General features: G+C 49.3%; 4 protein-coding genes and 1 long non-coding RNA gene across 8 annotated transcripts; 4 read left to right on the top strand and 1 right to left on the bottom strand.

Moving 5' to 3' along the window:
- The first annotated feature begins 15,691 nt into the window (after positions 1-15,691).
- On the top strand, positions 15,692-31,856 carry LOC125750923 (ubiquitin domain-containing protein 2-like). The gene is made up of 4 exons (XM_049029294.1): positions 15,692-15,849; positions 16,344-16,611; positions 23,586-23,822; positions 31,025-31,856. The coding sequence occupies exons 2-4, from the start codon at positions 16,542-16,544 to the stop codon at positions 31,423-31,425; spliced, it is 708 nt and encodes a 235-aa protein (XP_048885251.1). The 5' UTR covers positions 15,692-15,849; positions 16,344-16,541; the 3' UTR covers positions 31,426-31,856.
- Positions 31,857-32,560: 704 nt separating this feature from the next.
- On the bottom strand, positions 32,561-33,254 carry LOC125750924 (uncharacterized). The gene is made up of 3 exons (XR_007400450.1): positions 33,135-33,254; positions 32,913-33,060; positions 32,561-32,764 (listed from the first exon to the last, which is right to left on the bottom strand). It is a non-coding gene; the product is annotated as an uncharacterized LOC125750924 (long non-coding RNA).
- A 5,970-nt stretch (positions 33,255-39,224) lies between these two features.
- il12ba (interleukin 12Ba) lies at positions 39,225-44,741 on the top strand. Of its 3 annotated transcripts, XM_049029292.1 has the most exons (9): positions 39,225-39,678; positions 40,224-40,320; positions 40,702-40,968; positions 41,155-41,257; positions 41,433-41,611; positions 42,122-42,288; positions 42,375-42,484; positions 42,693-42,741; positions 42,855-43,461. In XM_049029292.1, exons 1-8 carry the CDS (start codon positions 39,646-39,648, stop codon positions 42,703-42,705), a joined length of 969 nt encoding a protein of 322 aa, XP_048885249.1. In that variant the 5' UTR covers positions 39,225-39,645; the 3' UTR covers positions 42,706-42,741; positions 42,855-43,461. The 3 variants fall into 3 exon arrangements, with proteins under 3 accessions (XP_048885249.1, XP_048885247.1, XP_048885248.1); XM_049029290.1 differs by lacking the exons at positions 42,693-42,741; positions 42,855-43,461 and adding an exon at positions 44,275-44,741; XM_049029291.1 differs by lacking the exon at positions 42,693-42,741.
- A 12,510-nt stretch (positions 44,742-57,251) lies between these two features.
- On the top strand, positions 57,252-72,440 carry rnf145a (ring finger protein 145a). 2 transcript variants are annotated; one of them, XM_049029287.1, is made up of 12 exons: positions 57,252-57,433; positions 58,017-58,174; positions 59,182-60,758; positions 64,307-64,427; positions 65,160-65,250; positions 65,927-66,128; positions 66,319-66,992; positions 67,303-67,443; positions 67,518-67,700; positions 68,042-68,189; positions 69,890-70,246; positions 70,777-72,440. In XM_049029287.1, the coding sequence occupies exons 7-12, from the start codon at positions 66,661-66,663 to the stop codon at positions 71,311-71,313; spliced, it is 1,698 nt and encodes a 565-aa protein (XP_048885244.1). In that variant the 5' UTR covers positions 57,252-57,433; positions 58,017-58,174; positions 59,182-60,758; positions 64,307-64,427; positions 65,160-65,250; positions 65,927-66,128; positions 66,319-66,660; the 3' UTR covers positions 71,314-72,440. The 2 variants fall into 2 exon arrangements, with proteins under 2 accessions (XP_048885244.1, XP_048885245.1); XM_049029288.1 differs by lacking the exons at positions 57,252-57,433; positions 58,017-58,174; positions 59,182-60,758; ... (1 more) ...; positions 65,160-65,250; positions 65,927-66,128 and having other exon boundaries at positions 66,862-67,053.
- A 5,511-nt stretch (positions 72,441-77,951) lies between these two features.
- Positions 77,952-140,573, top strand: LOC125750921 (transcription factor COE1-A-like). Its single transcript, XM_049029289.1, has 7 exons — positions 77,952-78,688; positions 79,858-80,014; positions 81,134-81,197; positions 82,788-82,843; positions 87,697-87,770; positions 91,134-91,202; positions 140,306-140,573. Exons 1-7 carry the CDS (start codon positions 78,555-78,557, stop codon positions 140,514-140,516), a joined length of 765 nt encoding a protein of 254 aa, XP_048885246.1. The 5' UTR covers positions 77,952-78,554; the 3' UTR covers positions 140,517-140,573.
- Positions 140,574-141,959: the final 1,386 nt, after the last annotated feature.

The raw sequence follows: 141,959 nt of genomic DNA, 5'->3' as shown, positions 1-141,959 counted from the left end.
ACACACATGTGACCCAGGCTGAGACTCGAACCCAGGTCCCAGAGGTGTGAGGCAACAGTGCTAACCACTGCACCACCATGCCGCCCCCATGTATATATATAATATACATACAAACATACTGTATAAACTTATGAAATGCGTATAAAACCTTGTATACCAAATAAAGCTGGCCAGTGTCTGGCCTACGAATAAGGAGACGTTACCTGCAAAATCCACCTCTGATGTTAAACTTGGCCTTCTTTACATTCATCAGAGGACGTCACAGGCATGTCATACATAATCAGTGACCATTTCGAAGATGAATTCTACTGTATAAAACCTGTTATTACTGTAATATAGATGGCCAGACGGGCAAGAACGCATCCTCCCTTAAAACCTTCAAGTCTAAGGCGGAGCCATGATCTACAGCGGCATACAGGCTCAGTAAATCCAAAACCATAAATGAAGATCTCAGAAGACTCTTTCTCAGATGAACCGGTATCATTTAAGCACCGGGGTGTCATCCGTCTTTGGATGTATTGCTCAAGCTGTAGGACTGTAGGAGATGTGAGAGATAGCTAAGCCACAATGTTAATCTGGACCCAGGCTTCTTAATGATTATTACCCTGTGAGACGTTTCTTAAAGGTTTGCAGTGAATTTATAACATTTGATGGACTTAAGTTTGAAACTAATTGCATAAATTCACTGGGTCTAACAGTATCGGCAGAACAAGGCAGGTTACACGCTGGACCAATCAGTAATGACACCCTGCTAATTCTTGTCAGATAAGCAGCCAGTTGTACATTATATACTAGGTGCCATAAAACGTACCTGCAATATCATATCATCTGAAGACATCTGAAGCGAAACCCAGCCGACACAGAAAAAGGTCACTTTTCCTAAGAGTCTAAGCTACGTCCGTGCAGTTACATTTCTGTTACCATTTGAAAGATGCCATAAGAGATGAGATTCCACTATGCAGGTGGAAAAGGACACGACGCAACGAGTAAATGGAAACTCCAATGTATGAGCATGAATGTGAAATGGCACGGAAAGGCCCAGCGGGCCTGCAGGAGCGAGAGACAAGCGGGTAAAAAAAAGCACAAATTAAAAACAAACTAAATGAAGAAAAAAATGCTTTTGGGATCCAAAGCTGTTCTGGCTGCCTGCCCTCCAGGCATGCTAACGAAATTCACAGAAATGCTCGAAAATATTCAGAGATATGATGTGATTCAGAGGTCAGAGTAACAACGGAAGTTTGCTTTCACAGAGAAGCGGCGCCTTAGCAGGCCGGCTGAGTCACGCTCTGCCGTTCGCTTCTCGCCTGACTGAATGAACGTAGCCCCACACTGAATATGCAGAGAGAGACGTGACAGACTGTAGCCTTAAGGAGACCTTTCCTCTCATGTGATACTGGGGGAAAGTGAGACCCGCAACAATAAAATCTTCTTATTGTCTCTTTTCACTTGAAAGCCTACTTCTGGGCCAGAAGAACTCTCTGGCTGATGGGAAACCCAAAAAAGCCCTTTTCTGGGTGATGACATTACACAGTACGCAAGATGAAAAAATATGATATGAACACATGACTCTGGATCCCAAGAGCCTTATTCTTCAATTTTGATTCTTTTTTTATTCATGGTTTTTGAGACCAAGAATTTCATTACTGGTAATTATGTTGTATTGTTATTAATATATAACAATAAAGTTTGAAACTTCAAGCTTAAACAATATGTCAAAAGTCCACCTATATATTGTAATGTTGGGTGCAGGCAAGCAGGCGAAGGAAGTCGTGGATGTGAACAACGGACTTTATTCATGGGCTAAAGCTTCAGGACACGCAACATTAATGACAGACCTTGGGAAACGCACTCGAATGTGGACAGAAATACACAGGACAAGCCGGAAATATCATGGAACAGCTGGGAACAATCGGGGTTTCACACAAGGTAATGAGGGGGTGTGGCACACGGAAGGATCGTACGAGCGAGTCATTAAGGAGGTGACACGAGGATTGGTGGGAGGAGCCTCGGGGGCGACCCGCACAGGCACAGGTGCCATAGACCCTCACACCAGCATGGGTCTCATCGAGTCGGTCAGGTTTGTGGTATAATGGTGGCAGACTTGACGCATTGAAGGAAATGAGCATCGGGGTGGGAATTATTATACTAAAAGCAGAAAAACAAGTTTAGGCTACACTGTCTTTGACAAATGTACAGTAATGACTAAAATGAGACCTTCAGGTGGACCCATTCAACAAATCAAAAAATGTCTTCAAAGGAATGGCAGATTGCTCAGCAAGCTTTAACATGCACCTAAGATAGTGAAGGACATCCGTGTTGGATGGATGGATGGATAGATAGATAGATGGCTGGATGGAAAGTATTTGCTTGATGTTTCATTGATGACTGTATATATATATATTCCCTCCTTTTTGTGACAGAGATGCAGCAGATCACAAAGGAGTCACAGATGTTCCGTCTCTCTCATTTTGGCAAATTGCTCTCAGACAATGCGACAGAGCAACAGTGTGAGCAGCCCCCCCCCCCCCCCCCCCGGCTCTATCTGTCAAGGATCATTTTCCCCCTCATAATGCAGTTAAATCAATTGAATTGAAAAATGTAGAATGAAGAGAGTGTTCAGGGCTCTGAGTGAACAGAGTGTTCAGGGCTCTGAGTGAACAGAGTGTTCAGGGATCTGGGTGAACAGTGTTCAAGGATCTGAGTGAAGAGAGTGTTCAGGGATCTGGATGAACAGAGTGTTCAGGGATCTGGGTGAACAGTGTTCAGGGATCTGGGTGAACAGTGTTCAAGGATCTGAGTGAAAAGAGTGTTCAGGGATCTGGATGAACAGAGTGTTCTGGAATCTGGGTGAAGAGCGTGTTCAGGGATCTGAGTGAACAGTGTTCAGGGATCTGGGTGAACAGTGTTCAAGGATCTGAGTGAACAGCGTGTTCAGGGATCTGAGTGAACAGAGTGTTCGGGGATCTGGGTGAACAGAGTGTTCGGGGATCTGAATGGACAGGGTGTTCAGGGATCTGGGTGAACAGAGTGTTCGGGGATCTGGGTAAACAGAGTGTTCAGGGATCTGAATGGACAGGGTGTTCAGGGATCTGGGTGAACAGAGTGTTCAGGGATTTGTATAGCTTCCTTCCTTTTGATCTACGTTTTGAGTTAAATTGTGCACAGTCCTGGAATAAAGCAAAAATGCATTTTCTCTACAGCCATTACAGCTGAAGGGCATTTAATATAGAGGCAATTCATTTAAGATTATTTCAAGTCTATAAATTACTAATATTACATGTCATAAAGTGCATGTGCATTCTTATTTTTCATTATATACTTCTATATATATGCTAACAAATTACTCATATATTCTGTATGTGTGTATGAAAAATGAAATGCAATTATTTGTATTTTCAAAATACAAATTGAAAGTTATTGATAAATCAAGAAAGGACTTAAAATATAAGCAATGTGATTACTCAGTGTAGGCCTATGTAAGATTAAAAACTGTAAGGGGTTATTTAAAAATCTGTTCTCCATATAGGGTATTTTTATATTTACCGATTCGTTTACTTAAGCAAATCACAAAATGCGGAAATTGTAAGTTATGCGCCTGATATTTTGAAATGACTACCTCGATCATTACTGATGCATTATGTAGACACCTACTTTGGGCTGAACCACAGTAATAGCTGCTCATTGCAAACTTTGTCAGGAGTTACTAATATAGTATTAATTCATATTTATCGCTGTGCACATACACTAATATCACAGTTTACTTTTGCTGATTAAAATGATAAAATGCCATCTGTCTGGCATAACACTTCTCAATGTAGAAATCTCTATTAGAAAAGTAAAATAAACATTTTCAGCTTTTCATGCACCCTCGCATTTCACTGAGCAAACTGTGCAGTGTGATTATCACTCCAGGAGAAACCACAGCGTGCGATTTGGAGAACAGACCGTCTAGTTGTATTGAGGATGGAAAGGGTGGAAAACCAATCTTCCAAAGCTATTAAAATAGTTTTTTTCTTTTTCCTAGTTTATGATTAATTTTATCAGGTCCATGAACTGTACAGCAAGAGCTCTGTCTATGTATGGTGTGTGTATAAAATATGTGTGTATTATGTGCTCATTTTAATGGAGAACTCTATAAATAATATGGTACAAAAAATGAGGGCTGTTAAGCGGGATGAGATGCCGTGTGGCGTTGCCTAGGTGACCTATTAGCATAGGCTCCTTCCCCCGGTGTTATTTGAACTCCGTGGACAGGCTGGTGAACAGCATACTGGAAAACAAATCAGAAAACCACCAGGAAACTAACACCGGTGCTTTGATCTATGTAGCAATATCTCTAATACATGTCTCAATTACTTCGTATCGCAGTCTGAGAGCTTCTGTTGTAAGATCATCGTGAGATTTTGGATTTCTAAGTTAAGATTAAATGATGGCAGACGGCAAAGATTTATTGCAGGATTTTGGGGAATTTTCATTTCTTAGTCTGCCAAATATCCTGGAACATCCTGACATGAGTTAACTAATATTGAAATAATTATTTGGCTGAACAGCATCCCGACCTGTTAGAATCTTATACACCTGGATCATGTCCCCCCTTAATCTTATTTACTCGAGGTTGAACAGATTGAGTTCAGCAAACCTCTCCTCATAAGACATTCCTCTAAGACCAGGAATCATTCTTGTAGCCCTACATTGCACCTCTTCCAAGGCAGTAATGTCCTTTATAAGGTATGGTGACCAAACCTGCACACTGTCATACCCGGCTTGTACGATCCTCGTGTGTGCCACGCTCCCCTAATTATCCACGTGTGCTTCCTTGATCGTACCCAGTTGTGTCCAATTATTTTCAATCAGTCCTGTCTATTTGAGTCCATGTCTTGCCTGAGTCCTTCGTCTGTCATTGATGTTAGCTGTTGTCAGTTGGCGTATGATGTTTCCTGCTCCCCGTCTACCCAATAAACCCCCGTTTGCCCGACTTTGCCTGCCTCCAGCCTGCTTCCCTGCTTGTTCGCCTTCCCCGTCTTCAACGAAGTGTGACACACACAATATTCTAGGTGGGGTCTTACCAAGGAATTGTATAATCGTAACATCACCTCCCTTGACTTAAACTCCACACACCTAGAGATGTAACCCAACATCCTATTGGCCTTTTTTGTTGCTTTCCCACACTGACAAGAGTGGGACATGGAAGCATCAACATACACACCGAGGTCTTTCTCATAATCAGCTACCTTTACCTCAGTGGAACTCATTAAATATTTGTACTTTATATGTCTGCTCCCTGCATGGATTACCTTACATCTATCTGTGTTAACTTTCACGTTGATGTCGTCTGCAAATGTAACCAGTGTACTCTATGCACTTGTGTCAATATCATCAATGTAAATTAGGAACAAATAATGGTCCTAAAATTGAACCCTGCAGTACCCCACTATGAACACAGGCTCACTGTGACATTGTACCCCTAATAGCTATTTGCTGCTTCCTGTCTTTTAACCAGTTTTCAATCCAAGCTGCTATAGTTCCTAAAATCCCTGATGCTTTGAGCTTAAGTAAGAGCTGTTTATGGGGGACCATATCAAAGACCTCCTAGAAATCTAAGTAGATCACATCGTAGGCCTTTTTATGATCAATCTCTCTTGTAACTCAAGTAGATTAGTTAAACAGGACCATGTTGGCTATCCCTCAGAGTGTTATTTGAATCCAGGTAATCCAGCATTTTACCTTGGATTATAGCTACCATTACTTTCCAGTTATGCAAGCTAGGCTTTGTAGCACATCAGCTTCAGTTATTCATCTATTTGTCAAAGATGAAGCTGGATTAGGAATAAGAGTCAGTATGTTACTCATGTCCTCTACAGTGATTAACCCGTGTAAAACAATCATTAAACTCATTTACTATATCAATTTCATTTTCAATTATAAGGCCTTTACTATCCTGCAAATTAGTGATTTCAGCTTTTAAAGCTCTTTTAAAGTTAAAGCCTTAGCCTCCAATGCAATCTTCCTTTCTACATTCCTTTTAGCGAGTCTATTATTATTTTTTAACTCAACCTGTAGACTTAGATACTCCTGCTTTATTCTGACATCATTCGTTATTTCCCGTTTGTGGAGCAGAGCCCTTTTCCTCCTGACTTTATTCTTAATTTCCTTAGTAAACCAACTTGGTTGCAGTTTCCTAGATTTAGTTTTGCTGGAAACAGGTATGAAGTCCTCTTGCACTTGCAGCAATGTGCTTTTAAAAAATTCCCATTTCTCTTCAACAGTTTTGTTATTTAACTCCATCTTGTTTACGGTTTCTAGTTTCCGCATAGCTTCTCGCCTCGTAGAGGTTTTATCAAACTGAGTAAAAAAAAAATCAATCCTGTACTAATTCCACCATCTCAAGTTCATTTAGAGTAGGCCAGAGACCATGTCCCACAGACTATGATAGGAAAGATTTGAGCATATTCTGAACGCTTCCCACTCTTAAAAAAGACAGTATCTAAATGTTCTTACCCCGCCATGCTGTCTCACTGAGCTGCACGCCTTTTATTGGCTAATTGCATTGACTGTGATGTCATGCAAGATCAAAGTCTGAGCGATGCATGAAAGTGAAACAAATTACGCCTCAGATTGCTGGCATTACCACCGAGCAGCATTGACCTCGCCGATCCCAGTTAATAAGCCTCTGTTCTGCCAGAATAGCCCCTGCTTCGTCTCCCCCGGGGTTGGAGGGCCTCCATCTGCTGGTCTGTGAGTGGCAGTGTATCACCCCAGTTTGGCCACTTTATTGGGGTATACAATTTGTGCAGATTTTCATAATCACACATAAACAGATCAGTGGAGCTTTAAAACCAGCCAAATCAGGCTCACATCTGTTCTTCCTGATGTGTGTGTTATTATTTTTTCAATTGATGTTCAATAAAAAGTTAGGAAAGTCTTCTGTGATGATGTGTATAAAAAGTAGGTGATTTTAACGCCTGGCTTGGAGAACTGTGCAACACAGATCATTCCGTTATCTTCACTCTTCCATCAGGATAGCTTGGTTTTATATTTCAGGGATTTTCATTTTAATATGTGCTGGTGGGACTATGAGTGTTTTGTTTCAGGGTCAGCACATGTCCATCCCTGCCTTTCATGCCTCTTCGCCGCTTGGCCAGCAGGTGTCGCTGGCCATCCTGTTCCCTCCTCTGTCTTTCTATTAGACCCTTGTGTGTTTTCCTTATTCCCCAGACTGTTGTGTGGCTGAATGGGTTGAGTGGACAGCACAGAGGCTGCAACCCTCTTGTCATGGATTTGTGACCAGCTTCCCCAGTTTGTATTTATTGTTTTTATGTTCCCTAGTATTTGTTATTAGTCATCTTTGCTTCCGTGTTTTAATTTGCCCTGCTTGTGTCCTGTTTGATTTTGGTTTTACTTGCACTTGTTCCTAGTCTTTTCCTAGTGTTGTTAATCGTCTGTGTTTGCGATTGTTCCTTAGCCTCTGCTCTTGTTAATCCTATGTTATTCTACCTGTGTCTTGTTGCTCTGCTCCTTTTTTGATTGGCTGGTTTTTCTGTTGGTCTGCACCTGTTCTTTGTTAGCCTTCATTATCTGAGTGTATATTGGTGCCTGCCTTTGTCCTGTTCAGATTTGTTATTATGTTACTGTGTGTCAGTTGCTCTCTTCCCTTGCCTGTTCTTGGCACCGGTGTTGCCTTGTTCCCTAACCTTATTTCTTTTTGGTTCCTAGTAGTTAGTCCTTGTTAGTTCTGTTACCTGGTTGTGTCAGTATTAGTTTAATTGTTTTCCCCATTCGTCCATGGCTGATCAAGGCTTTTGGTTTTTACTGTGATTTATTTTGTTAATAAACCTCTTGTGATGTCAGGGTCGGCAGTGGATCGTCACTCTCTTCCTGCCCGCAGCTTGCTGTGCCGTGACAGTTTTGAATGAATGGAAAATGAAAAGGACTTTCAATAAGACTTCCTATTATTCTGCAGTTTCCTAAAGTAAGTCCCATTTGGCTATGATGGACGTAACAAAAACGTTGTGTGGACTCTCCAGTTTCTTTGTTTCCTTAAACTGCATACTGGATCGATGGATGGATGGATAGATCAATCAATGAACATGTAATCAGTACAGGTTGCAGTTCAGATCTTATTTCAAATACAAGAACTTGTGGCTATAGCTGAAAATTAGCAGGAGAACATTTTAAAATCTCCTTAATTTTGAGGAAGCAGTTCTTTACACAGCGTGTAGTTAGAGTATGGAATAGTCTTCCTGTTAGTGTAGCGCAAGCTAAAACCCTGGGTTCCTTTAAATCAGAGCTAGATAAGATTTTAACAACTCTGAGGTATAAGTTGAGTTCTCCCCAAATGAGCTCGATGGGCTGAATGGCCTCCTCTCATTTGTAAACTTCTTATGTTCCATCTGTAGGCCATCCAGTATTTAGCGGGACCATTGGAAGCGCATTTTGAGACCAGGACCACATGACATAATAATGTCTGAGCCAAGCCTAGCCCCCTTTTTTTGGGGGGGGTGAAGTGCACCACATGAAATGAAGGAAAATAAAAAGACTTGTTATAGATGCCCAGAAATATACGCTTTTGGTGAAACAGGGTAAACCCAGTAAATCAGAGCTCAGTGTACAGAACGGATGGATCTCCTGCTGGTGCGTTTGGAGGGGTGTACACTGGAGAAAAAATATATATATATATTTATGGGAAGCAAGGAAAATGTGAGAAAAATATCTGTGAACCTAGAAGGTCACATGCTCCAGAAATGGACTTGGTGACTAGATTATGTGGCTTATAATCAGCATCCTGGTTGGTGAATTGGTGCCATTTCCAACGTAAGACAATCATCATAGTGTGCCGAATTCCATAAAACCAAAAAATATACTTGTGCTTCCAGACTGGCCAGTCTAGGGTGTAAAAACACAGTCAGCGTAAGATTCTCTGCAGGCTGCAGTAGCCATTAATGGTCTGCATTTGTACATGAGGCTCCAGCTGCTTAAGGGATCAGACACTTAGGTAGATATTTTGATGACACTGTTTAACGCCAGTGTCAGTTGCGGGATCCCAGTTCGGACAGAATCATTCGCCCTGGTCGGTATCAGCACATCGGACCGGTTACTCATGTACCTGCTGGCGACCTGCATGAAGGCAGCAAAGAAAACAAACCTTCTCTTTCATTGTCAGAAGTTGCCGCTTAATTTCCCAGGTGCCAGGCGTTCTTTGTTATAAATCCTAAATGTCAATGGCATCGAATGCTGTTGTTTTTTCCCCCCCAAACAGGATTAGCCGCGCTGTGCATCAGGGACAAGTCTGAGATCTGTCATCCTTCATCTGCATGCTTTCCACGTCTGAAAGGTCAACCACTCCCACTTGCAAAAGGAACCAAGAACTCATTGATTTAAACAGAATTCACTTCCCAGGTTCTCTGTTACCTGTTACTCTGAAGGAGATGGGGGGTCTTATGGGTGAGCTGTGGGAGGGTATTAATGCCCCCCTCCATCCCCCATCCCCACGTCACGCCAATCGGTTTACCATCCAGGGATAATAATTAATCAGTTAATCATTACTATCCATCCATCCATACATTTATCCTTCTTTTAGCCTCTTTTCTTGGTTAGTGTTGTCCTGACTCTGGAGTCTGTGGCAGGCAGGAGTGCACAGTCCATCACAGAAGATTTCTCTGGAAAAAAAACAAGGATAAGAAAAACTTGCCACTGACCTAAAATAAATGTCGTAATAATAGTCCTGGTTTGGCTTCATCTCATAGGCAGATGTCCTTATAAAGACATTATTTCTGTCAAAGTGAATTGCTTTGCTGTTAAATTACACAGAGAGAAGCTGGCAAACATATCCGAGTTCGGAGTTAAGCTGTTGCGGGGTGCAGATAAGCTGGCTTTCCTTTCAACTGTGTCCATAAACAGGCAGCACCAGGCCTGATAAAACAAGAGTCTCAGGGACACTGGCGTCCGACTCTCAGCATTCCAGGAAGCCTGTGTCTCTCATGCCCCCACTGAGATTTCTTGGAGGATCATGCCGAGGCTTCCCATCCCAGGATAGTGTGTTTCTACGAGTCACACGCCTCATCGTTATGCTAAGTAGCACTCCGCGTGTCCTAGCCCACCTACCCGCGTGCAAGCTTTCCACTCGGAAGGAAGCTCATATATTGCTCAGGTCTAAGCATAGCCATGATAGCGAGACGAGCAGCAGATGAGAGGGTCAGGATGACACAGTCTTTGGCGAAACACACCGCAGGCCGTAATCGTGGCTTTGCATGCTGACGGCTGAGGATATGATTCTGAGACGCTTTGAAGAAGCAAAGGGACTGGCAGGAAACAGGAAGTCCCTCACTTTCTGGTTTACAGCTTACTTCCTGTGACTCATTTCCTGAACGTACCAGATCATGGTCCTGGGCGGCCCCTGGGTACCTGCCTTTTCAAGGCCCCCCTTTCACGAGGGAGGGGGGGGGGACATACAGCTAAAGTACATATACCATGTAAAGGGTCTAGATTGCTCTGACAAGTTAGCAAGCTAGCATTATTTATTATTATTTCTAAGTGACACAGGGAGGTAATTTTTGTCATGCCTGGCTCGTCCACTCCTCGTGTGTGCCACGCCCCCTGCCTTCCCACGTGTATTTCCCTGATTGTACCCCGCTGTATCTGATTACTTTGATTAGTCTTGTCTGGTTTTAAGTCCTGGTCTTACCTGTTAGCATTGTCCGTCATTGATGTCCGTCAGCGTGTGATGTCTCCCGAGTCCTTGTGGTCCTAATAAATCCCCGTTTGCCTGAAAGTCTGCCTGCTTGCTTGCCTCTCCGCTCATCACCTTACCCGTGCGCCTCTACCGCCAACGTATCGCGTCACAATTTTACTAAAGCTGACATATTTTAACCAATTAACAGTGTCCCCGGGGTCCTGCCCCCACTGGTCCAGTCCATAACCCAGTCATGCATGAGGGTGCAGAGTTAAAAAAAAAAAAAAAGGGTTAATCGGTACAAAATATTGCTGCCATATTACTTGAAATATTTGTTTGCATAATTTAAATCCAGCAGTGGGAACAATGTCAGTTTTAACTGCTCTGGTAGAAACAACTTCCTGTGGACAAACAAAAGGGTCACAGGGTGAGATAATGTCATCGGAGGGGTGGGGGGGGGCAAGACATGGCCTGAGTATCACATTCGCTTTTTGTGACCCTTTGCCCTGACCTTTGACACGGTCTGTCTCAGCTCTCAGTGCCACGTTGCCAAGAAGTACACATCTATTCCATGTGATTATTTAATCCTGCCAACAGCCATTATCCCTGAATGAATTAACAACGGGATCAATTAACAGACAATGGATGTCAGTTTGAAGAGGCTATAGATCCCTGTTGCTGTGTAATCTCCTGTAGCTGAAATGGATCCAGAAGAGCGATGTGCTCCTGGCTTTCAGCGTGAGACAGATGGGCTGCCCGTCGGAACGGCCCTTTATCAAGACCGCGTTCTTCCAGCGTGAAACAGACAGGCTGCTCATTGGTCACTTCCAGCGTGAGACGGACGAGCGGCCCGTTGGTACTGCCCTTTGTGAATGGCCGCGTACTGGCAGTGTACTTCCTTACTTCAGCCCAACGCATAACATATCTGTGAAAATGCACCGAAACAGTAACATAAACTGGCCTGACATTTCACTGTGCCGTGTTGGTACAGCCAGCTGAGGGTACCATTAACATGTCAGTGTCTGTGGCCCATTTCATCAGGGGAGCTTTGAAGAGAGGCGCTGGAAGAATGGTCATGACATCGGCACTAATCCAAAGTCACGGATTCAGCGCACACGTTACAACGGATTTCACTGGCAGCGAGGGATACTCTTTCACAACAAGTGGCTAGATCTGTAATCCCTTAACTCTTTCCCAAGGGAGAGTGGATGAACGGCAAACTATAATCGAGGGCCCGGGGCCCAAACTGCAGCAACACACCACAGATTCCTCTATTCCTGTCTGTAGCTTTGAAACGAGAGAGAGATAAGGGTGCACCCACCGGAGATGCAATTAAACACTGCACAAGGGAAATACTGTCGTCGTACTGCAGAGAGAAAGAGACCCACATGTCACATCTTTTAAAAACCTCTGACAGCCTGGAAGAGCGAGATAAAAACCGCAGGGACAGCATTAGCATGCGTCATTGCATACTTGTTGAAAGTGCATCCTTTAAACTTTCAGCTCTAAAATTTTATATTTACTGCCTGATTTTCAGCATCACCCACCTCCCTCAAATGGAAAAAGGAAACAACACTTTCATATTCTATATACACCTCGCACAACTTCTGTTAATGTTGCGCTTTCTTACGAAACTATTACAAAATCGTATGGTTCTAGCAGCCTCTAGTGGTCATGTTGAGTTTTGCAATGCACCAGTAATAAAACCGTTAGGTAAACATTTGAACTCTTTTCATGCCTTTGGGATGTTAGTAACTGCCAAAGGACCGAAGAAAATGTGAGGGTTACTGGGATTGACCTGGAACTGCAATTGAACAGAAGGAAACATCCTTCTGTATCCCATTTATCGTGCAATTTATTAAAAGATGATGCATAGGGAAGAGGGATATATGCTATGTGGCTATTTTTTGGGAATGTACATTAATATCCAGGTATTTCTCTCCTTTCTGCCTCACAGTGTCATTCGGGCATCAGAATCAGCTTAGTTTCAGGTTTCATTGCATGTCGTCCTCCCATTTTCATTTGCGATGCTCCTTCATATCTTGATTCATGTCTTGTTTTACAATGAAAATGAGGCCGGAACAGTAACTTAAATATTTAATTCTGAAATTGTAGGCCATCTACCATGTGTTGCTCCTGCTTTTTATATCATTGGCCAAACCCCCTTTAATCCAGCAAAACCAAAGTGCTTTGACTGACATATTTGTACAGTAATCACTAAGATATATCTTAATATTTATGGATGACAGATACAAAAAGTTATCATTGTCCACAAGAGGGCAGCAAAATACCCATGTTTATACTCATTGTATCCTGTTGTCGCTTTGCATTTGTTTATCACTATATAAGGGCAACGCCAGTGTGCCCATAAGGTGACAAGGACGGTTGCCATGGACACCACCTTCTGAGAGGGTGCTGACTTCGAAAGCCACTTTTTATCTCTGATGTGTGGTGCCTGGAGTGACGCCACATGTGCATCAGCCTATGCAGAGTAAGGGGAACTTGAAGAAGAACAAGAAAATTTAATACCGTAGAACAGGATTCCTCAATTCCGGTCCTGCTGGGCCAGAACCCAAAACAGTTTGCAGTTTTTCCTGTTTAAACACGCCAACTAAACCTGGTAAGTGGTTGATTGAGGTGCATGCGAACAAGAAAATCTGCAAAAATACTGACCTACACACATTATTCCCTGAGCCTATGACATATACAGGCCTACATGCATTATTCCCTGAGCCTGTGACATATACAGGCCTACATGCATTATTCCCTGAGCCTGTGACATATACAGGCCTACATGCATTATTCCCTGAGCCTATGACATATACAGGCCTACATACATTTTTCCCTGAGCCTATGACATATACAGGCCTACATACATTATTCCCTGAGCCTATGACATATACAGGCCTACATGCATTATTCCCTGAGCCTATGACATATACAGGCCTACATGCATTATTCCCTGAGCCTATGACATATACAGGCCTACATGCATTATTCCCTGATCCTGTGACATATACAGGCCTACATGCATTATTCCCTGAGCCTGTGACATATACAGGCCTACATGCATTATTCCCTGAGCCTATGACATATACAGGCCTACATACATTTTTCCCTGAGCCTATGACATATACAGGCCTACATACATTATTCCCTGAGCCTATGACATATACAGGCCTACATGCATTATTCCCTGAGCCTATGACATATACAGGCCTACATGCATTATTCCCTGAGCCTATGACATATACAGGCCTACATGCATTATTCCCTGATCCTGTGACATATACAGGCCTACATGCATTATTCCCTGAGCCTATGACATATACAGGCCTACATGCATTATTCCCTGAGCCTATGACATATACAGGCCTACATGCATTATTCCCTGAGCCTGTGACATATACAGGCCTACATGCATTATTCCCTGAGCCTATGACATATGCATTATTCCCTGAACCTGTTTTCCATGCAGGCCTACATACACTATTCCCTGAGCCTGTGACATATAAAGGCCTACATACATTATTCTATGAGCCAGTGACGAGTGGCAATCAAAATAAATCCCTGAGATAGTTACATACAAGAAATCTGCACTTATCCTGGAGACAATTCTATAGAAGTCTGATCCTAAGTGTATTAATTATTTAAAAAAATCTGTTCAGAAGTTGAGAGAAACAGAGCGCTACAATATCAACATATATTATTAAGGAGAATAAAATTAGAAATGTCCTCTGGCAGAAAAGTCTAACTGGTTATTATTGAGGCTGGAATGGCAGTAAAAACTGTCCATCCATCTTATATAACAGCTTGTCCTATTCAGGGTCACAGGTGTCTGGAGCCTGTCATAGAAGCTAGAGGCACAAGGCAGGGAAAAACTCAGGACAGGGCACCAAACTATAGAAGAGTGCAGCGCGCACGCACACACATACACACACATACACACACACACACACACACACTTTGGTAAGTACAATTCACCTTAGCATGTTTTTGAACTGTGGGGGTTCCCAAAGGGAGAAAATGCCAGTTCCACACACAGAGCCAGGCCATGAGACTCAAACCCAGATCCCAGTGGTGTGAGGTATTAGTGCTAACCACTGCACCATCATGCTGCCCTAAATCTGCAATCATTCTGACAGTTTTCAGGACAGACAATGCTCTTCTCTGCTGTAATGGAGTAGCGTACTTTGAGACCAGGCTCTACCCAGCGTTCTTTTATCACTGGAGTCTGCCAGTTGTTCACTGCAGACCGAACTGACACAAAGACTCAAGAGTAACATTACATCTCCCTTGTCTGATACCGTCTCATTAGAGTGGGAGGTGAAGAGATGTGGAGAGAACACAAAAAAATGAACATATGTAAAAAGACTAACCTTAGCAAAAGAGGGAACTTAAACTTCTATAACTTGACCTAGCGTAATCCCCCCTCCCCCCCATCAGTAAATTTTACCGACAGCATTCCTGCCCCAACCCTGATCAGTAAGTTTTGCCCCTGCGCCTTGATTAGAATACTTTTATGTTTTATTGGTTATCAGTTCCTCTAGTTTCTCTCTCTGCTCCAAAAATATCTTCATTATCCCACTTAGGGGTCCCCTACCCATGTCGGCTTAGGAACCCTAGAGCAGTAAGTCTGCCCCTGGCTGAACATATAGTAACTGCATTAAATCTGCCTTTCAGTTACAAAAATTGTATAATCTAGAGATTTTAAAAATTGTGAAACAACACCAACGAATATTCCAGCGTTTTGAACACAATGTTGTGTCATGAAGTTATTTGCAGTTATTTTGGGGAGAATAAAACGGATCAAGGAAATGGAGTCCGTAAGCTGCCTCTCTAGCAGCGCACTTTCCTGCTTTGTCTACTTTGATTTATACTTAACTTAATTATCCGTTAGATTCATGGGAATGTTAGTTATACAATGGGGTTATAAAAGCCGGTACATTGAAAACCTAAAATACTACCAGCGTAGATCTGACATGAGTAGATTGCCAGCCTTCACCTCCCCCAAAAGCTCCAGTCAGCAACTTCCAGAACAATTTCACCTTACGCGCATATGTGAATGGATTTGTAATGACGGAATAATGCCTCCCCCCGCATGGGCGCTTCTTGGGGACCAGAAACAATAACCGACCAACAGACGGACCCCCAGGCCTCAAACCCCGGTTGTCAAAGCGGTAAGATATACTACTAAAAGCGCAGGCAAAGGCATCTTAAAGGCAGACCTCTAGGCAGGGTAAACTGACTCGGCGATGCGATTTGACTAATAGAGAAACTCGTTACCGAAAAGTAAGATAATCGTTTATTATTTAATTCAGCCGATACATTTCACTTATAGTATGTATTGCAATGAGTGTGCACATACGAGTAATTGTGTTATTCAGGATGATGTTAATGATTCCGCCGTCGTTGTTATGACTGGCAACTAACTCAACTGTGCAATCAAGTGCGATGTTGCAAATGAAAGTGGAAAATGAGACATCGACTACCAGCTACACGACCACCGGTAACCGGTAACCCAGCGGTCTGTTCCCTTCATAAAGTATCCGAAAGGTCTCTAAAGCTTCCCCCGGACGCTTTGACATGCGCCGGCAGATCCTGCAGCTGCACGCCTCTTCTCTCTCTCTCTTTCTTCTCTCCTTCACTCGCATCTTTCTTCCTTTCCTTCCAGCTCTCTTCCTTTCCTTCCAGCTCTCCCCCACCACCCCGTGATCATGAAAGCCGGTCACCTTGTGATGATGTGTGCACAGCCCGCCCCTTCCCAGGCGATGCTCGCCTCTGCTCCGAGAGGAAGGGAGCCGATCCGAGCGGAGCGGAGCGGAGGGGGGGAGCGCAACGAGCCGGGCCGAGGGTCCGCGGCGGGGCACCCATGGGCGGCTGTGTGGGCAGTCACCGCGACTCCTCGGGCAGCCTGAACGAGAACTCGGACGGAACCGGAGGTAAGCAGCCAGTCATGCCTAGTTTGAGATGTTTTTTCGGCTCTTTCTTCTTCCGCCTCGCGGTCCCTCGTCTCTGTCCTGTGCCGCTGCCCTTCTCGTCATGACTTGTAGACGGAGCTCCGGTTATTGTCTGTATAACCCTCAGCCTGCTTGCATTGGGCTTTCAAATTTTCGCTTTGTTTTGTTTAAGTAATTAAGTCAATTTAACCCAACAAACTACGTGCTGCGCGTTAAATCGACGCGCTGGTGATTGCACGCCTTTTGTCTGTATTATAATTCCTTGTGTGTGTGTGTGTGTGTGTGTGTGTGTGTGTGTGTGTGTGTGTGTGTGTGTGTGTGTGTGTGTGTCCTTACTGTTGCTGGCTTTCTTATTTTTTTCTAAACAAGTTAGCTGTTTAAATATTTCATAAATATTTAATGTGGGTCACAGTTCTGGTCCCGATGCGACTAACTGCACCCGGCGTGTGTCAGTATAGAGTAATCTGTGAAGTATTGCACAACGTGTCTTTGTAGGTTTTCATTTTTCTGTGACTTTGTTTCATCGCTCCTGGGGGGATGGCGAGACGTATTTAAGTAGAAATAAACAATGAAACATACAAAGAGGCAGAGAGAGCCGCTGTCAAAGCAGAAGGAGATAAAGACAACGCTTATTAACTTCCATGACAAGAGACGCTTCACTTAGTGCCCCGGGTTTGCCTTCCTGTCTTTACTTTGTGTGGCTGTATGTATATATATGTTTGTGTTTTTTTCAGATAGGCGTTAATACGGACGTACTTGTCTTGCGAAGCTTGAGGTATCTGTGCTGTCAGCCGTGATAACTTTGCTGTTTTGCTGTGAGGGCTTCTTTGGTTCCGTGGTAGTTTTAGGTTTGGGGGAGCAGTTGGGGGGACGACGACGGAGTCCCCAGCTGCACCACCTGCAAGACTGTTGACAGGCCCTGCATAGGCACACACTTTCTGTATGCGTGTTGGGGGGTTGCCGTCGTGTTTTACGGATACCAGTCAAGGAGTGAACACAACGGTGCAGCCAGCTAGGCTGAGGGGCGCGTCGTGCCCCTGTCTGTTTGCCCTTAACCGAAAAGGCGGGGTATTGAGGGCGAGGCTAGGGCGGGGCGGGGCCGGCCAAGCACGTGTCCCTCACGGCTGACATCCAGGAGGTCCACCTTTCTGCCTTCATGTTCCCAGACTTGTGAAGCTCATATCTATCAAGTTACCTGCCGAGTAGTAACTCTGCAGGCTGAAGCTTAGTCGTGTTGCTGACCCTGCGTTGCTGGGTACAGCAGGAATGTTGTGTTAAGGTAGCCTATGCACAGGACGTTTGCGGAATCAGCCATGCCAGAGTGGATATTCCTGTTGAGTAGTTTATCGGGTCTTTTTGTACCAGTCATTACACGTTACTCTTTATCTTTCACAATATGGATGCTTTTACCGGTGCTGTTTCAGGAAACGGGAAATGAGGCTGTCGAACGGTTCACTTGAGAGACAAAACAGTTGTGTTGTTTGGGTTCTCGCCTTAAGGTATTGACTGTCTCCTTGTTTACCTCGTTTGCTGATTAATTAATGTTATTCTTTTTCCTGACATGGTGATTTGAAATGATGGTTACATCACTGCCTAGTGCATATTTTATATGCCCTGGAGTCCTGGGACCATCCACATGCTGGCATGTCAGACACGTGTCAGTTAACCGGCATTGATACCTCCTGCGGTCGGCCTGATCTTCCTGGTCCATCTCCATCTCGTCACCCCGAATCCCAGTGCAGCTGCAGAGGTCTGGCTCCAAAGATCCAGGAGCAAGAGGATCAGCTCCAGGCCGAATCTGCTTCCTGGCCTCAGCGGGTTTGACGTCACTCGGAGCGGATACCAGATTCATTGAGTAACTTGGCAGGGGTCGAATTTGAGCACCTTGCACACCGTCAACTTAACCTTTTCTGGTTTTGTTCTCTTCAGTGTAGTTGTTGTAATTTTAAGAATGAATTTGCCGGCCCTCGCTGTGTGTGTGCGTGTTTGTGCGTGTGTCTGTGTGCACATGTGTGTGTGCCATTCTCTGGGTCTCTCACTGGTGAGTCTCCAGGACTCGGGCACCTTTTTCGGCGGTGAGCGTGGCTGGGGCTGTATGTACCGCGCTGACGTCATGGCAACGCCAGCTGTTCACTGGCAGTTTACCTGTAATATAATACTGGTCCTCATTCTGCCAGTTATTTGTTCCTCTTGTGTACGGGGAGGCCCAGAAGCTTTCCGACTTCGCCTTAAGTTTGCGTGAGTTTTGGACGCAGATGTAAGCAGCTGGTATTCTGAGATTCGACGTCGGAGGGATGTCCAGGCAGCGTGACAGTGTTTTCATTTCACGGTCACAGCATCCGCGGTGTGTAACGTTAGCTGCTCCCCTGCCCCGGTCCCCTCGGCGAGGCTGAACCCAGGGCTGTGCCAGGAGATCATTGGTCGTGTGTGTGTGTTAGCTTCAGGCTGCACTCAGAGGTCAGAGGTCACGACCTTTCACGCATGCCATCTTCTCTGGGAGAGGCACATCAGTTAATCATGCCGGCAACCACAAATGGGCCACAAACCCAAAAAGAAAACACCAACCCGCCACTTCAGCAGAGCAGAGTGTGAGTTACGGTCGTGCTAAATGTTTTATGTGAGTACGTATGTGTGGTGAGGCCAGGAGGGGACCGGACCGGACCGCCCTGTCCTGCCGGGCCTGAATCAGCCAGGCTTGGGTGTCAGGCTAACCCAGCGTAACGTGCAGCTGGCTGGCCCAAACCCCCTCCCCCATAAGCTTGTCACCTGCAGGGCGGGGGTTGAGAGAGCGAGCTCGTAAGGATACGGCCCGTATGGACCTGTTACCCCAGGATCCACAGCAGCATAGTAACTTATCACTGTCCATGACCCGCATGGCATAGTGTTGTGCTGCTATTGTGGGCAGGACCCTCTGCAGTGGAAGGGTGGATCTTAGTACACCAGGCTCTGAGTTCGGAGCCCATGTCTGCCTCTGGTCACCCCCTCTGCACTGCCACGCATTCATATTAGGTGACAGTCGAGGCTTGTTGACAGGCAGATCACATGTGATTCCTTGTGGCTTTCTCTGTCCCTTTTGTGTTCTCTGGTACGGCTCATTGGTATGGCTGTGTGTGGTACCTTTGTTCACAAGGGAAGTCCAAGTATCCTTCAAGGAGCTGCTCCTTTAAGATCGCCACCCAGATGGTCCTCATTTGGGATTCCTGTGAAAATTAAATCCACGCATTTGGATCTTGCAAAGGGGAAAAAAAAAAAAAACGTGGTGAGCTTTGTTCTTCCGTCACATGGTAATTAACCCTTGGCGGCACATGGAGAAGCTCCACGCGTGACGCAGGGATGTGAGGGCTTGGGCGGGTCTTCTCTCCTCTTACATCAGCGTTACATCAGAGCGCCTCCCTTTCATGCGTGTGCTGAGGACAGACACGCTAGCGGAGTTTCTGTGTGTCGTGTGACTGCGTTCCCCGGGGATTTTGGACTTTTTTTTGTTAAAATACAAATTTCAAGCCTGTATATGCCTTAAAAAAAGTCTATTCCAAAATTCAGGCTTGTGTAGCAATTTCATCAAATCCGTAGCTAATATTTTGTCCTTGTGTGGTGCTGCATGTTCTATCATGTCCAGTGGTAGCAACACACAGGAAACCTGTGATATATGTTTATTAATGTAAGGCTTACCTCACTGTCTTTCTGTTACCAGCTTAGTCTACCTACTTCTGTTTACTCTGAAGTTAAACTTTTAACCTTCAATTCGGCTCACTATCAAAAAAACGTTTGCGAGAGTAAAGCTGGAAGTTGGTGGACACTAATTCTTCATAGTGGAATAAGTGAAAATTTGCCTACAAAACATTTGTAAGTAATGGGTAGTTAAATCTAATTATGCATGTTTATACCAAGCAGCTTGGCTCCATCCCTTGGCTATTTTAGTGCTTGTGTCACAAACGAATGAATGGACGCTGATTAATTCTGAAACGTTGGCTGTATATTTCATGTATCTGTCCTTCTTCGCGATGTACAGATAAACATCCCAGAGAGAACAGAGTTTCACTTGGACATGGCCTTCCATGTTGGGGGGATGTTGTCTTAGGGAGAGGGCTGAATGCCATCGGCATCGGACGTTGGAGGCTCCGCTTTTTCCCAGGGGCAGCAACCAGAAGGACAGAGAAAACTCACTCAGAAAGAAATGCGTCTCTAGGCATCGAAGGTGTGAGCCCAGCGCCCAGCGCCCTGCATGACAGTTTAATTACAGCCTGACTGGTACAACGTTTTTCAGCGTCTCCTACCATCTGTACATTCAGGGCCCCCCATTAATCAGCTGACTTTACAGATCATCTTCACCTGTATGTGTGTGTGTGTGTGTCTGTGTCCCTGTGGATGTACAGTACCATGTGAAAGTTCTTTGTTCTGAAAATACAGTTCTAGGAGATCTTTAATATTTATTCCTAATTTGAAAGGGTTTAAATGAAGATAACTCATCCATAAATGCTCAGACATGTGGTGAAGAGGATCAGAGTGATCGGGCAGTATTTAGAGATCCTTCAGAGCACTGTGAGGTGGATCTCGTTAAAGGATCGATCGCATGGGTTTTCTGCTGCATGTCAACGCTGCACGATATGAAGTATGCTTCATAGCAGAAGTGTTCAGGGTGTTAGATGGCAAGAAACACTTTTCTCTTGGAAGATAATTTTGCAGACCACCTGGGTGATCCTATAGATATTTGAAAGAACTCTTGGCTAATAGGACTAAAGTTGAACAAACTGATGTTTTTGACCAAAACCATTATAGCACGACATGAGGTACCGTACGGCCGAGCTTCTGCCTGCATTCCAAGACAATATGCCTTCATCAATGGAGCCTCTGATTCAGAAACCTACCAATACTGTCTGGTTCTTTATCCATGAGATGAAGTTAGAGCAGTGCCTATTCTCCAAGTGAGACAATGTCCCACACATCCTATGCATTCCAGCATGTCTACCAAGGAACAGATTAAGAGCACAACGTTCTGATCTGAAGTGAAATTCCAGAAATCTGCCCAGCTGAGATGCTTTGGGATAACTTGACTTGGGCTGTTTAGCAAGGCAGTCTTGGAATCTGCAGTATTTGAAGCAGTTCTGTAGGCAAGAATGCACAATACTCATCAAGGAAGACAGGCGCGACGCTCTCTGAAATGTGGATTGGCTATACGATGTGGCTCGGCTTATTGGGGATAAGGGACTGGCTTCAATACGCAGCGACAAGCATTTTATGGGTAGTAAGTTTAAAAATTAGGTTCTCTAAGGGATCCCTTCATGTCTGTGGGTTCCAGTGCAGCATGTCTGCGTTAAGCTTCTGATAAACACATGCTGTCAATAGCTATTCGCATGCATTAGCTTGTCTCTGGGTGATGCTGCATTTGCTGGTCAATCCCATTGTTTCCTTGGAGCACTTAGTGCAGGAAGGATGCTGACATGGTGAAGGCTGCATGTGTGCGTGTTTGAATTTGTGCGTGTGAGAGTGTGTTTGTGCGTTTCTGTGCATGTCGTTATTTGTGTCTGTGCATCTGTATCTCTGTGTCCATTTGTGTCTGTGTGTGTGTCTGTGAGCTCATGTGACGTCTTTGATGCTTTGCACGATCTTCCTCACTGGGTGTACAACCATAGAATGCCCAACGTAGCTTTGAGGAAGGACGGTGTCAGCCACAGGTGTCAGCTAGCATAGGTAGCCTGCACATCCGCCCATGACCTTTGACCCATAACAGCTCGAGTCAAATCTGAAATTGTACATGAGGTGTAAAATGAGCAGAAAATGCAAATGTAGTAAATCACTGTAAGAATTTAGCATTTAGTAAAATTCTAATGTGGCATTCTCTATAAATGCCCCTGTTTCTGCAGGAAATATGCTGCATGCTGTGTGGCGCTTGAGGAAAGCAGCCATCTTGGTGGGTAGGCAGGCTGGAAGCCAGGGTGACTGGCTGCGGAATGATAACTTTGTGCTGAAGAAAGAGGTTATGATCCAGAGCAGCTCCTGACGTCGTCAACGGCTTAAGTGCGTGTATGTGGGGGGGCGCATAAGGCTGGGGGGGGGGGCTGCTGATATACCTGTGGACGCTTGGCTGTCATGGAGGCCTTCTAGAGTTACAGAACCCATCTCAGACAAAAGGTCCTGCGTAATGCTGGACAGATGTTTCCCATATGAACTTGTGTCCTCCTGTGTGTCAGGGCTGTGCGTGGGGAGCGGTCACTGCTGGTCCCCCTAGTGCTGGGCGGGGCTCTATTCCAGTGGGGGGATCGATCATCTCACACAGCCTCAAATAGGGGTAACATCACAACGGGTGCTGAGGTCCTCACAAGGTGCGAGCAGATGGTGCTACTGTGCTTGTGCCCCTCTGTTCTGACACTCTGTGTGTGTGTGTGTGTGTGTGTGTGTGTGTGTGTGTGTGTGTGTGTGTCTGTGTCTCTGCCCGTGTCAGTGTGTACATGTCTGTCTGTGTCTTTCAGTGTGTGTGCACTTCCTGTCTACCCAGAGAGCACATGAGGCAACAAACTCTAGACAGATGTGACTCGGTCAGGTGGGAAAATGAGTCAATGAAAGTTCTCCTAGACTTTTCTGTCACCCAGGAAGAACGAGCACCGTTATTGTTAACGTAGGATTGACGTAGACTATAACAGGCCTTTAAATGAACCACAAAGGACTCTTGGTAATGTAAAGGGCCCTCTGCTCACATCCTGACGATCGGGATAACAGCTGAAACTTTCTATACTGGGCTTCCTGGAAGCCTCTTCCCTCCACAGGGAAGCTGTGTTTTGGGGCTATACTGTGGCTCGCTGCCTAAAGTTACCCCTTTAATGGACTCGCTGGACACCGGCCACATCTGACTCTTTGCTCTCTGGGTCGAGAGCCGATAACACCTGCTTCCGCACACCTCAGTGGCTTATCAGCATGGCTTGTGCGATGCTCACATGTCTCTCTCTCTCTCTGTCCCACAGTCGCTCTGGGACGTAACCAGCCCCTGAGGAGGGAGAAGCCCCGATGGAAGAGTGACTACCCCATGACAGACGGGCAGCTGCGCAGCAAGCGTGATGAGTTTTGGGATACAGCACCAGCATTTGAGGGCCGCAAGGAGATCTGGGACGCTCTGCGGGCTGCTGCCCATGCCTTTGAGGGCAATGACCACGAGTTGGCCCAGGCCATTATCGACGGAGCCAGCATAACGTTGCCTCACGGTACAGTGGAGCTCCCTACCACCAGAGCTGATGGTTTAACCCACCACCAGTTGCCTCTGGCTTCTGTTCTGTTCCCCTCCACCCGGAGCTGATGGTTTAATCTGCCACCAGCTTCCTCTGGCCTGCCTTTCTGTCCCCCCAGAGTTGATTGGTTAACCTGCCGTCAGCCTCCACTGGCCCTCCCATGTACCTCACTCTAACCAGCCAACGAGTCACACTGAATGCCTTACACATCCAGTTTAGGCGATGTGCCTGGGGGTGGGGGTGGGGTTTGGGGGGTGGAGGGCAGTCCACGCAAGTGACACAAGTCTGGCAGGACAAAGCTAGGAATGAGGGCACTAGTGATGTTCGGTTAAACTCCTGGCAACCTGGGGGGGGCAAATTGCTGAAGAAAATTTACCAAAGTGAGACTGGAAGATTAACGCAAATTCCATGACACAACAGGCTTGTCTAGACACATCACGGGCGAGGGGGGGGGAACGGATTCAGGCTGTTGAACAACAACTTGGCAAGTTATGAGAAATCAGAGATGTGTGGATGATGAGATGTGGGGGCTGCTTTGGGTGAGTGAGCAGGGCGGTAGCCTGTGACAGCGCAAATTTAATGGGGTGCTCGCCAGCCTATGGGTCAGTCAGACCTAGAGAAAAAACCCACCAGAACCACCTACCCCCCACCCCTTCGTCCGCTGTGCCAAGATATGGTTCATGTTGTGAATCAAGTAGCACCCTCCGCTGGGAGAGAAAGGTGCACTGCAGAAGTCGTGTTTGTTTCCTTTTTGTGTTCCCTTCGAGAATACCGCCACTGTGAAGGAGAATCGAGAATACCGCCACTGTGAAGGAGAATCGAGAATACCGCCACTGTGAAGGAGAATCGAGAATACCGCCACTGTGAAGGAGATTCGAGAATACCGCCACTGTGAAGGAGAATCGAGAATACCGCCACTGTGAAGGAGATTCGAGAATACCGCCACTGTGAAGGAGCTTTGAGAATACCGCCACCATGATGGAGATTCGAGAATACTGCCACTGTGAAGGAGCTTTGAGAATACCGCCACCATGATGGAGATTCGAGAATACTGCCACTGTGAAGGAGCTTTGAGAATACCGCCACCGTGATGAAGCTTTGAGAATACTGCCACTGTGCTGGAGCTTTGAGAATACCGCCACCATGATGGAGATTCGAGAATACTGCCACTGTGAAGGAGTTTGAGAATACTGCCACTGTGCTGGAGGTTCTGCTCTTCGTCCTGATCGACAAGCTGGGCTCTGGAGCAGGACCACACTCCTTTTTTGGGCAATGCACACATCAACTGTGTTTGAATCCAGGGGCTCCATCCTTCTAAGGCTGCATTTGAAGACCAAATGTGTCACAGCAATGCGACAAGGGTGTCTCATTTCGAAGGCTCCTTCAAATACGGTCTAAAAATATGTCCTTCTTTGGCAGAGTTGTGAATGATCCACCCACTGTATCCTTTGCAGCCCAGCAAATTCATTGCGTGGACCTTCAAAGTACACAGTTAACAAAGGTTATGCAGGCCACGTCCTTCAAAGGATGCAGCCCCTGAATTCAGACCCAGCCGTCAGCAGCAGAAAGACATTTCCTGGTCAACCATAACCCTAACCCAGAGTTCACTGCTCCCCCGCCATGCCCACAGTGGCCTCAAGGTCCCAGAAGAATCTCTTATACCTCGCACCTGTCAGATGCCTAACCCTGGTGTGAGGGAATCTGCCCCAGGCCCAACCTCCTTTACATATGAGATGAGAGATGTGCCAACCTTGGGAATGCAAGACGAGGTCATCTTGCACCATCTGTCTGCGCCAGCCTGAGGCGGTGTGGCGTTTGATGGCTGTCAGTGTCAGTGCTGAGGAGCCGCAGCTTCCCATGCTGGGAGGAGTGCATCCACCTCTCCTCTCTTAAAGGTCCTATGAAATTTGAGCTCTGGGTTCGAGAGCTCAGCACCAGCTATTGCAGACTTACAGGACAGACCCCAACTCTGTAACAAGGTCTCATGAAGCTGGATGTAATTCTCATCTGCCTGGGAATGTGTGATGTTTGATGTCGCACGCAGCTTAATATCCTGCCGATGCCATCTGCCCAAATTCTGTTTCCGGGCCTGTCTCCCCCGTTCTGCTCTGCCCGGCCCCGCCCCACTCTAGCTGCTGTGCTTAAGTCATTCCCACTGGGCAGCGGACCAAGTCACCCATACTTCTGTGACAGTGATGACGATACCTGGGGGAGAAGCTTTCTTAGACGCCCTTTAAAGAGGAGTGGAGATGGGATGCTGGCCAAACAGCTTCACCTCTCTGTTGCCTGGATATTGCAGGAAGAGGCCAAACCTTTTACCTGATTGGCTCTCAGGATTCTCTGAGATGTGATTGGGCGTCTGCCATAGGCGGGTGAAAGCGAGAATTTCTCCTTGTTGCTGTGGTGCTTCTGTTTCTCAACCCTTTGCACAGCCTGGGTTGATGGAATGGGGGCGACTTAAGTTTCAATTTAAGGGTGTTAACCACTCATAAAACTTAACAAGGGGGGGTGGGGGTTGCTCGGGGCACTGGGAGCTGTGCTGCTTGTTTGAAACAAAACTTGTTTTACTCACCATAATAAAGGGATTTTAAAGACGGCGACCAGGTACTGTTCCAGGAAAGCTGGCCCAATCAGCACCTTCAGCATCTAGCTGTGGGACGGCTAGCGTGTCAGTCGCAGGGCACTGTGTCAGCTGTGGGACGGCTAGCGTGTCAGTCGCAGGGCACTGTGTCAGCTGTGGGACGGCTAGCGTGTCAGTCGCAGGGCACTGTGTCAGCTGTGGGACGGCTAGCGTGTCAGTCGCAGGGCACTGTGTCAGCTGTGGGACGGCTAGCGTGTCAGTCGCAGGGCACTGTGTCAGCCAGGTGAACCTGCAAGTGGCCTGGGACCTCCAGGCACTCCCCGCTCGTATCGCTGTAATCCGGGAATATCCCTGGGAGCGATGGGAAAATTCCACCAGAAGTGGTTTCACTAACAATCCCCCGGAAGCCGAGTAGAAGTTGGAGAGATTCCCCTTCTCGAGAACACGGGGGGCAGACAGAGTTGGGATGGGCCCTCTGCTCAGGATCGCCTCCCCCCCAACATGCCTCTGTCTGAGGGCATTAGGTCCAAAGGCAGCCCACTCTCCAGCCCCTCCTCTACTCTGTCAGCTACCGCCATCGCCGAAACACTGTCTCACGTCTGACATCAAGGAGGCCAGTTCATGTCCCTGATCGATGGTGAGGGTTTTAACGGGGGTCATCTGCTTCTCTGACTGCCTGGCAGGTATTGATTACTGGGGGGGGCAGGGAAAGCCCTCTGCATCGCTGTCTAACGACAGTGCTGTTCACGTGGCGGACTTAACGGAGCCGGCTGTTCATACACTCGCCTCCAAACCCACCCATCTCTAAAAACCTCGCTGCTGATTTATTTAGCCACCTAAATGGCAGCCTGCCTGGTAACAGTGATGCTGCTGCACATGCCACGGAGGGAGAGGGGCTCGTTACTCGTGTGGGCGGCACCCTGGGGTTCTGAATCGTCTGTCAGCGGCAGCATTCTGCCCATCAGCCCGCAGAGTGGAATTTGGCTACGGAGAAGGCCGTCCTGCAGAGAGCCTCATTAGCGCCATGGCTCCCACCGTGCACAGGGCGAGCGTGTGGGTGGCAGCTAGGGGATTCCCCAGGCTGGTGGAACCCGAGGGGTGGGGCATGAAGCCGCAGGTATTCCCAGCGCCTGCATCCCATCGGTGAGCTCACCTGCCAGTCAGCCAACTGAGCCGCAGTCAGGACTCTGGTCGCCACTTGCCAGTGTTAGATGCTCTGCAGAGCCACAGGGACTCCCGGGCTGCTGAGAGGCCGCTGGGGTTTAGCGTGAGCTGACCTGGGGCCACAGGGACTCCCGGCCCGCTGAGAGGCCGCTGGGGTTTAGCGCGAGCTGACCTGGGGCCACAGGGACTCCCGGCCCGCTGAGAGGCCGCTGATGTTTAGCGTGAGCTGATCCGGGGCCACAGGGACTCCCGGCCCGCTGAGAGGCCGCTGCGGTTTAGCGCGAGCCCACCCGGGGCCACAGGGACTTCTGGGCCGCTGAGAGGCCGCTGGGGTTTAGCGCGAGCCGACCTGGGGCCACAGGGACTTCCGGGCCGCTGAGAGGCCGCTGGGGTTTAGCGCGAGCCAACCCGGGGCCACAGGGACTCCCGGGCCGCTGGGGTTTAGCGCGAGCCGACCCGGGGCCACAGGGACTTCCGGGCCACTGAGAGGCAGCTGGGAGGCCGCTGGGGTTTAACGCGAGCCGACCCGGGGCCTCCTGTTCCTTCTGGATTCTGTTCTTTCTGGGTACTGCTTTGCTGCTGAATCTCAGATCAGTTCTTTGGCTCATTTCTGAAGCTTACAGAGTCTGACCTCTTTGCTGGCAGCATCTACTGCCTTCTCTCCACATTTGTTCCTGGTGTTTGTTATAAACCCAGAGCTTGTGGGGGTCCCAGCTTTCTCGATGTGGCTTCAGTTTCAGAGCTGTGACCCCTGGTGGCGGCTTTTATACACGCACTGCTGGATTTAAACGGACAGGGATTTTCTGCGCCTGGCAAGTTGCGTGGGTATTACTAGCTTATTTAATTTCATTTTATTGGATGGATTAATCCAGGCATATTTATCTGGTAATTTATGATATAACATAAATAAATTACCTTTAGAAGGAGTTTTAACTGTTGTGGAACTGTTTTCCCTGCTACTGAAAAATAACACTGCTTCTGGTTTTGGGTTTAAGTGGAAACGTAGCAATTGGGCCTGTGAGCAGGCCAAAAGATGGTAGTATGATAAGCAGAGGGAAATGGAACAGCTGGATGCTGGGGTTTTCTGGCTTGGCACACCCCCTATGGGCCTGGGGGGGGGGTTGTAACCAGGGGAAACAGGAGGCAGGTGAATGATGAAGTATGTGCATCACCCAGCAAGTCATATTTAGTATGTGCCAAGTCATTCATTTTTAAAACTCAATTATTTTCTTATTTCCAGTTTGTGTGATGGCCAAAAGGCAGAGTGGCCTCTAAATGCCAATGGACTTTTTGGCTCTGACTTTGTACTTAAGCATTCCATCTCAGCAGTGTCAGCTGATGCATACTACCTCGCCCACCCCTGAAAGGCTTTGTTCAGGACACAGACTGCCCCACCCCTTCCTCTAGGATGCTTTTAGGACACAGACTGCCTCACCCCCCTCCTAGGCTGTGGTCAGGATGCAGACTGCCTCCCCCAGGCTGCATTTAGGACGCGGATAGCCTTACCACCACCAGCCCCCCCCCCCCCCATTCTATGCTGCGGTCAGAATGCAGACTGCCTCGCTCCCCCACTTCTATGATGCAGTCAGGACAGAGACTGCCTCATCCCCTCCCCTACACCGAGGTCGAGACAGACACTTCCTTAACCCCTCCCCTTTGCCTCAGAAAATTTGTTTTGGAAGCATGTTTAATTAACATCACATGACTGATTTCGCCTTCACTTTCACTTTGTAGTGTAGTTTCGGGAAGGAGGGCAGATGACAGTTGCCTCTCATGGGTGTCAGCCCTTCTGATGCGATACTCCTCTCTTGTGCTGCGGTTTTCGCTTCCCTCTTCTGTGGCCTTTCTGTCCACCCCCGCCCTGCAGCCACCGAGCTGAGCTTTCCCTGGCGTCTGTGTCTCGGAGCCTTGGCGGCCCGGGGCGACCTGCTACCATGACGTCAGCGAATACGAAGAGGGAACCTCCAATGGTACTGCGTGAGCATGGTCTTACCGAGACTGGCTGTTTGGAATCTCTACGTTGATATTTGGCCTGAGAGGCGCCGCGGGAGGTGCTCTCGTGATGCAGGGTGGCACATGTTAGAAGTCACTGTTTTTCTCCCAGGGTAGCCATCGCTTCAGTGTGACATTTGGTAGGATGTGAAATGCAGGGTCTGCCCCACAGGCGCTTCAGAAATTCAGAAGAAAAAGTGAAATGAGTCGAATGTCTGTGATTGTGTTGTGTGTCCAGCCTGCTGAATTGCGCTTTGTCTGCATACAGGCCACACATTGCTGCTGATGTCCAAAAGCTCCATAGGGTCCCAAAATCAGGCAGAAATCAAATAATTATAGGGGCCTTTAATATCTGAGTATAAATAGACATCCTGGGCTTTTTGCAGGATCCACAGGTAGCTGTTGGTTCGAAGCGTCATCCTCCACCTGTGCTGCCAAAATTACGGCAGATAGCTTTGCTCTCCCCCCTTGCTCTGCGAGTCCTCAACATTCGGGTTTTTCATCCACCCATCCTTCCATCTTACAAACATACTTCTTGTCACATACATGGTTAGTGTAAACCTTGAGCACAGGACACGAGGCAGGGGACACCCTGGAGAGGATGCCAGTCCATCACAGGACACGAGGCAGGGGACACCATGGACGGGATGCCAGTCCGTCACAGGACACGAGGCAGGGGACACCCTGGAGAGGATGCCAGTCCATCACAGGACACAAGGCAGGGGACACTTAGACAGTTGCTCCCTGGTGCACCTGAATAGCGTGTGCATGGACTGCATTAGGAATGCTACGCAAACACAAGAAGAACATGCACATCGCGCAGCCGCTGGTGAAGGGACCATGTAGACACAAGGTATTGCAGTCCCTATAATGCTGACTGCTAGGTTTCTAGTCTGCCTGTTTCGTCAAAGGTAGAAAGTTTAGGCCTTGGGTCTAAAGGTCAGGGTGTGTCATTAAGTGAAACCGCAACCTCATTAGTAAAAGGGAAAATTTACTTTTAATGTATGTTTTCTAGTTTGACAGAGAGTGTAAAATTACCCCGAGAGAAAGCAGTGTCCTCTCACTTCTGCATCTCACGTCCAAGCTCTCTCGCCTTCCTTCTTCAGCTCCGATTCTTGGTCCTCACACCTCCTATTCCTCTCTCTGCCTCTCTCTGTCTCTCTCTCCTCCCCAAGCTCCCTCGCCTTCCTTCTTCAGTTCCCTCAGGTTTGACTCTTGGTCCTCACACCTCCTAGTCCTCTCTCCTTCATTGCTGATTGGGCGTCTCTGACTTTCTCTGATGCTTTTCAGATGCGCCTGCTTCTTCTGACTTTTTTTTCTCGTTACCTTTTATAATTCAGCACAAACTTGTTGCCAAATCAGCGATTTCCTCGCTCTAGTTTTTTTACCATGATGCCATGCTGGGCTCTAACCTCTGACCCCCCTCCCCCCGCCTCCCCAGGTGCTCTGAGCGAGAGCTACGACGAGCTGGGAAACCGCTACCAGCTTCCCGTGTACTGCCTGGTACCTCCCATCAACATGATCGAGGAGAAGAGCGAGCTCGAGATGGCGGACGTGCAGGATCCGCCTCCTAGCACAGGCCAGGAGTGCTGGCTGCGCCTGCGCCTCTCCACAGGCAAAGATCTGTGGCTGCTGGTTCGCAGCACCGACACGGTGCAGCACATGAAGAACCGCCTGCAGGTGGAGGAGGGCATCGCGCCCGGCAGCCAGCGCTGGTTCTTTTCGGGGCGCCCGCTGACAGACAAAATGAAACTGGAGGAGCTGAAGATCCCCAGAGACTATGTGGTGCAGGTGATCGTCAGCCAGCCCCCCCCACAGACACCCCCACCTGGGGAGAGCTAGATATGTGCTGGACACAGGGAGGCACCTATGGCAGGACGGGCGACACTCCCAGCTAATGCTGTCCTTTATTACTATTGTAATTATTATTATTGTTATTATTATTACTACTATTTGTATAACCGTTTTGGAATTTGCTTTGGTTTTGTACACCTTTCTCTAATGTCTTATACTTCCTATGGCTGTCTGAGGGAAACTGCACAGCAGCGTTCGAAAGGTCCCGCCCAGATGAGAGGGGAGACCTTCAGCAGGGTGGGGGCAGTGGGGGCAGGGATGGCATAGCAACTGTAGAAAGATCCGGAAGGAATTTGCTCCCTTGGACTGTCTGCCTTTTTATTTTTGTTTGTTTGTTTGCTTTGTTTTCTTTTTATACACAAAAATAAACAAATATGAAGTTCTGAAGAATAAAACAAATGCTTCTTAGGGAAGGAGAATGTTTTGTGGTGATATTCTTAAGATCGTGGACCAAAACATATCAAGTGAGACCACTTTTATTTGCAGCTTAAATCCAGTCACAAAAATACTCATTTGTCAGTTTTGCCTGATAGCAGTTCTTGTTTTCTCGCATATTTTAAATTGCAGACTCTGGCTGAAGCATGTACAGACAGTTGCAGAGAATGTAGGATTTCCGATCAGTCTCCCTGTGTCTGGCTGTAGTCTGTCAGCCCACATTCCAGGTGAATATTCCAGAGGAACTTTCTGCTGAACCATGGCGACAGGACTGAGCCCAGCTACAACTGAATCCAAGAGGAATAAAAAAATCAGGAAATTCTGTCGGCTTCACGGGAAGAAGGTCTGGGAGGATGAAGCAGCAGGCAAGGGAGAGCGATTGTGCTGCACAAGACTGTATAGTGAGGAGAGATGGCAGAGAGCAGCTGCCGTGTACCGGGCAGCACAAGCGCAGATACAGGCCACGGCCACTAGTGGGAGAATGGGGTGTAAAATCCTCTGTGCTACGACTGAAACCAGCCAGAGGGAAATGGAGCTGGATACGTCTCACATGTATATTCACAGTCACTGTTAATGACTTGCTCAGAAAATTAGCTACAATTAAAGTTTGTGTTTCTTGCTCCTTATCTCAGATGGATAATTGAGCTCTCTATTATGAAGCTCCCCGCAACTCCTGCTGACGGTTCTGGTCAGTTCCACGTGTGGCGGTGAAGGCTCTGCTCTCTGTTATGAAGCTCCCCGCACCTCCTGCTGACGGTTCTGGTCAGTTCCACGTGTGGCGGTGAAGGCTCTGCTCTCTGTTATGAAGCTCCCCGCACCTCCTGCTGACGGTTCTGGTCAGTTCCACGTGTGGCGGTGAAGGCTCTGCTCTCTGTTATGAAGCTCCCCGCACCTCCTGCTGACGGTTCTGGTCAGTTCCACGTGTGGCGGTGAAGGCTCTGCTCTCTATTATGAAGCTCCCCGCACCTCCTGCTGACGGTTCTGGTCAGTTCCACGTGTGGCGGTGAAGGCTCTGCTCTCTATTATGAAGCTCCCCGCACCTCCTGCTGACGGTTCTGGTCAGTTCCACGTGTGGCAGTGAAGGTTCTGCTCTCTGTTATGAAGCTCCCCGCACCTCCTGCTGACGGTTCTGGTCAGTTCCACGTGTGGCGGTGAAGGCTCTGCTCTCTGTTATGAAGCTCCCCGCACCTCCTGCTGACGGTTCTGGTCAGTTCCACGTGTGGCAGTGAAGGTTCTGCTCTCTATTATGAAGCTCCCCGCACCTCCTGCTGACAGTTCTGGTCAGTTCCACGTGTGGCAGTGAAAGCTCCAGAGCTGAGCATCAGTGTGTGAGCCACATGGTGGCCTGTCTGGTGCCATGTTGCTTCATGTCTGCACAAGCACGTAACTTTTGTTTGAACGTTGGTTTGAACCTCAACCTCGTCTCCTCCCTTTAAAAGGGACAGAAGATTATTGGGGGAGTTGTATTACCTGGTTTTGATTTTTTGGGGGTTACAACTCCCCCATAGCCCCCGTAATTTGTGTCTGGAAGCAACTGGAAGATGAACACTGGTGCCTGAATGTGACGTGGTGCCATCTGTCTCGTCATCAGTGACAAACGCAAACCCTGACTTTCTGGTCTCAAAGTCCTTTCCCAGTGAGGAAATGCTGTGCCCTCTCCCTGTCCCTCCTCAGAGGTGAATCATTTGTTTTTCACTGTATGCAATGGAAAATGACAGTGGCTAATTATATATTTTCATATATCAGATTTCTGTATAGAAATGCAGCTCTGTGCAGTTCTTCTTAACACCAACCTTGTAATAAACAACAACAGGATTGTCATGATTGGTATGTGCAGTAAATTAGATCCACAGTTTTGTCATACTAGCTAATTTTAGTGAATGGCTTGTATTTGCCCCGTTCTTTGGTGTTTTCAGCGGCGACCCAGCCTGTGCTCCTGAGTGGCCCTGCCCCGCTAGCAGTCTGCGGCGTATCAGCGCCAAAGCACCCCAGCCGGGACCAGGGATGTGTCATGTGTCCCCTGCCCCTCTTTCAGGACAAAAGGGGAAACGGACTTGTGCTCCGACCCCGTGACTCCAGAGTCTGCTGGTGTTTGTGTGTCATGCCCTGGACCTGACCTTTCCCACTGAAGCGGCCTCTGTCCGCTCCGACTGGTTGGTATGCAGCAACAGGCCTCTGATACGTTCTGGATGTCTGGGGCTTTCCTGTTGCTGTCCAGTTCATCTCTTTCTCCATTTCTGGTAAGTCTACCCATGGATGAGAAATCTGGAAATTAAAACTAACTGCAAATTTCATGTTGAAGCATTTCAGTACTCCCTAAAGAGCAAAAGAAGGACATTATTGCGTTTATTAATGAGGTCATTTGACTGATATCAGTGATGGAAATTTAGTTTTTGTTTGTTTAGAAACAGCCGGTGGCTACTGAAGAGTGAATAATTTGCATCTAATGAACCAGTGAATTAACTTTATATTTGTATAGCATGCTAACCTCCTAGACCACCATTTACTTCTATTTAAGCACAGATATAAATATTGACTCACTGGATAAAACACTAGTCTGGTTTTTGAGATCCAGTCTTTTTACTAATTGGATGGACCCACATTGTTCCCACCGATTACTGAATCCTCAGCTCATGCCATGGAAGGTTTTTGATGAGTATCACTGTTTGCAAGATCAACACCAGCAACCACCAGCTATCTTCCCATCATCCTTGCTCCTGTAACCCATGGGGAGGCTATCCAGAATCATGGTCCTCCTGGTCGATGGCGCTGCTGGGAAATGGTCCTCCTGGTCGATGCCGCTGCTGGGTAATGGTCCTCCTGGTCGATGGCGCTGCTGGGAAATGGTCCTCCTGGTCGATGGCGCTGCTGGGAAATGGTCCTCCTGGTCGATGCCGCTGCTGGGTAATGGTCCTCCTGGTCGATGGCGCTGCTGGGAAATGGTCCTCCTGGTCGATGGTGCTGCTGGGAAATGGTCCTCCTGGTCGATGCCGCTGCTGGGTAATGGTCCTCCTGGTCGATGGCGCTGCTGGGAAATGGTCCTCCTGGTCGATGGCGCTGCTGGGTAATGGTCCTCCTGGTCGATGGTGCTGTTGGGAAATGGTCCTTCTGGACGATGGCGCTGCTGGGAAATGGTCCTTCTGGACGATGGCGCTGCTGGGTAATGGTCCTCCTGGATGATGGCGCTGCTGGGAAATGGTCCTCCTGGACGATGCCGCTGCTGGGTAATGGTCCTCCTGGATGATGGCGCTGCTGGGACATGGTCCTCCTGGATGATGGCGCTGCTGGGAAATGGTCCTCCTGGATGATGCCGCTGCTGGGACATGGTCCTCCTGGATGATGCCGCTGCTGGGACATGGTCCTCCTGGATGATGCCGCTGCTGGGACATGGTCCTCCTGGATGATGGCGCTGCTGGGTAAAGGTCCTCCTGGATGATGGCGCTGCTGGGTAAAGGTCCTCCTGGATGATGGCGCTGCTGGGTAAAGGTCCTCCTGGATGATGGCGCTGCTGGGAAATGGTCCTCCTGGTCGATGGCGCTGCTGGGAAATGGTCCTCCTGGTCGATGGCGCTTCTGGGTAATGGTGCTCCTGGTCGATGGCGCTGCTGGGAAATGGTCCTCCTGGTCGATGGCGCTGCTGGGAAATGGTCCTCCTGGTCGATGGCGCTTCTGGGTAATGGTCCTCCTGGTCGATGGCGCTGCTGGGAAATGGTCCTCCTGGTCGATGGCGCTGCTGGGTAATGGTCCTCCTGGTCGATGGCGCTGCTGGGAAATGGTCCTCCTGGACGATGGCGCTGCTGGGTAATGGTCCTCCTGGTCGATGCCGCTGCTGGGTAATGGTCCTCCTGGTCGATGGCGCTGCTGGGAAATGGTCCTCCTGGTCGATGGCGCTGCTGGGTAATGGTCCTCCTGGTCGATGGCGCTGCTGGGTAATGGTCCTCCTGGTCGATGGCGCTGCTGGGAAATGGTCCTCCTGGTCGATGGCGCTGCTGGGTAATGGTCCTCCTGGTCGATGGCGCTGCTGGGAAATGGTCCTCCTGGTCGATGGCGCTGCTGGGTAATGGTCCTCCTGGTCGATGGCGCTGCTGGGAAATGGTCCTCCTGGTCGATGGCGCTTCTGGGTAATGGTCCTCCTGGTCGATGGCACTGCTGGGAAATGGTCCTCCTGGACGATGGCGCTGCTGGGAAATGGTCCTCCTGGTCGATGGCGCTGCTGGGTAATGGTCCTCCTGGACGATGGCGCTGCTGGGAAATGGTCCTCCTGGTCGATGGCGCTGCTGGGAAATGGTCCTCCTGGTCGATGGCGCTGCTGGGTAATGGTCCTCCTGGTCGATGGCGCTGCTGGGAAATGGTCCTCCTGGTCGATGGCGCTGCTGGGAAATGGTCCTCCTGGACGATGGCGCTGCTGGGTAATGGTCCTCCTGGATGATGGCGCTGCTGGGAAATGGTCCTCCTGGATGATTGCGCTGCTGGGAAATGGTCCTCCTGGTCGATGCCGCTGCTGGGACATGGTCCTCCTGGATGATGGCGCTGCTGGGTAATGGTCCTCCTGGATGATGGCGCTGCTGGGAAATGGTCCTCCTGGATGATGGCGCTGCTGGGTAAAGGTCCTCCTGGATGATGGCGCTGCTGGGTAATGGTCCTCCTGGTCGATGCCGCTGCTGGGTAATGGTCCTCCTGGTCGATGGCGCTGCTGGGTAATGGTCCTCCTGGACGATGGTGCTGCTGGACGTCAGTAACAATCACGCAGGAAATCTGGGGCCATGGTGCGAGCAGGCGGGCGGCGCGAGCCCAGGAACGCTGGTTTATTTTCCTTTCCAGGTAGCCAGAGGGTTGGTATTTTCTGCTAAACATGATTGACTCAGAAACATGGTGACCTCATCTGAAGCTTTGGTGACAGGTGAGAGATCAGTTTGACTTCCGATGTAGAAAAACAGTTTGGGATGTTTGTTTGGTTGGGCACTGCTGTCACAATGGGATGCACGCTTTCACACACCAAGGGGAACTTCATTGATTAACAAAATACACGCTAATCCTGAAACAGGGACAGCCAGGGGTCCTCACAAAACACTGGGAGGGCAGACGAAGGAATATGAGGTGTCCAGCAACATCAGCCAGCCAAACAGGGACACAGTTGGAGATACCCTTACGACTACAGCATTATAGAGAGTACTCTTTTTTTTTGGGGGGGGGGGGGGGGACACTCAACTTTCCCTATGAGAAGATCCACCATAGTACACAAAATGACAGTTAAATTAGTTTTTATATAGATGAAACTGCAAATATTGCATCCTTTCATTTGGAATTACATGACATTCTAATAACAATGATAAATTATACGCAGTCTATGTTAACATGTTGATGTGTAATTCGTAATAAAATATTTAACTGTGTAGCTGCACCTCCAATTGTATAAAAATGTAACTGCAATCAAAAATGTCAAAAGTCATGTATTAGTTCTTGTTACTTATGGTAAATGTTAGGTCTGAGTAGAGATAAGGTTCGTCATTGTTGGGATTTGGGTTTTTCCCATATAAATGAGAGAACGGTCCCCAGAAACATATGATACAAACATGTGTGCGATCGCGTTCACTCGAGCGTGTGTAATTAAGGTATTTCCTTGTTATGTGTGCGCATAATTCAGGTCTTTCCGCATTCTTCCTGTTATGCATTATAAGGAAGCAATTTAAATAAAGCAGAAAATAACAATAACCTTTGGGTTACCATTTCTCTCCGGCGTTGTTCCGTTTGACATTTCGGGTACAATGAGCGGACTTTCTGTAGCCTCCAACCCTGGGAATTGCCTTTTTGTCATATAACACAATGCAGTTACAGGTCCGCGTGTTAAATGGTTAATACGTCTATGGTCTCAAATTAAACAAATAACCTTCTCGTTTTAATATTTAATATTGGAATAATGTTGACTGAAATAACTTTAAAAATAGTTTTCCTATTATTGTCTTGTAGATAAATACTGAGTACTCCGCCATTTAACGATAGAAAATTGCTCCTCTATAGTACACAAGTTCAATAGGAGCTACGAGCATGTTCCTAAGATTATTTATAGACGAATACCAAATCAAGATATCACTGGGGCTTATAATTTCAATTTATATCTATTAATTCAAGGATGTTACACTAGACGTCACAAGTACTAAATTGTATAAAGTACAAATATAGGGCTATAAAATGGCCTAATATTTATTTGCTAAGTGAAAGTCAGAATGATCTGCTTTAAAGGACGTTATGGGTTTTTTCATCTGAAATAGTTCATTTTCAACTTCAAGACTTCAAAACAATCTTTACAGAGTTCCACTGGCAACACTAAAATACAACTGCAGTGAAATGGAAACTGGACCGCAACGTAAACCGCCAAAAATAACATAAATTCCCACGGTGTGAAAAGAAACGAGTTTGCCAGAAAATAAATTAAAATATGCTTAAATAAAAAGTGCGATGAATGCTTGCAAGAATTTTTAACCACTATATAAGCCTACATATTCATGTACGAAAAAAACCCACGAACATCGAAACATCGGGAAAATGGCTCTGCGCTTCTCCTGTTTATAATTCCCCTACTGCATAACATCGCTCTCCGTAAATTGATCATATTCTCACCTGACTGCATTGCCACACAAATGATCGTTGTTATTCATATCCCCTTTCAAAGTCCCTTCTCTCCAAACTTCTCTTTTTGTAGTGGATATTTTAAGTGACGCCTTAAAGGTTAAATGTGATCATTCTTTGTGTTTTTCTGGAAGTCATTTCCTCCTCGTTTTCTCTTCACCGCTGTCACGAGGTATGTCAAATAGATTTAGATGAGCATGTTTGCAGTAATTTGCCCCACATTTACAAATACAAATATTCTAAATCATGGGTTAAAACACGATTCAATCCGGCGCTTGAGATCGCCGGGACCCCCACGCTCGCAGTGTTACCGGGGCCTTATGTTTTGCAGGTCGCCTCCGGGACCCCTGCTCTGCACGGTATAGCTTACGCGCTTCGTTTTCCTTGTACGTAACACGTCTTCGGCATATTTGGATGGTTTGTGGCTTTTAATAACTTCCTACTGTAAAATCAGGAAAAGAGGAAACTCCTGTTTTACATCATTAGTGAAAGTGATAAAAGGCCAGTGATACAGAAATTGGAGCTTGGATAATTCCCTAAATCTAAATAAAATTCCCTAAATGTAGCCTACTAACGTAAGGTAAACCTGCCGGAGAGGGGCTGCTGCCCCATCGGCTCGGCCAGGTAGTCAAATAACGAGCGTGAACCGCCTGGCAAATTGCATTAGCGGCCAAATTGGCGACACTCCGCCTCCCCCAATCAATCGGAGAAATATATCGTGGTTTGGACTGTGGGAGTAAAGTGGAGCTCAAGGGAAACTGTAGGCAATGACTTGAGGAATTATGACCGTTAACTTTTCATATTTTATAATTCTTTAATTTGCATTGATATTTAGAAAGCAGGACTGCAGCTGGTCTATCAGCTCCGCGGGTGTGGAGTAGGTGTTAGATTTTGGTTTGGGCGGTGAGGACATGTCCTTAGCAAGACGAGCAATGAACGGAGTAGTGAACTTTAAAATTCGGAAAAGCCAACTGTTCATTACTGATGAACGCATCCTCCTACAAGCCGCTTTTTTTTTGGTGGAGAACCAGTCGCTTCCCTAAGCCGCTGTACTTTTTGCAAGGGATTTTCTTAGAACGCTTTATGCAGTGTATATAAACAGTATATAAAACACTGTGGAGTCACAAAAAAAAGCGGAGAGAGAAAGATGCTTGCAATCGACTCTACATTCATTATGAAGGTATGTTTACAATTGAAAGGTAAAATCAGACTTTTGGCATTCTGTACTAAGGAGTGGTAAGGATTTAACAACGCACGATTTAATAACCTATATAGTAATATCAAATTGCATAAACCTAAAAAGAAAAATAGCGGTGCAACCTCTGAGATTTAAGCTATTGTTTGCAATGAAAGCTTGGATGATTATGAAGTTTGTTCATCCAACCATTATTTTCGTCTACACCTGTATTTTGGCATAAAAATAACTGTGTTAGAATCTACGAGGGAGGGAACAGCTGATCTGATCCTTTCGGAAATGTTTCCAACATCCTAATATTTGGTTTCACAATTTATTCAAGCTAATTATAATCTCTAAAACTAATAAATATAGATCTCAGTGTTAGAGATATTTAATTATTATCAGTGTAGGCTATTGAGGAGTGTATACGACACATCCGAATATTACGTGTGCTGAGATCATCCGATAAGACACTTTCACGATTCCCAGTCACGGTAAGTACAGTATTGTAGCCTAACAAAAATTGTCTCACTGTTTCTTTTCATTAGATGCAGTTTCTGCTACTGGGTGCCTTACTTATAATCATCCGATCTACAAGTTGCCTGGAGGCTCCTGGTAATAATTACGAAGTCCTTCAGCCCAATGGTACGCTCCTCTCTTTCTATTTTCGCCGGTTACCCGGTTTGCGCGTGCTCTTCACTGCGTTGCCGCGCGCTCCGAAGCCGAATAAGCCTCACTGCTGTAGCTCTTTGTCCAATGCTTTTTCTTATGTTAACGCTTCATCCTCTCTCATTCCTGCCTGGATGGACTGTATCCTAATTCCCTCCAGGCACTGATTGCTCATATTCTTGATAATGGTATTTTTAAAGGTAATTACAATAAAACAACAATCTTTACACATTTACTGTATCATGTGTGAGATTTCTGGGAATTAGAACCCTGGACTTTCAGGGGAGGGAACATATTACTGTCTTGGGCTCCTTACTGTTTGTGTCCGACTGACGGTTCTCTTGCTGGGGCTCCCAGTTGTCGTCGTGGAGGTCGATCTGGCCGACCCCAACCCCATGGTGCAGGTGCCCCTGCAGTGCCAAGAATCCCTTGAGCATGAGGAGATTATGTGGAAGAATGATGGTGTGCAGCTGCTACAGCGGGGCAATGAGATCAACATCACTGTGGAGGAGATGTTAGGAGGGAATTATACGTGCCATGATAGCATGGGATCCTTCCTCAACTACACCCTGGTGCTGATTAGGAAAAACAGCCGGAAAATCCTGATGGGCTCCCAGGATACAGGTACTGTGGATCAAAGCCAAGAGTCACGTTGGCATTTTACTCCCGGCAGTACGGCTGAGTGTTTAACTGCGGTCTGGGAACCGAATGTCTTCATCGCACGCGGCCATAATGGCGGGCACCACACACAGACATGCTGCTGTGAAGCACTGACTTGGGCAGCTTGGGTCACTGTTTCTTTTTCTGTAGGTTACATCAAATGTTCAACGCAGAACTACAACGGATCATTCAAGTGTGCTTGGAACTGGAGACCACGGAGAACAGGAGAAGTTGTGTTTGTCAAAGCAGAGCGGTAGGTTTCGAAAACCTCATTCTTTTCACAGCAAGAATCAAGATTTAAAGATAGATAGATAGATAGATAGATAGATTAGATATGTCTGTGTATATATGTGTGTGTGTTTTTGTACATATATATATATGTCTGTGTGTGTGTCTCTGTCTGTCTAACACGCTTGTCCCTTCCACAGTCACTCACAGGCGAGCGCTGTCACATGCTCCCTGAGCACCAATCAGTTGTCCATCTCTTGCCTGGATCAGACCTACTGTCCTTACTCAGAGGAACTGGACCAAATTTTCCTGAATGTGGGCGTCAGATATTTGTATCGTCTCGAAGAATACTCTCTGACTTTCTTCATCAATGAAATAGGTAAGTGGTCCGCTAAAACGTAAATTGCTTGCCAAATCTTACACTGCGTCGCACATTCGTTCAACTAAAAGCAGGATTTCACTGCATTTCTGTTTAACCACCATCAGACTGAATATATTATGGTATTATTCATTGGTGCTTTAAATTCGGTCATTTAAACCAGAAATACCCGGGTGGTGTGAGTTAGTGAGATCTGGGTCCCAGACTCTGTGCTGGGGGTGCAGGTCACTGTACCCTGTCCTCATGAGGTGCAAGTCTGGGTGCAACATGCAGTGACTTCAGTTCAAGAAAAGAATGATTGAATTAAGGAGGTTTCTCCATTATGATATATTTGAAAGCAATGTGTAAGTTAGATAATGTTTAAAAGTAAGCTTGATTGTAATATCTTAATGACGGCATAAAAAAAATAGATGTATTTGTAAAGAAAGACGGTAGACACTGCTTCCAGGTAGGGCCTGTGCACTCGTACCTAGGCACATCACTGTTCACACACTGTCTCACCCGTAACAGTGAAGCCAGGCAGGGTCCAGTTCACCAGGATCGACCCAAAACGGATCCAGCTGGAATATCCCGACAGTTGGAGCCTCCCGCACTCCTACTTCCCGCTCGCGTTTCAGGTGAAGGAGGTGCCGCGCGGAGGCGACTGCAGCTGTGAGTCGCGGCAGGCAGAGGAGAAGGTAACCGCGACCGCCCGTGCCTGGGGAAGCTCGTGGGGAGCTCCTGCCTGGCAAGATCCCCCTCACCATGTCACTCTTCTTTTTAGATAAACACCATAGAGGATCGCCAGTGGAATGTCAGAAAAGGCTATGTTGTCTGTGCCAGGGCCCAGGATGCTCTATGCAACTCCATGTGGAGCGACTGGAGCCTGTACAAGTGAGTGTGCACCGGCCCATGTCCTCTGTGTGACTGTACAGAGCATCTTCTCATTCGGAGACGTCGTCACACTGCCATTCTTCCTCTGTAATTCCATGTCCTGGGTGTTTGTTTGAGCAGCCTGTTTTATTGATGTTCTCACTGATGTGCTACACTGTTGCTGGCACAGCAGATAGGACTTGATGCTAAATGTATGACTTGCTTTTAGTGATTTTCACTGATAGTTCATCAAGAGCATTCAAAAGCATGACAGAGAGGTGAGTTAACAGGGAGCCTGTCACCGTTAAACCGCGCCGTGGTCATTGTCCCTTCAGAAAGCTCTCCCAAAGTGAGGATAATTCTCCTTTATATTCTGTGTTTTTTCAATCAGAAAAAAATTCAACGGAGCCAAAAATCATCAGATCAAGCAGTAGAGCCTCATGCAAGCGTCATGTCCTGCTTCTTTGTTCTTACAGTCTTACAACTTTTAAAATAAGTTTTTACTTTATTTATTATCTATGTATTTATTTATTTACAACACAATCCATAAATATCTATTTTTTATGCTAAACGAAATCCATAATATACTGATCCACAGACTTACATATGGTTAATAAAATGATAAGATATATATTTATACCACATATGGTCACTACAATGGTAAGATGTATATTTATAAAACATATGGTCACTAAAATGGTAAGATGTATATTTATACAGCTTCCTGGGTGATTCTGCCTGGGGTCAGTTGCACAACTTTAAACTATTGTGTAATTTTTTTGTATGCTAAAGGAAGCTAAAATGGATGCAAACAAAATAAGCTATTCAAAAGATTATTTATTATTTATTGTTACTATTTATATAGCTATGCAAAGATTGGAGTTGGGTGCTCATTATGAATTTGTTTAAATTATGTTAAACATTAGGTATGGATTTCTGTGACAAAGTGATCACCTGACTTATGAGATATTGTCCTGCTATACAGTGTTGTAAAATCATTGAATAAACTCGGTAATGGCAAAGCAAACTCCTTGGGTGTCTGTACTGTCTGCTCGTTTGTATGACGTCATTTGAGACTTGGCCTTGATTAGTGATGTCACTTTGTGTGCCAGCTCTCTGCGTTATCATTGAACGTGATACGTCATGGGGCATGGGTCCTCTCGTTTCACTCGCTTCCATAGGGCCGTGAGACTGAGTGATTCGTAAACCTAGACTGACACAAATATTAAGAGGAACACAAAGACCACCGCAACCTCAAAGGACCTTTTAGGTGACCCTGGATTGAACGGCAACCCCAATCAGCAAATTTCATTTCACAAAAATCCCTTTAACGTCATTAGAATTGAACCTAGTGACAAGTCAAACCGAGTGAAACACTGACATCATAGAGAACGGACCAATAGCACGGGGAGTTTTGTGGAGAGGCCGTTTTTGTTGCATTTGAGTGTCGTCCATTTTCCTTCTAAGCATGCTGGTTTCTCGACTTGCAAATGGATGGAAAAATCACACCCAGTTTAAGTTAAATGTCTTGCTTTGCAACTGGGATTTTAATATTTGGTATTCTGAAGTAAATGGAATAAGATTCAATTTCTTGCAAGCCAATTCTGAATACTGAATACCATAACTTTATCCAGGAATGTTCATTTTCAAATAATTTTAATATAGTTGGTGAAATCTCATTCTTGCAAAAGAATTCTCTATTTGGGTGAAATCTCTCTTATAAATGATTATATTTCCCTTCAAAGTGATCTTGTGTTTTTCACCATAAAGGGGCTGAATAACTCTTTTCTCGCTTTCATTATTGTTGGCAGATTTCGCAAGCAGAGGCATCGGTGTCGAAAGAGAGGTTACTGCCTGTCAGCTCCGGTGTGCAGCCCGCAGACATGCTTCTCTATGGCTGTTGGATGGTGGCTCGCCCCAGGACCTCAACCTCACTTGCTTTCCAAGGTCCCGAGGTGTCAGTCTTTCAAATACCAAGAACACAACTGATCTCACCTGGTATAGATGTGTGGCTGTGAATTTGCTGTATGTTTCTTTCTGTGGTGTCGCTGCTCGGTCACACTTTGTGATACAGACTGTAACACCCATGAAAAATTTAAGCAAGACAACTGAATGATTGGGGCCAATCATAGAGTGGGATTCATTTTCTGCCTGGGAGTTATGTACCCTGTTCTAGGGGGGATGAGTCATATTATCCTGATGAATTTATTGCTAACATTCCAAAAAGACAATAAGCAATCGACAGCATATTGAACTGTTTAAGCAAAGGAATTTTAGTCAAATATATGAACAGGCCATTAACATGGCCGAAAAGTACTGTTAATACAAACACAAAAGTCAAATCTAAATATAAAAATGAAACATCAGTATAGATTATGAACAAACATGCGATTAGTATTTCACTTGTCTTATTCAATGCTTAGCATTGCATAACTAGTTCACAAAGATTTATAGAATTAATAGATATACTAACAAATATACTATCTGCTTGGGATAAAAGATGTGTGTTGTTTTAATGTGTAACTAAGACTTAGTTTGTGGTTAATTAATACAGAAGTAATAGCATAATGCTGTAATAGATAATATCTGTGCCCCCTCGTGTAAAGTGTTCAAAGAAGTCAGTGTGAATCCCAGCTAAAATCTGGTTCTCAGAAAGACAAGTTTAGGCTAGAGAAAGGCAGAAAGATAAAAGGGGGAGACAACTGCTCACTCAGCCAAAGGTCCGTTTATTTACTTTAGTGTTTGTCTGTGATCCATGCAAAAAGACATTAATGCTAATTGTATCCCTAATGTTAATATTAAATGTCCCTCTCCCCCAGTGTCCCTCTCCCAGTCCCTCTCCCCCAGTGTCCCTCTCCCAGTCCCTCTCCCCCAGTGTCCCTCTCCCCCAGTGTCCCTCTCCCAGTCCCTCTCCCCCAGTGTCCCTCTCCCCCAGTGTCCCTCTCCCAGTCCCTCTCCCCTAGTGTCCCTCTCCCCCAGTGTCCCTCTCCCAGTCCCTCCCCCCAGTGTCCCTCTCTCCTAGTCCCTCTCTTCCAGTGTCCTTGTCTCACAAGTCCGTCTCTCCCAGTCCATCTCCCAGTTCCCCTCTCTCCTAGTCCCTCTCTCCCAGTGTCCCTCTCTTCCAGTGTCCCTGTCTCCCAGTCCCTCTCTCTCCCAGTGTTCCTCTCTCCCAGTCCATCTTCCAGTGTCCCTCTCTCCCAGTGTTCCCCTCTCCCAGTCCCCCTCTCTTGGTCCCTCTCTCCCAGCTCCCAGTCCCCCTCTCCCAGTCCCTCTGTCCCAGTCCCCCCCTCCGAGTATCATTCCCTCCCAGTCCCTCTCTCCCAGTCCCTCTCTCCCAGTCCCTCTCTCCCAGTCCCCTTCCCTCCCTTGGCATTTTCTGGTCACGTTCCCCCTCAGTCCTAGCTTAGTCAAGCCTTCCGCTCAGTCTCCATTTCAGTGCCCTCTGAAAGGGAAATTTTATATTCACATTTAATCAGACTCATATTTATTTTTTATATTCAGGTTCTGCTTTCTGTCTCATCCCTTCTCAGCATTGCTTTCCAAACAGGGACGTTTCACTATGAAGGACCAAATATTCACATATTTTCCTACTGAGGTTGTGTTGGCCCACTTGGGGCTACAGTGAAACTCTGACACACAGAAACATTTGCTTTATGATGGAAACATCTAAAGCTACAGTGATCTAACAGACTGTCTCTCTGACATTTCCAAAGCAAACAGGCACCGTCTGTGCTGCCCTCCTCCCCTCACCGACTCTCCAGAACAGCATCCACAGGGCATACGACCTTAACTATGCCTGTAGAAGGTGACCACAGCCACAGATAAAAACAGCACCACAGTACATCCCTTTAGAATGTATTTGTTTCATTTAAAATGAATCATATTGTTTTTTTCACTCTCTCATGATAGTGTGGTGAGGGCAGTGTTACTCCCCGTTTCTGGGAGGGGGGTTGTCATCAGTCATTAGGTAGCCCACCAGGTGTAGGCTATTTTAGTTCTGGGTCTCTACTCCCCAGGTGTTTACTCCTGGACATATCTCTGCCCAGACTGCCCAGTTTGGGGTTAGCTTTGGTCCCTCAGCCCTTACTGGTGAATATATTTACTGGTCCTTATGTTTTCGAAGCTTCCCAGCTCTGGCTCTGGGATTCTCACGTAATAAACCCTCATCTTTCTGGCTTTTCCCTCCTTGCCAGTCGAGACGCAGTGTTGGGATAAAGTTATTTATTTTAATTTTTCCTTCCGAAACATAAAAACCCTTCACATGAAGTGTCAGTATTACCTGATGCCTTTTGGTCCCTTGGAAGATAAGCTGGGTCTCCCAGCTACAACTATGTTCCATTCTGAGATCAGCTTTGTGTGACTGAACAGGGGCCTGAATCACAAAAATGGATTTCTTGCTTAGCCAGATAACTCGTCAGATTTAAGGTGCCCCACTTTAAATGGACTTCATCTTTTTTTACTTACGTTTAGCCTAGACTATGTTAAATACAATAAGTTATACGAATAAACAAGAAATGCCTCTATGTGAAACAGGCCCCTGTTCTACAATACAGATGCAGCCACCTCAACCCTCCCAGCCAGCTGCCTGCCGGTTGCCTGCCAAAAGCCTGCCAAAGGGAGTAACCCCCCCCCCCCCCCTCCTTTTGGGGGTGTGCCTAAATTCTCATCTAAACCCTCCCATTTATTCACTTGCAGGGTGTTACCATGAGATGACGCTTTCTTTACAGAAACCCATTTTAGTTGTGGTCACAAGTTTACATACAACAGGTATTGACCAGAATCTTTTGGTAGCCATTAGCGAGCCTCTGGCATAATTCTGGCTGAATATTTCACCACTCTTCTTTGCAGAATTTCTAGTTCATTTAAACTAGTTGGGTTCCTGGCACAGACCTGGCTTTTAAATATAACCCACAAATTTTCAGTAGGGTTGAGATCGGGGGTACTTTACAAAGCAGGATTTCTTGCTTAGCTGAATAACGTGTTGGAGTTAAGGTGAACTGAAGACACAGCCGAAGTTTTTACAACACCAGAGACAAACAGGGGTAGGTACTTCGCAAGCGAATATGCCGGTACATAATAATCCAACACTATGATATTATACAGTACATACAAAAACTCCTCGGAAGTGCAAAGCATGTGCTTTCTATCTCTGCCTTCAAGGAGACAGGAACTGTTTTGAAGCTTGGCATCCTGATCAGGAGTGACAATTTACATAAAAACATAAGAAAATAAGAAATTGACAAACGAGAGGAGGCCATTCGGCCCATCAAGCTCGTTTGGGGAGAACTTAACTAATAGCTCAGCAACTAATAGCTAACTAATTTGTTGTTCTAATATTCATTTATCGTTTTGTATTATTCCTGTAATATAACGTGATTGCACATTTTATACATCAACGTTTAATCTGTTGAATGTTATAAACTGTAAAAAGGCTAGTATTGTGTGTTTTCTTACAGTTGTTTTCAATTACTAAGACAGAGGGTACTATCTAGGGTAGTTTCTCTTCACATACATGATCCATCCTTGGCATTACTCTGGAGAAATATCTTGGCATACAGCATTCATTGCTTGATCTTGTGTCAATTGATATAATTTGTTTATATTATGTGGTTTTTACAATCTATTTTAGAAAGGGTCTTGATACTAGTTTGGCAAAATGACATATTTCAGTTTTGACTGTTTTATTAGCAGTTTTAGGGTCAGTATGTACTTTTGTGCAAAATGGCCTCTGAAAATGTAATGTGAGTGAGACAGGAATCCATGACCCAAGCGTTTAGTCATTGATTGCATTTTGTATGAAAGCAAAGTGAAATGCTTAACAGTTTAGCCCACATAAGCTAATGTTGTGGTGACTGTATGAAGAGTTTTGAGAAAGCAACTTCAGTCTTAGCAATGGAAAAAACTAAAATTCCCACTGCCTTTCCAAACTGATTGGTGTGAGGAGCAGTGACAGACATTCCAGACTGATGGGCCATTGACAGTATGCAAAGGTGTGGTGACTCCAAAGTCACTTCAAAGTTGTAACACTTTAGTAATCAAACCTCACACAATTCTTTGAATGTCTCATTCACCTTTGTGTAGCCAGCCCCTATGTCTATAAGCTTCAGAGCTCAAACGTCTTGGCTAGAAATGTTTATAATGTGATGTTTTACAATTTGTCAGCACCACTGAAAATAGGTTTTTGAAAAGTGTATGTTTAAAGTAGATTTTAACAAAATAGAATAATCACATTCAAAATTATCTCAGATTATTGGTGCTGAGTTTGTGCTGAATAAAATCATTTGTAGCACTTTGGGATAAATATTGTTTAGATAAGTGAAATATTTAACAGTTTTTCTGAATTGCTGACATATTAAAAATCATTTTGGGAACAAAACTGAATGCCAATTGCCAAAGTCATTTATTGAATCAGTCACTCGGCAAAACTTTAAACCATGCTCACCTAGTTAGACACAATTTGCAGATCTGAGTCACCCTTTTTGCAAAACTCGAAACACATTCTCATTCATCAAAACACATTCTGAGCTATGGTGAACTTTGAGGTAAAATAAAAAACAGGCCACAGAGGTTACTGGATGTGTCAGTGATGGCGTCTGGCAGCAGAGAGAGACGGGGGGCTTGGAGGGCTCCTTGCTTCTGAAAGCTGCTAACAGGCCTTACCGAAAGTCTCCTTTTGGCACCCTGATGGTCAAGCTGGGCTTTGTCATGACCCAGTGAATGGAGATGTAGGGGAACACTGCTGCACCGTGGGGCCAGCGGGCCGGAGACTGTCATCAGGATCTCCTCCAATATATCATGCAAAAGCAGCTAAACCTTTTGTTGCAAATTAGGTTTGTTTCAAATGTCAAAACTAGGACTAAATCGCATTTAGCAATTGGCATCATCTTCTGTTCCCCATTCCGTGGCTCTCACTAAACTGGGAAGCCGCAGGATCGATTCTGAAGAAACGGCTTTCACAACAGCGGTGTTATCACACGCGGCGCGTGTCAAAACGATGGAGATCTCAAGCCTCCCCCTGGTGCGTTTGAAGAAGAACAAGTGCAACCGAGCACAGACAAGCGGCTCTCAGCAGCCAGGATGACCAAACAAAGAGGAATCCAACACAGAGATCATCTTCTTCATCGCCACTTTACCACAGCGTGCCACCAGCAGTAGCACAATGGATATAACTAGGAGATGTTTTACGCGATGCACATGAATTACACATGTTAAAGGCTTATATTAAAGGTTATATAAGTAATACTACTGAAGGCTAATGACTGGACCCTGAAGTGAGACGTCCCAATTTGATTTGAAAGGTTCTGCATGGGTGGGTTTTAAATATTATTAAACACCGTTATTTAAGGCCCCTTGTTAGCGGAGGCCCCTGCGCTTCTGCCTGGTTGGCCCTGTGCGCTAAAATGCCCATGACAGTGGAGGAACATGATGATGATGCTTCAAGGTAGGATCCTATAGTGCCAGTGCGCAGCAGGATCTCCATCCGACCTGAAGAGTAACTATCTGCCTGAGATCAGGTGGTGCCTCATCAGGGAGCCGGCACTCCACGATCGGGGCTGCCTGCCCCTGCTTCAGGGTGTCCTTATGATGTCGAGGTCATCGCCAAGAGCTGGTCCATTCCCCAAACTTCCCCTGATTCCATGTCTCATCAAATAGAGATGCTTTCAACAAGAGGACACATTATAATCACATTCTTTTTTTTAAGGGGATTGTAAAGTGTGTCATTCTGATCTGGTCATTTCAGTACTTGGAGACCACAGCAGAGTACTTTGTGTCAGGGGTTAGTCAGCCTGCTGAACTGTACCAAGCGCACCTTAAATTTTTAAAGCATGTTTCTGTGCCTTGCTGAGAGAGCAACCTGTCTCCAAACGTATTGTCCAAAGGGTGTCCTTCAACAGTGCAGAATCACCAGCAGAACCTTGTCGCTTGATTGTTTTGGGAGTTAAAATGAAAGGCAAGCGAAAGAAAACGGTGACGGTTAATGACTTAAAAAGGCACCGGAGGTGCTCAGTGATGCAGGAGAATCGTTCAGTTTAGGCCGACATCATCTTGGCATTAGATCCATGTTGGCACAGTGTATCCACTGTTATGCTAGGATTTCGAGGTCCTTACATCATCTGGCAGGACTCGGTGTGGCCTTTTATGTTTACTGCCACCCCAGTTGTGGGAAAAAGAGAAACCTCTCAATGACACGTCTGAGCAGTCCTCCATGGCCAGGGGTCTCTCTCATCTTGCTCACTGTCATGACAGACCTGATGTGTCCGATTGCGCGGCGTGTCACAGCCGTCCTGCTGAGTGTAGCATAAAGCTGGTTACCATAGCCAGGAATAAAACAGCACGGTGGCGCTGTGTTAACTAGAACCTGGGTTTGGAGTCTCCGCCATGACTCCATGTATGTGGAATTTGCATGTTCTCTCCGTGTCGTCATGGGTTTTCCTCTGGGTACTCCGGTTTCCCCCTGCAGTCCAAAAACATGCTACGGTGAACTGGAGTTGCCAGATTGTGTGAATGTGTCTGCAATCAAAAAACGATTGTTTGGTTACTTACAGCATGGTTATGGTTAGGGTTAGGTAGGGTTTAAGGTTGTCATAGATAGAAATGAATGAGCGGTCCCCACAAAGATATGATAACAGTTCTGTATGCAAGTGTGTGTGCATGTGTGCGGGCCCTGCGGTCAGGGACGGATTACGGACCGGCCAGCAGGGCCGCTGCCCAGGGGCCCTTGGGATGCAGGGGGCCCGTGGGGCCCCTAGCCCAAAACAATTTGCAACGCTTATCAATAATGTATTTTCGTTTGTCTATTTTAGAGGGCCTACATTCTTTGACCCTCTGCCTACAAGGGCCCCTGACCCTATAGGGAGGGTGTTTGGCTGCCAAGGGCCCTTGAATTGTGGTGGTTGTGGTGGTGGTGGTGGGGGGCCCTCGCGAACGTTTTGCCCAGGGTCCCACACAGCCCATAATCCGTCCCTGCCTGCGGTGGGTTGGCACCTTGCCCTGAAATTTTCACTTGCGCCTGTGTGTTATAGTCTGCTGTCCGACGAGCAGGCAGCGAGCAAGGACGAGGCTGACAGGCGAAAGTCCCGATACGGAGGAAGGCACGGAACAACGTAGCACAAACATCAATGACCAATCTGGGGGACTGACACAGACACAGACTGAAATACACAAGACAAGTCGAAAAGAACAGGAAACAGCTGGGCACAATGGGGGAAGCGCACGTGGATGATGAGGGGGGCGTGGACTGGACGTGCAGGTCATGACACTGTAAGTTCTGCGATATGCTCCGGGCCTCCAGGACAAGTGGGTGTCGGAAAATGGATGGATGGGTGTTCGGAGATAATCACTGATGTGTTTCTCCCCACATACATAAAAAGGCCTCCCTGCAGGTTTGAGTATTTTCTGTGTGGTTTTCCATATGCTACAGATTCCTCAAACTTTATAAATAAACATCACAGGATTCTGAGTCCAGCCACAAATAAGAGAAACATCTGATAACTGCTTTAACGTCTGCAAGACTCACCCATCAATTTACACACATATGAATGAATCCTTATGGTACCTTACAAACCAGACACAACAAAAAATTCCATTTATTCAAAAAGCTGTGAAAAATACCAGGGATTTCACTGATTGCTTTGAAAAAAAAATTATTGATGTTCTCTCCTGTGACAAATGTGAAAGCCAGGGATGATAGTGCTATGGTCTGTGGTGTGGAAGGCACATTTGTTCACCAATAGCCATGACCTGCTGGGGATCCAATACTGAGATTAACTTCTGATGTACAGGAGCTGCTTGGCTGATTATTGATATTTACTTAGTGCTGGATAATTGTTTATTTTCCTGTTTGGACAGGAACTGGCTTTTAACTACGTGTGTGTAATTCTCAGAGTGACATAATGGATTCCAAATTAACCAGAATGAAGGTTAAGGAGACAAGGTAGAATGTCCCACCGCCTTTCCTTTCCTTCCGTTTATCTGACAAATCCGAGCTGGGCGCCGTTACTGAAACCTAGTGTGGCATGAAATTCCCTTTTCTGGTTACGTCACTCACCTATGGCGTGTGAAGCGCATGGTGAAGCTGAGAAACCACAACCTGGGTTACGGAATTTAAAGGCACAAATGACCTCATCTGACTGTATTTACTTAAATATGTCACTAAAAGGCTTCATGTACACATTATAATGACACGTTATCTGATTGTACTTCTTAGTATCAGTCGCCTGGATATAATGTCGCCTGGATATAATCGCTATGCTATCGCGACAGCAGCATGCGCTCAGTATGTTGGATTATTGTAACCGTGACATTCATCCATTCATCCACCACGCTCTGCCACTGTCAAGGCTCATAAGGGTTCTGCCCCCAGCCCCCCCCCCCCACAGAAATGATATAGTGATGACCCAGGGGGGGCTTTGGCTTTGCAGTTTTGAACTCTGCGCCTATAATGAGATCCTGTGGCTGGCAGAGTCACTGCACTTCTGGGCTCATGAACAAGGCCCAGTAGCTTAGGGTTTAGCTTACATAGTACACACTTACATAGTACACACTTACATAGTACACACTTACATAGTACACACTTACATAGTAAAAACTTACGTTGTACACACATAGTACACACTTACATTGTACACACTTACATAGTAAACACATTGTACTCACTTACATTGTATACACTTACATAGTACAGAAGTGTTTCTTATATAAATCTATTTGAGTAGCATCCAACTAGCCTCAGGTGGGACCGGGCTGGCCCACTCAAAACACTGAGTATCACACGTGTGGAAACTCCGCTGGACAGACCTTGCTTACTTCTCACAGTACCCGTGATTGCACAGTCACCCGCGGCTCGACCGCGACGCCACGCTTCCTCATCAGAGGCTGGGCAGTTACACAGCACGTTTGGACAGAGTAAGGCTCTCATAACAAAAGCACCAAAAAAGTCCAGGGATGTTTCAGCAAAATCATGTGTATGAAGCTAGCAGGCCTGGGGGAAGGTACGCTAAAATACGCTCAAACACACTCAAACATGCTCAAACATGCTCAAACACACTCAAACACAGGCTGATAGCAGTATCAAAAGAACACCATCTGAGTGAATGATTTACTATTAGTACAGTGATTTACTGTTGGTGCAATGATTTACTATTAGTAACATGATTTACTATTAGTACAATGATTTACTATTAGTAACATGATTTACTATTAGTACAATGATTTACTATTAGTAATATGATTTACTGTCAGTACAATGATTTACTATTAGTAACATGATTTACTGTCAGTACAATGATTTACTATTAGTACAATGATTTACTATTAGTACAATGATTTACTATTAGTAACATGATTTACTGTTAGTACAATGATTTACTATTAGTAACATGATTTACTGTTAGTACAATGATTTACTGTTAGTACAATGATATGCTATTAGTACAATTACTATGGTAATAAATGATTTTAAGCAAAGATACTAGCTGTGCAATTTCTCCAAATAAAAATTAATATATATTACTTCATTTTTACTAAATATTTATATTTAATTCGAATAGGGCTTGTATATTGTATATTGTCGGTAAATTGTATGTTCATTGTCGTTACTTTGTCTGTCTAATTTGAGAGACACTTCCGGCCAGAACCAAATTCCTTGGTTAACGCTACATACTTGGCCAATAAATCAGATTCTGATTCTGATGACGGTCATCCTGAAACCCATACTGGGGGTGAAATGAAGGGTGATATATGGGTATGTGTGGAACAGATGTAGTCAGGGACGGAAAATGGCTACGGAGCAGTAATGTGCTTAAGAAGAACGAACAAGTCGGCTCCCGTGGAGAGTTTTCAGATTTGTAGGTATTTCAGACGCTACTTAAACCCTCCTAGATATCCGATCCCTTTAGTTACAGGTCATGAAACTAAACTACCATCGTTGCATCCTGCTCAGCAACACTATTGGCGCCTGACAGAAAATGTAGCTTTTGACAGGAAAAAGGATGGAAAAACTGACATTTTCATCGTTGAGTATCAAAATGATTCAAAAATCGTGCAGTCATTTCGTTTTAGTTTCAGAATAACCAGTCCTGTGTCCAGGGTATGATTCTGTGCGATCATCTGAGTGCATGTGTGCAACATTACAAGATGAAATTATATTCAATTTTTTGAAACCCATTTCCATAAAATTATGCAGTTCGTTAAAAAATCTATAACATTTATTGTAACTACAAATGTAATGCTCGGGATGCATACTGTCGAAGCCTTGATTTAATATGTCCTTTTGTGGTGATGCGCAGACGATGAGTGCTGAACGCAGAGCTGTTTGTGAGCGGGGCAGCCGACGCTAACACGCCATCACTGGCGAGTCCGGCTTGCTTCGGCGCCGTTTGCCTTCGGCTCTCGCCTTCTGACGCGCCTTTTCATTGTGCTGTAGTAGCTTTGACCACTGGGGCGCACTATCGTTCGCCCTTCCCCTCCCTCTCAGGCACATCGAATTGATAAACCCCCAGCAAAAATAGATGGATTAATGACCTTGTTAGTGGCAATTCCAAACTAGTTTGGAATTATAATAATAGATTTGGTGTCACCAATAAAGTCAGCGAGGTGTCTTATTTTTCTTCTCTTTTTGTCTTTTATTAATATTGTTTTATTTTTTATTTCTATTGCAAAGGGGAAAAAGGAAAACACAAAACAAGCAAAGAAAAACAAAACGAGAAGCACAATAATTATAAAAATAAAATAATGAGCAGCAGCAACAACAACAGTAACAGCAATAACAATATTGATAACAACTGCAGCTGCAACCGTGATAATATTGTGTGTGTGCCTCTACCTTTGTTTGTGTGCACTATTGGTTATGTGTGGTGTACAGGTAGGTGTGGATATGTACCTATATATATATATGTAGTGCTATGGGGCAGCGGGGAGTGGAAGAAGGCTGTGGAGAGGGCCCCCCCCCCCACCTGCCAGGAAGCCGACCCCCACACCCAACCGAAGACCAAACCCCCAAAGCCACCATTGTCGCATGGACCATCCCAGAGACCCTGGAACACCCACCGGGACCCCAACCCAAGGCAACACGGCCCAGGCCCCCACCTGGCCCACTACCACCGGAGGGGGCCGCCTCCCCCCGCTGGGACCACCCACAACACCCCCAAGACCACCCCACTCCCCACACTGCATGGGCCCAGAGAAGGTATCAAAGGGGTCCCGTGACCCCTTTGGTCTTAAAATCCTAAATTTAATTTATCCATCAAACCAGGTATTACAAAGACTATACGTTGGAGTTGATGAACATTGTATTTTCTGTAAGTGAGTCTTTTTGTCACCTATTTTACCATTGCATGTTTGTCTATTTATTTCTCTTGGAAGTTGAACATTTATTTAATGTGTTTTATAGTAAAAAAAATTGGAAAAGAAGGATATTATTTTCTTTTATGGAAATTGAAAGTAATAGGTACGGAAGTCTGTAGAGGACATGCATAAACTTTTTTTTTCTTTTCGTGATCTCAACATAACCAAAGTCATTACCTTATTTCTTATTTTTTATTTATATACAGTCTTCCATAAATAGGAAATTTATATTGAACCTTTTTATTTTACAAGGGAAATATTTTATTCAAAATTGTAAATGGGCAAAGAAGGATCCAGGGATCCTGGACTTTAACATAGAAATGGGTCTTTAATTCCAAACCTCGCAAGATTAACAATAAGAAAGCTGCCAAGACACTGGATACATATACAGCCGTGAACTTACCTGCTTTTGTTAAGTTTGTTCAAATGAGAACATTTGCCAGTATGTTGGCTGAATTTTTAATAAAGAAGGAAATGATAGATAGATAGATAGATAGATAGATAGATAGATAGATAGATAGATAGATAGATAGATAGATAGATAAATAGATAGAGCGAAACAAACAATAAAACGTCTAATCCAAAGTTTACACACGCGCGTGTTTCAAAAAGGCTGATGTCAAAAAACTTAGATGAATTACTGTACTATATTTGAGACATTATTGCCCTCTGCTGGAGGAATATTGAATCAAACGTGAACCAAGAACTAAATCTGAATTTACCAGATTTTACCAGGCACCTAGCACTAAATACTGTTTAATAATGTGTATCATCAATTACTTTAAATTATCAGCTCTTCTGTGACTGTAATTATTTATTTATTTATTTTGTTTGGTGACCTGGAAAAGGTTAGGTCTGGTAGGTGTTAGACTCTAATAAAAGGTTTAAGTTTTGTAACTTTGCTTCTCACCGTAACCTTAGCCATAGGCAAGTGTACCCTTTAAAGTACAGAAATAGACTCTGAGGAACATGTCAGTATCATTGATTACATTAATGCTGCTTATAAAAAAAAACTAAAAATGCCAAAAGGCTTGTGTTTTGTTTGGTTACTTATGGTTAAGGTTATTGCTGGGTAGAGGTTAAGGTCGTTATGTTGGGATTAGCTTTATATAAAAATGGAGACTCCCATAAAGATATGAATATGTGGACCGTCTGTCTGTGTGTGTGTGTGTGTGTGTGTGTGTGTGTGTGTGTGTGTGTGTGTGTGTGTGAGAGAGAGAGAGAGAGAGAGAGAGAGAGAGAGAGAGAGAGAGAGTTTAAATTTTCCATGATTCGTTAATAATTTCCATATACATCTGTCGTGGCGATTTCATCTTTTAATGCCACTTTACAGACTGTTGTCTTTTTCAGGATTTTTCAGGCTATAGACTTGCGTGTGGTTACACTTGAGGACAAGTGAGAAGGGGAGGGGTGGCACCGGCGCACATGCTCAGTGCGGGGCGGCCTGGTCATGGCCGCTGGCCGGCCCGGGGGGAGGTAGCGCAAGTACTCCGTCTCCGCGGCGCAAGTCGCGATAAAAACCGATACCGTTAATCTGCTGTCGCTTCGGCTAAAATGACTGTTTTCCGACCGGACAAGCTCCTTGAAAGCAAAACAGGCGGAGTAAAGTGAATCCTAACCACGCAGGTAGGCTTGCGCATCATTTTATTTGAAATATTCACTTATTTGTCATTTATATTTCAATTGTAAAGGGAGAGGCGACCCTAGCAGATCTGGCTGTGGATGCCGGCAGGTGCAGGAGCGGCTGGTGTATGTGGGCGGGGGGGGGGGGACCGATACGCCATATTACAGTTATAGGTATATTTCCTTCGGTCAGTATTTTTTTAAGCATCAGTCTGATCGTTGTCCAGTACTAAAGTACAAATGGTCAAGCCGCTTATACACCTGGTTAATTAAAAGTGATGTGGATGCGAGTCCTGTTCGTGTACTCCCGGATAACTAGCGTCACTTTGTCCTGTGAGTTTTTTTATTATTTCGGTACATGTGTTAGTTGTGCTCCTGTCTGGTAGATGTGTTTCCTGCATGATGACGGTCGCCGTAAGTCATGCTTCGCGCCGGACCGGCTTTTTGCCACGTTTATTTTCGCAGTAATGTCACCGCTTGGGTTTGCCGCCAGCCGCCGCCTGTTTGTGCGGTTTATGCTGCAGATCTGTAACCGAGGACCGGGACGGGTTATGCGCTGGTTACATGTTATCGCCATTCCTCACAGGACAGAGCCGACCAGACGAAGCCCGGACCCGATCTGCCCGCTCCTGTCACTGTGACAGCGAGTGTCGGACCCACGCTGCGGCTGTCTGCGCGCGCTGGGCTGCGGGATTCTGCGGTTACCTTCATGCCAGTCGTTTAAAAATTCATTCGGACTGAAAGGTAGCCGACAGGCGAGTTGCCGATAATAGCATTTTCTCTCTGATTGTTCACATCGACAAATAAGTAACTAAGAAAAAGAGAATAATTCGAGTTTTTACGTTTTTATACGCGTGCAGGAAGGCTTACACGTGAACTCCAGAAAATTACCTGTAACCAGCAACGGGAGTTACAGAAAAAGACTGCAAAACCGTAATTAACGCTAAAGGCTCTCAATTATGCTGTTAAGATTAGCCTTTGATGCAAGTTTTACCGGATATTTCAGAGGTTACGGATTGACTAATTACTTCTTGTACATTGATGTTGCGTGCGTATTTATACTTAAATTCACAGGTTACATAACTTTCTGTAGGTCCGTTGCGATTGTGGGAATTGTTTTGTTTCCAAACAGCTGCATTTGAAAAGCAAATGTGACTTTAAATACATTTTCCAAACATTTTCCCTCTTCTTGAAGCCCCTGCAAAGTGTAAGATTTAGAAGGACATCTGTTGTACTGTATTTTGAAGGCACAGAGAATGTAAGTTGTTTGGACTGTGTTAAGACGTGTTTGTAAACAGCTGGTTGTATCCCAGAGTAAGGTAGCACACGTGGAGTGCATTGTGGGTAAAATTCTGAAAGCGAGAAGTCAAGTCTGTCCAAAGTCAGGTTCTCCCCACCACCACCCCTTTGCGGTGTCATAGTCAGGGTCCCCTTAAACACTGGCCTGTATGTTCCTGCAGGTTGGGCTGCTCTGGTGTCTGTGTCTCTCCTCTTTTGGCTGTTGCCCCTGCATGCCCCCCTTTCATTTCCTTCCTTTGTTTCCAGCTGACTTTTCTAAACAGCCTCATTCTCTCTCTCTCTCTCTCTCTCTCTCTCTCTCTCTCTCTCTCTAACACACACACACCAGCAGGGGTGTCCACGCCACCTCTGCACCTGTTTTCTGAAAACGCTTTGCCCCGCCTATCCCATCTCCACCCCCCCCCCCCCGTCTCCCTCCTGGGGTGCTCCCCTCCCCCTGCCCGACCCGAAAGTGCTGAGACAGTCTGGTGAGTCCTCGTTCCCCACCTCCCGCCATCTCAGTGCCATTGGTGTGGCCATGGTGCAGAAGGAGAAGCTGGAGGCAGTGCTGAACGTCGGCTTGCGTCTGCCCAGCATGGTGCTTCTCGAGGTGCTGTACCGCTGCGACGTCAGCTCCCTCTTCCAGTACAGGTAACTGCTTCTGTACCTGCACTACATGGGTGAGGGTCTGCCACACTCTGGCCTGTGCACTCACCCCTCGCTCTCGGGGAATCGGCGGATACGTGTTTTCCTCAAAAGGTAATACTAATGGCACCCGCTTCAGGGGCAAGACGTTGCCTTTACCGGACTCTCGTTTTTGGAAAGACATTGGCTGATTAGTATCTAACGAGGACGTGCACAAATGAGAGTTGAATAGCCCTGCTTGAGTGATTGTGTCAGACCAGTACACACTGTTATTAGCTGTAATTTCTTTAAATCTGATTTCTACATTCCTTTTTAGGCTCATTAAAGGTATGTTCTATGGCTGTTGCCCCTCAGGAGTATTTGTTTAATATCTGAAAGAATCTGTTTTCTGGGCCAGTCTGTTTGACCTTAGTGGGGTATAGTGCTGATGTGGTCCTGGAGCTCTGCATACTCTTGTACTGTAAGCTAGGTATCGCTGGGGAGCAATGGCACCCTTCTCTCCCCTTAATCATCCTGCATGTTCCTGATTCTGATCTGGCTTTGATGAGACCTCACATCTGTTCTCAGACAGATGTTGCTTGGCGGAGCGGACAGGCTACGTAGCATTTGGTTGGTGTCCACTGGCTGTGACTGACTCAAACTTCCATTTCACACATGTACTTTTCATACTGCTTAAAGCCAGGCTCCTTGCGCAGTGGCCCAGAGGGTGGTCTCTGAGCAGTCCCACAGAGCTGCTGTGGGAGGCGGCGCAGCTGGGGTCCGCGAGCATGTTCTAGTCTGCTCGATCACTGCCCTTGTCTGTCTTCCAGGGGACCTTGTACTTTCATGGCAGTGGCATCTTGCATCCCGCTCTTCAAAGCAGCCTCCCAGTGCTGGATGGTATTTCTGTAGCTCCATACTGTAGTGCCTGTATGGGTGCAGCAGGGGGCAGTAGGGAGGGCATTTTTGCAGCACCTGGCTGAATGGGCTGCTTTTGAGGGTGTGACTGCATGGGTCAATGAAATTAGGGGTTTATCCGTGATGCATACTAGGCTTGCAACAGTTCTACAAAAAAGCAGAACCCTGATGCATACTAGGCATGCAACAGTTCTCCAAAAATAGCAGAACCCTGTGCACAGGTGGCGCACGGTCTCTCGTGTTGGTGTCTCACGGTTACCCTCTCATGTTGGCATCCCACGGTCGCCCTGTTGCTCAGGTGTCCCGCAGTCACCCTGTACGTAGACTTCCATAGTGCCTGGTATGCTTTGAACATAGAGTTTTGGTGCATTTCTCTGCCTAGTGAGCTGCTCTCCCTACCTGTGCAACATCCCTCCAACTTCGCGGTGATGGAAATGGTCCCCCTGTGGTCAGAATCGGGTTATGGCTCAGGCACATGTTCCTGACGTGCTGTGGTCCTGTCTAAAAGGTGACCTCGTTATTTTAGGTCGAATGTTTCCTATTCAGGCTGCTCTAAGTAAATATTTGCCTTCCATTGTGCCTTTCATCTGTTATTTTTGTGTGAGGGTTAATTATAATTATGGCCCAGAGGGTTGCATTGTGTCCTCACTTCTGCAGGGTTATGGGCTCAAATCCCTCCCAGGTCTGTGTGGATAGAGTTTACTTGTAGTTTGGTGGATAGCCATCTCTCTGTTGCCTCTGTGTGTGTGTGTGTGTGTGTGTGTGTGTGTGTGTGTGTGTGTGTACCCTCCCGTTAACTTGCATCTCACCCAGAGTGTTGGTTATTTTATCCCCCGTGCTACAGACTGGGGACCCACCCCCCACTAAATAAGTGTTTAGGAAGATGAATAGCCGGACATGTTATCGGCCACACAGGGCATTCAGAGAAGCACAGTTTAATGTGATAGGCGAGAATAGAACCAGCAGTAGGGATGTGACTGTCTGCTGAAATAAATATTCAAGAGATTTTTTTTCAGCCCAGGGGTTAAGTATTCTGTCCCAGCCGGGGAGTGGGTCGATGTACGCTGAAGATAAGCACTCATCACGGTGCAAAACCAGGTCGATGGAATTGAAGTTAGGGCACGCTGTTGTGCCAGATTGATGGGCCCTTTAATCCCACGGCTTCCTGCCCTCAAACAGGTCGATTGGTAAATTTATCTGTTCTGATGTCGAAGGTTGTCGAAGGGCGGGGTCAGCGGGATGGGAATGTCTGGTCCGCGTGTAATGCCTCACCCTCCAGAAGGATCTCTGCCCGCTTGTGGTGTGATGGTTTCCCCGTTTGACCTGCTGCTTGCTGACCGGAGGTCATGGTTTGTGGGCGAGTAACGGCATGAGTTTCTCTGCCATCGGGGGGCCCTTCTGTCCTTGGCGGGCTTGTCTGCCCTTGGGGCAGCTGATGAGAGCCCTCTTTGCTTTACAAGAGGGCATTTGACTGTGACAGCAACTACAAGCTGAAAGGGGAACCGGATTCATTCAAAAACGCTTTCTGCTCTGGTCACTGAACACGGTCGCCGATTGGCGGCATCGACCCAAACAGTCAGTTCAGAGCCGTGGATCAAGGTTTTCCGGTTTCTATATGGTACTTTATGACCCCTTCACCTGCACAGACCATCTTTTGTTTTATAACAAGTGAGGTTGTCTTGCCCTGTGAGGGTGACCCTCTCCCCCAGTCACAGTGCCCCCCTCATCTCTCCCCTCTTGTCTGATAGTGGCTTAAATCATGCCATCAAAATCCTGAAAGATCGTCGATCCGTAAGACTGATCGAGCACTCACTGACATAACAAATGCCCTCTCCACCCTTCTGAGGGCATTGGAGTAACTGGGGGTGGGGGGGGGGTTGCTGTGATGAGCAGTTCATGCTGTTTATTGCCCCCCTGTGGCTCTGTGGTTAAATATTGCAGGGGAACTATGGTACAGTGTGGAGCTGCACTTTGGTTTAGCATGAGCTAGAGGCGGAGTGGGTGAAGGGCATGGAGGGCAAACGTACCAACTCCCCGTGGCACTGCTCTGTGACTGTCCTATGCTCTCACAGACATACAAATCCCCCCGTGGCAACGCTCTGTGACTGTCCTATGCTCTCACAGACATACAAACCCCCCCATGGCACTGCTCTGTGAGTGTCCTATGCTTTCACAGACATACAAACCCCCCGTGGCACTGCTCTGTGACTGTCCTATGCTCTCACAGACATACAAACCCCCGTGGCACTGCTCTGTGACTGTCCTGTGCTCTCACAGACATACAAACCCCCGTGGCACTGCTCTGTGACTGTCCTATGCCCTCACAGACATACAAACCCCCGTGGCACTGCTCTGTGACTGTCCTATGCCCTCACAGACATACAACCCCCCCCCCCCCGTGGCACTGCTCTGTGACTGTCCTATGCTCTCACAGACAACCAACCCCCCCATGGCACTGCTCTGTGACTGTCCTATGCTCTCACAGACATACAAACCCCCCCCGTGGCACTGCTCTGTGACTGTCCTATGCTCTCACAGACATACAAACCCCCCCGTGGCACTGTTCTGTGACTGTCCTATGCTCTCACAGACATACATACCCCCCCGTGGCACTGCTCTGTGACTGTCCTGTGCTCTCAGACATATCAGCTGCCTGTGACACTGCTCTGTGACTGTCCTGTGCCCTCACAGACATAGAGAAAGTCTATTCTGGGGTACTGGAGAGGAGGGTGAGATCGATAGTAGAATCTCGAATTCAGGAGGAACAATGCAGTTTTCGTCCTGGCCGTGGAACAATGGATCAGCTTTATACCCTAGCGAGGGTACTGGAGGGAGCCTGGGAGTTGACCTGTCCAATCTGCATGGTTTTGTTGACTTGGAAAAGGCTCACGACCGGGTTCCCCGAGGTGCTCTGTGGGGGGTGCTTCAGGAGTATGGGGTTCGGGGTCCACGATTCGGTCCCTGTATGAACAGAGCAGAAGCTTTGTCCGCATTGCCGGCAATAAGTCGGATGTGTTTCCAGGGCGGGTCGGTTTTCGCCAGGGCTGCCCTCTGTCATCGGTCCTGTTTATAATGTTTATGGACAGGATTTCTAGGCGCAGTCAGGCTGTTGAGGGTGTGCAGTTTGGTGGCCTCAGGATTGTGTCGCTGCTTTTTACGGATGACGTGGTCTTGCTGGCTTCATCTGCTGGGGACTTCCGGCGTGCTCTGGTGTGGTTCACAGCCGAGTGTGAAGCGGCAGGGATGAGGATTAGCACCTCCATATCCGAGACCATGGTTCTCAGCCAGAAACGGGTGGGTTGCCCTCTTTAGATCAGGGAGGAGGCACTGCCTCAAGTGGAGGAGTTCAAGTTTCATTCACGAGCGATGGTCGAAGAGATCGAGAGCTGGACAGACGGATCGGAGCGGCGTCTGCAGATTTGCAGCCACTTAATCGGTTCGTCGTGGCCAAAAACGAACTGAGCCAAGCTCTGGATCTATTGGTCCATCTTCATCCCTACCCTCATCTATGGTCATGAGCTGTGAGTAGTGACTGAAAGAATGAGATCATGGATACAGGCGGCCTAAATGAGGTTTCTCCGCAGGGTGTCTGGGCTCTCCCTTAGAGAGTGAGAAGTTCGGATATCCGGGAAAGTCTCCGAGTAGAACTGCTGCTTCTCCACGTGGAGAGGAGCCAGTTGAGGTGGTTTGGACACCTGGTGAGGATGCCTCCTGGGCGGCTACCCGGAGAGGTTTTCCGTACACGTCCTACAGGGAGGAGGCCCCGGGGCAGACCCAGGACGCACTGGAGGGTTTATATCTCTCAGCTAGCCTGGGAACACCTCGGCACCCCCCCGCAGGGCTGGTAGAGGTGGCTGGGGAAAGGAAGGTCTGGCTATCCCTCCTGCGGGGGTAGCTACCCCCACGACCCGAACCCCAGACAAACGGATGGATGGATGGATGGATGGATGGATGGATGGATGGATGGACAATGTTCAGTGTGAATGAAATGGGCAGCTTTGTGAAACTTCTTCCCATTGTTTTTTTTTTGCATTTACAGTAGTGCATTATTTACAGTGTGTCATGCAGGATACATCCTTAGCGTGGTTCTGCTCACGCTGCCACGGCAGTGCCTGGTGCGGCTCTACCTGTACATCCTCACTGCTCTGCTACTGTTCGCCGCCCACCAGATCTCCAGGTGAGGACAGGGATAGGGGTGGGACTGGGGGGATGGATGGATGGATGGGTACTTTATTGATTCCGACAGAAATGTCAGATAGCCAGACCTCAGCTCTGCCCAGAAGCATGCCACTTGGTGCAGACATACCTGTGAGATGACTGACCCCCTGCTGCCTCCCCGGCAGGTGGCCGTTTAGCTGCCGATTTAAGAGGTGCCTCTGTTTCCAGCCCCCCCTCTCCCCAGTGTCGCTGAGCACACAGCCAAAAGATACTCAAATTAAAACCTCTCAAGTGTGTAAAAGCCATTACGGGGGACTCCTGACTTATCTGCCGGGACGTGCCAGTGTGGGCGGAGCAGCGGGTGGAGTACGACAGATGGTCTGGGGGGAAACAGCCCTCCTGCTTCATCTTTATTTAGCCCCTTCACCGGAGGGCAGAGCTGAAACACGGGTCTCAGTTCTGCGCTAAATTTGGAGCTAATCAGCCTGACAATGGGGTGAGGGATGCAGTCTATCCCACGGACACTTTGCTTTACTTTACTTTATAAATCACGCAGACTAGGCTGTAAGTGTCCAGCAGTGTTTAGTCTCTCGTGAAAAACTAACGAGCTGACATTTTATTGGGTTCTGTCCCTCACGGCGAATTCCCTCAGTAACGTGGAATCGTGGCGAGCTTTCTGCCGTCACGGGGAATGTCGTGTGTCTCGCTTTGGAGAGGGGCTCCCAGCAGACCCGTCTTTTTGTCCTTGCAGGGATTATGTCCGCAGCGAGCTGGATTCTGGCTGCTGGGCCCGCTGTACCTGGAGCCTCTGTCTATGCATCACTTCACCACGGCCCCCGTGTGTAAGCTGAGCCGGGCTGGAGGGTGGGGTCTTCCCACGTCACTGCGAGCGGCACGCGCTCTGCTCATCGCCCTTCCCCAACACGGCTGCAGGATTTATGCGTCCGTGGCCATTGGGCCTCTCTGCCAAACCGCTGGCCTGTCACCCAGCCAGTGACGGTTAAGGTCACGCGGCCGGCAATAAAGGTGCCGCTCAGGCGAATTTTCTGAGTGGGAGCACTTTGGGGGTCATGCTGACACTGCCTGTGAAATCAGAGTGACTATGGCCCTCGGCAGTCCCATAATGCATCCTGCTTCCGTGGTCCAGTCAGCGCTGGCTTCAGAATCAGACAGACACAAGAACATCATTCTGGGCAGCATTCAGGATAACAAAACACAGTCTCATCCATCCATCCATCCATCCATCCATCCATGGGGGGAGACTTCATTTTTATTACATTTATTTTTATAATGGCAGTGTGTTGGTGAGGCGCCTGCAGCTCTGGAGGTTTCAGTGGCCATACCATGTTTTTCAGTCTGCCTTCCCCAGGCCAGGGTACCTAGGGGTGACCTGCGTCATGGCGCGTCACATCCGCTGACTTAACTGGCCGCTCCCAGACTTTGCGTGCCCCCCCCCCCCCCCCCCCCCCCGCCCAGCACACCGCCTGCCCCCATCACCCGGTGTTCATGTTCCACCAGCAGGACCACCGGTGCAGTCAGGCTCCTCCCATGGACCGGTGGACCCCTGGCTTCCTGCTTCCCCGCCCTGCTGGGCCCCAGCCGGCTTACTGAGGGAGGCGACACTTGAAACTGATGGGTTTGTTAAGGGATCAAGACCCCATTGAATAAAATTGCATGCTGGGTCGGGCGAGGGCTCTACTCCCGTCTTTGTGTGTGACGGGTACAGTGATCCTTAAGTGTGTCAAGTTTAGAATGATCCATGCTTCTGTGTATCCTCCCTCCCTGAGTTATTGTCTCTGACATCCATTGAGAATGTCTTTGTCAGCTTTGATGTGTCTGGTAGGCAGGAGAGTGGACTTGACTGACATCGATTAAGAATGCCTGTGCCGTCTTTGCTGTGCATGTGACAGGCCAGCTGGTGGTCTGCGCACTGTGTTCCTGTGTCATGCAGACCAAGCGTATTTGGCTCTTCTCCGCTCACCTGCTCCCCCTGGTGGCTCGCCTGTGCCTGTTCCCGCTGGAGGCCATTGTCTTCGTCAATCAATTTGCCATGATCTTCACAGGCCTGGAGGTGCTCTACTTCTTAGCTTCCAACTTATTGGTTCCCTACTACCTGGCCAAGACAGCATATAGTGAGCTGATACAGGTACAAATCCGAGTAGCCTGGTTTTGCTGCTGCTAGCTGGTGGCGCTCAGCGACCTCCGCTCCTCTCTCTGACAGCTGAAGGTGGCCGGCTTCTTCATACAAGTGTATGTTGTTTTTCGATGAGACGTTCTCCAGTTACCATTCGGGCGTGACTGGGTGCGTGTCACCAGCAGGGTCTGCCGTTTCATGTCAGTCACATTCACTCTGCTCTTACTCTCATTGTTGCACATTCTCCACCCTCTTCCTGCATCGCTTCATCAAGGTGGTGGAGGTGTACGGCCTTGTAGCACTGGGGATGTCCCTCTGGAACCAGCTGGTCCTGCCGGTGCTTTTCATGTGCTTCTGGCTGGTGCTGTTCACCTTGCAGATCTGCACAAACTTCAGCTCCCGCAACCAGCCCACCTCACGCGAGAGGCTGCTATTCCTCTCCCTCACCAGGTGGGGCTGCCGCATGGAGGAATTTCCGAACCATCTAAATTATAACCATAGGTGTCCCTGTGTATGTATAATCTTGGTAGTTTGGTAGCAGATTAACTCTAAATGGGGGATTTGTGGGGGACTGATGCCTGTTGGTAAACTTTCATTTCTGGATTGTTGTTTATTGGAAAGTATATGACATTTTCATATGCAAGTTTTTTTGTGCTACTCATCATAATGGCTGTGTCTTTTCCTGATGTCAGTGTCCATTGCGGTGGTCCTCTCGTCTGTGTCTCCATCTTCTCTGACTCTGAATGTGTCTCTCTGGCAGCATTGCGGAATGCTGCAGTACTCCCTACTCCCTCCTGGGCCTGGTCTTCACCATGTCCTTTGCGGCCCTGGGTGTCCTCACCCTCTGCAAGTTCTACCTGCAGGGTTGCTGTGCCTTCATAAATGACAACACCACGCACCGGTGAGCAGCATGTGGGTGAATCGCCGTCCCATTGAGGTGTCTGTGCGTGTGTGTGACTCCATTCTGCATGCCAGGGGTATGACCGAGGGCGTCACCCTGCTGATACTGGCCATGCAGACAGGCCTGATCGAGTTGCAGGTCATCCACCGGGCCTTCCTTCTCAGCATCATCCTCTTCATCATGGTGGCATCCATCCTGCAATCCATGCTGGAGATCGCCGACCCAATCGTGCTGGCGCTGGGGGCCTCCCGGAACAAGTAAGGGGCATGTGCCCACTTCCAGGGTCACACTAGTGCTGGCCAGAACGACATTTCATGAACCATGTGCTGTATTTTCTGTCCCCACTAGATGGTGCTCTTGGTTTAGTTTTGGCCATGCTCTGAGCCCTTTTTCGAACTAAGAGCGTCATCTAGTGCAGTCAGAAAATGGCTCATGAAGTGTCGCTTGGGGCATCACTAGGTCTGACCCCTGGAAACTTACTGGAATGTGTCAGACTGATTTTATGGCTTGGTCAAGTGAACTTGGGTACTTATGATTCCTTCACCTGGGCCAGAGCTTCCCTGTGTGGTGTCAGAGCCTCTGCCTGCTGAGCTTGCAGGAGTCTCTGGAAGCACTTCCGGGCGGTCAGCCTCTGCCTCTTCCTGCTGGTCCTCCCGGCCTACATGGCCTACATGATCTGCCAGTTCTTCCACATGGACTTCTGGCTTCTCATCATCATCTCGTCCAGCATCCTCACCTCGCTGCAGGTGACCGACTCACTCACTCATGTTCACTGGCTAAGCTGACGATGGACCGCAGAGGCTCATTTCGCCCAGCTGGGTAACTTGCTGATTTTCTTACTTGGCAGTTCACCGCCTCATTTTTGTGTTTCCTTGACCACTGCATCCGTGATGCCTACAGTTAATGAAACGTAGGTTTGTCATGGACAACCAACTGACAGATGTTGTCATTCACATCATATTTTGTTTAGTTATTCACAAGAAACTTACGATTAACGGGCACGTTAACGGGGGGGGGGGGGGGGGGGCGGGTCGTAGCGAAGGAGAAGTAACTTCTACTGCGCTGTCATGATTGCTCGATTAAACTCAAACTTTTCCTGTTCGATTGCTCTGCAATATGGTGGAAGGAAAAGCATGCAGGATAGGTGGATTGGTGACTCTAAATTGGCCCTGTAGTTGTATGAGAGTGTGCGCCCCATGGTGTGTTGGTGCCCACCCAGGGTTGGTTCCCGCCCGTGCCCATTGTTCCCAGGATAGGCTCCTGTGCCCTCTGCCTCCCCAGTTGGCATTAAGCAGTTTCAGAAAATAGATATAACAGCAATAATATTAAAAATATTAATAATGTCATAATAATGATTTGATACTTGTATGGTGCTTCTTGCAGAGGAAAAATCTAGTTGTTTGGCTACAGTGCATTTTGTCTCTCTGTATGTGTAATTACTTTTTTTATTATTATTTTAATCACATATTAAATATTTATACATCCCTGATCCTGGATTATTGATGTATGCCTAGCTATAGTGATGGCCCAAAATTAAACATTTCCCTATGTGTGCAATGCAGTCTGATCCGTCCATCTGTCTGTTCATCCCTCCATCTGCCCATGATCCATCTTCTAGCCATTTCTCCTGGTCAGGGTTGTGGGGACTACAAAGATACATTTTTTTTTCAAAATGCAACACAGCTGTTAAGTCCGCGTTTAAACATGTCAACAGTCAGAGTAACAAAGCGTGTTTAATGAATTAATGAGTAAGTACAGTCTCTGCGTGGCTTTGGGATAACAAAGCCTGTTTAATGAATTAATGAGTAAGTACAGTCTCTGCGTGGCTTTAGGATAACAAAGTGTGTTAATGGATTAATCAGTAAGCACAGTCTCGGTTTGACTTTCGCTTAACAAAGCATGTTTAATGAATTACTGAGAGTGCAGTCTCCATGTGGCTTTGCCTTCACAAATCATGTTTAATGAATTAATGAGAAAGTACAGTCCCTGCGTGGCTTTGGGCACTGAGTCCTCTCCCCACCGGAACATGGCATCCTGCTGCTACGTGGTGGCATGAAAACCTTTGGCAGATTTATGGCACATTTATTAATATTTGGATGTTTTTTTCTTTCGCCAATATTTTTTTTTTGTCTATTACTGACCTCTAGTGGATAAATGGTGCCACTGTGGGGAAATCTTCTTGATGTAATTGAGAAATCAGTGCTCACCATTTTAACTTGACATGTTCAGCATCTGTGACAGTAGTTGGTGATAAACATGATTTTTTTTTTTGTGCAAGTTTGTCTCACATTTTGTTGACTCCATATTAATCTAACAATTCACATTAAAAATAATTTAAAAGGAAGATGTTTTAAAAAATACCTGCTTCTGGAAGGAAGCTTCTGGTAAATAAGATCAGAGCCCCCTGCTGGTGACAGTGGATCACAATGGCCCTGCACCCCTACAGGTGCTGGGGACCCTGTTCGTCTATGTGTTGTTCATGGTGGAGGATTTCCGCACGGAGCCCGTGGAGAACATGGACGACGTCATCTACTGCGTGAACGGCACCTACCGGCTGCTGGAGTTCCTGGTGGCCCTGTTTGTCGTAGCCTGCGGCGTCTCCGAGACGGTCTTGCGCGAGTGGACCGTCATGGGCTCCACCATCATCTTCGTCCACTCCTACTGCAACGTGTGGCTGCGCGCGCAGCTGGGCTGGCAGAGCTTCCGGCTGCGCAGAGATGCTGTCAGCAGGATCAGGAGCATGCCCGTCGCCACCAGCGAGCAGCTGGAGCAGCACAGCGACATCTGTGCCATCTGCTACCAGGTGGGGGCGCCCCAGAGAGACGGGGCATTTGGCTCCTGTTGGGTGTGTAGATCAAGCTGGGCCTGGCGACTTTAGGCTACATTGAACGGCTGCTTTGCTGCTTTTGTTGCTTGAGTCTGAATTTAGCGGCCGCATCCTACTTCGGCTCCATTCAGAGACCGAACGTGTCACGCCAGTCCCCGTTTGAAGGCTCCTTTAAATGCAGACTGGGAATGCAGAGTTGTGGAGGATGCACCCGATTGGTCCTTCTCAGCCCAACATATCCCAGGATTCATTGTGCGGACCGTGAAAGGACGCAGCCCAAAAAGGTTACGCAGACCACGTTCTTCAAAGGATGCAGCCCCCAAATTCGAACACAGCCGTTTAGTCTGCTTGCACCCCCCCCCCCCCCCCCCCGGTGGTCACTAATTGCAGAACCGCAGTTGATTGCAGTATGTGGGTCTGATGGTCAGCATGAATTGCGCACAAGTTATGTCATCATACTGAAGGCCATGGGGCTTGTAAATAAGGTCTTTCGGTCTCCTTCCTAGGAAATGACATCTGCCATCATCACCCCCTGCAGCCATGTCTTCCATGCGGGCTGCCTGAAGAAGTGGCTGTATGTGCAGGAGACCTGCCCACTTTGCCACAATCAGCTCAAGGGGCTGCCCCCGCCTCCAGTGGCCCAGGGCACCCCACAAGGTCCGCCTCTGCCACCAGCCAGTCACAGCCTGTTGGAGGCAGGAATCCCTGACGCAGAGGTCTGCTCTCCTGACGTAGCAGAGTGTACAGCTCGAAGAAGCACGGGTTGCCCTGACCCCGACATGCTGACAGAGCAGACTGCTCCCAGCTGTGCAGAGGTTCCTCTCCTCATGCCCTGGGTCTCCTGCGCGAATCTCCACTCTGCCCAACCACACAGAGAGGGGAGTGGGAGGGAGCCGAGCCCGCTACCCACAGGAGGCCGGGGGGAGGTGCGTAGTGGACTCTCCCTGCAAAGCAGCCCCCTTGCTGTGCCAGACCAACCTATATCCCCCGGCAGTCTGGCTGTCACACTCGCTGCAGAGCAGGAAGATAGCAGGCTGAAATGAAGGACCAGGCCTCAGTGGGTTACATGCACTCTCCCGTGTCACCATGCCTGTTGGCGATCTCCCCGCCCCGGCCTGCCAGCCTCCCTTCATGCCTGGGCATCCGTGTGCCCTCTGACCCACAGCAACTGCTGATTAGTTACTGCCTGTTCACAGCCTTCCCCTCATTTCTGGGGCCTTCATATTAACATTTCATGCACCCTTGTTATATTAACTGCCCACCTTGTTATATCAACACAATTGATGACTGTCTGACTGTCTCTGATAAAGAAGGGTAGGAGAGATCATTAAACACCTGACTGGATGTGATGGAGTGACCTTAACTGAGTGGAGATAGCACTTGTTGTACTAAAAGCTTTAATCGCGCTTTGGCTAAGCCCACCGTCACTGACTCATGATGGCTGTTTGATTTCCTCCTGGCTCGTGTTAGACATGATGCTGCGATTGCACTAATGTAGTCAAAGCAATGCTCCTAGCAATGTCTTGTCACGGACCAAATAATTTTGGTTTCTGTGCAGAAAACTGGGGAAAAAATGCATGCATCTCCTACAATAATTATGTTATGATGAGAAAGGTCACCTAACAGGTGCCTTTGGGGTCAGTTTGAGCACATGGTAGGGGTGAGAGAGATGTATGCACATATGCAAAGGTATTTTTGGTATTTTGCTGTGGTGATGCTTTGCCGGCTCACGTGAAGTGGGCAGCAGCTTCTGTGAACACTTTGGCGCCCTCTATAGATCAAAGTGGGAAAAGCTCCTGGCTACGGATTGAGATTTTGGCAAAAGCAAAATAGCAAGACTATTAACTGGCACCAGTACATGGGATTTATTGCATTTCTGTGAATGTATATAATGCACACAAATCGGCAAATGCTTCCGCGGAAAACGGAACGTCTGACGTATGAACGTCACTCGTATGCTCATGCGTCTTTGTGTGTTTTACATAGAGAACTTGTCTGGAGGGTATAGAAGCCCTAAACCAAACTTCTTTTTTATTATAAAAACCAGAAACATGAGCTACTGTCCCACGAATGCTGGCTTCTGCTCGTACTGTGATGTAGTGACCTGTTAGGGAATGAACCCAAGGTCACATTTTTATTTTATAAAACTGAATGTTGCAGTAACTGGAAAGAGGTGTGTCACTGGTCTTTTGCTATCATATACATCTTAGACCTTTTCTTGGACCTGTTTGGGTAAGATAGCTATTCATGATGGACATCACTTTAGAATAATTTGGATTTCAATACAACACCTACAGTGTCTGTGTGTGTGTCTCTGTGTGTGTGTGTGTGTCCCTTAGAGGATGCTATTTTATTTGATTCAGATCATACTGACTTTCCATATTGTCACATGCCACCCCAATGTGATTGGCGGTCACCAGCTTCTCCCAAGGCCCATTGCAGTATTTGAGGATGGAGTGCAGGAACGAGCTGCCACACTTCCTGTGTGTGATTCCATCGCCCTTTAGTGCTATCTGAGATACAGGAAGAAAACGACCGCTTTCATATTGCCGCGCAGATATCCTCTTTGCCTTTCTGTCATTAGAGAATCCTAAAATCCTAAAAATACTCTTCTTGCTACCAGCAAACCTGTTTGGGTGTCCGTGGAGGTTTAAGGGGGCAAAACGACAAAAATGAACCATAAATAAACCAGCAGCTTTGTACGAAGACTATTTCTGGATTTCTCTGTCGTGTACAGAGTTGCGATCAATTTGCGTTCAATACAAACGGCTTATCGGCAGCTTTCATCTGCTTTTCTGTAAAAACACCTGATGGCGCTGTTGCATAACATTGGCGATGCTTCTCTTCGCCCAAACAAACCTGTGTATTACATATTCAGACTTTCTTTTACAACTCTACGTCTCAGTTAATTGCATATGGTTAGCAAAACATTAAAAAAATAAAGGATTGAATTATACAACCACCAGATTCGTTTCTAGTCCCTGTGGGATGAACGAGTTACTGTTTGAGGAGCTTGGTATAATAAATCTACTAACACAATATTGTGGGGAAAAAAATACAAGCGCATTAAGGAAAGCCATTAAATTCTGCGCCTTTTTTATGCAGCGCAGAGTTTAAGGAATTCTTGGTGAAATACCAAAATAACACAATGGGTTTGCAACCACGGGCTCAAAACATTGATTTTTTTTTTTATTATTGTCTTTAATAATTTTATTGTTCAACTTGGATGCTCGTACAACACAAGCGCGAAGTTTCTGACGGTCCCGCGTGGAAAGGTATTGGGGGGGGGGGTCGCATCGTCCCTTATATTCGAAAGCGTGCTTGCGGAATGGCAGCATTTAAAAATCCCCCCCACAAAACACAACTGCATTGAGTCGTTTCGGATGCTGTTCTGTTTATGCGTTTCCATTAGCGGTGCATTTGCCAGCACCAGACAGATAAAATCATAAGAGTAAGCCAATTTTAAATCCGGCCCTTATCTGACTTCATGTTTCAATGCACACGAGAGTGGTATTTATTGGAAGACATTTGTCAAAGGATCAGTGGGAAAAAAGCGATCGTTGGCCACAGCGAATAGCGCATTATACACGTTATTTATTTAAACAACAGCTTGTTGGACATAAGGTGTATATATAAAAAAGTCGTATCTTATTTTTGACATACGCCCTATTGTATGACAGGCTTCCTTTTACGATTCTTCAATTAATATAAGGTTATTACTGAAGCATCAACATAAACTTCGTGATTTATACGAGCATCTGCTTCTTTAATGAATTCCATATTTCGAGTAGAGATTAAAGAGGAGATGCTTAATTCAGAACAGCGTTATTTACAGACTTCATACAAAAACAATCCTCAGAAGAATAAAGAACACATTTATTTATGCAACGTCTGAAATTCGCTCTCTAAAAATCTTTCAAGAATATTTGTTTTATCCTTTTGTTTTATTGAAATTCCCCCACATTGTAACTATTACAAAAGCGGGAGATTGTTTTAAATGCTGGAAAAAAGCCAATAAACGACAGTCGAAAATATGAAAGAAAAGCCAGGGATGACATACTACTAAAACTAAACAAATCAGTAACTCAGATCAGTAGATCGCGCATTGAAATGGGGGATCCCGCATCAAACGCTGGAATGGGGAACTACGCCTTTAATTTGGGGGGATCGCTGAGTTTAATTTGCTCAAGAGACCCGCTAGTCAAGTACAGAAATTTATTATGCACACCTCAGTGAGCTGCTAATGTGGCCTCGCAAGAGCTGGTGTCTCCTGCAGCCTGACACGGGACAAGTTCAAGGAATAATGGATAACCGTGGGCCCGGGCGCTGCGCTCCTTTCTCGCTGTCTCCTCCGAGCGGTCGCCTTGCTTTCCTCTGCTCCCAATTTTCTCAGTCATTCAAGGGAGACCCTTGGTGAAGGGAGTACGGGGCTTATTAAGGAGAGACAATAGCTGACTGAAGTACAGCCTGTAAGTTCAAGTGGAGAGCGGTCAGTGTCAGCTTGCAGACGAAATGAAAGTGTGACTTTTTTCCCCTTCTTTTTGCAAAAATGCATTTTATCTCAGAGAATCAGGAAATCCATCACTGTTGGCGACAGCTTCATTTTTAACTCTGCTATCAAACTGTCATTCTGCTAATATCTTAATGGTGCGGTCAGAGTAAATAGATATGACAATAACTGCTGACTTACGGTTAACATCCACACTCACTTATAGGGGGTAAAGGGTGATATTAAGGATTCCACCCCCCAGTTTCGCTATCTTGTGAATATGGGACTGATCTCATGTTTGCATTCGAACCGGCTCTCTGTAAAAGATCCCCTGCCCTTTTTTCAGGCAGCAGTGCAGGTCGTGTGCAGCCCTGAGCCCAAGCGAATCTGCAGCCTCCGGCCCCTGTCATGCTTACAGCGTTAAATCATCAGGCCTGACTTGTCCGCAGATATCTTTGTTATTGAATTCTGGAGTCCTTTTAATAGCTACCGCATCTCCAGCGGGGCTCTGCGGCGGCCCGCGGATATAAATACTGGCGGCCCGCGGGGGTTAGGTGGGCCTGCTGCCTGTCCGTCAGTCAGGGCCGGCAGCTCGCTGTTGAGAAGCAGGGGGAAATCAAATGGCCCCGCTGAAGGACAGCCGGGGAAGTCTGCTCCCGCCGCGGCTGTGTTTGTGTGCCGGCAGATGCGAAACATTTATCTAACTGAATACTTTTCCATTCTCCGTCTTCTCTGACTTCTCATCTCCCTGCATGACGAACCATCTGTATCTTGCTCTTAGTCCATCATTAGTTCCCATTATATCTATTTCTGTCTTTTTTTCAATTTGTTCACGATCCTGACGCTGATTATCATACTCCAGATATACACACTTATACGAACAACTATATTTTTCGAGTTCTTTTTGTCTGCTCTGTATAACACGTAGGAGTGGGATTTCAAGATTTTAAGATTATTTAAAGAGAAAATGCCATAATAAAATTAATTTGTAGTAGTAGGAGTAATAATAATAATAACAATCATTATAATCTGGTTTTACACTTAACGATTGGGGATCAATCCACTTTTTGTATCTTTTCGCTATTTAAAACAATGAAAGTGTTCAGTCTGGGGAATAAAATTACAAAATCATATCATTTTGCTTTTATTGACAATCTTCGACAAACCAGTATATCGAAGGAACTGAAGGCTGGCGTCCGCCATTCTGCATCTGGTCGTAAATCTTTGCGCAGAAAACGCCCGCATATACAAGCTAACAAAACAAGTTATAAATGCATTTTATGGTGCTGTTGGCATAGCAGCAGTGTAAGCAGCAGCAATGTCAGCAAACAAATAATGCAATGTAATAATATAATGGTTAATTCATAATAAAATTAATACATAAGGTCGTTTGGTGTTGCAACTAAGATGTATGTGCAGATCAGGAATAAAATAAACGGTCTGGAAAAGAATAATAATGAAAGGATGAAAATCCGGAACAGCATATTCTACTTTATTGGAATTTTAATCTAATAATTGAAATGGTGTTATTGTCGAGCATTTTTTTTTGTTTTGAAATTCATTTGCTTCCTTAATTATGCGGGATATGTTTTTCAAGTAGAAAACATTAGGCGTTCATGAATTAGACTGAACAATTGACCAAATTAAACGAAGCAGCGAGGATGGTGGATGGTATTGCTTACAGGGAACCATTCCAAATCTGGGCATCATATTCCTGAACCACATTAAAAGCACATGTGATTTTTTGGTATTACAGAACTGTGCACTGCAACGAAACACTCATCCTTGAACTTTTAATTTTTATTTCCTGCACAAAAGTACTTCCGTATTTATTGCTACACACATTCGATTTCATATTACTATCATTTTATTGACAGGAATTTATTAAGAAAAATCTAAAACATATAAACAAATATAGGGTACACAACATAAACAACTCGTTTTAAACTTTTCATCGTAAATGCAAAACTGGGTTCTTATACGAAATACTTGCACAAGGTCAGAATAAAAAAAAATCTTGTGCCGGAGAATCGACACGGACAATGCAGGTTCTGTCCCTGCGGGTGGGGAGGGAAAGTGCAAGTTTGACATATCGTGTGATTGATTGCGGTTGCCGGTGTGAGGAGAAAGCTGAAGGAAGCGTAAAGCGCACCTAGACACCAGGATCAATGTCTTTCCGTTTTTCATTTACTATCATTCAGTCAGAGTGTTTAAATACTATATAAAGTTCATCATCACCGACAGATATATGTTTCCCCGTTCCGTGTTATTATCTCAGTCAAAGAATAACAAGTCGGTCGTCAGTCACCGTATTTTCGTTCCACAAATGGTTTCTGAAGGTGCTGGTCGTCTAAATGCTGACGAAACTCCAATAAAAGTCACAACGTTTCGAATAACTGGACGAACGTAATGTTTGCGTGCGCTATGCGAATCGCCCTTCTGAATTCTGTTAACTTATTTATAGGAAAAAAAATGTAAAAAAAAATAAAATAAAAACCCGAAGTGTTCATTAATTGATCATTTTAAAAGTTATCTTCTACAATTGATTTAAACTAGATATGAAATTCCGGCTTGTGATAAATAAGAATAACGATATAAACCTGCAAAGAGTTTAAGGCGACAACCTGTCGCTGATCAGACTAATGGCACAGGATTCGCACGCGCTCCTCCGCCCATCCCAATCAATTTATGGGCTCAAACTCAGGTACTGCCGCGCTTTGTTTTAAGTCGAGCGGGTCATTTTCCAAGGATTTCGCGGGTTAAAAGAGATAAATGAGACGAGAAGCGACTGCCTTCTCTTGGGTCTGGTCCCGCCGAGATGCAGCCGCTGTGGACTAAATTTATTAGGAGAAATCATGTTAATCTGGAGCCTCCGTACAACCCAGTGCAATGTGTTTCTGGACTATAGTTTCTCGGCTGTCATTAACAGTAAACTGCCCCAAAGCTCTGCGTTGTCTGTCGAGTAATATATTTGACATCTGGTTTTGAGAAGCCTCGCTCGGCGTTTTCTCGCTTGAAATCCTGCTGTTTGTTAAATGGAGGGGGAGGGCTCACACACGCAACCGGGCCATGAGCGCCGTGGTTGGGCGGCTAGCAAAGCGGAGTCCGGGCTCGGCGGTGTTTGGGGGCGTCCTACACGCTGCGGCCACTCCCTCTTCCCTTTGGGGTTAGTGTGCCCGTGTTTAGCTCCCAGAGACAGTCAAATCGGATTCCTTAGGGAAGGGACACAAATCACTCCCATTTTAACAAGGGGAGCGACGCGGGATCTGCAGCCACAAGGGTCTACCTCCTCTCCTTGATTTTCCATTTCTCATTCATTTGATTTTAAGAGAAAGATCTTTGGTGGGGAAAAAGAAAGAAGAACAAAAACTTGTCAGGGGATGATGACACTTGATCTAGCTCCGGCTGTGAGCTGTAGTTGATCCTATTGTTTCTTAAAGTCACTCCTGAGCTTTTGTTTTAACTGAGTATCTTTAAGCGGACACAGCAAAGTCTCAAGTGAGCTAATAATCTTCGTCTGCTCTTCCATTCCTCACATTTTATTTTCGCTTTTCTCATTTGTGATGTTCTCACACCATACACCTAAACCTGGATTCTGACAGACATCGCTTTATCCGATACTTCTTTTTGTACCGGTATTTTTCAAAGATTGACAACTGAGCAGACTTACGGGCACTTGGACGGACTCCCCCCAGCAAGCGGAAAAACGCAAATCGTTTACGGGCGATCAGAAGGAACGGGGCCGGGGCGTATAAGAACAGGCAGAAAGAGTGACAGGAAAGAGAAGCTGTGTTCATGTTTGGGATTCAAGAGAGCATTCAAAGGAGTGGAAGTAGTATGAAAGAGGAGCCCATCGGATCCGGAATGAACGCGGTTCGGACATGGATGCAAGGAGCTGGGGTGCTAGATGCGAACACGGCAGCTCAGAGGTAAGCATGCAGCCGGCAGCATCCGCTGGTCCGGGGGTGACTGGCATAGACCCCACGAATCGTCCGCTGATTTTCTTCGAGCGTTTTTTTCTCAAATATTCCACTAAGAAAAACATTATGATCCCGGTTTATTATTGCGATCTTATTTGTAATCAGCTGTAATGCGTGTACTGCTGTGTTAACTTGCGACGATTCGGTGCGTGAACGGTAATTCTCCGTGGCTGGGGATGCTCCTTCCGTCGAGGTACCTTCGGACATTCAAATAAAGTCTATTTTCCTGGAAACCTTTTATCGAATTTGTGCAGATAGGAATTTAAAGCATCCGAAAATATTAAATTGTAAACTACATAAATAGGAAGACGTAATGTGATTTTAAATTTGTAATAAAAATTATTGCTATTACAGATTAATTTCAATATAGCCTATTTCATATATCTTACTTATACCGTTTGTACAGTGAGGAACATTTATTGAAAATACATTTATAGGGAATAAAATATTAAATACACAATGTTACATTTCAAAATGTCTCCACCATTAATATTTGTTCTCCGCTCGATCGCATTTGGAAAAACTTAACGAGAGAAATTAATACGCGCATAACTTAAGTTCTCGTAGCTGCCTATAATTTTTATGTTTTCCGTCAGCGACGTGCGAAGATTTATTTACTTCAGTTGTTACAAAGTTGCCTAAACATCCATTTGCCATTCTGAAGCTGAAATTAAAATCGAGGTAATTACTGGGATCACGTAATTATGTTTGTACTTAACATGATTTGTAGCATTATTTTTGGTATTGATTTTAAATAAAACTACGTCGTCTTGTGGGCACAGTATGGGCCAGAGAAGGGCGGCCAGAATGAAACGCGGCGGCCCCCTTTTTCTGCCAGAAAGTCCTGGATGCTCATAACTGACATTTCGGGGACAAAATGAAATAATACTGAAGTGTCAGTATGACCCATGAGAGCAAGTGAACTTGTAAAAGCGAAGGAGACTTTAAAGATTCCTTTTCTCCACAAACAGCTTCAAACCACGTCCAGTTACACAGGCACTAGTATGACTGATTAAACATGTAAATTATTAATCATAATTCTAAAGAGCTTCTCATAATATTTTTTTTATCGTTCTAAGTGCTGTTTTAACGCCACTTCATCTCGCGTCTGTCGACAGCGGAGTAGGTCTGGCCCGGGCGCACTTCGAGAAGCAGCCGCCGTCAAACCTCCGAAAATCCAACTTCTTTCACTTCGTTTTGGCGCTTTACGACCGACAAGGACAGCCTGTGGAAATCGAAAGAACTTCTTTCGTTGGATTTGTTGAGAAAGAAAGGGTGAGTTATGTAAGACTGGCAACGTTTCACAAACGCTTATGAAGGGCAGATCAGATCTCGCTAATTTTATTGTTTTTGCATTGTATAATAAACTGATAGCTCCTTCTTTTATATATATATATTTTTGAAGATATAATTGATGCGCGTTCACTCCTACAGGGCTATGCCTCTCATGTGCGATACTATTTCTTTCTAACAATAAAGAAATCAGATTTTCTTTTTATACAAGCAAGTTTTACAACCGTCAATGACTACTTAAATTCATCGCGTTTATTTTCTTCATATTCATTTATTGAATCTCGGTATTTTCATAATATTTGAAAGATTTCTTTTACTCTTTGTTGGTTTAAACATAATCCAGAAATCCCGTGTACTTGTCATCGGTCCCAAAGTCTCATTTTGATCAGTTTTACTACGGTGTACCGAGTGTCATTTCTTGTTGACTTTGAATTGTATTTCCTTATTATGCGAGTGAATTACATTTTCAATACACAGCATTTTATTTTTGGTGTTCTACCGATTCACATGTATTTTAAATTTAAATTGGTTGCCCGTGATTTCGGTCAATTTCTCGGATTGTTAACTTTTTAATGGACTAATCGTCCGACTGATACGAACAACCGCTAGCAATAAAGAGGTAATTTGTTAGTCATACCATACGCATATGCGCTCAATCACTGGCCCTGTACCTAGAATTGGGAGTTGGGGGGAGGGGGGGGGGGGCGCAGGATTCGTGGGCATTTCCCAGCTATTGTAATTTAGGTTGGCTTCAGTTCGGAAAAGGACAGCATCTATTATTGCACCATTTCGGGAATGAGGAAAGTTTTCCCCGTGAAAACATAAGACAGATGGATTTCATTTGTTGAACTTGAACTGGAAAAAATTACAGAAACCACACTCACATTTATTTATTAAATCGACGCTAATGGGTATTTATAGGCCTGCGTTATACACTGTTAAAATAATTTCATACTTTATTGAATTTTTATTTTTTAGTTCAGCACGTTTGCTCCACCTACATTTAGGGGGCATGTAACCGTCTGCTCCCCGCAGGCCTCGGTGAAATTTCGTGAGCGCCCACAGTTAAAATCAGGCGTCATAACATTTGTGTTTCCGTAGGAATCCAACGGCGAAAAGACGAACAATGGGATCCACTACCGACTACAACTTCTGTACAGCAACGGTGAGAGCAGCTTCCCGCACGGCTGGCCCGCGTCTCCTGCTCGCGCGCAAGACATAGTTGTTTTATGTGAGAAGAACATAGCAGGAAATTCACGCGGCGTATTTGCATAACCTTCTACAGAAATAAAATCACCCGAAGACAGGTGCGAATTAATCATACAGTTTACGCAGTTTGCATAACACATTAATGGAAATGTCGTGCAGGATGTTACTGTTGTCAAGATTATTGTATACTGTAGGTCTATGCAATTTTGATTTATTATGGCCAAAATGCCTATAATAGGATGTAAAATTAATGATGGTAAAATAGTTTTAGTGTTCATTTTTATTTTCGCGATCACAAAAATAACAGTATTAGTAGGCTTAATAGGATACTAAAAGTCATCGGAATTACCATATCCTACTTGAAATGGCTTCACATAATACGACTAATAGACTGTTTTCTTATTTGCATTTCATTATGTCCGTAATTTTTCGATCTTCTTATTAAAACCACGATGGTGACGTTTGTATATTTAATAGCAGCAACAACAACCATAAAATGACAACAACAAAAACAACAATAATAATGCAAACAATAACTGCGGCCCCTGATATGCTCGAATGAATAGATGCTGATTTTCAGCAGTTTCTTTTTTGTTCATAGGTTAGCGCTTATCTGTACCATCTGTGAAAAGGCACGTTAAGGAAGTGCTTGTAGACGACGATATTTCTTCTTGAGTCCTGAAATTTAAAGCGCGTTGTCTTAGCCTTCTCATCTCATACCATGAATTACCGTTGCAATGCGTTATCCATATTAAGTCGGGGGTTTTAATGAATGGTTTGCTTTCTCCACTTTTAAAATTATAGTATGACCTTATACTTTAAGCAGAATCCATTGCGTATATTTTATGTTTACATTCCTCTGTGACGAAAATAGAGATTTCAGTATTACAAGGTTTTAACTATTTTAATTGGATTTAGTCTTTGATGTTGCGCGCTATTTACTTTATAAAGCATTTGAGATGCCTGTGAAAAAATTCAGTGTATATGGGGAGAAACTGCTTTGAATACTATGGAGATTAATATGAATTAACAATTACATTAGCTTACACAATTTGTGCAGGTAAGCTTCTGCGGGTAAATAATAAAGAAATAAACTAGCAAATGCTGGGTAATCTTTTATGTCCAAAGTCCGACTCCATGATAATCGGAGCGTAATTGATGATCGGTGAGCAATGTGCTATGCAGTCTGTCTGGGGTGATAGGACCTAGAACTGACTTCCATAAACGAGCTACGCTTTCACGTAAAACCAAAAGAGAAAAACGAGAAGCAAAACAACATGTACCGAGAAAGGAGCGTGTGTTACTTCTGTACAATGAACAAAATCATTCAGCCAAGTGAGGCTATCATTAACATCCTAAGTGAGGGGCACTTTGTAACGTCAACGTAGCGAGCGTAGCAGGCGAGCAGACGGGTGGGGGAGGGGGGGCAGCGGAACTCACAGGGCCCTGTGTGTGCTGTCAGGATCCTCTCTGGGTGAGCGCTTCACGCTGCCGTTCGGTTATCTGAGCCACTCTAAATCTGCCCCTAATCTCGGCTCTCCTGCAGGTATCAGGACAGAACAAGATTTCTATGTGCGACTGATTGACTCCATGACCAAGCAGGTAAGGTTTCTCTTCCTTTGAGGCCCCTCCCTGCCTGGTCCCCTCCCCGCCTGGTCCCCTCCCCTCCTCAGACCCAGTCAGGAAGCAGAAAAGTTCAGTCCATTCAGGGCAGAGTATTGAGGCTGTGTGCAGGTCTCTGGTATTTCTGTGTTCCTTCCTATATGTTGGTATATTTGTGTGCTGGTGTGGGGGCCAGTAAACCAAGCCCCAGGGGCATGTGGGTAGTGTCACAGTCAGACATTCTCTGACTAGGATAGCTGTGATACTCTGAGATGCTTTGCAGTATGCTTCTGACAAAAGGCAGTACGTAGTATGCAGTATACTGACAGGAGAACAGTATGTAGTATGCAGTATGTTTCTCACAGAAGCCTACTGTGTACTTCATGCTTCATACTACTTGTGCTCTGGCAAGGGGGGACTGATGGGTGTTTTAAGAATTTCATAGCTTTTTTTTGGGGGGGTGGTGATGAAATTTTATATGAAGTGGCTCCTGTTTGGAGAGGAAAATATTATTGATGTCCCTATGGTGGGCGGGCTGAGAATGTGGAGTGAGGAGCTGGTCATGTTCATAAGGAGTGTGGAGTCCCCATCTGTAGCGACGGCGTGATCCGTTAGGGGCAAGGAGTACCTTCCTTCTAAGAGCTTTCTGAAGTTTGCCAGGGCTGAACCTTTACGGCAGACATCAGACCCACTCTTAGATGTGTGACTAATATGGGTTTTTAAGCCTGTTTTCAGTGTAGCGGTTTAGGGTCATTTTATTTCGCACTTATCCGTGGTCTTGTTTGATCAAAGGTGCAGAAGGAGCTCCACACTCCTGCCTGTGTCACCAGCAGGGGGTCAATCATTCGTATCCTCTGCCTGGAGGCTCTGTGAGAACTTAGGTTATCAGCCAGGGGTTTGTATGAAAGGGCACAGGGGGGTCGCCAGTCACAGGGTACGAGGGGCCTGCAGCTGGGCCCTGAATGGCCTAAACTCCAATCTGGCCCCCCCTCTGCGGTGCTGGGAGGGTCGCATGTGGTCACGTCGCTTGGCCAGGCAGTAATCACTGGGGGATCAGGGCTGTCGCTCAGAGATGCGCGGGTTTGGAGTTATGAAAGGAGGAGCATGTAAGTGGAGAGTAACGGAAAGATGCAAAATATCAATTTACCATTACAGTATTTTTTTCATTAGTTAATTGCCTGGTAGTTAATTTTTTTTGCTAATAATTTGTGCAAATTTGAAAAAATATTACCCTGTAGACTTTGATTTCTGGCAGGTTGAGGTTGGTGCTTAAACCCTGCCAGATTAAGTACAGTATTAAGTAATAACCTGTGAATTTCTGCGATGGGCTGGCACCCCCTCCTGGGATGTTCCATGCCCTGCGATGGGCTGATGTTCGATCTGGGTTGTTCCCTACTTTGCAGCTGTAGCGTACAGGATAGGCTCCGCCCCCCCGACCCTGAATAGGACAAGCAGGTACCAGACATGGATGGATGGTTTGTGAATCTTTGTGTGTTTTCTGGATTAAGGGCAACATTCTGGAAGTTGTCCGGAGTTTGCAAAGAGTGCAGGTGTCGTTTCCTTGTTTACGCACCATGAGCCCATATGACACACAGCTATTGGCCACTGCAATGACAGAGAGGCGGAGCCTGTGTCCCTGCCTCAGCCCCCTCCCCCCTCCCCCCAGCCACAGAGTGTTGGCATGTGGTCGGCCCTGTTTCACTGTATCAGTGTGGAGGTTCCTCTGCCTGGTTTTTGAGCGTCTGGCCACACGCGACATGGTCCCAGCCGGCCTGGCGGGACCCCGTCTACATGCACTGCTCATTAGAACTAGTCAAAGCAGGCAACCACACAGCCGAAACTGTCCAAACCTCAACGGAATAAATAAGAACTTTTATAATAAGCAGAGCTCACCGCAAGCAGCTTGCAGACTCACAGCTGCTGGTGCAGAGTCCGCCGCAGCTGGGGGGGGGCTGCTGGGGCAGGAATGTCAGAATGATGATGGCTTCTAAAAGCCAGATAAATATGCCGTCTTGTGGTGGACTGTCCTCCTGTCCCGGTGTCCCCCTGCCCTGGTCTCTGCACTTCATCCCTGGATTGATAAGCAGTTGGAGGATGGATGGATGCATAGATATCTGCACATTTGTTTCAAATAATAGGAATTGTGAATTTGGTTATTGTTGTTTTATTACTGTAACAATGCTTTCGTGTCGAATTTCACTTTTCAGTGTTTAGTGCATACACAGACAGGCACACACACACACACACACACACACACACACACACACACGTACACACACGCACCACACACACGCCCATGTGCAGCACCCTGGCTCCGGGTGTCAGGCTGACAGTGTTATCTGTGATCAGCGCCTGGGCCGCTGACAGGCCTGATGGAGACTGCAGGGAGGTAGCAATCTCGCAGCCTGCCTGGGTTTGGCTCCGGGACAGCCGGGCTGGGGAACAAAGGCGATCAGAGCGCAGCGATCAGAGCGAGGCGAGAGCGGCAGCGGCGAGAGCGGCCGGCCAGACAGCGTCCCCGCGCCGCCGGCAGCGCTCTGACGCCGAGGGAAGCGCCCCTGTGTATTTTTAGCTGCTTGTTTACGCGCCTCAGATGAAGCTGTCACATCAAGGCCGTCCGGAATGGCTGCAAATGAAATATCAAAAGTTAGCCGTGCAAAATAAAATATGTATTAAAAGGCACGTCAGGCTGGGTGCTTGTTAACGCGAGGCGTGTTTAGTGTGATGTGCGTGTTTTATGGGAGCTCTGGAGTGGTTTATTCAGTTGCTCTGGCCCCCATTCAGGAGCACATTGCCCCACCCCATTTGGGCATGGGAGAAAAGCAGAGGTGTCATATAATTCTCCCCCCCCCTGCACGTTTCTGTGGGAACTGGCTGCCATTCCAATCAGCTCCTTCCCGTGCGGGATACCTCCACACCCGTTCTTCCCCTTAATTACCTCACTGCATTTCCGAAGCAGGCGACTGTGAACACAAGACGCCGTATGGTGTAAATCTCCCGTATTTGACATTTCCTGTAATCCAGGTCTCCCTGACGATGTAAGATAAGACCTGAACACTCCTCTCCAAAATGTCAGGACTTAACAGAAAGTGTATAGAAATATTTTGGCGTGCGCAGTTCCTGAAGAGCCGTAGAAGCTGGTGTGGTCTGGTGTCAGATGAGTAGCTGAAGGAAAACTGGCAAAGGGCATCATTTGTTCCCCTCAGTTTGCGAGTCAGAGATTTTAATGGGGGGCCGTGAGGAGTCGGCCTCGATGGAGCATCCTGGAGAGAACTAGGACAGCTTCCTGTAGCCCCGCCTCCCTCGCAATGTTGTCTGCCACTGATGTGGAAGGAGGCATCTGAAAGGCGGGGCACTGCCGTCCCCTCACGACTGCCGAGGACTCTCCCGTGCAGAGATGAGGTGGACAGGGCGCCTCCGTGACGGGCGACACTGGATTCGAAGGCCCCATTTTCTCAGAGCAGCAACGCACACGGAGCCCACAGAGATGGTCGCGCTCTGCACGCTGCCACATGCTGTATTTCTGCCTGGTTGCCTTTATACCGAGTCCCTCCCCCTATTCATGTCTCTCTGGGGTGAGTCCATCTCTTGTGCCGTCGGTCCGCTATGCAGACGGAAGGTGCCGTTCCTGCGGGACGAGGGAGCGCCCAGTGCCTACGTGTGTTTGGGAGAAACGTGCTGTTCACAGCTTTGAAACTGCGATGCGTACAACCCAAGGGTGAAAACAAAGCCCAGGTTTTTTGGAAGGGGTGGGGGCTGGCCAGATGGCTCGCCACGCTACAGTCTGGCAGCCCAACTGCTCGCCGCCACCCCCCCCCCCCCACACCCCCACCCTCCTTCCCCACCCTCACTACCCCATTATGACACAAGATCGTTTGTTTGAGGTTTCATGCGCTTGCTGTGTGTGGAAGCCCTCCCATAACCTTAGGTGCCCCCCCCCCACACACGCACACACACACACACACACACACACACACACACACACACACACACACACTCGAGAAAACAGGAGTGGGAGGGTCTTCAACAGAGATGTTCCGGCAGGTTCTGGAGCCTGGGAGAAGGGATAAAACCATAAGCTGTAAAACATCGTATCTCAGGAAGTATCATGGATGGAGTCTCTTGCTTCAGCTGCTTGTTTCTGGTTCTTGGGTCATTCCAGTCTGAGCTGCAGGGACTCCAGGCTCTAGAAGCTGGTCCCAGTCTGGTAGCTGCTCGCTGCTCTGGAAGCTGGTCCCAGTCTGGTAGCTGCTCGCTGCTCAGACTTCGCCTATAAATTTCATCCAGGTTATATTTACAGTATATTGTGTAAAGGTTGGAGTTTCACAAATTGGACAGAGACGGCAAGAAATATGAAGATCTTTCCGGATATGTAGTGTTGGTTATTAGCGGATATAAAGTGTTAGCTGCTTAAGCTTGCTGGAAATGATTTCTTGCAGTGAGTTTTGTGAGAGTGATGCACATTTTCCTGGGATTTTTGGGGGGGGGGAGCCTGGTTTTTGTGGGGGGTGTTCTTGCCCAAGAATTAATTCATTGTCTTAAGTAATTTTCAGTTCTCCTTAAGTCTGAGGTTAATTTCAATTGCTTTGGTTAACAGTATTACTAGTAACACATGACGGTTACCTCCCCCTTTCAGTTGTGCTACGTTTCTGGATTGCACTTTAAATTCAGATTCTCGCGTCCCTGGCGTGGTGAATGTGGTGGTGAGAGAGCTGCCTGTCTGTGACAGTGATTGTGGACTGTCCTTAGTGTCCCACTGTCCTTAGTGTCCCACTGTCCTTAGTGTCCCACTGTCCTTAGTGTCCCAACCAGCTATAATACTCATGTTTCTTTTGTCTTCCTGTCTTTTAAAGGCCATTATTTATGAAGGTCAGGACAAGAACCCCGAAATGTGCAGGGTGCTGCTGACGCACGAAATCATGTGCAGGTAAGACCACTGTAACACTCCGCATACCCCCACACAAATGGTACACACCCGTCCTGAGATTCACCCCCACACAAATGGTACACACCCGTCCTGAGATTCACCCCCACACAAATGGTACACATCCGTCCTGAGATTTACAGCCACTGCTTGGGAAGGGTCTTCCCCAAAAATGACAATGAGTAGGTCGCAGCCTCGTCTGACGGGCCACAGCTACAAACGACCTGCGGTCCCTGTCCACATCGTCCTCACCGCCATCTTTAATGCAAGCGGCCGGTTTAAAGTGAGGACCGTCTCCCATAAGGCCGTGCTGGCAGCCTCTCACTGTGTCGAATCAGGTCAACACCAGAAGCCTGAGATAAAAGGGAGCGCGAATGGCGGAGGACACTGCATCTTTAATTATAATCCAAAGATGAATCTCTCCTGCGTAAAACTGGGTTGTGAAGTTAAGCTGCCGTCTGTCTTAAGAATACTGGATAGCATGTCAGCTGATTTTTTTTTTTTCCTCGCAGAAATATGGTACTTGTACATAGTTAATTAGGACAAGAGAAGCTCGTAGCTGCCTCGTCTCTTGTTCTTTTTTGGACGTTCTTTTCGATTGTAATGTGCTTTGAGGCCCGACGATGAAACGCACACGCCCACACGCCTGGAGTGGGACTCTTGTGTCATGTGATGGGAGATGGCGAATTCCCAAACGCTGGGTACTGGGTAACCGATCGTCAGGCTCGGGAAAGAAACACTCTCACACCTGCCTTATATATAAAAAACAGGAAGAGAGAAGCTTCCTCTCTTTCAGTGTGTGGAGTGTGGCCCACAACCCCCAGGGGGGGTATAATTCATATACATTAATGTTTGCCCTGTGACGGGGCCCTGTGTAGGGGTGCATTCTGCCTCATGGCCTTTCGACCAGAACAGGCTTCAGTCCAGCACAGCCCTAAAGTGGATTAATGGCAGAGAAAAATGGATGGATGTTTACACACATTTACATTTGTGTGTGTGTGTGTGTGTGTGTGGTTTAGGGGAAATGTCCCCACAATGTAATGACAACATTATGGGGCCCATTCTTCAGGTCCCCAGAAAGATCTGTGAATGCAGTCAAAAAAGTAAAAATGCCAAATGCCTCACATTTTGTTCAGTTACTTATAGTTAAGTGTAGGGCTGAGTAGGGGTTAAGGTCGTCATGTTGGGACTAGAGCTTTCCCCGTAGAAATGAATGGAGAGTCCCCACAGATATATTACAAACCTGTGTGTGTGTGTGTGTGTGTGTGTGTGTGTGTGTGTGTGTGTGTGTGTGTGTGTGTGTGTGTGTGTGTGTGTGTGTGTGTGTGTGTGTGTGTGTGTGTATACGCACGCGTATATGTGCGTATTGATAGGAGAAACTGGAGAGGGGCTTTTTGGGGTGTCTGCCCTCCCCCAGTAACTCCCTCCCCCACCCCTCCCTGTCTGTCTGTGCTGATTCTGCACTGGGGGGGTGCAAACACGGTCTCAATTATAAGCATAAAATTAGAGTCTGTTCACCATTAATCAGTACTGCTAATTGCCACGCTGTGCCATTAGCCATATGGTGCCCAGCCAGCTTGTAACCGTGGGACAGAAATGCTTAGTCTTTTATTGTCAAACATGAGCGGTGGAGACGAGGGTGGATGCGACTCAGTTGCTTGTCAGAAAAGCAAGTTTGTTTTTTTTTTATGTTTTGAAGTCGATCTCACGTTTGTGGGGGCCAGAGCGTTGTGTTTCATTTAGCTGTTTCTCGTGTGGGATGTGAGCCTCAGCCATCTGCCCGTATCAAACTGCACGACGGTCCTTCATAAGCGCTACCTGGAATCAGCCTTTGAGAGTGCAGACATCTCAGGCGTCCTACAGGATGTGTGCAGGATGTGCATGGGATGTGAATTAAGAGGAACAGAAACATTTCCCAAACAAAGCTGTTGTATGCATGTACTAATTAGCATGCATTTTTTGTTGGGGGGTGGGATTTGGATTCAGATAGAGTACTTGTATCCCATGGGTGCAACCTGATGATTGGATTATTGGGAGGAGGCAAATGACAGCGGCCTGCACCCCGTCCTGTGGGAGCTGTGACCCAGTTTTGAGAGAACTGCCAAACAGGAGCAAGGATGTGCCTACTCGAGGAAGGAGGGATGTGTGGAAGGAGAGAGACAAAGCTATAGAGGAGGAGAGGAAGGGAGGTAAAGGGTGAGAGGAAGAAAGGTACAGTGGAGAGGGGAGGGGGAGGAGGAAAAGAGCAGAGAGAGAGAAAGAAAGGAAGAGGGGAGAGAAAATGGAGAAGAGGAGAGGAAGAATGGGACAGTAGGGGGAAGAGAGGAGGAGAATGAAAGGAGATGGATAGGGAGGAAGAGGAAGAGAGGAGGAGAGTGAGAGGAAGAGGAAGGGGAAAGGACAGAGGAGAGGGAAGGAAAGGAGAATGAAAGCAAAAGATGGAAATAAAGGAGAAGAGTTAGGAAGAGAGAATGAGAGAAATAAAAGGGAGAGGAAGAAAGGAAGAGGAAGAAAGCGGAAAACGAAAGTGACACCGGAGGTAATGAGGAGGGAGCGAGAAAGAGAGAGTGAAAGGAGGAGAGATTGAGGTGGAGAGAAAATGAGGGAGCATTGTGCAGAAGCACTAAGAAGAGACAGGATGAGAAAAGGGAGACAAAAGTGGCCCTTTTGGGGCGTCGGGAGTCCGCTTCAAGGCTACGCGCATCGATGGCCCCGCAGCGCAGCTCCTGCGCTGAGACAATGCCCGTGGTGTCATGTGACGGCCTCGCTGGCGGCCCGTTCATGTCCGTCTGCCATCTGCACAGATGAAACATGAGCTGGGGTCTCTTCCTGCTGTTCAGGACCCCAGCCCCCTCCCATAATCCTCTGCCCCCACCCACCCAGCCTCCTCTACGCCCTTCTGTCCCTTTGACTCTGAAGGGGTGTCAGGTGAACATTCGTACTTATTACCTGCCTGAGGTGTCGTTGGGAAAAGGTACTCATATCGACCCCCCCCCCCCCATCCGGAAACCCCTGTTCCCCCCACCCTACTCCTGTCGTCAGCAGCAGGCTGTGTCTTAGATGGATTGCCTTTGTGATGCCGTAAGCGACCCATATGTGACAGTCATAATAAGGGGACAGAGGGGACCCCCCCCCTTCAGGTGACGTCTGGCCCACCAGAGAGGGGACAGGGGGGAGAATAACTCGTAATTGGTTCCCTCCCTTCACCCACAGCCCGATCACAGGGTCAACGCCAGGGTCAGCATTGACATATGTAAAACAGCACCAGGTTAACCTCTCTCTCTCTCTCTCTCTCTCTCTCTCTCTCTCTCTCTCTCTCTCTCTCTCTCTCTTCCACCCCCCTATCCCTTCCTCCTTCCTCACCAGCCGTTGTTGTGACAAGAAAAGCTGTGGTAACCGGAATGAGACGCCCTCTGACCCCGTCATCATCGACAGGTAAGGGCCTCCCTCATCCGCCATTGGCCGGTTGCTGACCCTGCTGTATGCTGTGAGCTGATGGTATGGGATGGGAGTTGGGGAGGGCGCTTTGTCATGATGATAAAAAGCCTATTGTTGCCATGACGATAAAAAGCATGCTCATGTACTGGCTCACTTTGTTCGTCCAATAATACAAAAGTTGGGTATGGTGGCCCCTGAAGTATGACAACACTGTGGGGTGGAGAACATCTGAGAACGCTATTTGACAGGGTCAACGGGATCGAAACACTGCACTGGGGATGCAAGAGCCTCACCTTTCTCCTACTCAGACTTTGCTGGCCTAATCGAGGAGGTATTCAGGAGCATTTGCTCCAAGGGAGCGCTGTCCTTCATTGCTAGACTGGGCTTCAGGAGTTAATTGCTATTCAGCTGATGACAGTGCTGGTTATGGTGCTGTGACGGCTCACGGATGTCATTGATGGTTGTGTTGGCTGATCTTGGGGTTGTGACGGTCTACAGGTGTCATTGACGGTTGTGTTGTGTTGGTCGGTCATGGTGCTGTGACGGTCTACAGGTGTCATTGACGGTTGTGTTGTGTTGGTCGGTCATGGTGCTGTGACGGTCTACAGGTGTCATTGACGGTTGTGTTGTGTTGGCCGGTCATGGTGCTGTGACGGCCCGTGGATGTCATTGACGGTTGTGTTGTGTTGGCTGATCTTGGGGTTGTGACGGTCTACAGGTGTCGTTGACGGTTGTGTTGTGTTGGCCAATCAGGGTGCTGTGACAGGCCGCGGGTGTCGTTGACGGTTGTGTTGTGTTGGCCAATCATGGTGCTGTGACCGCCTGCGGATGTTGTTGATCATTCTTTTGTGTTCGTTGTTGAGTTGATGGCATACTGACAGCAAACTGGCTAATGGACAATGTGGGAGATGGAAGAGTGAGTGATAGAGCTGGTACAGGGTTCAAGGAAGCTGGTTCCTGCTGATCACCTGGTGATCGACCACAGAGGCACTGAGGATGTGTGAGTGGGTCAGGCAGCATCTCTGCATTATTGTTAATTATCTGGAGGGCATATATCTGGGGAAAAAGGTCACGTGAACCCCACCACCACCACAGCTCCTCAACTCAATGCAAATCAAAGTTCGTCAGTTCAAAGAATTCACAATGGCTGGAACACGTTGAGAGGAAATCGGCTGTTTACACACACGAGGCTGGCTGCTGGGTCGTGGGCCTCTGCTGGTGGGTCGCTCTTTATGAGGTGCGATTGTGGGAGGAAGGGTTGCGGTGGCGGAGGTGGCAGCAGAGCCAGTGGTGGCGATGGTGATTGTGGCAGTGACGGCAGTGCACATCCCCATCTTCCTCTGTCTGTTACACCAGTTATTTATATATAACCCCTTTCCACACCTTCCCAAAATGGTACTGTTGGTAAGCAGGCCACTTCCTGATGACAGAGAAACAGGAATACTCTGTGGGTATTCTTCCCCCAGGGTACTGAGGAGATGTCTGCCCCGGGGCACTCCCCGTGACCGCCTGCCTGCACTCTAACAAGAGTCAAATGCTGATCGCCCATCCTGGCTGGCGTCTGGGCCGGGGCGGGCTACCTGGCCGTCATGTCCGCAGCTCTGAGCCTCCTTCTGCTTCGCTGGAGCAGAACGGGCCAGAGCTGCCGGAGACAGCTGCAGGTTGCAAAGCACCGGCGTCCCTGCCGGGTAAATGAGCTGCCTGGCCAGTAGCGCCGCTCTACCTGCCCCCACCACCCCCCGCTGGGAGGCCTCACATCTGTAATCACCCTGCTTCCATCGTGCTGTTGTGCTGATCCTGAACCGATGCTGGATTAATGGCGTTCAGTTGGTGCCAGTGATGAGTGAAATAACATAATATTTGGTTTCTTCGTTAATCTTTGCTCCTTCACTCCTGGCCACAAACCAGCCCCCCCCCCCCCCCCCCACCTCCGCCAGGTTGCCAGATCAGGTGGCCCGGCAGATCAATGCTAAATTAAAAAAAAAAATTCTTCCACATAACATGCTCCTCCAGGAGAGAAAAATAGGTCATGTGAAAAGAGGAAAACAAGGGGCCCGTCAGCGTTGACGGTCCACTGTATACTTGCCAGTTAGGTTCGTTTGGGCTCCCCACAAAACAAAGAACTTGCTAGCCAAAACACTCAATTAAGAATTATTATTTCCCCCAAACACATAAAAAAAACATTTTCAACCTCGATCTTCCCTTGAAGTTATTTAGTTCAATAAATAAGAGCTCATTAGAGTGCTCTTGTTTCAAAGAGATGATTAGATTTTACAGCAGTAATTAGCCAGGCTAGCACTAATTCTTCTGGATGAGTAATGAGAGTGATTTTCTAATTAGATTTCTCTCATAAGACACCAGAATAGGCCAGTCCTGAAAAAGCCATGGAATGTTGAAAAATAAAGTTAGCTAATGATTGCTTATTATATTGTTATAAGAACAAATCAGAGATTTGTGGTGCATTGGGGCACCACATCGCTGGTGTGTGGGGTGCAGTGTGGGGATTGTGGCGCGCGGGCTGCAGTGTGGGGATTGTGGCGCGCGGGCTGCAGTGTGGGGATTGGGGCGCGCGGGCTGCAGTGTGGGGATTGTGGCGCGCGGGCTGCAGTGTGGGGATTGTGGCGTGTGGTCTGGGGCATACGGGGTGCGAGATGGGACGTGTGAGGTGAGGTGTGGGGAGTGTGGCGTATGGGGTCGGGGGTGTCTGGTGCAGGGTGGGGTATGTAGGGTGCGCCTTGCGGGGTAGGGCGCGTGGCATACAGGGGGGGGCAGCCCGGGGGGCTCCTTTCCAGCCCCGCCGCAGCCATCGATTGCATACAGGTGAAGTGGCTCTGAGGAGATGAAATGCGGCCGTACTGATTTACAGCAGCCTGGCTCTGTGGGCTGGGGGCCACGGCCTGAGTATAGCCGTTTATTTAGTGGTGCCATAAATCAGCCTTTTGCCCACTATGTGCGTGTTTGTGTGACAAGAACAGGCTTTTCCCTGCCCCTGGCCCTGGCCCTCCTCTTCCTCTACCCCCTCTATCACCTCCTTAGACTTTCCCCCTCTCTACCTTCCTCCCTCTCTCCTTCCTTCTCTCTCTTTCCTTCCCTCCCTCCCTTCCTCTCTCTCTCTCTCTCTCTATCTGTCCTCCCTCCCTTCAGCTGAGACCTTTCACCGCCTCACTAAGATTATTTCAAACACTTTAATCCACATTCATTGACATGGACACAAAAGCCTGGTGACATCTAATAGATGCCCTGTTCTTTCCCTTTTTCCTCTCATTTCATCTCTTTCAGGTCACCCCCCTCCCCAAGCCCAGCTCTCCAACTCTCTCCCCCCCCACCCCATATCCACATTATGCCCCAATTTCCAGCCCCTAAATGTGTTAGAAGAGCCCTGTGTGTTGGATCTCCTCTTTGTCCAGCATTACCGACATTTCTTTGGCTGCTTTCGGGGGTGCAGTGTGTCTCACTGCGTGTGTGTGGAAACACGTGGCAGAGGCTGCTAGGGGTGGCCACTTGGATCTGTGCGGGGGCCGTAAGTGAGTCTGGGTCTTAGTCCATACGGACGCATCGTTTTTTAAAAATCCTCTCTCTTTGTATGAAGTGTCTGCGACCCAGCCGCTGTTTACAGTGCAGGGGAAGAGCGGGATGTCATAAGGACCGGTCCGCCCAACACGTCATGGCTGAGAGTACTGATCCTCGGGAAGGAGAAGATATTCTGTCCTCTAACATGGCTTTGAGCAGCAGCCTGAGAATAGCCTGCATTTCTCCAGGTGCGATATTTAGGCTGTTCGCTGCTCCCGGGAGAACAGCGCCACCTCTGGCCAACTGCACTGAAATATGACGTGCTCGCCTGCTCCATTGTCATTGCGCTCTTCCTTCCTTGGAAGAGTGACTGGTGTCTTCATCGCAGTGGATACTGTAGATGTGTCGTGGCTGTGAGCAGAGGATGGAATGTGGAATCCTGGGAGCTGAGAGTTCTCGTGGTTACCGTGGGACTGCCTGCCCCGGCTCGCTGGCTGCGCTCTCGGGTTCCGCTGGCTGTCCTTATTCCGGACACATTCCACCACATCTGGTCTCCTGGCCTGGAACTAAAACGAGGGAGAGAGAGAGAGGGAGAGAGAAAGAGTGAGGAAAAAATTGAGTTAATAAAAGGACCAAAAAGTGGGTCATTGTGCCCCCTTGTTGAATTTTTAATGGTAGGACTTGGCAATCACCCCGAAAGACACTGTTGGACTTATTCCACAAAGAAATGAAGGGGCAGATGAAGCATCATCCCGTGGATGGGAGGTGGATCGGAGCATCGGCGTGTGATGTACGAAATGCCCCCCCAAACCCAACACCGCTGCACTCAGGGTGGGGGAGCGAGCGTGGACCGGCCGGTGGGGCCTGGCTGTAACAACGGACTGCCCCCCGGATTAAGCCAGATCTCCTCCAGCTTGCCATTCACGTTCCCCCCCCCCCCCCCCCCCCACACCTCAAAGTGGCCAAAGGAGCTATTGTTGGGACATGCTTGCTCACACCACAGCCCATCGTGGAGCAATTAGAGTGTGAGAGGAGTTTGGAGGACGGGAGAGAGGGAAGGAGGGGTGATGTGGGGACCCCCCGCCCCCCCAGCATGGACCCCCGCATTCGGCCTCACAGTAACAATGTCTCCTCCTGGAGAGTGCGGGTGGCCGACTTAAGCCCAAACGGAAAAGGAATATTAAGGGGGGGGGGGGCACCAAGGCCTCCCTCTCCAGGTTAATACAGGGTTAATGCTATGCAGCCCACTGTCAGCAATCCTATCATCTGCCTGGTTGACTTCCAAAGCGCTGCATGCATTGGTCCATGCGCCTGTGCTGCTCCCTCGCCCCGCTCCCTCGCCCCACCCTTACGCCTCATCGCCCCACTCTCACTCACTCACCACACTCTCTCGCTTCATCGACCCGCTCTCACTCCCTCACCCCCTCTCACTCCCTCGCTCCATCTTCTCACTTTATTGCCCCACCGTCTCTCTCTCTCCCTTGCCCCGCTTTCTTACTCTATCACTCCAACTCTCTTGCTTCATCGCCCCTCTATCTCATATCCTCGCCCCGCTCTCTCGCTCCCTTGCCCCATCACCCGGCTCTCTCACTCCCTCGGCCCCACCCTCTCGCTTCATTGCCCGGCTCTCTCACTCCCTCGGCCCCACCCTCTCGCTCCCTTGCCCCATCACCCGGCTCTCTCACTCCCTCGGCCCCACCCTCTCGCTTCATTGCCCGGCTCTCTCACTCCCTCGGCCCCACCCTCTCGCTTCATTGCCCCGCTCTCTCACTCCCTCGGCCCCACCCTCTCGCTTCATCGCCCGGCTCTCTCACTCCCTCGGCCCCACCCTCTCGCTTCATCGCCCGGCTCTCTCACTCCCTCGGCCCCACCCTCTCGCTTCATTGCCCGGCTCTCTCACTCCCTCGGCCCCACCCTCTCGCTTCATTGCCCCATCACCCGGCTCTCTCACTCCCTCGGCCCCACCCTCTCGCTTCATTGCCCGGCTCTCTCACTCCCTCGGCCCCACCCTCTCGCTTCATTGCCCGGCTCTCTCACTCCCTCGGCCCCACCCTCTCGCTTCATTGCCCCGCTCTCTCACTCCCTCGGCCCCACCCTCTCGCTTCATCGCCCGGCTCTCTCACTCCCTCGGCCCCACCCTCTCGCTCCCTTGCCCCATCACCCGGCTCTCTCACTCCCTCGGCCCCACCCTCTCGCTTCATTGCCCGGCTCTCTCACTCCCTCGGCCCCACCCTCTCGCTTCATTGCCCCGCTCTCTCACTCCCTCGGCCCCACCCTCTCGCTTCATCGCCCGGCTCTCTCACTCCCTCGGCCCCACCCTCTCGCTTCATCGCCCGGCTCTCTCACTCCCTCGGCCCCACCCTCTCGCTTCATCGCCCGGCTCTCTCACTCCCTCGGCCCCACCCTCTCGCTTCATTGCCCGGCTCTCTCACTCCCTCGGCCCCACCCTCTCGCTTCATTGCCCCATCACCCGGCTCTCTCACTCCCTCGGCCCCCACCCTCTCGCTTCATTGCCCGGCTCTCTCACTCCCTCGGCCCCACCCTCTCGCTTCATTGCCCCGCTCTCTCACTCCCTCGGCCCCACCCTCTCGCTTCATTGCCCCATCACCCGGCTCTCTCACTCCCTCGGCCCCACCCTCTCGCTTCATTGCCCCTGCTCTCTCACTCCCTCGCCCCTGGTCCCCCGTCGTCCCGGTCCACAGCCTTCTTGTTTACTTTCGCATTCCTCTCCTGCTCTGTCTGTCTTGTCCCTTTCTCCCCACTGCTCGTCTGTAACTCTTGGTCCACCTGCAGCACCTGCTCTGCTCACTTGACAGATACTCCCCCCCACCCCCACCAGTACAAATCCTAGGGGCTGCAGAGGCATTCAGACATGTCCTCATGAGGAGCTGTGTGAGCTCTCCCCCCGGGGCACAGGGAGCCCCTTAGGCATAGGCTAGGCTTATTCTCTCGACGACCCCCCCGAGACAGAAAGTGACCTCACCTGATGAAGACCACTTCTCCCTTGACATGGTATGGCATTCCCCCATGGCAGACCTCTTTAGCCACACACTCTTTTCTTTGGGGTGGGGGGACTTTCACGGTTCCCTTTCCACCTGCTCGACTCAACTGACTGCCGTTTTTAACCCAGAAGTGGGTTAATGCTGCTTCCTGCCAACGTTAAATATTAACACCCTGCAAACACATGAATTTCCCTCCATTTTTGTTCAGACACCCTTCTGTGGCTAAATTTAGGTCCATCCAGTAAAGTATGCAGCGTGAGAGCATGTCGGACCTGCGCCAGAAGGGTGTCCAGGCCCCCCTGCTTAGATTGCGGGCTGGTCAGATGTGGGGACATTTCTAGCCGACATGAGGAGGGCTATCCTGGCCAGAGTGTCCTATCTAGTGACAGTAAACGTGTAGGAAGAGGGTCATGTTTCACTAACGTTTTGATTTCTGGCTTGGGGAAATGATGGAGCTCGCACGTGATCAGCATGCGATGCACTACTGCACATGTGTATGTGCCATGGGGTCAGTTTATGTTTGCCGTTTCCTGCCGAGTGAGCTGCATCCAGAGCAAAGAGTATCACGCAGGAAGTGTTCCTCCCCAGGAAGTGATGTCACTGCTTGAGAGTGGGGCAGGACTGACTGGGTTTGCAGCCCGATTCGGTGACCGCCAGCCATCACCGGCTCTTCTCCCACTCTGTCCTCCACTGGGAATGTTTTCCGGAGGTTTCCCATACTGCAGTGTGTTCAAGCTGTCCTTTACAGCATCCAGAATAAACGTGACTTGTGTCTTTGTGGTCACAGATCTGCCAGAGCTGCTGAAACAAGCAAACTGGAACAACAACAAGCGTTATCGCTGCAGCTTTAATAACAGGCTCAGCATCTGCCTGGGCTTCCAGCCTGTGGTGTCATCTTTTCTGAAAGATCTGTGGCTTTAAAGGCCGTTCACGTGATGGTAGGTTCCCTCCATTCTTCTGTCCAGCCATCATCTTACCACATACTGGATAAACCCTGCGCCTGTCTGTGGAAGCCTGAGGCACGAGGCTGGGACGTCCTGGCGGAATTCAATTCTCCTGGTGGAAAGGCATAAACCCCCACCACCTCCTGGAGCTCCGAACCCACACTTTTGGAAAAGGCAGGTGTTAGCGGAGACCAGGGGGGTGGGGTGCTATAATATTTCCCCCACGCGTTGCGCGTTATCAAGCCGCCCTATGCCAGTGTGTCTGGCTAATTACCCCAGTGACGAGGCTCCAGCCGATTCTCCTTTTACCTGTAATTCCTTTGGTTGCTTTTTCATTCCCCGTTTGGGGAAGGTGGGGGGTTAACTTCTGACACTCTGAAACCCAAGCAGCAGGAGCGAGCGCCCGCCACCCCCCCCCCCCCCCCGGCCTAGGGTCGGGAGTAGGGAGTGACCATCCCAGGGTCACATTAGCGCCCTGCAGTGGTGGGAATGTGCTGATTGTGGCTCGAGAAAAATGTTGTTTTTTCCCTCTCTCTCTTTTTTAGGCTAATTGTTTGCGGTTTATATGTCATAATCCGCTCAAATAGGCCTTTCTGCTTTCCTACTTAGACCGCATACTAATTTGTTTTGCATAAATACACGTCTGTAATTGGATTCCATGAACATTATCATAATATAAGCCTGTTTTTTATCCTCTCTTTAGTTTTTTTTTTTTTTGTTTTGTTTTTTTTCCGAATGTGGTATTCCGAGGCGTCGAGACCGAGAGGCGTGCCCCTGACTATTGTGTGTCACGCTCGGTGTCACTGGCCCAGGCCCGGCCGGGGAGCGGCCTCCTCCGTCCCACCCGCACGGGCCATTTGTGTGGTTTTGCGGAAGACAAGAGATCAAGGCCAGTGGCTGGGCACTGCTTTTATTTCAGGAATTTCCTTCTTCGCTGACACTGCGAGTTACATAATATATGCAGTGAGTCAGTCGCATATCCCATACAGGGCCATTCAGAACATACGTGTTTTTAATGTTTATATTAAATATTATGTGGGATTGTGCGCAGGTCAGGCATTACTCTTGCTCGTCTTGAGGTGGTTGTTGGTGTAAAATGCTGGTGACGGTAACCGTGGCGACACTGACAGCATTGCATCAAGAGGGTTCTTTCCACCAACTGTCAGCCCTGACGTCAGGCGGGGCCCCTTCCCTGCCCCCCCCCCCACACCTGGGGCTCGGTAATCTCATTACTCCCGGCGGTGGTCCCAGCGCCTGCTGAGAGCTGCCCCATCTTACGGCTTTCCCCGGAAAATCCTCGCCAGTCACGTTTAGCGTGTAAAGCGACATGAGCACAGTCACATGGCCACGGCTCTGGGAATGCAGGACATGCTATAAATGAGAACACACACACACACACACACACACGTAGAGACACGTGCACACACACGGATGCGCGCGTAGACACACACGCACACAGAGACACACACAGAGACACACACACAGACGCATACATACAGGCACACACACACATACACACGGGACTCGAGGTGCGCATGCCGAGCTCTTCACGCCTGGACTGCTCCATATGTGCGCCCCGGTGGGGGGGTCTGGCCGCCTCGTGCCATGACCCATTGTCTCGTTGCACTTCCTGCGGGGAAAGGTCAGCGTGGCGCGGCTCGGCCCGGCTGCAGCGCTGCATTATTCATGCCATTGACTTTGTGTCAGCTTTCACAGTCGTGTGGGGATGTTTTATTCATTTATCTCATTTAGGGTTCCTGCCTGCACCTGTTCTACCATTAAGCTCCCAGTCATTTGCATTTGATGCTAATTTGGTTTACTGCCCCCCCCCCCCGGTAATTTCATTTTCATAGAGCACAGCACTCAGCCCCCCACCCCCCACCACACAGAGATAATATGCCCTTTTTACGCGCTTATGTGTCTTGGTAGTCGCCCCACACCCGCCCCGTCACATTCCCGCTTCTCTTCCATCTCTTTATGCCTTTGCTGGTTGTTGGGGGGGGGGCAGGTGCTGTTACAGGGATAACAGCATTGCCACAGGGCATGTTCTGCACAGACGTGCCCCCCCCTCCCTTCCCCACAGCCCCTGAAATCTGTCCTCTCACCCTTCTGGGGTATGGAGGTCACCTTACGCTTAAAGGAACAAATGAGACAGACTCCCTGATCTTTTCCCATAATTCTCTGCTCTGCACGTTGATCTGCGAGGAGGCAGAACAGACCCAGAGGGAGCGTGTCATGCATTGTCTGCCATGCAGGTGCCGCACAGCGGGCTCATGGACCATGAAGATACCCCCCCCCCCACACCACCAAAAAAGAGTAACCTGTTGTGAAGGAAACACCACGAAGAGCCACATTAAGGCCACAGATGCTAGCTGATGCACTGGCTGTGTTCAGTGACTGGGGGCTCATTCCTCCCTGCTGCCCCCGCCCAGGCTTGGTCTTGGAGGCCCTGTGGCCTGCAAGGTTTTGAGCTGCTTGCTGGGGGCTTCCCGTTGTGTACAACCCCACACTGCTTCAGAGGCTCCCTTCTGACATGAAAGAGGAGCCCCACCCGCAGGAAGCATCTGCAGGCAGTCAACTGCTAACGGGCCTGGCTATGGCCAGGCTCCCATTTGCTGCGCTACCTATGTAAGCTAGGGCCTCAGGCCGGAGGTACTGTCTGCTCCCATGGCAACATGACCCGGTCTCATCGGGCGACGCTTGCTGAGGGCTGGAGGTCCTGCTGAGGGCCGTGCCAGGGCCCCTGGGGACCGGAGAGCCGGCCAGAGCTGGACAGCATGAGAGGGGGGATGTGACAGGGGATGTGACAGGGGATGTGACAGGGGATGTGACGATGGTCGGAAATGTCTGTCACTCCCTGCAAACAAAGAAAAGTAAAACAGAAAACACAGCACCTGTGTCCATAAGGGCGCCATACCGGGACCTTAAGAGGGGATGCAGGGGCTTGGCCTTCAGGACCTGTGTTTGGGTGGCTAAGCATAAATGTGCATGCAAGTGTTAATGGGTAATGGGGGGGGGGACTGAGTATCCCCCTGGGGGAAGTGCGACGCCGTCAGGGGAGGGCTTTAGGGGGAGGGGGTGCCTATCATTATCGTGCAGCCCTGAGGTGTCGGCCAGCACCTCTCAGCATCTGTTTTGTTCCTGATGTTTTTTTTCCTTCCTGGGCCAAAGAGAAGTGCCCCAGGGGATTGTGGGTAACAGTGATGGACAGGCTGAATGTTTAGAGGTCGAAGCTGCTTTAAAACAGCCCCGTGCCCCCCCCGTCCCCCCCACCGGCCAACACAGCCGGCCCTCTCACATCTCCCTTTCCAGTAACCCTCTTTTAATATGCCTAAATATAGAGGCGAATTAGAAGACTTTTTTTTCTCTTTTTTTTACAATCATGGCCTCCTTCAGTACTCTTTGGTTATATAACTGGATAATTTCTCTACTTTAAAGCAGTATTATCTCCCAGCTGAACGTACGTAATTATTCAGGGTGCCACGAGCCTCGGTGGAACAAGCCCAATGTCGGGCACGGAGTGTTAAAGACACACAAGCTTTCATTGAGACTGGTGGGGGGGTGGGGTACAATAAAAGAGGCATTTTTGAGGCGGGGGCTCATAATGCTCCTGTTTTACTTGCCTGCTTGACAGCATCCATCAGACACCATGGGGGGGCAGCTGGGGCTAACTGGCCCCTGGTTTTCTGCAGAGTCGCCAGCAGTGTAGGCCTCTGCCACGTGTGCCACTGCTTGGGTGGGGGCTGGGGGGGGATGTTTGCATTGCCATTAAGGACAGACAGCGGAGCGGAAGGGGCCCGGCTCCAAGGTGTCGGCAGGCAGGGAGGGAGAGATAGATGAAGGAAAGGAGGGAGGGAAGGAATGGGGGAGGGCGGAGATGCTCCACATGTGGAGAAGGAGGAAGGTAGCAGACGGGAAGTGGGGGTGTCAAAGGGGCAAGATAATCTCATGAGGAAGCTGGGGGGGGGCAGACAAGGAGCATCGCCCCTGAGGAGGCCCCTGGGCCAGAGTCTGTGTGCCACCCCTCACTTGACGCCCCCCCCGCGCTGTATTTTTGCAGGGGCATCGTTCTCATTGCACTGTGAGCTTTAACTCTTGGGTTGGCCCCTGTGCTGCTGGCGTGAGTTCTGCCGGAGGAGGTGCAGAGTGAGGAGCGGCTCTCCTCCTTTCCAGTCCTTAATGGTTTAAGTGTGAGAAGAGAACCAAGATGCCAGGAGTCTGTGGCATCACTCTGCATGTAGTGACTGCTGGCCGTGCCTTGTGCTCTGTTAACTGCTGCAGGTCTGGGTGCGGGAATGCGAGCGTGCTCTGTTAACTGCTGCAGGTCTGGGTGCGGGAATGCGAGCGTGCTCTGTTAATTGCTGCATGTCTGCGTGCGGGAATGCGAGCGTGCTCTATTAACTGCTGCAGGTCTGGGTGCGGGAATGCGAGCGTGCTCTATTAACTGCTGCAGGTCTGGGTGCGGGAATGCGAGCGTGCTCTATTAACTGCTGCAGGTCTGGGTGCGGGAATGCGAGCGTGCTCTATTAACTGCTGCAGGTCTGGGTGCGGGAATGCGAGTGTGCTCTATTAACTGCTGTAGGTCTGGGTGCGGGAATGCGAGTGTGCTCTATTAACTGCTGTAGGTCTGGGTGCGGGAATGCGTGCGTGCTCTATTAACTGCTGCAGGTCTGGGTGCGGGAATGCGAGTGTGCTCTATTAACTGCTGTAGGTCTGGGTGCGGGAATGCGAGCGTGCTCTGTTAATTGCTGCATATCTGCGTGCGGGAATGCGAGCGTGCTCTATTAACTGCTGCAGGTCTGGGTGCGGGAATGCGAGCGTGCTCTGTTAACTGCTGCAGGTCTGGGTGCGGGAATGCAAGCGTGCTCTGTTAACTGCTGCAGGTCTGGGTGCGGGAATGTGAGCGTGCTCTAACTGCTGCAGGTCTGGGTGCGGGAATGCGAGCGTGCTCTGTTAATTGCTGCATGTCTGCGTGCGGGAATGCGAGTGTGCTCTATTAACTGCTGCAGGTCTGGGTGCGGGAATGCGAGTGTGCTCTATTAACTGCTGCAGGTCTGGGTGCGGGAATGCGAGCGTGCTCTAACTGCTGCAGGTCTGGGTGCGGGAATGCGAGCGTGCTCTGTTAATTGCTGCATGTCTGCGTGCGGGAATGCGAGTGTGCTCTATTAACTGCTGCAGGTCTGGGTGCGGGAATGCGAGCGTGCTCTGTTAATTGCTGCAGGTCTGTGTGCGGGAATGCGAGCGTGCTCTGTTAATTGCTGCAGGTCTGTATGCGGGAATGCGAGCGTGTTCTGTTAACTGCTCCAGGTCTATGTGCGGGAATGCGAGTGTCCTCTGAGCCTGGGTGGGGGCTGTGGGAGTCAGCCTGTCTGAGCTGAAGTTACTGAAGCCCCCCCCCCCCAGAAGGTGGGACTCTAGAAACTTCTGGGAGTAAAATAACGCATGATGCTGGGACAGTGGGCTGACTCTGTGTTATAAGTTATAAATGCACTTGGTAATGAGCACAAAGTAAGCAGAGGCCCACGTAACACTCACTGTCTCGTCACACTGCAGTATTTCTTATAGGTTTTTCTTTACACTTTCATGGCCTGCTTTGTGAAATCCATTCATACTATATATGTATGAGCCGCCCTGAAAGGGCCTTTCAGAATCCCGCGGAGCTCTGGTCTGGGGCGGGGGGGGGGGGGGCGCGCATGTGCTGTGAGATAAAGGTAAATCAGATGGACCATAATGGTTTAAGTGTAGGAAGAGAACCCTGTATGTCTCAGACCAACACTCCCCACTCCACTCTCCTGAGAAGGCCGATCTCCATACACCGCCACCCCCGCAGTCTTGCTCCCTTCCTGGTGCCCCCGCCGATACACACACCTCTCCGGAGTCCCTTGGGCATGCAGTGATGCAGAGGGCCCTTGTGTTAACAGGGTCTCAGTACTAGTTAGTTAACTACGGCCATGCCCAGGAGTACGCAGACTAACCCTCCTGTCTCCTTTTTATGTCTTTATATCTTTCCTCTGTGTTTCCCCTCCCATCCTTACTTTTCCCTCTCATTCCGTGGTGGGGCAGTTCTATTCGGGAGCGTGACCCCCTGCCAGAAAGCAGCCCCACGGCTGGTGGGGTCAGAGGTCGCAGTGCTGCTTTGGCGAGAGCGTAATCGATTACCCGTCAGGCCCTCCGAGTGCAGTCGGGCAGCGAGAGCGATGGCCCAGATCTCATTTCCATAATTGCCCACTGCCTTAAGTGTGGCACCTTTCTGGGGGAAGTTGAGGGGGGTGGGGGCAAAACATATGATAAATAAATAAATGAGAATCACGCCAGTGTGTGTACAGCAGTGCCTCGCGGCTGTATCGATTAGCTCCTGGGGCAGTAATGGCCAGTGACCCCTAAAGGTTAAGTGGGTACTCTCCATTTTCAATGCAACCTATTTTTCCTTAATAAGCGAGGTCCCTGCTGTTGATTCCGGGTTTAATAGATGCCCCCGTGTCTCTGGGCGTGCCAACTGTGTCTGACGGCCCCGGGCCGATCCATCAGTCCTTCCCAGCGCCGCTGGGCTTTTTCAGTGTCCACTGCGCATGGAGCTGAGCAGCGAGGACGTGCGGCTCAGCTTTCTCTGGCCCCACCGCTGTCTCGCTGTGCTGATTGGCCGAGGGCCCACTGCGGCTGGCGAGGACCCTTAATAAGCATATCTGCAGATCGTCTGTTTATGGTTTCAGCCACAGCCAAGAGGAAGGGTCAGAGGTCATGGCAGGTGACCTTCAAGATATCCTTCCTGACTTCTGGCATGGGGTGTTAGGGAGGGGGGGGGCACGAGTGTTTCCTTCTGAAAAAACAGAAGAGGCTTTTTTTTCGGCCTGTGTGGTAGGAGTGGTCTCTCTATGTGGGCGGAGACCACCTCAGGCACACTGTGACAGTGTAGCGTACCGGCCTGCCTCTCTCCCCTGCATCGACGGCCGCGTCTAATCATAATGTCTGCGTCTGTCTGTCACCCCCAGCTCCCCGATGAATGACATCCCGCATACAACAAAATGACGTGGGTGCGGAAGGAACGTTTTTGGCTCAAGTGAGCCGTCTGACTTACAGACATACCGGATATTTTACTCATTTTAAAGACCTAGTTGTCCCTTGGGGCACAGAAGCGGGGGGCAGAGGGCAGTGTGTGGGCCGTGAGTCTGTGCCATCTTCAGCTCTGTGGTTCCTTCGACACAGAAGAGTGGCACAGTCATCCGTGTGCTGGGACCCACGCTGTCGACCGGCGGGGGGATATGTTCATGCTGGGGTGGGGGGAGGGACGGCTGCAGTGTGGGACCGCTCGGGGACCCAGGGGGGGTCAGAAAATAAACGGGCTTATATCCTGCTGACACTCACCCAGGAGAGACCTTCCCTTTGCCGCTGCCACGGTAACGGCGGCTCCATTTGCCGGTACTGTGGAAGGCGAAATGGCCCAGTAACATCCTGGATGAGCGCAGTGGCCGCGATACGTTATTTTACTATTTTAAAACTAATTTATTTATGTAGTTGTGTCAGATAAAATAACTCCGATCTCTTTAATGGTTTCCTCAGACGCTGTCCCCATCCATAACGCTCCTGCTTAGGGGGAATTTACCCCTGTTCTCTGCTTTCAGAATTGCAAATAAGCAGTCGCGAATAATGAACCTTATTTTTCAGTGGCGTGTAACGCTCTGTAATTTAGGTGCCCGCGAACCCCGAGATGCTAATTAGTTAAATTACTGGGAAAAAGAGTAACATGGGGTTTATGCAGTTGTGATTTACAGCGGCAGGGTTTGCTGGCGTCCCTGAGAAAATCGGGGGGCTCACAACAGGTAAATAAATAAATAAAGTGGGTGATATATTAGCCTCTGGTGAACAAATGTAGGGGAGTGTGGTGACCCCGGATTCTCAGGAAGAAAATCATAAATTCGAACCAGTAACCCTTCTGTGTTTCCTGTATCCCTGTTACCATGATGGGGGTGTGGGCTGGGATGGAAATGCAGGGCTGTAGTCTTCGGAGTCCAGTCGAACCTGGGAGGGGGCTGGCATTGTGTATGTGAGTGGGGGAAGGGGGGGGCACTCTGTAACTTCCCCAAAGGAGATGAGTTCAATTTGCTTTTCCAGCACTATGATTCTCACACGCCTCTAATCTATTTGGGTGGTTAAACCACCCCCACCCCCCGAGCCCTGTGTCCCCTTTGGAAATTACGCGTCGGACCCGTGGCCCGTAACCACATGGTCTGAGAATCTGGGTCGGATGAGAACTCCCGTGTGTCTTTCAGAACCACATCACCTGCCGATGGACTGTTCAAAGATGGTGGGGGGGAGTGTGGGGGTGGGGGGTGTTTCATTTCATTTCATGTGCGACTAAAAATAAACAGACAATCGCTGGCTGGTGGCCGCTTTCGGGGAGTGAGGTAAGACGCTATTCTGTGATGGTAAAAATACAGACCTAAAAATAGAGCATGTTAAACTACGATCATAATAATAACCCAAACAGTAGAGGCAATGACAAACCCTACATGTAGGCCTCAGGAACTACTATTTGAGAAATTATAATAAGGTCCCAAAATCTACGCCCTTCATTGGCCCCACAAAGCCACCTTTGTCCATAATGCTGGCTGTTCCCCGTCTCTTTGTGCGGAGTATTACCCTCGAGGGAACTGGATTCCCTTTCGCTAGACGCACATGAACACGTGAAAATTTACTCACAAGCCGATGGGAACCAAACATGGTATAATTCAGATACACGTTGGTCCTAGAATTGTGGTGTCCTACTAAGGCACCTCAGGTACCTCAGGGTACCTATATTGATGAAGAACTCGATGATGAGCCATGAGGGTCTAGACTGTGACCCCAGAGGACCTAGACTGTGACCCCAGAGGACCTAGACTGTGACCGCAGAGCAGCTTTTCCCTTCCTGCATCCTGGCAGAGAGCAGAGTGCAGGTCTGCTGTCGGAGGTCCCTGCAGGGCTGCATCTCGAGGAGCAGACACTTGTGAGTCTCTTTGTCTTTCTGGATTGTTTCCTGTTCTGGAGGATCCTGGCTTAATGTCTGTGCTCCTGAGGAAGAGGTTACAAGGCTCCCAACAGAGTGTTCATGGGCCTGTGTAGACGTGTGATTTAAGGGACGGGAGTGGAGGGAGGATGAGAGAGATGCAAAGACCCAAAGCACAGCCAGTTTGGGGAGGTGCAGGAATCAAATCCAGACGGTGACGTGACATTGAATCCATGCCACGGACATCGGGCGGTGGCCTGTGCCGCGACAGCGGGCAGAAGGTGGTGTGTTTTCCTACGTCATGGCATTAGCAGGTGAAGGTCGATCTGAAGGTTGGACATTTCTTGCGAATGGCAAGAAACATTGAGGCTGACCACTTCCTGTATGAACCTTCAGCCAACTAGCAGTACACACCAGATGCAGGTCCAGGGGGAAATACAGTCAGGCGGCCATCCTGGGGCCATCGGTCACACCACCACTTCAGTTATGAGTGATTCATCCTGCCCTTGCCATCGCAGGCTGGTTGGTGTGGCGTTCAGCCAAACACACAAATCGAATCCCCCCTACATGGCTCAGAGTTGGCCTAGGGGGACGTGTCTCAAGGTTACAAGGTGGACACAAAAGGTGTAGGGTCCAGTTCACCTGGAAGTCTGTAGGAGGATGCGGGTCTGATCTAGGGGACTGGCTTCCTGTGTCGCCGTTATGCCCCTTAGAGGTGCGGTGTGCTTGGCAGTGCCAGGGGCCTCTGTGCACCTACCCCCACCCCCATCGCCATGTGATATTTTTATACACCGGTGCTGTCCTCCCTTTCCAAATGCTACGCTTCCCAAAAAAAAAACATCCCTGGAAACCTGTAGGACCTGGAACGGGAAAGACGAGTGATGGATTTAAAGGGGCGGAGGGGAAGGCAAAAGAAAGCAGGGAAAACGCAAAAGAAAACGACAAATCCCACAGATGAGAGAAAGGTCAGTAGCCTGTCAAAGGCGCGAGAGTCAAAGCGGCATGTTCTCTCTCGGCCTTGGCGTTTTTCCACAGTGCCGACATTCCTTTCTGGAAAAGCGTCAGGTCGCCGTGCCCAGGCCGCGTGCCTGTCTTTTGTTTCTTTTTATAATTTATCCCGGAAACGCCGACAATCGGGCCACAGTAATGAACACTGTTATCAATCTCAGGGATGACAATACTAGGAAAGCCTGCACTGTATGCCGGGTAGGGGCGTGGGGGGTAGCAATTTCCCCCCACCCCCCCCAAGCTGAGGGACTGACCTTCACATTGCATTCTCCAGCCTGGCTGTGGCTTGTGAAGGAGAGACAGAGGCTCCCAAAGTCATGAAGGTACACCTCACATTTTTGTTACGTGTGCCTTTGAAAAGTTTGAAGGTGTCTTTGGGCGCTCTGGAGCCGGGACCGTTAGCAAAAGTGGTGAGCTCTCCGCGAGGTTAAAAGCATCCTAGTCTCAGGGACTCCCCAAAAGAGCATTCTAATGAGGTGGAGCACCAGGAAACAACGCGCTAACAGGGCGGAGCATTGGGGAAACGAGAGGCTAACAGGGCGGAGCACTGGGAAGAGAGGCCAATTGTGTGTGGGGGGGGTTTCTTGGCCCTTCTTTGTGTTCCTCACAGCGAACCTCTTAATCACGACCTTGTCTCTGAAGCACCCCCAGTGTCACTCCTTTTGACCGCTGGCTTCGTGGTCTCCTGACATTTTAACGAGTACGCCAGTAATGCCCCGCATGCTGAATTTTGATTAGTATGTGGCGTGAATTGAAGTCCGTTGACTTTTGACTTCATGACCTCTGGGACTTCCGTGTAGCCAGTGATGTTACAGGCGTGTGTAAGCCTGTAGCCCGGCCTGCGGGGGTTGCTGGGAAAAGCAGTTAAATTGACTAATTGGGCATGTTTTTCTGTTTTTTTTTTTTTTTACCTAAATAACATTCCTGTCAGTTACCCTGTGTCCTGCGGACACGGGGACAACATCGCGGGTGCGTCCTCCTGCCAGCGATCGGAGCTGCAGGTCAGATGGTCGGAAGAGAGTCCGCAGGAGTCCGCGGAGCGTGACAGCACCGATAACTTGTTGGGTCACGCTCAATTTAGACGGGCCTCCCAAATGCCCGAGATCGCCAGCTGCCCCACAAAACAGACGGGCGAGGCAAACAGCCACGACCTGGACGGCCACGACCTGCACTGCACTTTTGCGCTACTTTAAAGCTAAGCTGCTCTCATTTACACTGAGCCTCATTCCATTTCACACGCGTGCGTGTGAATCCGGTGGCGTGCAGCTTTGCCGATGAGTTTGCTGCGTAGTTCCGTGCTCACACCGCACGCAACTTCTCTTTCTTGTTGTAAAACGCCTTTTGAGCAGATGAGAGGGGTGTTTGCTTTTCCCAAACGATGCACAAAGAGCCCGCAGCCTTTAGGGAGGATAACTTGTAAATTGTTGTTTTTTGCTTCTTATTTGTTAATTAACCTTCGTTTAGTTTTGTTTGGCTCACTCTGTTTCCATGTCCGCTGCCGGGTGCACAAACGAGCCACCCGCTCTGTGCGAAGTCAGGCTCTGGGTCACGGGGGGATGAGCCGCTCTCTCTCTCTCCCTACTCCTGTCAGCTAGCTTTCGTTTCCTTTACCCCAGAATCTCCCAGCCGGTCTTGTTAATAAGAGATTATTCTTTATGTTGCTCTTCATGTTCCTACATGCTGGGGTCCCTGTTTCGTCTATAACATCCTACAGCATCCTGCTGACTCGCACCCAGCACTGTGCCCCCCCCCCCCCCCCCCAAGGCTCTGTGGGATTTGATCCCGTTCTCAGCAGATCTGTCACTCTCTGACTGACTCATCACCCACCCAGAGCTCCATTAAAAATGTTTAAAATATGACACCAATTAATGGCACTATTGGCAACAGGGCAGATTCAGTGTCATTTACATGAGGTGACATTCTGCTGGGGGGGGCAGGGTGGGGGGGGGTGTACTTCGAACAGTTATGGCCTCTCTCATCCTTGGGAGGGAATGTCAGACTCGTTAGCAGGCAGCCAGGCTTTGACACGATACTAATGGGATTATATCACTGGGATCCTCCGCTGTGGCGGCGAGGTAAGCGATCACATCCAGTGCAGTCCTGGGGAGACGGCTTCCCCCGCGCTCAGCCGTAGGCGGGTCACTGCTAACACTGAGAGAATCTGCAGTTACAGTAAGAGGGTTTAGGGGCCGGTGGGGGCCTTACCGACCCAGTGTGGGGGCCTGCCCTCCTGTTCCGCCTGCCCCCCCCATTTTTTTTATGGAGTGCCGTGGATGAGGACCGCACCTGTTTATGGCTTATTAAGCTTTTACAGGTTGCGTTTTACGGGCCTGTTTGAGCAGAAGGCCTCCCTGCATCAGCGCCGATCTCCAGGGACTCGCCACATCCTGCCGTGTGCAGAGCCAATGGCGTTCCTGACGTTCACTGAGGCGGGGGGGGGGGGGGGGCTGTGTGAGTAGGTTAGTCAGGTGACACAGACAATGAGCTCGCAGCGTCAGGAGCTGGTTGGTTTGGCTCTTTGCCTTACACTGATGTTCCCGGGTCAAAGGTCACCAATGTCCTGCTTGGTCTCCCTGCAGGCCCACCCCGTGGTGGATCAGGGAGAGGGGGGGGATCAATACGGACGATCCCGGTGGTGGGGGGTGTTTTCAGTTACGTTGTTCTTTTTTTGTGTACTGTGGGGGCCTACCACCTCATTCTCAGCACCTGAGATGTTCCTGTATTCTCTGATTACTTGCTCTGATAAAAATTGCCCTCTTCCTACTCGTATGCAGCCTTGCTGAGGCTCTCGGGGCCACAGATTTCCAGGAGATCCCCCCTGCACTCAGAGTCTCGTCCCCGCACAGTTTTGCCCCTCCCCCGCACAGTTTTGCCCCTCCCCCGCTCATTAACCCGGAAAGGTATGCTGTCCCCCCGTCAGTGAGCTCTGTCCTTCCTCCTCACGCCTTAATTAGTTGAGCTTCATGTCTGGTTGCCAGGCCCATCACCAGCCGATCAATAGCATGCCGGAGAATGTTCCGGCACTATCGGAAACAGATACCGCCGCCTATACACGCTGCCGCGGCAGAATTTGGGGAGGAGGGGGGCACGCACTTAATTACGCTTGGTTCAGTCTCTGATAAATGACGGTCCACTAACCCAATACACGTGTGACCTTGTTCCTGAGCGCCCCCTACAGTGTGCATGTTCGTGTCCCGCACTGTGTGTTCAGAACTCAAACATTTAAAACAAATCGGATCCCGGCATGTCCCCCCCCCCCCCCCCAGCACATAATTACCAAGCCGCGCAGGAAAACACAACCAAAACAAGACAGATTTGCAAATAATGCAGTTTTGTTTTTTAAACTTTATGATAAATTCAGTTACTCTCCAAGTGGACGTTTATATGTAATTACTTAAGAAGAAAATGATTATCCCTCTCAGAAAAAGGAACCTTTCTGGCATAAATTACATTTCAGGTTTATGATGTTTCCGCTTTTAAACACAACAGCACTGGGTAATTGCAATTACTCGTCCTATTAGTTAAATATGCATAATGTTACCCCCCAGAACATTAAATGGCAGATGTAATATTTTGTTCCCCTGCTCATTACTTCCTCATTCCCCTGTTTTGACCCTGCAGCAGAAAGACCTGGCTTTCTAATGAGAAATGTAAATTACTGCGTAAATGGCTTCCTGTAAGTCGGGCAGGATCCATTTAGACCAAGTTTGGGTGTAAAACGAGATTAATACAACCAACAAACAGAGCACAGCCCAAATGCCCATAGTGGGGTGTCACTTAAACTCTTATAAGTGGCTCTTTGATCGAGCTCTGTGATTATTCTATGATTCCCAACACGTTTGCCCTGAGAACTTTAAAACTTTAAATCACTAACATATACTACATGCGCAGGGCTGGTGATTGCATGCAGATTTTGCAGTTGGCGGTCCAGGAAACTTCGCGCCGGACGCATGACAAATATGACTGCAGCTGGTTCCATGATCCCCAGGCCCGACCTCTTTCTCATTCCTGTTCCTCACAGCGCTCCCTCCCAGTCCACGATCCCGCAGATTGGCCACAAAAGTCATTTTCTCCCCCTTCACTCTGTCAGCACATTTTTTTTGTTCCCGGTCTCTGCCACGAGGACGGACGACACTCCGGTGTGAAGAGTTAATTCAGAGTCCCCCGATTTAAAGAGAGAGCCGGCCAGGACAATGAAAGCGGCCTTCCGGATTCCACCGCCTATTACCATCTCTGTAGAGATGTGGATAGGAGGTCGTCTGCGCTTAAAGATGGCAAATCCTCACAGTGAGACGTTTGCACAGCTCCAGCTGACAGTGGGGGGCAAACAGGGTCATCCCATGGGTCCTCCAACTCGAGCCCAGCGCGGCACCGGGTACCCAAGCAGAGCGTGCCCCCCCGGGCCGGTCAAGCAGTCAGACTGGGGGTGTCACATCAGAGGCACCAGTGCATGTGACCCAGCGCTCATTAACTACACCCAGGCGTTAAACCCTCGGGGAATAGATATATTTTCCCACAATCCATCAGGGTGTCAGTGAGACGGTAACCGCTGGTCAGAGTGCAACCCAGCAGCAGGGTTTCCGAGATCAGCACTTTGATTGTTCTCTCTCCGGGTCGCTGCTGAAATGGGGCATTCGCACCCTCCATCCGCACCCTCCATCCTTACCCTCCATTCTCATTCTCCATCCTCACTCTCCATCCTTACCCTCCATCCGCATCCTCATCCTCATTCTCCATCCTAACTCTCCATCCTCATTCTCCATCCTTACCTTCCATCCTCACTCTGCATCTGCACTCTCCATCCTCACCCTCCATCCTTACCCGAGTGGAGGGTCATGAGCAGTGAAAGCCCCTCCCCCCATGGAGGAGAACAGAGACGCGAAAGAGGATCTTAAGCAGAGTCTCTTTATTCTCTGCAGAGGGGGATGAGGATGAGGGCAACCGCTTCCCTGGGGGGGTCTCCCAGGATGCAGAGGTTGTATAACGCTATCTCAGCAGGCATGAAGTGAGCACCATCAGCAATGTGGAGACCTGCACAGTGCCTCCTGTGGGCCAGAGAAAGGAACAGCATGCAGTTTGTCCTGCTGTGGGAGGATGGCACAGCCGCACCTTGTTAGCAGACACTCTCGCAGGAGCTGAGAGAGGCAGGGGGGTGGCGATCGATGGCGATTCATAATTTACAGGGGGTTGAAAAAAAAATATGATTCAGGCTCATCAATACTGCATCCAGCTGCACAAGCCTGGGGGGGGAGGGGCTCTGTGGAGGAGTGGTAGTTTAATCAGCCAAAACTCCGACACCCGAGCCCCCCCAGGCCCGCCTAGGGAGGCTGGAGAAGAAACTCCTCTGGGGGTGGGTGGAGCGCTGCTGGGGGGCTGCGTTTCATTCTGGGCCGGGAATCTCAGCCCTAGAATAACAAAGTGTCCCACCTCAGAGGATTGTGGGTAATGCCAATAAGTGAAACACACGTAAGATTAGTGCTACGCCTTCTTGCCCTGTCCCTGGTGTGATATCCGGCTGGCATAAGTCCCCCAGGACTGAGGCTGTTTCCGTGGATACGCTGGGGGTCCCTCAGTCCCGTACCTATCTGCTCCCCTCGCCACGCTGCCTGGGACTCTGCTGCCGTCTATTTCTACTCCTGTTTCTTATCTCCCTGGCCAGGTGGGCAGGCCACACCCCCTGTGTGGGGTGGGCGTGCCTCTGCGGTCCTTACATCATTACCAGGTCCAGCCTGCCCAGTGCAAATCCCCCTAAATGTCGTCCGCCCCCTCCCCCGGCAGAGACCGACATTACCCACTCTCCTGTTTTTTCATTACTCTCTTATTGCGTTCTCGGGGAAACATCATTTAAACGTTATAATAACAAACAGCCAGTTGCCTCAATTGTATAATAAGTATAACAAATAGAATATAATAAAAGAGTAAATGAACATATGATCGAAGCAGCTGGGTAAAAATGAAAGTATTAGTGGGTGTTTTTTCATAATTAAAAAAAGAGTGTATGCTTCCTGTCACACAGCACTCACGCTCTCGGCTCTCGGCTCTCGGCACTTGGCTCTCGGCGCGCTGCAAGTGTTTGCCTGTATGAAACATTTATTAACATACTGGATCAGAAAGTGAACTATACTCAGAGCAGCGGGTGAAAAAATGTATTACAGGCCGAGAACACTGATGTGGATTTACTGTTCATGAATTATCAGCCTTTTAATCGACTTTAATAACACTGTAATTTGGGCTTATAATACGTGGGAAGCTGTTATGTAGCTGTGTGTGTGTGTGTGTGTGTGTGTGTGTGTGTGTGTGTGTGTGTGTGTGTGTGTGTGTGTGTGTGTGTGTGTGTGTGTGTGTGTGTGAGAGAGCATTTGGGTCAGATATACCTTACACTGTGGGGACCAGATGTGATGATAAACCTATTTTTGTTGTGGGGAACCACAAGGGGAAATTCAATTTTATATACACAAATGTGTATGTGAGCATGTACACATGAGTGTGTGTGAGTGTGTATGTGTGTGTGTATACATGTAGCTAGCGCCCCCACCCCCCTCCCCCTGGTAGCGGGCCCCTGTATTCTGACTGATGGGCCCTATTGATTTTCAGAGGCCCCGGCCGTCATTGGTCTGGGGGCCCCATGCTGCCTCTCGCAATGCTCTGGACCCAGCAGGGGTCATCCGGCTCGACAGCGGCGTCCTGGAGTGAAGCAGTGCTGAGAGGAAATCGATCGTGTCATAAGAGGGGGGTTATCCAGCCCCCCTCCTGCCCCCCCCCCCACGCTCTGCCTCCTTTTTTCGCTTCCCCATCCCTGACCTGTGACCCCACCATTTGGCATGTGACAGAGTGATACAGGAAACAGAGGCTGCCGCCCCCCCCATTATCCTGCCTCGTTATACGGTCTCCCACCCATGACCCACAGTGGATCCTTCAGCATTCAGGGAATCGGGTACCACGACTGGGGCTGGGAGGGGTTCTGTTTCCCTGTGTGCATATGCGTGTGTGTCTGCGTGTGAGTGTGTGTGTGTGTGTGTGTGCATCTGTGTGCATGTGTGTGTGTGTGTCTGCGTGCATGTGTGTGTGTGTGTCTGTGTGCGTATCTGTGTGTGTGTGTCTGTGTGCATGCGTGTGTGTCCTGGCCCAGGGATCGATGCGAGGGATTGTCATGGTAATGCAGCACTGCGCTCAGGGCAACAGAGGTAAGCCTTTGGTCAGATGGACGCCCTCCTTAATCGCCCATGGGGCAAAGCTCATGAGCAGAGGGATGGCCATTTGCCACTAAATGCTATCATGGCCTGGGATACGATTGCCAGGTGACAAGTCGAGTCACCGTAACATCAGCTGACACACATGGCTTCAAAAGCATCAGGAGGAGCAAAAACACGGCAGCATTAAAAATAATGATCGCGTCCTTCCCCCGTGTGCTTAGGCACAGCGTGGGGGGGGTCGGGCCCCGTCCTGTTTTCTCAGCACCCGATTCCCCTGCCTCAGGTGACGAGTGTCGCCATGGCGACTTCCGGCCCTAACGAAGAAACAACCAATTAGTGGGGCAGCTGTTGATTGGTTTGCGGCTGTAATTACCACAGGTGATGTTAATTAGTTCCCAAGAAACTGGCTTTGGAGCGCGAGGCGTGCGTGAGCGGAGAGGCAGAAAACGGTTCGGGGGTGGGAGGGGGGTGAGGGGGAGAAAAGAAAAACATTTCGGGTTCTTACACCGTGTTGCTTTATCGCATGTGAAACTTTGGGAAGATTTTAATATGCACGACAGCATCCCCTGTGAGCTGTACGCGAGATGGAAGATGCAGGCAGGAAATTAATTGAATCAGCCTCATTAAGGAATCGAGGACAACCTGATCTAGGTGTTCCTGTCAATAAATCCCCCCCCTCCCCCCCCCCCGGCCAGCACACACTACAGTGCTTTGACTGGGACACACAGCCCCCCCTCCCGGCTGCTATCCTCGCTGTCGCTGGTATCAAAGGCTTCCGGAGCAGAACCGGGCCCTTAAACACCGACACACCGAACACAGCTCGGAATGCGTTTCCCTACCGGCTCGCTGCGGTCGCTCATCCTCAGACTTGTGGGCCGCTTATAGTAACTCCCCTCCGACGCCGAAGCTAAGAGGATCAGCTCAGCTCAGTCATGGGGGGGCTTACGTTGCTTCTGGCGCTCGGAGACCAACCAGAACCGGCACGGATCACCGGCAAGCCACTCGTCACCTTGCGCTGATCTGTGTCGCGTTACCATGGGGACGGTGGGGTCTTCCCAGGCACCTGCGGCTCACAGTCGTGGGTAGGGGGCGCCCTGGGATTTGGGCAGGTAATGATGCTGCAGGCGAAATGAGTAACGAGATGGAGTCCTGGCTGGTAAACATGCCCGTCAACAACAGCGGCCCGTGAAAAACACCTTCCACCAGGTGCGTGGAGAGGGCTAATCAGGCACGGGGCGATGATAAGGACAGCTGCCGGTGAGAGAGGGGCTAATTGATGCCTGAAGGCACCTTTTGGCTTTAAAATGCATGTGGAAACAGCTCTGGGGAGGTTTGTTTGATTCCTTGGAGGACAAGCCTGTGCAGTGAAGTTCACCTTTGGCGTTGCTCCTTATACCTTCAACCAGAACTTTGTATGTAAAGAGGCATCTGATTGGCTGGTTCTATGGTGAGTCGTTTTCGGTGAACGCCAGGTGGGCTGCGCTGCATCTCCCACCTGGCCGTGTCGTCCTTGCTCAGAGGGTGCGGTAGGGTGGGGGGTGTGCGGACTCAAAGCAAAGGTGGGGTGCGGGGGGGACATTCTTAGGGAGGCATTGGAATGAGCCGCGTGTCACTTGTTATTCCAGGGCGGGAAATAAATAAACGTAAACCTGCCTATTCTCCATGGCGGCCGCAGCGGGCCACTTATGTTCAGCATGGGCCTCACTCGGTGTCACTCGTGGGGGGGGGGCAGCAGATGCTCCACCTCCCGTGATCTGTGTTCCCAAGGATGGGGAATTTGGGGAGCTTGGCTGGTAGGTCATTCGGCGCCCCCTGCAGGACGGGCCCTGTGGTGAGCGCACCGGCACGCTCTCCGCCCTTGTACTGCAAGCTGTCGCACGCCGCAGCAATAATTGGAAGTTCTCTAACGAAGCAGCCGAGACGAAGCCAGGGCACCTCTGAGGGAGCGGTGGGCCACTGGCGCAGTAATCAGAGTGATTGGCCTGTGATTTACCTGCTTACTAGAGCATGCGAGGAGCATATGTGTGCCGGCAGCTCTAGCAGTGTCTCGGCCAGCAGGGGGCGTTCAAACAGCACGTGGGGTACACCTGTGAAAGGCGGGGCTATGTCCCCCCCCCCCCCCCCCATACACACCCCTGTCTGCAGAATAGCAAGGTGGTTGGGAAGGAGTTTCACACAAACACACACCCCCTGTTGGGTAAATTTACAGCCCGCTGAGGGATGCTGGGCTGGGGTGCGGCTCGCAGATTCACCCTGAGCCTGCCTGCATTCTGACTGCTCAGTAGTGGGAATACAGTAAGGCAGTAATATCAAAGAACAAGCATAATGCCTGTGATACCAGCCTCAGTCGTCTCTCCTGTTGGGTCGGGTTCTGAGCGGACGACCATGGCACAGAAATGGATCCTGATTTCGTAACACATGCCTCAGATTTTAAACATGCTGCTTGTAAGCAAGAGTGTATGCGAGTGAGTATGCGAGTGCGTATGCGAGTGCGTATGCGAGTGTATATGCGAGTGCATATGCGAGTGCGTATATAAGTGCATATGTGAGTGTATATGAGTGTATATGCGAGTGCATATGCGAGTGCGTATGCGAGTGTGTATGCGAGTGTATATGTGAGTGCATATGTACTTGCGAATGAGTACATTTACTCGAACGTGTATGCAAGTGTGTATGTGAGCTTGTATGCGAGTGTGTGCGAGCATGTATGCGAGTGTGTATACCAGAGTGTATGTATGTGTGTGTGCTTACCAGGGTCCCTGCTTTGGGGGCAGAAATGGAAGGAGGCATCTGCTACATACAGCCAACCAGCAAGCGATTAATGCACAGTAGCGGCCAATCAGATTGCAAGTATTAATGTATTAATGTAACGTGTGAGTATTACAGGTTTGATGGAACTGCTTGACAGAAAGGTGCTGTTTGCTGGATAAATAAGACCCCCCCCCACCCCCAAACGCACACGGGCCACACTGTGGGGGTAAAATAACATTGGCTTCCATATTTGCCATTTCAATAATTAAAATTCATAAATTTTGTGGCAGCTTTAGTTGTAATTAATTATTCATTAATGACATGTTAATTGCATCCACACTTCTGAATATTTAACAAAATGCCAAAACAAGGAGTCCGATTGACTGGCATAGTGGCATTATGAATATTCAGGGACAGAAACTGGGAGGGGGGGTGATGTGGGGAAGGGGTAGGGCTCTCCACCTCACCTTTACGCAGATGGACAGGACTGGTGTGGGGGGAGAATGGGGCCTGTGTTTGTGTGTGTGTGTGTGTGTGTGTGTGTGAATTAGTCCCCACAATGTAATAATGACCTGTAATGTTGACATTGTGATGACCATTTTTCAGGTCCCCACAAAGATCTGTGAATGCAAAATGCAAATAAATAAAAATGCCAAAAGTCTCGTATTTTATTTGGTTGCTTATGATTAAATTTAGGGCTGTTTAGGGGTTAAGGTCGTCATGTTGGGATTAGTCCCCACAAAGATTTAATTACACACAATTTGTGTGTGTGTGTGTGTGTGTGTGTGTGTGTGTGTGTGTGTGTGCTCACACGTATAAGACCGCAGGGGTACATGGGTACATGCTCCAGATGCGTTTTGTTGGCAGGGTCAGTCGAACATAGGTAGTGTCCGCATGTTAGCTTGTGCATGTGCGTGTTGGCATGTGTGTGTTAGCGTGTGCGTGTTGGCATGTGTGTGTTAGCATGTGTATGTGGGTGTATTTGCGTTCACCTGGACTGCCTGTGTCCCAGGTGTGTCACTCCCCCGCTTATGCACTGACCGGATGGGCTCCACTTTCCCTCTCATGTCATCCGGAAAGCCATGCCGTTCCTGTGCCGAAGCATGAGAGGTGTACGCTGCCCTGGTAGCAGGCCGTTCTCCCTGTCAGATAACCATCAGGGACCCTGTCCTTCCAGCCTGAAAGGACGGGGGCCACGGTGGGGGGGGGAGGGGTAATGTCGGCTGTCAGTCATGTGCCTCCCCCTTCTCAGCCTCCCCTCACCTCCTGACCCCTGACTGCCCATAAGATCGATCCTGCAGCCGCTATACCCCCTGGGCCCCAGCGAGGGCCTTTTCTTCTCGTTTTATCTCCTAGGATGGGTCGCCCTCCTTAGTGTGGCACCCACATGGGTCTGCGTGTCGAATCTCTGGCTCCATGTTGGGAGCAAATTAGTTCTCATTTGAATTAGATGATGGGGGGCTTGTGTGTGCAGTTGGTCAGCTCATTTCACTCACTCCATGACTTTCGCCCTGATTTAATCTTTGACTTGGTCCCTGACTCAGTCCTTGACTCACTCCTTGACTTACCGTACTGACTCACTGCACTGACTCACTGCACTGACTCATTCCCTGTCTTGCTCCCTGATTCACTGCTTGTCGCTCGTTAACTCTCTCAGACTCGTGACTCGTTCCTTGACTCACTCCCTGATTGGCTCTCACTCTCTCCCTGACTGATTCCATGACTCGCTCCCTGACTCACTCCCACATTCGCTCCAGAAAACATGTTCAAAAGAGGCAACTTCAGTGACTCTCTCTCTCTCTCTCTCTTTCTCTCACCGCATTCCCATGTTGTTCAGCCGTAGATCTTTCCACCTCTTGGCTCCTCCGACTGAGAGAGGAGCAGACCAGCCCCCTCTGTCCGCTGTGATGGTGTCTCTAATCAGCATCTGTAACTGACAGCCAGGCCCCCTTGAGCTGAGACAGAGAGGGCTGCTGAGGGCCAGAACAATGGACACTGAGGAGACTGACAGGTGGGGAGGGGGGCACATTGAAACACAACCTGTAGCCAAAGCAGCCCAGCGGGGGCCGTGGCGGGGGCTCAGAAGGACCTTTCACTCGTCTGTCCAGCATTAATGGGATTTATTCATGTGTCCTCCAGAGTGGGGCACAGAGTGGCCCCCACGTGCTTGGAGGTGGGGGAGGGATGGGCCGGGGAGGATGTCAGGAAGCCCAGATGGGGGGGTGAAGTGTGGCTGGGCTCATGGCTCCCCTGCTGTGGGCTTTGAAGGGTTGTGCGGACGGGGGGCTCCATGTGGGAGGTGTGGCTGTGTGCCGGGGGGCTGTCGCTCAGCAGGCATAGATCAGCCACAGACTCTACTCTGTGTCTGTTTGGACCCAAGTGAAGCTGGACCTGGTCCCAATTAGCCTCTACCTCTAGGGGGTGCTGGGCATGGCTTATATGGAAGGATGTGTGGCTGCTCCCATAGCCCAGAAAGATTACGGCTGTGTATGACCCTCCAGCCTGGCAGGGGGCGCCATGCACTACAGGGCGGGAGCCATGTGCGTGGGACGCTTGGCATCACCAGCTGCGTCTTTATTGGCGTGTTTCTTTCTAAATGGGGCCCAATTAGAAGTTGGCGTGGGGTGAGCAGGGGGGTCATTGTTAATAAATACTGCAGCCGTGTGTGAGGTGTGTGAGTCCAGCGCAGTGCGGCCTGTGGGTGCGTGAGTCCGGCGTGGAGCAGCACAGTCTGCAGGGGCGTGAGTCATGAGCAGTGTGGTCTGCAGGTAAGTGAGATGAGAGCAGCATGGTCTGAGGGCGTGTCAGTTTGGCGCAGCAAGTCCTGCGGGTACGCGAGTCTGGCGCAGTGTGGCCTGCGGGTCTGTGAGTCGGGAGCTGCGAGACCTGTTCTCACTGGCAACATGGCAACATGGGCATTTGCAGAGCGAGCCAGAGGTGTAAATAAATCCTATTATGTTTGCCGGAGTGTGTTTAATTCATTTTTTAGAGAGGAGAGGAAATGAACAAAAAAAATGGGCTGGGTGGGGTACAGAGTTGAGGGGGGGGTTTAGCTCCTCGCTGATGACACTGTAGGATAAACACATTTAACGGCATGCTGAACTGCTGAAGTATCAGTTTCAACAACCTCATTAGTGTCACTTAATTAAAACTCGGGCTCTTGACTTTGATTCCGGCAGAGGCAGGGGAGGGAAGGGCAGCGAGTGGAGAAGCAGCGGAAAAACGCGGAAGGCGAGGGGGGGCCTTTGGTGATAGATTGCAGTGTTCACTAATGGGCCCAAATTATACCTGTTTCTTGCAACTCGGGTAAAATGTTATAAAATACACGTCAGCTTCGCGTAATAATAAATGAAGAGGGGAGCTGTGCCGTCGGCTCTAGCTAGCTGTGCTTATCGATCGGGTATTTATTTACGTTTCCTTATTTTCCTGTTTCGGGTTATTTGGGCCTGGGGGGGGTAGATTTGGGGCACGGTTTCGGGATTCAGTGGCTTAGCATGCGACCTGCCAGGGCTAAAACGCACGCTTCTATTCTTTGCTAATTAAAGCAGCAACTTCTGAAATGCCATAATAGCCGTTAATTAGGGGGCTGCTATTTTCAACATAATTTGCTAATTAGTTGGTGAGTCGGCGCGGTGCATCCAGCTAATTACTGAAGGGCTGGAGCGACAGACACTTGTGACTTGAGTGTAAATGACACCATTACAAGGTCCAGCAGCACTGTACACCAGCTAGATCCTGTTAATTACTCCCGGCCTGATCTGGGGGGGACCTTTTGTTTCACAGCTCCACCCAAGGCCCCCTCCGCTCCCCTCCCCCCATCCCTCTCTCCGGGAATTTACCTCATTGTAAGGAGAGTATAGCGAGGGCTTCTTGCTGTTCCTGGAGATGGGCCACTGTACCCTTAGTCACATGCGCCCACGCCATCACGCTGCTGTCCCCACTGACGTCACCGTGTCCTTCAGCCACTTGAATAATTTGCACTGTCACTCCTGTGTCTCCTCTCCATCCTTCTGTCCATCCCCTGGCGGCTTTCTCCTTCAGGGGTCACTCTGTCCGTCCCTGTCTTTGCTGGGGGGGAGGGTCACGCGCTGGTAGAGGGGCATTGCCCCAGTGCCTTACCTATGGGGGCCTGCTGGGATGGGGAAAATCTACCCCAGTTGGAAAAACAGGTTCTCTGCCGCATTTCTGTGTCAACATTTGCTCAGTGTGACTTGGGGCCACCAGGCCATTTCTGCTGCTTGGTTTTCCCTCTATTTCCGTTTGTCAGAACAGTTCAAGTTGCTCTAACTTGATTTACAGCAGGCTGTCAGTGATCTTTTCATTCGATCGTTATTAGAGTTGATTTATAAATTCTTCTGAGAGGCATTAAGATGTACCCAGATGCTGGTGGCGTGGCCATGATCTGCATTCTCTGTGTGACTAACTGTCGCCGATGTGATTGCACCGCTATCGTTGACATTAATGAGATTCCGGAGTCAGATGATGAAAGGAGTCGCTTTAATGCATTGGCTGCTGTCTTTGGGGTTCCACTCGTGGAAGGCAGCCGGGGAAAAAGCGTGCGGCTAAATTTATAAGTGTTTACAGGTTTATGGAAGGGGTTGGCAGTCGTAGCTGCCCTTAATCTGCCCGTCTGATGACTGATAAAATCGCTCAGAGCTTCTTGACATGTTTCCGAGCTGTTTAGCCAATTGTTTCTAAAAGCTAAAAATCAGAACTAGCCTGCATCTGCAGGTAGATTTTGACAGCTCCTCCAGGAGGTCAGACTGATGCCCGGCACAGCAGGCAGCATGCTGGTGCCACAGTAAGGCAATGGGGGTTAGCGAATCGCATGCATGGAGCCTCACTGTCAGCCTCGCATAAGTGTGGCGTTTCTCAGCATACGACACGCTGACTGCTTAACTGGCCGCATGACTTTGGTTGTTCTGTGAAGCTGCAGTCAGCTCGTTACATGACCACTGCCTCCACTGGGTACGGCTGCCACTCCATATGCCTGTACCCGGTGCCCGGCCTCTGCGGATAGCCTGAGCTCTCCTCAGCTATGGCCGTCACAGCCCTGTGGTGGCCCCCCCTCACACAGTACCACCCTCCCCAGTGCTGGATGTCCCCAATGCTAACCTGAACTCTCCCCTGTGCACTCGAGTACGCCTGTGCGATAATCCCAGCAGTTTGATTGCAAGATGCTGATTGGCTAGCCCTCATCAGCGTCAGTATCTTATTGGTGCAGCTGATTGCACAGCTCTCCATCCTCACCAATCTCATGTTCGGTGATGTGCCCCATTTCCTGCCCTGTCACTGATTGGTTGTGGTGCAGCCGTGTAGAGGAGGTAGAGAAGCATAGACGACTGGGGACCCTTATTCCCCTGAAGACCTCAGCGGCTGCCCTATGAGGATGGCTGGGGCCGGTTGTGTCCTGATTGATTTTCAGGGAAATCCATTTACATCGATAGCCAAAGGGTGCTTTTTCAATATCAGTCATGGTTAAAGGCAATAAAGATATATTAATGCCCTCTGCCACTTAACTGGTAGTTTGCTGGGCGATTAACTCGACCAGAAAAATCAGTGTCTGCGGACTAGTGGAGTCGGAAAGGAGTATCTGTCATGATTTAAGCGTTTCAGCAGTTCAGAATGAGCCCAATTTCGCCACATGTTAACTGCTAGTTAAGGTTCTGCCTGTTGTGCACGGCTCTCTAATGACACTGCCGTTTGGTAGGCAGCGTGTGAATGGGGCAGGGGACCTCTGGCTTGACTCCCCCACCCCCCCAACAGGCCAGTATGTTCTCCTGCATGGGAGATGCTGCAGTGTCCTGGGGGCTCCAGGACACACACTGCAGCGCCACGCATGCTGATGGATGGCTGTCTTACTCCACTTATCACACTGGCCCGATGGAGATTAATCGCAGAGCACTTCACGCCTGTACGGGGAGATCCATCTCCTCATCGTTCTCCCCCCCCCTCCCCCCCCCCCAATCTGAGGGATCTACACATGATGCTTTCTTTACCCCCACCCCGGACCCTCATTTGGTTCTCTCCGCCTCTGACGCGCCCTCCCCAGCAGAGCTTCTGCGTGGTGGGTCCTTCTGTTTTGTCAGGGAACACCGAGCCGGAAACAGGGGGGCTCTGAGCCGCTGCCTGAACTAGCTGGGGGGTGGGTTTTATTCCCTCAGCCCCCTGCCACAGGGCGGCTGGGCTGCTGGCGTGCTGAGTGACAGGCCTCAGCTGCCGGCCTGATGTCACCGCCAGGACCCCGCGCCATCCCCTCCTTGTCGCTCACCCTCTGAAGGGCATCAAAGCCAACCCATGAAGGGGGGGGGATTAAGGGCTTTACCATAAGAAAGAGCGAAGACAGGGGACAGTTTGTCTGTGGCAGTGGTGAGGGCCAGCAGTGACCTCGGGTGACCTCCCGGGGTTGGGGGGACAAAGGCACCAGGCATATGAATACAGATGTGATGGGACATGTGGATGGACATGGGGGGGGGGGGGCACTGCTGTGTGATAATCCTGACTGCAGGAGCTGCGGTTGTGGATCTGCTCAAGTTTTCGAGAATCTGTAGCGTCTGTGTGTGCTTACGTCTGCATGTGCCTGTGTCTGCCTGTGTTTGCGTGTGCCTGTGTCTGCATGTGTCTGTGTCTGTGTGTCTATGTGTGCTTACGTCTGCGTGTGTGTGTGTACCTATGTCTGCGTGTGCCTGTGTCTGCGTGTGCCTGTGTCTGCAAGTGTCTGTGTGTGCATATGTCTGAATGTGCTCGTGTCTGCGTGTGTGTGTCTACCTGTGTCTCCATGTGTGCCTGTGTCTGTATGTGTGCCTGTATGCCTGTCTGAAAGTGGCTGTATCTTTAAAAATGAATGAAATATGCCACCTAGTCTTCAGTTGGAAGCTGCTCTTAGTCGTGGGTGGTTGGTTATTCCAGCACACATCTGAAATGGGCCAGAGGTCTGATATTCACAGTATCTCCTCCTTCTCTCTCCTCCTCCTGTCTCCTCCTCCTCTCCCCTGCTCCTCTCTCCTCCTCCTCTCTCCTCCTTCTCTCCCCTGCTCCTCTCCCCTCCTCCTCTCTCCTCCTTCTCTTCCCTGCTCCTCTCTCCTTCTTCTCTCCCCTGCTCCTCTCTCCTCCTCCTCTCCCCTCCTTCTCTCTCCTCCTCCTCTCTCCATGCTGTCATCTCTCCGGCTGCCCTTGCCAACAGGTAAGAAGCATCTGTCTGCTTGTTTGAGGTTATGGCTGCCTAGGACGCCAGCTGTAGGGCCCCTGTGTGAGATCACACGGCTCCGTTCCCTGCTATTGTTGCCGAGTGCTTGTGGCGCTCTGTGGGGGGTATACACCCACCACTAGCTGTACTGATTTTCCAGAAGCTGTCATTCTGCTCCCCCCACATGCCCCCCACCCTCTTCCCCAACCTGGAGCCCTCCCATTTTAGCATGGGATGTTAATGACCTATGCGGCTGATTAACACCGGCCTGCGTGGGTGTGTACCCTCAGCTAGAGGCCCCTGTCATGTATTGCTGACCCCCCCCCCCCATTGACTGCCCCCCTGACCACCCCCCCTTTCCCAATTCAAGCCTCACTTTGACCTTTTGCCGAGTTTGCTAATGACCTACAAAAACATGATTTTTGTCACCCCCACCCATTGTCTAACTATTTAAATGGCCACACCCCCACCTGCTCATGCTCCTCCCCCAGCACTGCCCCAGCCCCGCCCCCTGAATATTTAGGAAGGTGAGGTTTAGGCATGGCGTTGATCCTTACAGTGGAATTAAGAGGTCTCATTTGTACCGAATGGTTTACATCTTCAGGCCACGTGCGCTTTGGGAAGGCCTACCTAAGGTGCATGTCTGACAGCGCACCCATTAATATAATAATTTCACACTGAGAACACACTGACACCACGTGCAATGTCTCCCAACAAGGTATCTCTCTCCGTGACAGTCAGCGTGTGAGACACTGAGGAATCCTCTCTTTACGCCTGATCAGTGGCTCTCAGCTTTTCATCCCTGGTGTGCCAACCTACTGCATGCATACACCCCTTTTATTAATAATTTAGGGTGATTTTTGGGGGTTGTCCGAGCACTGGGGCCCCGCGATGGCCTCCCACTGCAGCCACATCACGCTGACAGTCCAGAGGACTTGATAAGTGTCCCATCATCCTGTTAATCAAATTACTTATGAACCTAAATTGACAGTTTTCATTAATTATAAAGGATTATTCTAATTGCAATTCAAATTTATTCATTTAGAACAGACGGCATTCAGTAATATTTCAGGGAATTTGCATATTAAATGGGGAGGCTGCCTCATTAAGTATGCTAATGTATGCGTGTTTTCTTATTTTTAACTTCTGGGCCATATGCGGCTTGGGGCCGTCGGCAGGTGAAGCCGCTAGAATCTGTTTAATTTGTTTGACAAACACGGAGGGGGCCACTACATGTCCTCTGGCACCCGCTGCCCGTGTCCCCTCACCTCCGGGTGGGCGGGGCTAACAGCTGTGAGGGAGCAAAGGGGCGGGGTTAGGAGACTGGCCTCCGCCAGTGGATGCCAGTTAGTGCGGTTTTGATACACCATCTGGCTGCTGTGATCAGCCCATTAGGCAACAGGACTGTGGTGAGGGTGGGTTTGAAATCCCCCCCCCCCCCCCCCCCGCCTGTACCTCCTGACGCCCTTCCTCTCTCCCGCCCAGCATCACATTGCTGTCTCTCAGCTCTCACCTTTACCTCTTCTTCATGATAAACTTGTCGTGGCCCCCGCAGCCCCCGGCTCCCCCAGGATTACTGGCGGCATAGTCGGCACATTAGTCCTACACCCTGTTCTGTATGCATCTCCCTCTCTGCAGGTACTGCAAGCTCAGATTAACAGGATAATATCTACCTGATGTGGTTTAACGTGGCTGGGATGAGGGAGGACCCCCCCTCCCCCCCCCTCGACCCACGCATGTCCTTTAGTTACCTGCCGCATCACCGGGTAGCCTGCTGACCTTTGACCCCAAGCTTGGCCCACCTCCCAATCCCACACTGGGGTCTCCGGTTGCCGCTTGTTTGCCCGTAACCCACAGCAGATGTTCGGTTGTATAATCAGGGACGGCCGTGATTAGAGGGGGTGTCTTTTGTTGTTTTTAATGATGTATAAACGGGGGCCGCGTTCTTGCATGAGTAATGACATGTGCTTCCCCGATGCACGTACTGCATTGTGACAAGGGGGTCATTTTTCACCCCGACTGCGGGTTTGGTGGCTGTTAAGGGAGGTTGGCAGTCTGCCTCCTCACTGGGGCAGGTGACTCTGACTTGCACCTTGGTCCTGTGCCCGTCTCTTGGTCACATTTATTAAGACGGATGAGAATTTAGATGAGCCTACCTCATCAGACCTGCACGACATTCAAATAACCAGTCATCTATGTGGACTACAACTCAGTCATGTAGGCTTCATCATCCAACATAACTTTCAGGAAAATAACGCTTTGGGCGCCTCGTATTTCCCAGTGGGCCTACAGTGACACGGAAGCAGGGGGTTCAATGAGCCAAAAGGCACCCGGAGGTCAGATGTGTCACGTGGCGGTGTTGCCGTGGGGACGCAGAGACAGGGGGGGGTTCCAAAAAGGAGATTGACGCCCCGTAAATTAAAGGGAGGGGAGAAATTAAATCACTCATTTGAATTCTGAATGATCCCAACTCTCTTGGCAAAATGGGGAGACAATTAGCTGAGGAGTCCCTCAAGCAGCCCCCCCCCCCCCCCCCCCCCCCGAAATGAGGGCAGTGGCAGGACTACAGGACCTAGTGTGGGTGGGCCGCGGGGTGCCCAGGTGCCATTTGTTCTGAGAAATATTTAAAGACAACGAGATTCACGGGACGCGGCCTGGACACAACTGGCAGTGTGAGTGGATAAATTTTTTAGTGTGATAAGATGTTGGCACTAAATAAAAGATGGACCTTTAAAGAGATCACAGGGGTGCCCCCCGCAGGAGGCAGCAGAGAATGGACCTGCACCCCTATAATCTCATCATCTGGGGTGCTTAAGGCCCCTCCCAGGGAACCATGGCTCACTTTCGGCATGCCCCCCCCCCCGCCGCCCTGGATTATTGATGACCCCTCCCGCCGGCAGCCCTCTTTCCTGGGGTCAGCCCTCGCGGCTCTGCCACGAAGCACCACCTCATAAATCTGCTTAAATAATACGGCAGGCGAGGGAAGGGGTCACCACGGAAACGAGGCCGTCAATTTGAGACAAGGTGCCAGTGATGTATGACCCGAGCCTGGGGAGGGATTTCAGGGAGTGGGTGGGGCTTCAGTGAGAACATGGTAGGCCAACATGAGAAGGACTGGGGGGTGGGGAGGTGAGAGGGAGAGCGTGTGCCTTTTCCATGAAAGGTTCACACCGCGAGCGGGATCCCTGTGCTGTACCAGGGGCCAGCCTGAGTGTCGGAGGGTGTTAATGGCGGACTTCTGTCCGGCCTCTCAGGAGTGTGGTTAGGGTTCAGTGATGTCCCTGGGGGGGGGGGGGCGACACTCCAATCGCGTGTCAGCGTCGGCCACAGTTCTGCGTGAACTGAAGTTTCCAGAGGCTTCCGCAGCCCAGTCTTCTGCTGGTCGGTCTGGGTAACGGTACCGGCAGCAAGACCCCCAGTCATGTGCTGGTGGGGGGGGGGCAGTCTGTTATTCCCACACTGTGCTTTCATGTGTGCTTCCACTGTGGGGGTGGGTATTGTTGCCCCCCCCACCCCCCACCCAACCTCTTGTCCTGTTTCAATGGGTGTTGTCTACCTCCTGTCACTGGGGTTACGTGAAGTGAGGAGGCAGAGTGCAGAGCCCCCCCCCCCCCCCTCGGGCTCGCTCGCCTTCTCAGCAGGATTAAATTACAGGCCGATGACCCCGACCCGCGCCCCCGGCCTTGCCCCCCCCACGTGGCCCAGCAATCCCCACAATGCCCCCCCCCACCAATCATCACCACAGTAACAAGCAGCAGAAATTGTTTTATATTAGTTTAATAAAGCAGGAGACACATACCCCCCCCCCCACCCCTCAACCCCTAGCCTTCCGGACGGGACTGAATTACACACTTCATGAACCAAATTAGGGTAGCAGCGTGTGTCTTTTGTCCTAAGATCATCTGCATTCGCCGGCCCATTTTTCAGCCAGATGAATAAGGCAGCCACTTAGACGCCCCCCTCAAATAAATACTGTAAATGGGCGGGGGGGTAGGAGGCTGCCGGAGGCGTCTGAGCAATGACTGCACCCCCACCACTCACGTGTGATGAAGATGTGGCGTAATGTCAGACCACAGCATGCCTTAACCCCCCTGCGAGGCGCAGCGCATCTTAACCCCCCCGCGAGGTGCAGTGCGCCTTAACCCCCCCAGCAGGGCCAGGTGACCACGTATGGGCGCAGTGCGCCTTAACCCCCCCCCACCGGGGCCAGGTGACCACGTATGGGCGCAGTGCGCCTTAACCCCCCCCACCGGGGCCAGGTGACCACGTATGGGCGCAGTGCGCCTTAACCCCCCCCACCGGGGCCAGGTGACCACATACGGGCGCAGCGCATCTTAACCCCCCCGCGAGGTGCAGTGCGCCTTAACCCCCCCAGCAGGGCCAGGTGACCACATACGGGAGCAGCGCGCCTTAACCCCCCCCGCGAGGCGCAGTGCGCCTTAACCCCCCCAGCGGGGCCAGGTGACCACATACGGGAGCAGCGCATCTTAACCCCCCCCGCGAGGTGCAGTGCGCCTTAACCCCCCCAGCGGGGCCAGGTGACCACATACGGGAGCAGCGCGCCTTAACCCCCCCGCGAGGCGCAGTGCGCCTTAACCTCCCCAGCGGGGCCAGGTGACCACATACGGGAGCAGCGCGCCTTAACCCCCCCCGCGAGGCGCAGTGCGCCTTAACCCCCCCACAGGACACATTGCCGCCTGTTCACTTCAGCACTGATTGCCTTTAATAACTGTTTAATGCTCCTGCCTCGTAACACTCTAACAGTAACATGTATCCATTTCATGTGTACTTCACTCTGGATTGTCTGCAAAAATCCACTTAGGCGTGAAGATAAGTGCTGTTATTTCCAGCATAATGATTAACATTGTTACTGCCCATCCATCCCAAATACTCATCCCAAGCAGGGAGGCGTTCTGGGGGGGGCTGAAGCCTCTCATGGCCAGGGGGGGCACGAGGTGGGGCTTCAGCAGACAGAAACACACACTTTCCTTAGCAGGAACTCAAACCCAGCATTCAAGGTGGAGTAAGTAAACACAGAGCAGGCCTGCACAGAGCAGGCCTGCACAGAGAAGGCCTGCACAGAGAAGGCCTGCACAGAGCGCATCCACTGGCCTCATATTACAGCCCCCTGATGGCCTGAGCCCCCGAGTGACTCCCTGACTCCCCCGCAGGTGCTCCAGCACCGGCATCTGAACGTGCCGGGCACTTGGGTGGTGATTCCCTGACAGAGCGAGGCCTGCTTAGCACAGGGAGCACAGCAGAGTGAGGGGGGCCGCGGGGGGGCTCGCCAGGGTAGACTGGAGATTAAAGGACCTTTTTCCTGATGCGCGCGGGGCTGTAATCCCCCCTTTTTTCCCTCTCCCACACTGATCAGGGATCTTACAGCTTAGTAGCGTTTGGTGGGGGGGTTAGTCTTAGGGCCTGATTCCTGTCTGTGCCCTGCCCCCCACGTGATTGTGCGTTTTTTTATTTAAGTGGCGCTTCTGTCTCCTGTCCCGCAGAGGACGCAACCCCCCCTCCATGACTGGCCATGAGTCCCCAACGGTGCGATAATATGCCCCCCCCTCCCCCCCCAGCTCACCGCGAAGCTGTGTTATTGCTCCTCCTGTTATTTCCTTCCTTAAAGGACGATCTTCTGCTTAATTGTACCGAAGTGACGTATAATTCCCACCCTAATTTAATGAAAGCGTGAGATTATTAAAGCATTACCTCACCTCCTGCCAGGTTTGTAATTACAGGGTCTAACCGCTCCGGTACGGCCGTTTGCCAGAGTTTGTGCAGTTTTGCTTTGTAATTTAATTAAACTTTAGTTATTTTCCTACGCAAGGAAAGTGTTTTTTTATTTAACCTCATAGAGAAATGATTCCAATTTGCTGCACTAATATTCCAGACTGCTCACAAGCCTCATAACGTGAGATCTGCCGAGTCTGAAAATGCTAATTACCTCTGGCCATTATAAAAAACTGACGGGCCCCAAATTTTTATGTCTCTCCCCCAAACTCCTCTAAAATAATCACATGCTTTTTTTTCTCCTCTTTTCTCTGTCTTTTATCTGGTAATGTCTCACTGCTAATTAAGCCTCACATTGTGGAAGGTGGAGGAATCTGACTGCAAGTTTTTCTCAGCCTAATCAGGGGTGGGGGGTATTGGGGAGATTGTTGGGGTTGGGAGCAGCTGGTGCCTCACACTTCACCGGTCAGCCGTCGGAGCAATTAGGGCACCTCCTAGTGTTGAGCGTTTAGAAGTGCAGTCTGACAGGGGCCGTCTCGGAGGGTGGCTGTGGTGACCCCCCCCCTGAAAATCACCCCAGACAGACTGTTAAAATCAGAGAGGTGCCGAGCAGCTGCTGGGTGGAGGTGCTTCACACTGTTCAGATGAAAGGGAATCGTTCTGGCATTAAGGGCAGAAGATCGGCTCGGACGGGACGCACTCGCCCGCTGATGTGATGGGGGGCTGGTCACATCCGTGTTCCCCACTCGGAGGCCGCCATCCCCTTAAAGGACAGCCCATGGGAGCGTCGGCTCATGACATTTGGAGGGATAGACTTTCTGTCTGCTCCCCCCCCCGTCATCTTCGCGGCCTGAGACCCAAATGGCAGCATGTTCCTGCGCTGTGCGGGTTCTTCAGCCGGGACCCTTGAAATATAGATTATTGCTCACAGCCTGACGGAACTCGGAAGCCGCTCTGAAAGGCGGGTCTATAAAAGCCGCGTAATTAGGTCAGCGGTGACGAGGGAGGTGCCCATCTCCCCGAAAAGGTCCCCCTGTCCTTTATTTGCAAGACATGGGAGATGGGTGAGAGGACCTCGCTGTCGATTGGCTCTGTGGTTGCTCCACCCGCTCCAATGAATTATTCGTGAGGTCCATGCAGACAAAAGGATGGGGCTCTCACCCGCAACTCACATGCTGTCGCACCATGCTGGGGGGGGGGGAGGGGCGGTGCCTTCTGGCGTCCACTGTAGCCCACTGTAGCTTTCTTGTTTCTGCAAAATTAGTCTCATATTTGTACGCAACACAAGCTGCATCTTCCTGCAGGTTCCCTGTTGCTAGTATCTGTCCTCAGTACCATTGGCAGTTATTTGGAGCGGCCCTGTGGGCCTCTGCCTGTCAGTGCCTGTCTGTGCCTGTCTGTGCCTGTCTGTGCCTGTCTGTGCCTGTCAGTGCCTGTCTATGCCTGTCTGTGCCTGTCTGTGCCTGTCAGTGCCTGTCTGTGTCTGCCTGTGCCTGTCAGTGTTTGCCTGTGCCTGTTTGTGTCTGTGTGTGTCTGCCTGTGCCTGTCTGTGCCTGTCTGTGCCTGTGTGTTTGCTTATGCCTGTGTGTGTGTGTCTCTTCCTGTCAGTGTCTGCTTATGCCTGTCTGTGCCTGTCTGTGTCTGCCTGCGCCTGACTACAGCGCGTCTCAGGCAGCCCACGGTGTGTTTGTAGTGTGTCAGGCTCTTTCCAGGGTGTCGGCAAGTGTCCAGTGGCCTGGCGGCTCAGCACAAAGTGACAGTAATGGCATCCCCCTCCCCCGCCCCCCCAGGCCCCACCGGCGGCTCGCCTCGCCCCTCCCGTAAATCTCAGGCGGAGACAAGATCACCAGCCGACTCTCTCCGTCCGTCTCTGTCCCTCCGAGGTTAACCTCACCGTTTAACCCGACAACACATCCCCTTCAATTATCCCATTCAGCCCCCCCCCCCCCCAGACCCCACCATCCGATTAAAGTGGAAAAAATGGAGAAAAGGACAGAGCAAGCAAATGGGGTGAATAGTAATAAAAACAGGAAGTACCAAAAAGTAATAAATCTGCCAAGTGCATGAGAGCTGGTTACTGAGCTGGGCATCGGGCTGCCCAGGTCATGCCACACGCCCACATGCCCACACTGCCACCGGCGCCGCGTGTCGCCAATGCCGCCGCATGCTGATGATTTCCCAGCCTGCTGCCCAGAGCCACCCCTGCCAGCAGGGAAGAAAAATCAATCGCTGACTCATGAATTATTGAGATGTTTGCGTACAGTTTCTAAAATATACAGCGAGCAAGAGTGCCCCCACACCCCCGCTCCTCCTCACCCCCCCACCCTCGCTCATCAAAGAAGCGACCTCCCACGCGTTCCTCTTTTCTTAAAGTGCGTGGGGTGTAGGTGTGTGTCTGACCCCCCAACCCACGCTGCTCGTTAGCTAATTTGAGAGGGCAGAGGGGCTGCGCATGTTCCTGCGAGTGCATCGCAGAGTCACAGGACTCTGGGAGGCTCCGGAATAACATATGTCCGCTGTAATTCTGCACGCTAAAAATAAAAGTCAGGGACTGGCGCTCCTCTGTATGTCACGCGGGGTGGCAGGCGATGCTCGCTCGATGGACTATCGCCCGTCAAATATCAGCCTCCCCCACATAACTGTATAAACAGCATAATTTATATTAACATCTTATTTTTAACCCAGTTCAGTCTTGCAGCTCTTACCGGTGAATGTAACCATGATTATGAAAATGACACCTGTGGTAAATGTGAGGCGGTGCTACTGGCGCCCCCTGGCTGTGAGGGGCTGGCTGCTCGGTCTGTCCTGCTCCACTGCCTTTATCAGCTACAGGTGTACATCTGACGCCTTTATCATGTAAAATACTCTCCGCCCTGGCGTAGCGGCTTTTCCCACGTCTGATCAGCGCCTGGCAATGAGCCCCGCCTTCATTACCAGTGTCCCTGCCCCCTCCCCTGCCTTTTTGGGGTCCACGACACCTTTAGGGGTGTGCACGGCCCTGAGACGTGTCTCTGGGTCAGAGAAGAGCGAGAGAGACGGATATGGAGGTGGCGCCGTGAATGGCTGAGAGATGGATGTTAGCTGTTCGTTTTATGAGGAGTCAGCATGAGCGATGGGGGGGGGTGGGGTCATTCTGCAAGAGCAGTAAGATGTCACTTATCGACTGGGGGGGCTGGTGGGCCCCCTGCTTCTCGGAATCTGGGGTGCCTACGGCCGGCTGTCAGCACGGATGCCTGAGAGAACATCGGCACCCGGGGGAGCGATGGGCATTTGTCCCGTGGGTTATGCCCCCCCCTTGCCCACGGGATTACCACCTCTTTCTTGGAGGAGGTGTCAAATAGCAGAACCAGGGGCAAAAGCAAACTTTCAAATATCTGGGACAGCTAACGCCACCCTCAGCTGCCACAGCCCCCCCATGCCCGTCTTGTCCACACGTTCTGGTCTTACGGGGGCTCCGTGCCAAAGAAAGCACCATGTCCTCAGAGTACACGTTCCGCGGGGGGGGAGAAAACCCCCCCCCATGATCCTCCCTTTCCCGCTCCCCATGCCTTTCCAGATACATCTTGGCCTCCGGTGTCTGCAGTGTGGCCAACATGAAACCAGGCGAGGTTCCCTCCTCCCCCAGTACTCACCACACCCACCCCCGCTTGAAAGTCTCCTCCCCTGTGCTCACCACACCCACCCCAACCTGATAGGCTCCTCCCCCAGCCCTCGCCACACCCACTCTTGCCTGATAGACTCCTCCCTCAGTACTCACCACACCCACCCCAACCTGATAGGCTCCTCCCCCAGCACTCACCACACCTGCCCTCATCTGATAGGCTTCTCCCCCAGGAGCTGGTTATTGCACGTGATGGGTAAACAGAACAGCAGGCGAGGATGAGGGTCAGGTGGGGGGAGGCTGCAGTGAGAGTACAAAGAATAACGCAGGAAGCATGAAAGGCTGGCTGTCTGCCTTGCTGCTCCCTCCCAACCTCCCATCTCTTCCTCCTGCTCTCCCATCTCACCATCCCTCACTCCCTCCCTACTTCCCATCTTTCTGTCTACCCCTTCAATCTCTCCCTCCCTTTCTCTCTCTCTTCCAACTCCCCTTCCCATCTCTCCAATCTCTCCCTCCCTCTTTCCGATCTCACCATCCCTTCGCTCCCTCCCTACTTCCCATCTCATCATCACTCGTTCCTTCCCTTTCTCCCATCTCACCATCCCTCCCTCCCTCCCTACTTCCCATCTCTCCGTCTCTCCCTCCCGTCTCTCACTCCCTTTCTCCCTCTCTCCCTAACCCTGTCTCCCCTTCTTTTCCACTCTCCCTCTCTCGCTCTGTGTTAGCCTTTATTAAATATTGATGCTGGTTCTGCTTCACGCCATAATTGCCGTCTCAGGCCCTAAATCATTAATGCGTGCGGCAGGTCCACTTCGTCAGGTCCGGCGACTACGCCCGGATCACCCTTGGCCCCGCCCACCTCCATAGAATATGCTAATCAATGCTAAAAAAACAAAGCTCTCACTAACAGTAGTGGAACAAAAGGCCTGCCTCTGCAGGCGGCGTTTGGGGGTCCTGCTGTAGATGGGCTCTGATGCCCAGTCTGCCGGCCCCCTCGGTCCATCCGTGTGCCGGCAGGACCCTTCATACGGGGGCGGCCATTTCATTCTGTTGGCACAGTTGTTATTTTAGTGGGATGCTGAGTTTAGCGAAGCCTTTCATTCTCTGATCTGTATATCACGCTAATTAGTGCTGATAATGACAGGATTCTAATACATGAATCATAACTTGTGGGAAAATATTTCATTTTCATGTGCAGTGCTGCATTTTAATTTGTGCTTGTGGGGGCAGCACATTAAGGGGGGGGGGTGCTTGTGGCACTTATGTACATGCTGTGCTCATCTCGCCTGCCATTTGCATCCTTTCCCTCCTCGTCAGGCTTCCTAACTTAATTCGGACAGTCACGCCTATTCAGTCTGGGGGTGTCACCTCCTTAAGGTCCCTGGTTTAACAGAGTCATGGAGGGCTGGCGGGGTGGGGGGGGGGGGACTTCCTCAATGAGGAAGGTTGCTGTTTCCACATAACTGGGTGGGGTTTATTCTCTGAGCAGGTCCTGGGTTCCGAGGTCCCCCAGGTACATTAACCTTGAAGGTGCCACTTGCTTGTCCAGAGCTCGCTCTCTCTCTCTTTCTCTCTCTATCTGACATCCTCTCTTTGCCTTTGCATTTGTGTAACACCCCCTCTCCCCCATCTGATTTTTCTATCTTGTGGATTTGTGGGTTTAAAGTTGTTTCGATCCTACAATAGGATAGGATTTTGGAATCTGACCTAGTGTTCCCTCCTCATCCAGTTATTGTAATAATTGCGTTTTTCAGTGGGGGCTGCATTGTGACAGATCCTAAGCACAACGTGAGTGGGGGTGTGCGTACTTTAACATGTATTAGATCCATCAGCCTCAACCCCTGTCTGGCCCCCACCTACCTGATGGGGCTCGCCAGCAGTGCCCCCTTGCCCCCACCCTCTGTTTTTGGCACCCTGTCCTGAGGAAGGTAGTGGTGGTTACGGGCCGTAACCCAGGCCTGTGAGCTGCATGCAGCTTTCTCGCATTCTCACGCAGCGAGTATAGTGGGACGTCTCGGTGGGGGGGGTTAATCAGGCAGGCAGGCGGCAGGCAGACAGCTGGGGGGGGGCGCAGGCAAGCCGGCTCTGCGTCAGGAAGGGAGCGGGGGCTTAAGGGGCTCACTGAACACCGCGGGCAGGCGGCGGGCAGCTCAACGCAGCGGTAATCTGTTTAACGACCTGCCGCCTTTCCCAGCGCGAGCCTGACACCCATCACCACTCCCGCTGCCCCTCCCCCCCCCAGAGGCCCCCCCGCTGTCAGCGCGCTAACGGACAGGAATGCTGTTTAGATGCACAGGAGGCAGGGGGCTCACAGCTGACGGGTTCAGTGCCTGTGTGACTGGGCGGGGGGGGGGCTTTTCCAGCAGCTGCTGTGAACACAGGGCGAACAAGTGACAAGTCACATTACATCCAAATTACAGCTAAATTACTGCTGCCCTGTTGTAAGTGAGGAGAAGCCCTTCAGGGGGCAGCAGAGAGCATGGGGGAAATGCAGGGCGCTGCAGTGCGCCGGAGTCTGACTGACCTGGGGTCACAGCCCGGACGTTTCCGTGGAAGAGTAATTAGAAAGAGGCTCGTCTTCCGACTTTGTGGGAAAAGTTTGGTTAATTAAGCACTCTGGTTCTCTATTGTGGTGTCGGTAAGAAGCACTGTCAGGCCGCTGGCCCCATCGCTGACCCCTGCAGGCTGCCTGCTGTAATTGCTGCAGAGAGTTGAAGTCGCGGGTCATGCCTGGCGATCTGCAGCTCTCACAATCTGCGGGGAGAGGCTAATTAAATGAGGGGGAGGGGCATATGGGCTGATCCCACACCCCCCCCATGCAAGATACTTAGATTGTCAGGACAGAGCCCCCCCCCCCCCCCCCCAGCAGGGTCTCGCTGCTCCTGCCACCGTTGGCATCTCACCCTCGTTGTGTTGTTAAGCTGCTTGTGGTTTATTTCACACGCGGAAATTTGATCCTGAAAGCCTCAGCTTTTTTTTAAAGACCTGCAAAACACACGAAGGGCAGGCTGTCGCAAGGCAGCTGAATTTTTCTTTAATAGTCAGTCTAAGTGCCAGTAATTCGCTAAAGGCAGACACATCAAATTCACCAAATAGGCCCCCTCTTCAGAAAATTCTGTGAGTGAGTGATGACGCACCAGCCTGCACTTTCAGCCGTCCAGCTGACGCACATATCGGTCACATGTCTGCTGTGACCCATGGCCTCTCTCTTCTTCTCATAATGCTGGGCTGGCTCTCACCTCTGGACGGGGGCGGGCATCCTGCTCTGAGGACCTGCTGGGGGTCTTCTGTGAGCATGATGGTGGTCTTTGTTGAAAATCGACATTTACCTTATTTACATTTATTTGGCAAATGCAAAAGTGGCATCCAAAGTGGCATATGTTTTTGAGAGAATGTAGGGTCAGCCCGTCTCTGTGACAGGTGGAGATTAAGGGTTTTGCTCAAGTGCCCAATGGTGACATCACTCTGCCAACTCTGGGATTCGAACCACTGACCTTCTGATCACAATCAGCACAGTCTCCTAACTCACTAAGCTGCGCACCAGTGTCTGCGCAGGCTGCTCTCTTTCCAGTTCTCTGCCCATCTGAAGTGCTCTTACATTCCGGAATGTCCCGGACGTACGCGGTGAGCTCACGCTGCTAGCGGAGCGCTGCTCGTTAAACAGGGCTGCGTTCCACGGCACTGACTTCCCGGTAATTGCAGGAATATCCGTGATCTTTCTCGATCCGGATTCCTGACAACCTCCATGCCGCCTTTTCACCACCGAACGAGTCACACAGAGACTGGGGGATTTTTCTGCAGGTATCTGGTGTTCGAATGTGAGACCCCCCCCCCCCCCACCTAAAGTCCACACTGCATTTCTATAAAAGGGACCCGTTGGACACTTCAGGCTTAATTAGGCAAAGCGTGTGATTTCCCTGATTGGCGGTTCGTGCTTGGCCTGCCTCACTGTCTCTAGTGGGAGGGGGCTTTGGATGTTTTACCCCCCCCCCCCATCAGCCATTAGCCTGTGGTGTGCATCTCCACATCCGTGTATTTATACACACCCACACACATGTCTGTTAGCAGGTCATTCACCCTCCAGTCCTGCCTGCCAGCCTGTGCCAAGCTGAGTGAGAGTGCCCCCAGTGTGTGTGTGTGTGTGTGTGTGTGTGTGTGTGTGTGTGTGTGTGTGTGTGTGTCTGTTTATGTCTGTGTAGATCCGTGTCTGCATATGTATCCATGTGTGTGTGTGTGTGTGTGTGTGTCTGTGTCTGTGTGTCAGTGTGTCTGTGTGTGTGTGTGTGTTTGTGTATTTGTGTGTGTTTGTGTGTAGATCTGTGTCTGCGTATGTATCCATGTATGTGTGTATCTGTGTGTCTGTGTGTCAGTGTGTTTATGTGTGTATCCATGTGTGTGTGTGTGTGTGTCTGTGCGTGTGTGTGTGTGTCTGTGTGTGTGTGGGTGTGTGTGTCTGTGTGTCAGTGTGTTTGTGTGTGTATCTGTGTGTGTGTGTGTGTGTGTGTGTGTGCGCATTGCGCCATGCTCCCTTAGCCTTGGCACACTCCTGCCTGCACACCACCCCACCCGTCTCCGCCTGAGAGTACGTGTGTGAGACCATGCCCGGGAATGCTGGGATCCTCCCCGGTGACGCCGCTGGCTGCGCAGAGACGTGCCTCTTAAGGACACGGTTCAGTGGAGTGTCAGGCAGTATCTGTCCGGCCACAGATGGCCGGCCGGCCGGCTTTTCCCTGGAGAGTGAGCTGTCTGTCGTCAGGAGTGGCTGAGTGTGCGTGTGTGTGTCTGCGTGACCCTGTGTGTGACTCTGTGTGTATACCTATGACTGTGTGTGACTCTGTGTGAGTACCTATGACTCTGTGTGTGACTCTGTGCGTGTACCTGTGCCTCTCTGTGTGACTCTGTGCGTGTAACCTATGACTCTGTGTGACTCTCATTGTGTGTGTACCTATGACTCTCGGGGACACTGGGCCCTGATGTCCTCTTCCCTTCTAGTTGCTAAGTAACAGGCCACCCTGCATGGGCCAGACATGCATGACAGTGGCAGGTTGCTAATCTGTCTCCCATGCATGTACATGGAGCTTCAGCTTCATGTCAGTGTGTCACCGAGGGCAGGAGAGCTGGAGACAGCAGCTATGCTCACATCCCGTGTCCTGCCACTCCCCTGATGCGAACGTCCCTCTGTCTCTCGCCAGGTTCTTCCTAAAGTTCTTCTTGAAATGCAACCAGAACTGCCTGAAGAACGCAGGGAACCCGAGGGACATGCGGCGCTTCCAGGTGAGGCTCACCCGGTGGAAAATCCCTTTGATTTGTTCGCTGGCATCGAGGTCACTGAAGGTCAGAGGCAAGCTGGCACGCAGACACAGGCAGACGCGGGGCACACCGGCGAGCATGCTGTGTGCGTGATTTACCTGTGTTTAGGGGCAGAGGCCGAGTCCCTGTGGGGGCAGCACTCGCACTGACACAGGCAGACACAGGGCACACGGAGAGGTATGCGGTATGCGTGATTTACCTGTGTTTAGGGGCAGAGGCAGAGTCCCTGTGGGGGCAGCACTCGCACTGACACAGGCAGACACAGGGCACACGGAGAGTATGCGGTATGCGTGATTTACCTGTGTTTAGGGGCAGAGGCCGAGTCCCTGTGGGGGCAGCACTCGCACTGACACAGGCAGACACAGGGCACACGGTGAGCACGCGGTATGCGTGATTTACCTGTGTTTAGGGGCAGAGGCCGAGTCCCTGTGGGGGCAGCACTCGCACTGACACAGGCAGACACAGGGCACACGGTGAGCACGCGGTATGCGTGATTTACCTGTGTTTAGGGGCAGAGGCCGAGTCCCTGTGGGGGCAGCACTCGCACTGACACAGGCAGACACAGGGCACACGGCGAGCACGCGGTATGCGTGATTTACCTGTGTTTAGGGGCAGAGGCCGAGTCCCTGTGGGGGCAGCACTCGCACTGACAGCTGACAGCACACACCCGTGTGCTGCTGATGTAAGCGGTACTAATTTGCATATGTGAGTATTTGTTCTTGTAGTCTCCCCCCATCCCGAAGCCGGAGGCAAGGGGAGCAAGTATGTGTTCTGAGGCATAATCTCAGCCCCCCTACCAAACAAACCTTGGGGAGCAGGACTGCTTGCCTTCTTCTCATTGGCTACATGGCTACACATGCAGATTAACTCTAGGGCATTATGGAAGATAAGGCTCACTCACCACGATGCGAAATATAGGCGGTCCGATTTTCTCTCACTCTACTTTTCTTAGACATGCTGATCATAACCGTATAACTCTGTTTCAGTGAAGGTTAGGAAACATTCTGTGCAATGGAGATATGTGTAGTATAAGTAGTTATATGAGTGATGTAGGAGGTCGGTCTCTCAGAGAGGAGCTAGATAGTTTAAAAGGAGTCTGCATATGAGCAGGTTGCCAGTGATGGTTTTAATGATGGCTGTCATGGCTGTGTGGTACATTCTGACAGCTGCCCATCTCCGGCCCCTAATTACCACTATTAATCGCAGTGTGACACCAGTTAACAGGTAATATTTGATCGGCGATAATTGGTGGTACAATTAATTTGCGGTTTTAATTGCCGGGGGAGACAGGAGTCAGAATGAACTGGAGGTGGAAAAGGTGTGTGTATGGCGGGGGGGGCTTGTGGAAAATCCCATACAAATGTCAGGCTTCGCAGCAAAGCTGATGTCATTCAGGAGTGTTAACTTAATTGGGAGCGACTCCCTCCTAACAGAACACGATGTTGGTGAGCACGCGTGTGTGAGCAGCCTGGCACATGCGAGAGGATGGGAGTCAGCCAGGGGAGATCCCATGCGACCCAGAAATCACACTGGGGG

Source organism: Brienomyrus brachyistius, chromosome 10 (genome assembly GCF_023856365.1).
Source record: "Brienomyrus brachyistius isolate T26 chromosome 10, BBRACH_0.4, whole genome shotgun sequence".
In the NCBI taxonomy this organism is placed as follows: domain Eukaryota; kingdom Metazoa; phylum Chordata; class Actinopteri; order Osteoglossiformes; family Mormyridae; genus Brienomyrus; species Brienomyrus brachyistius.
Note: the sequence above shows the minus strand (reverse complement) of the source record. Positions and strands in the feature narration are given on the sequence as shown.

Coding starts and splice junctions, on each gene's coding strand:
- LOC125750923 (XM_049029294.1), top strand. CDS start 16,542: ATGGGCGGCTGTGTGGGCAGTCACCGCGACTCCTCGGGCAGCCTGAAC. Junction 16,612..23,585: donor GAACTCGGACGGAACCGGAG/GTAAGCAGCCAG, acceptor TCTGTCCCACAG/TCGCTCTGGGACGTAACCAG. Junction 23,823..31,024: donor CAGCATAACGTTGCCTCACG/GTACAGTGGAGC, acceptor CCGCCTCCCCAG/GTGCTCTGAGCGAGAGCTAC.
- il12ba (XM_049029290.1), top strand. CDS start 39,646: ATGCTTGCAATCGACTCTACATTCATTATGAAG. Junction 41,612..42,121: donor TTTCTTCATCAATGAAATAG/GTAAGTGGTCCG, acceptor CACCCGTAACAG/TGAAGCCAGGCAGGGTCCAG. Junction 42,485..44,274: donor AGCGACTGGAGCCTGTACAA/GTGAGTGTGCAC, acceptor TATTGTTGGCAG/ATTTCGCAAGCAGAGGCATC.
- rnf145a (XM_049029287.1), top strand. CDS start 66,661: ATGTTGTTTTTCGATGAGACGTTCTCCAGTTACCATTCGGGCGTGACT. Junction 67,444..67,517: donor AATGACAACACCACGCACCG/GTGAGCAGCATG, acceptor TCTGCATGCCAG/GGGTATGACCGAGGGCGTCA. Junction 68,190..69,889: donor GCATCCTCACCTCGCTGCAG/GTGACCGACTCA, acceptor GCACCCCTACAG/GTGCTGGGGACCCTGTTCGT.
- LOC125750921 (XM_049029289.1), top strand. CDS start 78,555: ATGTTTGGGATTCAAGAGAGCATTCAAAGGAGTGGAAGTAGTATGAAA. Junction 82,844..87,696: donor TTGACTCCATGACCAAGCAG/GTAAGGTTTCTC, acceptor TGTCTTTTAAAG/GCCATTATTTATGAAGGTCA. Junction 87,771..91,133: donor ACGCACGAAATCATGTGCAG/GTAAGACCACTG, acceptor CTTCCTCACCAG/CCGTTGTTGTGACAAGAAAA.